Genomic DNA, 114,459 nt, shown 5'->3' with positions numbered 1-114,459 from the left:
CGAGAGTGCCCTTGGTCTCACAGCTTCTTTCATCAAAGTATTTACAGAGGGGAAGCTCTTGAGCTGCCTGGGCCCAGGAAGGACTTGTAGTCAGAGCAGTGAGCGGTGATGAGTGCCTTGCTGAGGCAGAGAGGAACTGCTGGTGCTTGTTGCTCACAGAGAATGAGCACAAGCAGGCAACAGTTTTTTAAAGGTGTAATCTGGGGCACTGTCCCCAGGCGGGGAGATGGCCCCTCCACAGGGAAATTGCACTAACTTGTCTCCACACCAGAAAAAGACCATGTACCACTATCAACACTGAATCAGAAGTCACTTTTTTAGGGAAAAAAAAACGAAGAGCCTGACGGATCAGTGTTCTGACTCATACAATGTAGCGGTAAGAGGGAACCCTGACTACCTATTATACCTTCAGTTGTGAGTACAAAGACATATGCTATGCACATGCTGGTCAACAGACACTGCTACGAAACACTTCTGACTCAGGCACATAACACGCATGGGCAACCATGTGCGAAATACCCACAGGACCATCACTCAAAGAAAAAGGGGCTATTCATCTTGGATTTTAGTATGTATCAGTGAATTTAGTCAGTTAGATTTCAGCTTAAAAATCTACCTGAGACTGTGGCAAATTCATATATTAATGCTTGTTCATGCTTTCAGTGGGAGCAGAGCCAGTGCATTCAGTTGAACCAAATGAGCTTTAAGAGGGGGCACGTGGACCTAGAAGAGAGGAGACACACATTGTGAGTCAGAGCCAGGAGCCTGCAAGAAGCAGCTGGAAATTCCCTGGGAGGGGAGGCAGTGAGAGCCTGCAAGATAAGAGGGAAAAAAATCCTCTGGGAGTAATGGCTCAAGGTGAGTTGAAGAACTGTTTTTGATTGTTTTGCTTAACTCTGAGACAATAAAACTGCCTAAAAGAGACTGCACGCATGGCAGCGGATCATTTCGGAGGGGAGTAACCCAGCTGGGGGCCCACCATGTTAGACACTCTGCACACAGAAGAATATGCTCCCTCCATTGTAAGGTTTATAATTTTATTTTATAGCAGTTAAATCAAGAATACAGCACAACTTTAGATTAAAATATCACTCCAAGATACCAAATTAACAAAAACCATTTTTGGGTAGTCAGTTTGGAAGCTCCAGTGGTGAAATCTGGATAAGAGTTATAGTGGTTTTGCTATTTAAGGGGAGTTACACATTTTTTTCCCAGTAATCCGAGATCTTTCTGGAAAAACCCATAGTGTATTTGTTGGAAAATAAAAGTTCCTCAAAGAAAAACAAAGGAAAATGCATCAGTCATTTAAACAGCTGGAAACATTTTTGGAAACACCATATAAAAGAGGGAGTCATTTTCATTTAGAATCATGTTTCCTCTTCTATAATGAGCAGCACAGTGGCTATACAATTCATTCTCAAGAGACTTGATCATGTCCACTGTTTTATTTCCCAAAGATTATTTCCCAAAATAAAAAACAATGGAGTTGACAAATTTTGTTGCAAAAATCCAAGGCAAGAATTGATTATTAATTTATTTGCCCATTAGCTCTCCTGACACAGACTCCCCCAGTCAGTCACAATCCTAAAAGCTAAGAATTTGAGTGTAAATGAACTCAGGGTACTCTGTTGTGAAAAAAACATCCTCTCTGTAGAATGAGAGAATCAGCCATAACTCAGGGCGGGGCCACGGGGGCACTTTCCCTCCACCCGGGAATGGAACTTGGACATTGTTTGCTGCACTCTGGGCATCATTGCTAGTTTGGGGGTGACTAACCTGCTGTCTTAGGGATGGTGAATGTGCTGCCTCTGTATCCCATTACTGCTGCAGCTACTGCCAACCGTGAAGCTACACAGCTCCTGTCTTGGGAGTCCTGCAGAGAAGGGCTAGTGGCAGAGTCCAACTTGCCTGGGAAAGTGGAGACTGTCAGCCTCATGCTGTAGTCAAACTTCTGTGCCTTTTGTTAGTGCAGCTTGTCCCAACTGACAGCAGTGGCATGAGTGCTCCTCACTCCTCCCTCACCCTTCCCAATAATGTCTCCACTTCCCACCCCTCCGAGGTAAAGTCCTCTTCAACCTCCATCTCTCGCTGTCTGATGTGGGTCAAAACCCCAACTGTGGCAGTATGTGAGCCTTCCATGGACTATGACCATCTATGGATTAAATGGGGAGCATGGTTTGTGTCATGTGTCGTGTATGCAAGAATGTTGTGACACCACATATGTGAGCAGTTCAGAGGAAACATTGGCCACAATGAAAATTAGGACCCCACTGTGCTGTACAAACCCTCCCTTTGTCACAACTAGCTATTTAAATGTGTTGATCCAGATAGTTATGGTTAGCTTGATCCTCTGGATGATACATGTAAAAAATTAATTTTAATTATTCCAATCTTGTAATTCAAATCAGCATTCAGAGGTCTTTGAGTCCCTTGTAATACTCCATGAACGGTTGGTATAATGTTGTGATAATTGGGCCTACAAAAATTGCGAGCTCAAATGTAAGAAGTTTACAAACATTCATTAAATGGTACAATAACCTATAACAACAATGTTGATGGAAAAAGGTATGAGACAGAATAACTGAATTAATCTAAATAAAAAGGCCAAGTTGATATAGTTCCAGGACTATGATGAAATTATGCTTGTTTAAAAAAAGTGAGATATGGAACAAGTTAATGAGCCGGAATGAATGTGTCAGATATTAGGTTTAATCAGTTGACCAAAAAAAAAAAAAAAAAAAAAGGTGATAAGCTATTCCACCAATAACTCCCTTTCAGGATCCTTAAAACAAAGATTATGTGGGGAAAGGTGCAATGAAACACAAATGAAAAGAAAACATACGGCGGCTACTACAGCAAGCTTCACTATTCACGGTTTCCACACACACCTAGTCTCTTGGTATCTGGGGTCTTTGTCGTCCTGATCTTAGAGGGGACCAGACCAGACAGAGGGATATCTAGATGACATTACCACCCTACCAGCATCAGCAGAATCCTAAACACTATGTGGACTGACAGTTACCACCATCTTTGATACCATCTAAAAGGATGTCCATCATAAACATTATTTTTTCTAAAATCATCTCCAGCTACAGGGAAAGAGAAAGAAAGAAGCTTGTTAAAACAACACTGTACATTTACATGTGTTTTAGCTGATTTTTCTTCTTTTCTATTTCATTCATAAAAGGTTAAAAACTGCTTAATAGCGTGTTTGCCATGGTACTAAGCTGCCTGAGGGCCTCTGCTTACTGAACCCTGGATCATGTTTAACACTGTTTAATGTCATACAGTAACTGAAAAAAGCCTTAAAAAATGAGTGGTCCTGTAACACCTTAGAGATTAAGAAAAAAATTGTTTATCATGAGCTTTTGTGGGCACAACCCACTTCCTTCAGATGAGTGGAGCAAGAGGCACAGAACATAATGCCTCCCATACTGGGTCAGACCAAAGGTCCATCTAGCCCAGTATTCTGTCTGCCAACAATGGCCAATATCAGATGGCTCAGAGGGAGAGAACAAATCAGGTAACCAACACGTGATCCCTCCCGTCACCCATTTTCAGACAAATGTGCACAGAGGAGCACATAAACCCCCAAATGTAAAACAGAAAAAGAGGGGATAGGAGGAGGAGAAAAAAAATTGTCAAAGTGTCCATGCTAAATGAGGTCCGTGCTAAATGAGTGGGCTGTAAGTGTCCGATTCTTCGCTTTTGATGTCATTTGGGTGTTGAATATAACGGCCCATCCAGATAATGAGTTATAACACGTATTCCATCTAATTTAGTAGAAAAATAGCAATGCGTATTATGGTATCCTATGAGAAGGCTAAGTATACATAACATGTGGGTGGTAGGTGTTGGCATCTAAATCCAGAGCAAATAGTTTAAATGTTCCTAATAATTTCTCATTTAGTTTATACAAAATGGTTAACTACAGTATGGTAAATTTAAAAGAGTTTCCCACATTTCCTCTTTAGGGATGAACTTCCTCTTTAGGGATGAACTAAGTACAGAATATAATACTGTAAATGTGAAACAGACTGTGCTCCCAGGAGTTAACTTGTTGACCACTGTTGAAAATGTACCCGTTATTTTGCTAGGTTAAGAAATTTCATATTTAATTAAAATATGGCTTAATGATTTAAATCACATAAATTAAAATAGTTAAATATCAGATAGGAATAGGATAATTGTACTAACAATTTAAGCACCGGTAAATACCCTGAACACGTACAGTAGAACCTCAGAGTTATGAACTGACCAGCCAACCACACACCTCATTCAAAATCAGAATTATGCAATCAGGGAGCAGCAGAGACCAAAACACCTGAAAAAAGCAAATACCATACAATACAATCTTAATCTACTTAAAAAATTAAAGAAAAGCAGCATTTTTCTTCTGCATACGGTAGGCATACCTTCAATCTTTGTTCTCTTTTCCTGACTTGCTCTCTATGCCACTCCTCCATTTTGAAATAGAGGAAAAATATCATCTGCTTCATATATGCTCTCTCACAAAAAATTTCTTCCCTCCATATCCTTTTTCCTCCATCCCTCTCATATGCTCCATGTCCCTCATTCCATTCCCCATAAAAGTTCCCCCTGTAACAATAATGTCTCTGGTTTCTCCACTTCTCCCCAGTTTCTCTTCTGTGGATAGCAATTCAGGCTGATTTTCACTCTCTCTCTGATGCAGAATATCTCATGGCCTTCTGTAAAGAACAGGGTCAAAAAGCTTGACAAGTACTGGTGTGAGAAGGTACTATACAAACAACCCCAAGCCATGACAGTTTTGCACTAATCCAGATATCCACAATTGTGTATTGAAAGAAGTCTCATTCCTGCCACCCATTTTTGTGAAGGGCTAGATTTATAGATAGCCACACATTCATAAGGTACATGTCAAAGAGCATTTTCCTAGCAGTCTGATGCTAGACCATTTGAAACTTTAGCCTGTCATCTTCTTAAATGAAACCACATACAAACCCTTAAAACAAACTATTTATTTTAAGATTGGATGGGTAAGAATCTTCATTTTGTTCTTTCACGACTGTTCATTGAGAAGCAGAAACAAATAGCTTCAGCAGTACTATGTCCATCGTTGTTAAGACTGGTGCTGTCCTCTATAAAACCAATCAGTTCAGCTCCATGTTATTCAGAGTCCATGAAGAATGTTTCAAAGTCCTGATCCAAGTCTGAAACAAGGGCATCCACGAAGTCTTCAACAGAAGGCGACTTCTGAAGCATACCTATGGAAAGGAGCAAAAGAACCTCTCAGTGAGAATCAAATCAACGCAAAGCCCTTGACAATGTTTACCTGAACTAGTCTGTCATACTCCAGTACCACTACTGTGATTTTTCACAAAGACACATGCAACCATTCTATGTGGAGATTAACCAGCCTACTTCCTAGCTATCTATCTGACCCTCATCACCATAGTATCGGAGAGCCTCATAATTATTAACAGATATTATCATCTCAACAGGGCTATGAGCCAGGAAGTATTATCTTCATTTTACAGATAGAGAAATGAGGCACAGGATAGAGTAAATGACTTTGGACACACAGGAAACCTGTGTCTAAGTGGGAAACTGACCACTGATGTACTGAGTCTCAATTCAGCACCCTATCTACTATAAGATCATACTTCCTACACTGGAAATGCCTGATGATCAATCTGTCACTATGCACTACATATAGAAACCAAACCATAAATACTTGAATACTGTGTACAGATGTGGTCTCCTCACCTCAAAAAAGATATTTTGGCCTTGGAAAGGGTTCAGAAAAGGGCAACTAAAATGATTAGGGATTTGGAACGGGTCCCATATGAGGAGAGGTTAAAGCGACTGGGACTTTTCAGTTTAGAAAAGAGGAGACTGAGGGGGGATATGATAGAGGTATATAAAATCATGAGTGGTGTGGAGAGGGCTGATAAAGAAAAGTTATTTATTAGTTCCCATAATATAAGGACTAGAGAACACCAAATGAAATTAATGGGTAGCAGGTTTAAAACTAATAAAAGAAAGTTCTTCACACAGCGTGTTGTCAACCTGTGGAACTCCTTGCCAGAGGAGGCTGTGAAGGCTAGGACTATAATAGAGTTTAAAGAGAAGCTGGATAAATTCATGGAGGTTAGGTCCATAAAAGGCCAGGGGATAAAATGGTGTCCTTAGCCTCTGTTTGTCAGAGGCTGGAGAGGGATGGCAGGAGACAAATCGCTTGATCATTGTCTTCGGTCCACCCTCTCTGGGGCACCTGGTGCTGGCCACTGTCGGTAGACAGGATACTGGGCTAGATGGACCTTTGGTCTGACCCAGTACGGCCGTTCTTATGTTCTTATGTACATTTACATTTTATCCCTTGGAAAGCTCCATTTCTCCCCCACATTCTTTGACATCCCTCATGGTATTTATACCTCCGCCCCCCCAAATCATTAACATACACACCTAAATCATGACACATAACCTTCCAGCTATAAATCCTGTCACACCTTCTCCTCTCCCCCATCTCATTTCTCTTGTGTTCACTTGTCTTGTTACATACAAATTTAAAGCTCAATCTTGTAAAACATGCATCAAGCTTTCTTGAACTAGGGCCATATTTTACTGGCATATTAAATGCATCACACCCTTTTGTTGCTGTCTAAATAATAAAATCATGTGGGTCTAAGCGTGTTTAACTTACATAATGCAAGAATTATGTTCCTATTTTATACAAATTTACAAATACTTAGTCTACATAAAAACTCTACAGTATTGTTCCTGAACATAAAATTTAACTAGCGAATTTTGCAGACTTTTTGTTTTGCAGGTGGGGGGGGGGGGGGGAAATCATATCACCTAACTTGCTCTAATCTAATTAACCAAGAAGATTCTATCTATTCAAATCAGATAGTTTCCCTGTGTACAATGGAATTTATATTTTTAAACAGTCAACTCAAAATGGATTTGCAACAGTGCCCTTTTAAAGGAAAAAAACATGTTTTTGATAAAGAATCAGAATATACTGTCTAAATTATTTTCAGCTGTTACTGTAATAAAAATGCATTACTCTGCATTGTGTACTTACTGTGCGTTTATTCATTATTAATATTTTAAACACTTTAAAAGGAAGTTACATTACTTGTACTGGAAAAACATCAAAAACAGCTAATCCAAAGCCGATTAGTGTGCTGCTTTAAAGTGATTCGTCCTCCCTGACAAAACTGCCAATGTAAATATAACCTTGCTCAACCCTTTACTATAAGTACACAGTGCACATTTTCTTACATTCTTTCATATCCTTAGACCATTTGGTTTCAGTGGGAATAATAATTGCAGCATTTATGAAAAACAAAATCTTTTAGTGCATCTTTTAAAATAAAATCTGACTGGAGCCAACTGGCTTCATTAGACATTTCTTGTACATTAAGTAATTGCTAAGTACAATAGTTCAAAAAGAAAGAAAGAAAGAAAGAAAGAAACCAAGTCTCCAGGCCATTTTGCATAGTTAGTAAAAGACTTTCCTTGCTAGGCTCTCTCAGCATCCTGCTTTTAATTAGGCTTCAGTGTATATTGCAAGTGTCAACATGAATTGCCATTTCACAGCTGAGTAATATCAAGAAATAAAGGAAAAACAAAAAGATTCACATTGCAGACAATTAAAATGCACGCCAATAACATTTCTACTCAGATATTTTCAATATCAAAGGGAACAGAAAATTGGATATTTTTAACAACTCAATACACACACACACACACACACACACACACACACACACACACACACACACACACACACACAACTTTTTTCTCTTTAGTACAATAGAACGTGGCTTATACCTTTAGTTCACAAAGACAAGTGAGAGACTTTTGCAGAAGATTATGTGGGTGCAGCTTACAGAAACACATACTTCTTTTTAGAAATCCACTACAGAGAATGGAAAAACAAACTCTGTATTGAATGAAGACCTGCAAGATGTCTGCCTCTATCCCAAAAACACCTGCTCACTGCACAGAAGGTATTCACTCTATGTCTAGGGTGACCATATTTCCCTATACCCAATATGGGACACCAAGGAGGGGGGCTGCAGGTACTTGAAGCTTTAGCCCAAAGAGGGGAGGGGGGCGGCTACAGGCACTCAGGGCTTTAGCCCCACAGTGCGGGGGGGGGGGGGGGTGAAGGCAGCTGCCAGGGCTCAGAGCTTCAGCCCTACAGCAGGGGGAGCTGCCAGCGCTCGGGGCTCCAGCCCCACACTGGAAGGAGCGGGGAGGAAATGAGATGAGGGTGGGAGCTGAGCCCCGTGGCAGGTGTCGCCCAGGAATGGGGCCTTCTGCTCCATGGCGGGTAGGGGGCCGCCCAGGAAAGGGGCTGCAGCCAGAAGTGGAGGTGCCAGAGAAAGGGGTTTCAGCTGGGGGGGGGGGGGAGGAGAGCAGTGGTCAGGACTTCAGCCCCACATTCCTGAAAGACTGGCAGGCTTCCCCCCTTCTTTAAGGTGCACAGGGAGGAGACAAACACACTATTACCTGGTTTCTCTCTCGGCACTCTGCTTGACTCCACACACTATGTGCTGGTGCCAGTTTTACCATCAGCCACAAACAGGAGGCTGCTGCGGCTGTGCTGATGGGGGAACTCAAGGACCAGCAGGGGGTGTTCAAATACATTTTGCCCCTTTAAAAAAAAAAGTTGGGATGCCTAGGAGAGAGCTTAAATATGGGGCAGTCCCAGTACAAATGGGATGGATGGTGACCCTATCTATGTCTGGATCTCCTCCTCCCAAGTGAGTTGGTTTGCTAGAGGACATGTATATTGCCACACTACAGGCACGTCAACACTGCAGGACAAAAGTCAAATTAAGATGACGTAGCTGAAGTTACATCAATTGCGTAGCTGAAGTTGAAATAGCTTAACTGGGCTTTTGGCACTGTGTACACATCTCTTCCTTCGACTTCCCTTACTCATCGTGGAATGAGGGCTACAGGAGTCAGAGTAAGAAGTCCTCTATCTTGGGCTTGCTGTGTAGGCATGACTATGTTATTTCGAAATGACGACAGTTATTCTGAAATAATACTGCTGTATAAACATAGCCCATCAGCTCTGGAGAAATCCCAGTGAACAATACAGGCAGTCCCCGGGTTACATACAAGATAGGGACTGTAGATTTGTACTTAAGTTGAATTTGTACTTAAGTCGGAACTGGTGTCCAGATTCAGCCGCTGCTAAAACTGACCAGAGGCTGACTACAGGAAGCCCGAGGCAGAGTTTCTCTGCCCCGGACTTCCTGGAATCAACCGCTGATCAGTTTCAACAGCAGCTGAATCTGGATGCCTGGGACAGGGCAGCTGGGGTGCTGCCGGGTAGGTCCCCGCAGCGCCGCACCTCGGCGCTGCGGGGACCAACCCGGCAGCACCCCAGCTGCTCTACCCCAGGCGTCCTCAAGTCACCTGCTGCTGAAACTGATCAGCGGCTGATTCCAGGAAGCTCGGGGCAGAGAAACTCTGCCTCGGGCTTCCTGTAGTCAGCCGCTGGTCAGTTTCAGCAGCAGCTGACTTGGGGATGCCTGGGGCAGAGCAGCTGGGGTGCTGCTGGGTTGGTCCAGTAGCGCCGCTCCTAGGCGTTACTGAACCAACCTGGCAGCACCCCAGCTGCTCTGCCCCAGGCGCCCTGATTCAGCTGCTGCTGAAACTGACCAGCAGCGGCTGAATCAGGACACCTGGGGCAGAGCAGCTGGGGTGCAGCCGGGTTGGTCCAGTAGCGCCGAGGAGCGGCGCTGCAGGACCAACCGGCAGCACCCCAGCTGCTCTACCCCAGGCGTCCGCGAAAAAAGCCTGGTCTGCTGGAGGGGGGGGGGGGGAGGTGTGCACTAGTTGCGCCCCCCCCCCCCCCAGCAGACCATGGAAACGCGGGCGGCGGGACTGAGACGCGCCACGGTGCCGCCGCCCGGGTCCTCCGCGGCTTTGCTCCGCATCTCCCTGGTCTGCTGGGGGACCCCAGCAGACCAGGGAGACGTGGAACAGCTTTTCTCGCCCCGGAGGACGCGGGCGGCGGGACTGCGGCACGTCTGGGCGGTCCCGCCACCCGCATCCTCTGGGGCGAGAAAAGCCTCATTCGTAAGTACAGATCTGACAGAAGTCGGATCCGCATAACTCGGGGACTGCCTGTACAGCCAAGTGGGTACTATTTTTCAGCAGCTCTTTGTGCAGTGGGTATACTGCACTTGGGGACGTCTCGAGGTCCCTTCCAGTCCTACTATTCTAAGATTCTATACTCCTCTAAGGAGGCCTCAAAGGGCAGCTGCCAGCTCCATTGCAACTTAGCTGTGTGAAGGGAACAGGGGTGGTCAAGCCACCAAAAATCTACCCATTGTCTGTGCCTGTAACTGAACCATTTCCACACTATCCTGCATCCTCTTCCTGTTGGATTTTCCATGGGAAAGGGTGATCAGGAACATGTTAACAGGGTACACTGATTTTTGTGATGCCATGTAAAAATAACTATGGACAAAGAGTATGTCAGAAAATACTTTAAGAACTCATTACAAACACAATTGGCCTATCCAGATGATATACATCTAGGGTGTCAAAAGTATTAGCTAACAAACTTATAGACCATTAACAAACTTCCTTGAAAAATTGACCATCAGGTATGCAAAGAAGAAAAACAAAACACAGGACTGCATGGTTTTCAAAAAAAGGAAAGAAAGGGGATTCAGTGAATTATCTTCCAGTAAATTTAAATTTCTTCCCTTAGCACAATAGCAACACAGTTAAAAAAATAAAACCTTACCCTATAGAAATTATAAAATGTGTGAATACATGGAACACTAAAATATAACTGGATGTTTATACAGATAAGCAGTCAAAAAATTCCGTATTTTAAAAATCATTGTAAGTTACAGGCAGTCCCCGGGTTACATGGATCCGACTTACATCGGATCCCTACTTACAAACGGAGGGAGGCAACCCCGCACTAGCTGCTTCCCCCCAGCAGACCAGGGAGACACGGAGCGGCTTTTCTCAGCAGACACCTCAACTTGAGAATAAAGGACTGAGGGAAGTGAGGTGTGGGAGAATAAAACTGAGCTCTGGAGAAATGTTTGGCTAGAGTTTCCCCTACAATATATACCAGTTCCGACTTACATACAAATTCAACTTAAGAACAAACCTACAGTCCCTATCTTGTACGTAACCCGGGGACTGCCTGAATTTCAAATTGGCTTGCATAAGAATATTTATGTAGATTTAAAACTGGTTAAAAGGACTGGTTAAAAACAAAGGAAAGAAAAGTACCAGATCTTGTTCCAAACAAACGATTTTATATACTCATCTTGAACATTCCACTATCAGACACGCAATGGTAATTTTATTTGACCCTCTACACAGAAGTTGCATCATTTGAGAACGCAAATGGATGTCTCATTTATCACTGCAATGACATACTGCATGGCTGTTATCTTTCAACAGCTGCATTTAAAGAATCAGAGGAGGTGGCATCAGGACTATCTGCTGAATAAATTCTATCAATGCAAAAAGAGCAAGCCCTGATTAAATAAAGTACTACAGATTCTAAAGTAAAGATCCCAAACACTTTAATTAAGAATAATGCCACTGCTGTGTTTTAATCTATTACTGGATGGAGGAAGACCAACTACCAAATCATAATGGTCCCTTTTGGCATTTAACACTATGAACCATAATACATACACGCACAACACTCCAGTCTATTTATTAGTGAGATATCCAAGACTGTGGGTTGCAGTTTTTAAAGCTGTGAGTGCGAATGCATTTTGTACATTCAGCTTGACTCCCACTCCAGATCAGACTCTCCCAAGCCTAGGGCAATCGTGTTGCTCTGCTTTGAAGTTTTCTTCTATGTTATAGCACTGTGGTTAACCACACCCTCTCTGAGGCTGGTTAACTATAACTTTCAACCACCTGCAATTGGGAAAACTATTAAAAAAAACCTGTGATCTCTGTCCCTCTGAAACAATTGATTTGGACTTATTTAGTTTGGGCCAATATCTAATGCTGTTCATAACTGACATTATAACAACACTAGCATTTATATAAGCTCCTTATACATAAAGGGCATGTCTATACTACGCGGAAGATTGACACTCCTGAAGTCAATCTTCTGGTGTTCAATTTAGTGGATCAGGTATGGACCTGTAGATTGAACACTGAGGGCAGCTCCAGCCAGCATCTGGTTCTCCTTTTTTGAGGAGTAAGGGAAGCCAATAGGAACATTTGCTCCCATCAGCCTCCTGTGGTGTGGATAGCATGAAAATGTGGATAGCATGAAAATGTGATTTAAGGTTTGTCGACTCCAACTATGTAATTATTTCGACCTTCTGCTGGTGTGTGGACCAGGCCTCAGAGAGATGGGCAAACATTATTTAAAAGCTTTACAGGGCCTCCAAGAGGTAAGTATAATTTTATATATGGAGAACCAGAGATAAGGGCCTGATCTGCAAAACTGCACAAGAGCAACTGCCTGCCTTATTTGTATATGTGATTACTTTGCACATGTATATTGAGTATTTGTGCACAAAAGTGGATAATTATGTTATCTACCCACAATACAGTCATTGTATGAATGATTTAGGAACACAACTGCACATCTATTTTACAAGGGCACTTTGAAAATCTCCCTTCAGAGGCTGATTTTTAAAAGACATAAATAAGTTATAACACTTAGGGTCTGCACTCCCCTTTGTGCTTGCTCTCAGGATTGGATGGTAAGTTAGAATGGTGTGATCAAGGCACTACACTGAACACCATTCTACCTATTTATTCTGAAGTGCTGCACACTGGGATTTTGTGATACAAAGCAAAACATGGATCTTTAACATCAACGTTGGCTCTTGGCACAGGGGGGTAAATGGATTTCATGTCGTAACTGTCTTTTCCTTTAAACACCAAATGATGGCTTCTTGAACAAAATGTAACTGAAGTACTTTTCTATTTGTGGTTCCTACAGTACATATTTGTGTATAGGAAATAATTGATCATGCCACAGAATTAGCATCATGAGAAATTTTTTAATGGACTTCGTGGTGCCCCCACATCTTTTAAAATAGTGATACAAATTGCTATTGACGATGGGAGTAAAATTCAAACAGATGTGTAAGTCTCAGTTCCTTAATTAAAGGAATCTCTACACTGATTCAAGTCCTACATCTTCCTTATCAGTGAATCTGAGGGATCATGTGAGAGAACAACTGAAGATAGGACTATATCTAAACATTAAAAAAAATAAAAATGAGATAACATCTGAGAAGTAACAAAGAAACTAAACAACATCTGAGAAGTGACAAAGAAAGTGTCGTCATATACAATGCATTGAGAAGGCGATTTTACCAAAGAGCCAATGGAAATTATTAAAAATGGCCAGCTAAGCACTGACACATACATTAAACTTTTACAAGGGAAAAGCTTTGTGTATGGTTAACCAGTAATTAGACTTCCACAAGCGTATCTCTACCTAAAATCAGAACCGAAATAATGAAATTTATAATTTTAAAAATCCTATGACTATGAAATTGACCAAAATGGACCATGGATTTGGTAGGGCCCTGAGTATAACGTTGCAACAAGAGCAATGGAGTCAGGAATCATGTGTTAACATTTCTGACGACATCACTGACTTGCTATGTGAAAATAGCCACACTGTTTTTTTTAATTTTTAAAATGGATGTACCAATACTTAGCTACCTAACTCTGGGTGTTTTGAAGCTTAATAATAAGAGCTTCAGTTGAAAGGCATTACATAACTGTTAAGTCTATTATCATCATCATCATCATCATCAAGTAACCAGCTTGCAAATTTTAATACTGATGCAATCTTGTTCAGCGTGCATATAGAATGTCACAAAAAGTTATTTACTCTGGACATATAAATACATAAAGATTTAAAGAGTCACAGTAAAGAATGTCAAACTTATTTCAAAAGCTTCAGAGGGGTAGCCGAGTTAGTCTGTAACAGGAAAAACTTAAAACACAACACATAGTCTGGCAGCACTTTAAAGACTAACAAAACATGTAGATGGGTTCAAACACATTTGCCTAAATTTTTCCAAAATCTATATCCATTCTTTTCCAACTGATGAGAGACTTGATTTAAGAGTACAGATCACATTATTATTTGCTCCAAAAGGAACAAATATGAGAAGATAGCTTCAGGTGGGATACTGATCAAACCAAATGATGTTACAATCTTTAATCTCCTTTTACAGCGAGAGTGCATTAGCAAAATGCTGACAACCTGAAATGCTTTGGTGCTATCCAAGTGAAACAGGACATCAACAATGATTTGGATGATAACCTTTCAGTTAACACACACGTAAAAAAAAGTAACACAAACTTTAAACAAAAATTGAAGATGGTTTCTCTCTCCTTTTCAGAGTACTGTATCTGACTGGTACCTTTGAATTCTATGAATCATTTTGTAAGAGATCCCTTTTCAACACATTATTCCCCCGCTGTTTGGATCTCAAAATATTTTATTCTTGGTATTACCATGAGTTCTAACAGTCTATGAAGCATAATGTGAGATCTACTCTATTACATTAGGTAAATCTACTTTACATATCCCCTTTAGTAAATCCTATTAAAACTTTGGTTTAGTATAAAGGACTGGAGAGGGAACTATTGTTAAATTAACTATTCTCTAATCTTGAGCACTGGTGTTTGCCAAAAAGTACATAACAGGAACAGGAAAAGACAGTCACAGAAACAAAACAATCTTCCTTTTCTTTTACCTTGAACCATGAGCATGGGCTCTTTTCCACCACCATGCGCCAGCATCTCTCTGCGATAACGCTCACCCATTGCCCTGAAAGAACAGACAGATAATATTACAGACACCTGCACACACAACCTGTTCAGCTTTCAGTCATACTTGTCTCTGGTTTCTTTACAGAACAAACACAGCTATAGATCTCATAAACCTGCCACGTTTAGACAATGACTGCTTTCATCATACATCAGAGAAAGGCACACTGTTTAAAATTATGCAAGAATGAACTAAGCTAGATAGATTTGATAGCTTCTGTACCTAATGACTGGAAGACAGCTAATGTGACACAGTCTTAAAAAGGGGCTGTAGAGGTGCTCATCACAATTACACACCAGTAAGTAACTTCAGTCCTGGGCAAATTGGTTGAAACTAGAGTAAAGAACAGAATTGTCAGACACTTAGATGAACATAATTTATTGGGGAAAGTCAACATGGATTCCGTAAAGGGAAATCACGCCTTACTAATCTACTACAGTTCTTTGGGGGGGGGGGGGGGGGAGAGTCAACAAGTATGTGGACAAGGGATCCAGTGGATATAGAGTACTTCGGTTTCCAAAAAGCCTTTGACAAGGTCCCTCATCAAAGGCTTTTAAGTAAAGTAAGTTATCATGGGACAAGAGGGAAGGTCCTCTCATGGACTGATAACTGGTTAAAAGGGTAGGAATAAATGGTCAGTTTTCAGAATGGAGTGTGGTAACTAGTGGTGTCCCTCAAGGGTCCATACTCGGACCAATCCTATTTAACCTATTTATAAACGATCTGGAGAAAGGGGATAAACAGTGAGGTGGCAAAACTTGCAGATGATATTAAACTGCTCTAGATAGTTAAGAACAAAGCAGACAGTGAAGAGCTTCAAATGGATCTCACAAAACTAGGGGATTGGGCAATAAAATGGCAAATGAATGCTAATGTTGATAAATGCAAAGTAATGCACTTTGAAAAAATAGTCCCAACTATAAACACAAAATGATGGGGACTAATTTAGCTATAACCACTCAGAGATCTTGGAGTCATTGAGGATAGTTCTCTGAAAAAAATCCACTAAACATGCAGCGGCAGTCAAAAAAACAAACAGAATGTTAGGAATAATTTAAAAAGGGATAGCGAATAAAACAGAATATCCTATTGCCTCTATATAAAACCACGGTATGCCCATATCTTGAATAGTGCGTGGTCACCTCATCTCCAAAAGAGATATAGTGACATTGGAAAAAGTTCAGAAAAGGGCAACAAAAATTATTAGGTGTTTGGAATGGGTTCCATATGAAGAGAAATTAAAAAGACTGGGTCATCTTAGGAAAAAAAGGAGACTAAGGGGAGGACTGGGTAGGGGTGGAGGTGGAGGGAGAGATATGATAGAGGTCTATAAAATCATGACCGATATGGAGAAAGTGAATAAGTAAAAGTTATTTACTTTTCCCCGAAACATAAGAATTAGGAGTCATCAAATGAAATGTATAGGTAGAAGGTTTAAATCAAACTAAAGGAAGTTTTTCTTCACATCGCACACAGTCAACCTATGCAACTCCTTGCCAGAGGATACTGTGAAAACCAGGGCTTTAACAGTCTTCAAAAAGGAAGTAGATACATTCATGGAGGTTAGGTCCATCAATATTTATTAGCCAGAACAGGTAGGAATGGTATTCCTCGCCTCTGTTTGTCAGAGGCTGGAAATGGGTGACAGGAGGAGAGGGATCACTTGATGATTACCTGTTCTGTTCACTCCTTCTGGGGCATCTGGCATTGGCCACTGTCGGAAAACAGGATACTGGGCTAAATGGACCTTTCGTATGACCCAGTATGGCTGTTCTTATGATATTTATAAAAATAAAGTTGTTTTATGCTATATTCTACTGAGTCTTCACTGTTGTATGGGGGTGAAATTAATTGGTCTGCTTAGGACACTTAGCTAAGATGTAAGAACTGTTTGGAATTTGTCATTTGTCAGTATAGACACACAATAATGTAACATAACATTTTAAAATGAAAATGTCAATTTGTCAAAATAATACAAATAAAGGTTAATGATTCCACTTTGGCTGTGGATTTCCTTCCTTATCCGTATGCAAAAACTCACTTCTGCAATGTCATGAGGCAACTTGTCCCTTTTAGGGCAATCAGAACCCACTTTGCCCACACCTACTTTCTGGAAACCCACCTGGGAGTAACTGATTGCTCCAAATGGTTACTTCAAGATTAATTGGTAAATGAGAACTACAACCTAATAAAAAGGTTATGTGAGCTTAATTAACCTAGGTACATTTAGGAAGAAAGTGCTTCTAGACAAAATGCTATCAAAGAGAAGGCCAGCTCCTAGGGACAGGAAGCTCCCAGGACAGCTCATGGGGTAAGGAGCCTAGAAGATATACTACTAGAGAGAAGAAATCTCAGTTATGAGACCTACAGCTGGCAGGGCACCAGGAAAGCTTGACCCTAGCAAACAAATCTCCCTAACGATGGCAGGAAGCACAGCCTGTCAAGAACTAGAAAGTTTCCTGGGGAAGAACTACAGTTAGTCAATCTCCAAGGAAACCTAGTTCCAGGAGGGATTCTCACAAGGTAGTGGTATGAGACTGGACTCCAGGAAAGGGACCTTCTTGTAAAGAGCATGGCCCTGAACAGACGTGAGCAGTAGATTCAGGTAGGACAAATAAATTAAGATTGAACTGAAAGTCTAACACAGGAATAAAGGTTTTGCTTATGCTTTGTGCTGGCCTTTTCTGTTATTACAAGACCCTTCAAAGGATGTGCCCTCTCAGATCCGAAGGTCTGATTGTGCTTGTTTACATCTTAGTGAAGGGAAATTAAGGCGGCAGTCATGCATGGTGTCATATCTGGCTACAATAGGGTGTGTCAGGATAATCTACAAAATAGCATTCATAAAACCTTCCATGTCTCAGCAAGCACCTCACTTGTCACAGGAACCACCTATCTGAGGAAATACTATAGATAGAATATAAGTGACTAGATACAGATCTATCAAAAGTGTCTGTCCCTGCACATTAGTTGAGAGTAAAATAGGGTGCTCCATGTACCCGGTGTTTGCAGCTGCTATCTGCCTGAACAGCAAAAGACTATTCAAGGATCAAAAATGGTGACTCACTCTGAAATAAGAAGAGCTCTATGTGTCTCAAAAATCTTGTGTCTCTTATCTATAGAAGTTGATCCAATAAAAGATATTATCTTACCTACTTTGTGTCTGTGATATTCTGGCACAACACAACTACAGCTGTGCTGCTGTATCTTTTAACTACAGGCAGTCCCCGGGTTATGTACAAGGGACTGTAGGTTTGTTCTTAAGTTGAATTTGTATGTAAGTCGGAACTGGTACATATTGTAGGGGAAACTCTAGCACTAGTTAGGCCTCAGCTGGAGTACTGTGTCCAGTTCTGGGCACCACATTTCAAGAAAGATGTGGAGAAATTGGAAAGGGTACAGAGAAGAGTGACTAGAATGATTAAAGGTCTAGAGAACATGACCTATGAAGCCAGGCTTCATGAACTGGGCTTGTTTAGTTTGGAAAAAAGAAGATTAAGGGGGGACATGATAGCGGTTTTCAAATATCTAAAAGGGTGTCACAAGGAGGAAGGAGAAAATTTGTTCCTCTTGGTTTCTGAGGACAGGACAAGGAGTAATGGGCTTAAAGTGTAGCAAGGGAGGTTTAGATTGGACATTAGGAAAAAATTCCTGTCAGGGTGGTCAAATATTGGAATAAATTGCCAAGGGAGGTGGTGGAATCTCCCTCTCTAGAGATATTTAAGAACAGGTTAGATAGACATCTGTCAGGGATGGTGTAGACGGAGTTTGGTCCTGCCTTGAGGGTGGGGGACTGGACTTGATGACCTCTCGAGGTCCCTTCCAGTCCTATGATTCTATGATTTCTCCAGAGCTCAGTTTTATTCTCCCACACCTCACTTCCCTCAGTCTTTTATTCTCAAGCTGAGGTGTCTGTTGAGAAAAGCCGCTCCGCGTCTCTCTGGCCTGCTGGGGGGAGGGGTGCGCTAGCTTCGCGTCTCCCTGGACTGCTGGGGGGGAAGCAGCTAGTGCGGGGTTGCCTCACCCCGTTTGTAAGTAGGGATCCGATGCAAGTCGGATCCATGTAACCCGGGGACTGCCTGTACATTTAAACCATTCTTTAAGTGCATCAGAAAATGCTATTGCACAGGAAAGAGCCTGTGAGCTGAGACTATGGAAATAAGCATCCTTTAAGATGAGAGTGGTGTACCAGTCTCCTGAATCCCGGGAAGGGACGATGGAGGCCAGGGAGACCATGTGAAATGTCAACTTTGTGAGAGACTTGTTGAGACGATGCAGGTCCATGATGGCTCTGAAATCCCCTTTTGCTTTTGAGATTAGGAAGTAGTGGGAACAGAACTCCTTTCCTTTTAAATCCCGAGGGACCTTCTCCACCATCCCAGGTGCAGGTTTACAACCTCTTGAACAAGGGTTTGTGAGAAGGGTCCCTGAAAAAGTATAGGAAAGGGGGTGAGCTGGAGGGAGGGGCAGCCAAAAAAATGCAGAGAATAGCCCCAAGACACTATGTCCAGGACCTAGATGTCCAAAGTGACCCACAAACAGGCCAAACACTAGGATAAAAGAGAGTTCAACATAGAAGAAGGTGGATATGGGAAACTGAGGTATGCCTCTCAAAAACACCTTCAAGATGAGCACTTCTGGCACACAGAAAACTTAATCAGGCTGGGCTGCATTGGTGAGTGAAAGAAGATCCTGTCTCTTGGCATATTGTTGGGAGTGGAGCTGGCATGAACCTTACTGTCTTTTTCTTTGGCTGCAGAGATAATAAGCGAGCCTGGAGGTGGATGGGTATAAAAGTACTCAAACCCTTTGGCCAGGACAAAGTACTTTTTTTCAATCCTTTTGGAGGTGAGAGGGATGGAGGGCTGAATTTGCCAGGGTACCGTGGCAATTTTGAGTATCCCTTCATGCATTGGTAGTGTAACAGGAAGGGTAGAGGCAGAGAGGATGCTGAACCAGATGTCTGTCTGCTTGGCCATCTCCTCTACCTCCAGGCCCAATTTTTTGGCCACCTACAGAACCATGGCCTGGTAGTCTTTAGAACTGTCTGTTGTGCTGGCCATTGAGAGTCCCACAACCGCCTCATCCAGGGATGTAAACAATGACTGTACCAGCAGGAAGGGTCCCGGGGCATCATCTGCCTTGGGGCCGAAAGAGGTTGGGAGGCAAGATAGAGTCTCCGATACGCTGATCTCTGACCATGCCTTGTGCAGCAAGACCACTGCTGACAACTGTTGCTCTGAAGTAGCAGCAGACGAGCAGTGTGAAGGGGGCATTATCATGACCAGCATGCCCCATATGCTCCAATAAGGCAAATGGCTGTGCCGCCAAGGCAGCACTGCACATGTCGACATGGCTGCTGTTGGCCAACTGCACTGGAGGAGTCTGGGTGTGGAGCTGAATTGCCCTTCCATTCCAGAGAAATCCCGTTCTAGTGGCCACTGATGCTTGTGTCTGCCTATTGATCATTGCAGCTGGAAACCAGCACATGGAGTGAGAGGATTAGTACTGATATCCAAGGGAAACAATATTGGCAGGACTGGAGCGTTCACAGGCAACTGACGGTGTCAGAAGTATGGAGACTGGTGCCTTCCCCCTACGTGATCCATGTCCAGATGGCAGGGACTGCCATCATGATGCTGGTAACCCATGGGGAACCCCAGAGGATCTGTGTTGCGATGCCAGAGGTCTAAGGCACAGAGGTAGAGAGCTCTTATCTTGGCTAAAGGGATCAGCGGTGCTCCCCTAGTCTTTGATGGGTGTTAAGAGGCTGGCATGTCTTTGTAGGGAGCCTTTGCCATTTTCTGCAATATGCACAGAGCCAGCAGCTTGGGCAGAGGCCTTTGCTTTCTTGACACAGGGGGAGATTGGGAAGGCATCAGTACCATCAGGAATTTGGGTCTCCTATGACTCCTGGGAGTCAGGGTGGATCCTTTAAGGGGCTCAGGGCCTTGACCATGGAGGCATATACATGTGGCTCTGGAGCGGTCAGGTGGCCTAAAAAGGGTCCTCTGCTCCATGCCCCTTCTTGCCTGCTGCTGGGGAGCTGTGCTTGATTTCTTTTTGGGCACCGGGATGGGAGAATGCTGTCTGATGGAGCCCATGCTATACACCACAGCCAAGGGAGAATCTTGGCAGGAGAGCTTGGATGAAGGACAGCCTCCATGAGGAGAGCCTGCAAACAAATATGCTGCTCTTTCTGGGTGTGTCTAGACTACAGGGTTTTGTCGACAAAAGTGGACTTTTGTCGACAAAACTATACCTGCGTCTACACTATCACCGAGTTCTGTCAATATAACGTCGACAGAACTCAGCAGTTTTGTCGACGGTGGTAAACCTCATTTTACGAGGAATAACTCCTTTTGTCTACAGAGTTCTGTTGACAGAAGGCGTTATTGCATGTACACTGTCTTTTTCGTCAACACTGTCATGTCGACAAAGCGGCTTGCTTTGTCAACAGAACTGGATGTAGTCTAGACGCTCTTTGTTGACAGAAGCTTTGTCGACAGTATCTGTCGACAAAAGCCTCTGTCGACAAAAGCCTGTAGTCTAGATGTACCCTCTGACTCATGGGACAGAATTTTTTTACAAATACGATCCTTGTGCTTCACATGCCATGCCTCCAAGCACTCGAGGCAGCTGCTGTGGAGGTCACTTACAGGCACAGACTCATTAAACTGCAGCGATTGCCACATGGCCTCCCTGGGGTGAAGCACCACAAGGGGTGTGTCTAGACTACAGGGTTTTTTTGAAAAAAAAGTGGCCTTTTTTCAAAAAAACTTCACCTATGTCTAGACTGCTGCCGCGTTTTCGAAATTAAATTGAAAGAACGTGGCAGTTTTTTCGACTGCGGTAAATTTCATTTTACGAGGAAGAACACCTTTTTTTTTTTTTTAAAGTGCTCTTTTGAAAAAAGGCATTCTTGAATGCAAACAGGGCTTTTTCAAAAGAGGCCATCGAGACTGCCTGGGTGCTGTCTTTCGAAAAAGCGGCTTGCAGTCTAGATGCTCTCTTTCAAAAGAGGCTTGTAGTCTTGACATAGCCTGGGACTCTAACTTCTAACCACACTTAACTATTTAATACTTACTACTATAAGCAAACTATTTATAAGGCCTTAAGTCAGAAGAGACCCAAACACTAGCTCTTGCGATGCAGGGAAAGGCACTCCAACCAACCACCTATGGGCAGTAAAAAGGAACAGAGAGGGTATAGGGCCAGCAATGCCTGACATCCTGACACATGAGTGTGGCACTCAAGAGGGCGCCACAGCTGGCACTATGGATACTGATAAGGCAAAAATCTCCAACGACTGCGCACATGGGCGTGTGCACACCTATAATGTAATCAACATGAGCAAGCACTGAGAAATAACTAGGCAGAGTTATATGGAACACTGAAGGTGATGACAAGAAGCTTGTTTAATACGGACAGCTTCTTCTAGCTAAAATGGAAGTTACAGGTATTTAACACTTTTGAAAATAAAGCTTTTATTAGATGACTGCCTACAGATTTTAGTACCTCCCACTTGGCACCTACATTCTAAAATGCTGGTGCTGTATTCTTTGTATCAATGAACATGTCCTACAATTTGCATGGTTATGTTATATTTTGCTATACTTTTAAATAAACACATTCTGAAAAAAAACAAACACCACCATAAAAAAATCAAAATGTTGCTACAGATATGACAAGCAAGTTTTCTGCTTCCCACAGCTAGCACATCATTAGAATCTATTTCATGCATTGTCTCTTTACCTGTCAAATGGGTTCTTCACAAAACACTGTTTCCATACCATGGAGGCGATAGCCCTGGACATGAGGTAGGAGTAATACTTGGCACCATATCCCACAAGATGGCTGAATCTCAGCTGCCACGCCTGTAGGGAAAAGAAAACAGATTGGTAATCACATCACTTACATCCTGCCTATTATTTTGACAAGATTTTTTTCAAAAACTTCAAGAGTTACATACTAAACTGGTTCATAAATATAGCAAAATGCTTCCAAAACATTAAAACTGCAGAAATCTGACAGTATTAATGAGAAACAATGAAAGAAAAACTAGTGTCTGGAATCTCATTCTAAGAAATATTTTCTGAATTAAAGACTACATTTTTGCTATGCTAACCATTATAATTAATATTATGAGTAAGCAGAATTAGAGGCACAGAAGACTGTAAATAGTAAAAAAAAAAAAATAGCCCTCAGACATTTAATAATATTCACATTGTTTCTATTTGGCATTAAAAGAAAACGACAATTCACTTGTTACAATTAACACCACACTTTCAACATGCATAATTATAGTGTGTCACTTGAAAACGTTAAATTCATGAGCTTTTGCCAAAAACAAAGTTATAGTAGAGACTTGTGTACGTACAGTACAGTTTCCACATGCCAAAGTACAAGCTCACAGATAGATGAATTACCTCCACATGACATACCATTGTTCACAGATTTCCTTGTATGTTTATAGCAGAATATGATCTGTAATTTTCCTATTATTTGTCTATAACTGTTACTTAGTTTTATGACTCATTCCACTGTTGCTAGACTCCTCTCTTTTAATTAAAATTGAGTACTTCCCTGTTTGGCTCTATTATTTTTCCTTGAAAAATTATAATTATCAGCTCTACTCTCTCTGAAAAAGTTTATGTTCTCAGATTTCCCCGGTCTGTAATGTGAAAAGGGGAACAGAACTAAATTGAAAAGACATATTGGCTTCCCTGCAGTCTTATATGTAAGACTTTATATAGAAGACTTTATATTATAGTACTATAAAATGGGTCTATCTAGCAATGTATCAATGAGAAACCTCTTCCTCTTCATTTCTTGAGAAGGAGACAAGAAGGGAGAAGTCAGTTCAAAATGTAATCTGCCCCATTCTAAAAGGATCAGAGCACTATGATAATTCTAGAAGCATATGAGTGGAAGGAATCTATATAGGACATCTAGTCCAGTCTCCTACACTCAAGGCAGGACTGCATAACTAGTTCACTTCTGACAGATAATTGTCTAATCTGTTCTTAAAGCCTTCCAATGACAGATTCTATAATCTCACTAGGTAATTTATTCCAGTACTTAACTACCATGATAGTAGGAAGCTTTTTCTAACATTTAAAAAGCCCTTGCTGCTATTTAAACCCATTGTTTCTTGGCCTATCTTTACCGGTTAAGAACAACAATTTTTACTCCCTTTCTTGTAAACTTATTTATGTACTTGAAAACTGTTGTCTCCTCATTCTTCTCTTCTCCCAACTAAACAAACCCAATATTTTCAATCTTTTGTCATAGGTGATGTTTTTTAGACCTTTAAATAACCTTCATTGGAGAAAATCCAAAGAAGATCAATTTGTCCACATTTTTCCTGAAATGTGGCACCTTGAACTGAACACATTATCAGCATAGAGTACAATGGACAAATTATTTATTGTGTCTTGCTTACAACCATTGCCAGACCAAGCCATAGTTTCACCCTGGGCAGCGTGGCACATGCGCGGCCCCACCCCCGGGTTCGCGTTGCCCCTTAACACTTCAATCAGGCACCCCCCCCATAGGATGGTGCCCCGGGCAACTACCCGGATAGCCTCCCCCCCTTAATCCGGCCCTGCTTACAACACACATAGTAATATATCCCAGAATTATGTTGAGTGTGTGTTTGCTTGGGAAGCCTGCCTTGGACTAATTTTGATGCTTCCGAGCAGTGTAGACGTGCTATTTAGAAATAAGATATTTCGGAATAACTATTCCAGAAAAGCTTATTTCTAAATAAGCACGCAGTGTAGACGTACCCCTAGGGTACGTCTTACCTTGAAGTAAGCTATGCAATTTGTGCTATGCAAATTGCATAGCTTATTTCAAGGAAATTCTGAAATAAAGTGCAATTCCGAAACGTCCCTTAACTCTCATAGAATGAGGTTTACAGGGATGTCAGATTACTGAGCTCATTATATTTTGAAATAATGGGCTTGCTCAAAAAGATGCAGAATAGCTATTTTGGGACACTTCCAATATTCTGAAAGTGCGCTGCAGCGTAGACATAGCCTAATAGTCCTGATATCTCCTCAGTTCAGATCCTTGAGTATTCTAGGATGCATTTCATCTGGTGATTTGAAAACATCTCACTTGTCTAGGTAGTTTTTTACTTATTTTTTTCCCCTATTATAGCCTCAAATCATAACTCATTTTCTCTGGTGTTCACAATGTTAGACAGGTGATTGCTACTAACCTTTCTGGTAAAAACCTAAACAAAAAAAAGACTTTTGGAACTTCCACCGTTTCCACATTTTCTGTTTCTGTCTTTCCCCTTGAGTACTTGGCCTACCCTGTCCTTGGTCTTTCTCTTGCTTCTAATATATTTGAAGAATGTTTTCTTGTATCCCTTTCTGTCTCAAATTATTTTAATCTCGTTTTATGCCTTGGTGTGTCTAATTTTGTCCCTACATGGCTGGCAGTAGAGAGACAGAGTGTCCACACAGCAAAGCTATTTCGAAATAATAGCCCTTATTTTGAAATAACTTTCCTAGCATCTACACAGCCAAACCGTTATTTCGAAATAAATTCGAAATAGCGGAGCGCTTATTTCAAATTTGGTAAACCTCATTTTACAAGGAGTAATGCCAAATTTGAAATTGCTATTTCAAAATAAGTGCTGTGTAGACACTTAATTCAAAATAGGGGGCCTCCAGCCTTCCCAGGGTGCCCTGGTGGCCACTCCAGCCTCAACCAAGAACACTCCTCTCCCACCCCCTTCCCCAGAGTCCTTAAAGGAGTAGACTCTGGCCACAGTGCCTGTGCCAGCTCCAAGCCTGCCAGCCCAGAGCCAACAGTCACTGCCCCTGACCCAGTGGCTCCAAAACATGAGCCAGCAAGCCACTAGCAGCCAGCCTTCCATAGCTCCCCACGAGCAGTGTGCCAGCTCCTAGGAGCCTGCCAAGGCCCAGAGATGGTGGGCGCCTTCCCGGTCCAGGGTGGAGATCATGGACCTTATTCAGGTTTGGAGGGGGGTGGGAGGGGGAAGATGCCCCCTACGTCCAAAATCTCCACACTAGACGGAGGAAGGCAGCCGTCTATGGCAGGATAGCTGCCAGCCTGGCCACCAAAGGCCACATGCGAACCCAGGAGCAGGTATGCATGACAATCAAGTTGGTCCGGTGAGACCCTCAACCCTGAGCCCTGAACTTCCCCTCCCCCTTCTTCCACTTGCTTCTCCCTTCTAGCTCCCTCCTCCCAGTGTTCCCTCTCCTCTCTCTCACCCTCACTCTTCCCTTCTCCTGCCTCCTTTCCCCAGTCTCAGAGTTTCATTCCTTCCCCCCAGTTTTGTTAAATAAAGAGAGTTTGTATTCATGAAAACGTGTATTTTATTTGACATCAGGAAGGGGGGGTAGGGAGGGGTAAGTGGAAGGACGTGAGGGAAGAATGAGGCACAAGTCCCCAGTAGGGCACACCAGGGAGGCTCTTAGTGCTCCTGAGGGTGGAAGCTCTCTCACAGGGCCTCCTGGATACTGACAGCCCCCTGATGGACTTCCTGGATGGCAGCCTGCAGAAAGTGCAGCCAGGCTTGCAGCAACGCATACAAGAGAAGCACCAGAATGCCCAAGGGCAGCTGTGGCTCCATGTTGCAGAGTGCTGTGGTGTCCCGAGTGAGGGCAACCAGAGCACGCAGAGACAAAATGCTTTGCTGTCCCTCATCGAGGTAGACAAGCAAGCAGGGAAACCTGAGAACTAGCTGTCGGGGGGGGGGGGTCCCTTTAAGCACAGGCCTCAGACAGACTCAAGCAGCAGCCCCACACAGTTAGTCCTGACCTGGTGCCCTGCTGGAACTGGTTCCAGCCGGCCTTAAATGCAATTCAGAGTCCACTCAGTGTGAACACGCTATTTTGAAATGCATTTTGTGTGTAGACACATTATTTTGAAATAAGCTATTTTGAAACACTGTAGTGTAGACATACCCTTAGAGTCATCCTTCAGAATTTGACCTTGGTTCCACATTTGTAGAATTCTTCATTGAACTCCTAGAGAAGTTTCTAACTTTCCTATGCAATAGCAGAGTTTACACTTGTGCCCTTAATAATGTGTGTCTGAAAAACTGCCAGCTCTCTCCAACTTCTTCCCATTGGACATGTTTCCCATGGGATCTTATCTACCAACTTCTGAGTGTGCTAAAGTCTTCCTTCTTGAAATCGATTCACTTTATGATGTTGCTTTTGCTCCTACTATTCCATAGGATCATGAACACTAGCATTTCATGATCACTTTCATCTAAGCTGCCTACCAGTTTCAAATTCTCTATATTCAACAAAAATCAAATCTGGAATAGCTTCTCCTCCGTTGCTTTTTCTACCTCCTGAAATAAAAAGGTCTCCGAAGCATTCCACGAACTTTTTGGATAGTTTCGGCCTTGCAGTATTATTTTCCCAACAGATGTCTAGGCTGCCAAGTCCATTGAACCGGGGGCTACGTTAAAAGTAACTTCGTCCTGCTCTTGCCAACTTTTTCCCATTAGACATGTTTCCCATGGGATCTTATCTACCAGCTTCTGAGTGTGCTAAAGTCCTTGTTTGTGAAAAACAAGAAAATATTATCTAAAATACAGGGCAGCAAATTTCTCTCTGAGTCTGGCCAAGGTTAAGGCTACAAGAAATGCTGTTTTTAATGCAAGTAGTTTTAGGGACACAAAATGAACCAGAGGCAGAAGAGATGCATGAAGAGGTTTCAAGACTAAGGGAAATATTTTTCTCACAGAAATTACTCCATTGATTTTAATGTAGTTAAATCTGGTGTAAAGAGGCTCCATATGCTGGTTCCTGACCATCATTTTAGAGAGGGCCTTGAAAGAGATGTAAAGCAAGGGATGACATCCCACTTGGAATTTTTCTATTTCATCTCCGGAATCACTGACTCTAAACTCATTGTGTCCAACACGCTAGCCACTATCCATGTGTGGCTATTTGGTCAATTGAGTGTGGCTAGAGGCAGCAAGGGGAGGGGGAGAAGTGACTGCACTTTTGCTTATCAGATAGCTGACTAGTAGATTAATCACTTAGGGTGTGTCTAGAATACAGGGTTTTGTCAACAAAAAGAGGACTTTTGTCGACAAAACTTGGCAGTTTTGTCGATGGTGGTAAACCTAATTCTACCAGGAATAAGGCCTTTTATTGACAAAGTTCTGACGTCAGAAGGCGTTATTGCATCTACACTGTCCTTTGCGTCTACACTGTCATGTCAACAAAGCCTCTTTCGACAAAAGCCTGTGGTCTAGACACATCCTTACATCCCCTCTAGCACAGAACAAAGACTAGAGAGATGGTCAAATGAAATGCTGACCCTGTGGTGGATAAAACTGTAGCTTGTTCTCAGTAGGGATGTGATAGTGTATACATGTAAATGATTAACCGATGAGCCTGGATGCTTTGATTAACCTTATGATGACACACAGCACCTCCTTCCCGGGCTGTCGTCTCTGTGCTTGTGGGGAGCACTGGCTCCTGGGGAGTCACTCCCCTAGTCTACTCCCCCCCACACACACCTGCCTCCAATACAGAGACAGCAGTGTGTGTGAGGGAAGCTGGTATGCACGGGGAGCAGGCTTAAAAGCCAGCTCCCTGCAAGCACTGGCTCCTGCAGAGCTGCCCCTTCTCCCTCTCCCCTGCATGTAAATGTGTAACCACTGAAAATTTCAACGGTTACACATTCACCAAAAGAAACATTCCTAGTTCTCCGCCCTATTGTCTCAAAACAAGGGAAATAATTGTGGCTAGTTCCATGATCCAGCTCTATGTGAGAGGATCAGAAGAAACAGGGGCTAGCAGCATGTTGTCTTACAGAATTAAACAGACAGAAATAAAACCCATAGGGGTACATTTTCAAAAGCAGTGAATTCCTAACACAGTTGGAGAAATGGATCAGCACAAGTCTAAATCTCTTTCCTTGCTTTGTCTTTGCCATTTCACAAGAGGTTTCTACTCAAATTGCTTTTAAAGGCATAAAGCCAGTCACTAAATGTCACAGAAATATCAATTTTTAATGGAGTGAAATATATATTTAAAAATTACAAGGAGTCTTGTGCAAGCTCTTTAAATCCATTTCCAATAAAGTTCAGCTTGAACTCAGATTTTTCAGCTTGCAATGAGAAGTACTATGGTTGCAACATTTTATACATAACATCTACAATTTTTCTAACTTGTCCCTTAATTTTAACCATGATCACTAAACTGAAAACACATTTTAAAACAGATCAGAAGGCCAGTATTTTTAGAAGACTGAAGCAGGAAAACATGTCAGTCTTTGTTTTATTCTATAATAAATCTTCAGATTGAGGATTTGAAGTTTCAACTTGAAAGGTTATAGCTCTCCCAAGAACGGAAAAAGCTTTACTGTTGAATTCCTTTTCACATGCCCGAAATCTTAATTTCCAAATATATCTGCTTATGAAAAAACTGAAAAAAATCATCTGCTTTTTCTTCTATAAAAGACAGACCTTTCTAGGAGTTTGGCATGAGAGGAAAATACTTAATCTTGTGTTATGCTCCTTAGGCAGGATTAATTTCAATAGCCATCATAACCATCAGTAAGTACAGAACACTGCAGCATGTTTCTTTAACACCACAGTGAACGAACGAACACACACACACACACACCCCAGTGCCTCCATTTCCTGCAGTGACTTTGCACCGTATATCGTATCAAATGTCTTCAATATCTCAAAGGCACTCAATGGTCAAAGCCCAGTGTAACTTAAAAAGTTCACCTATCACTCCAGGTGGAAAGACCACTGTCAACAGCTCCACTCCACAGACAAAAAGAAATGTGCAAGACACAGGAGCTCTCTCAGGACCTGGTCCAATACTATGAAACCAACTCCCAATTGAGAACCAACATAAACTGCACCACTTTTCATTCCCAGCACAAAATGCACTTGTTTGGCCTTGCCTTTGCTAATATATTTAGTGAAAAAAAATCCCACACAAATTCTTCTTTGGGAGAGAAAGAGATAAGGAAAGGACTACATAGAACAGATGTGAGCCAGTTACATCAAGTAATGAACGCTGGAAAGTGTTCAGATACTCTGATGAGGGATATACAGTACAACTTAAGAGAGACAATAATAAATAATGGAATATTAACAAAAGTTAAATATATTTTAAAAACTGCCAGGGGATAGGACACACATTTTTTGGGTTACTAAAGAATTAGGTATAAGCTTATTGTAACAAAAGATTTTTTTAAATAAAGCTATGGAGCACTAGGTTGGTAGTGAAAAATGAAGTTATATCCCCAGTGTAACAATGCTATGCTGATTTTAAGAAAAATCCTAGTACTTACCATTGGATAAATCTAATCTAAATCACCTAATGAAATAATATAGCCAATATTTTGTTCATTTTATGAATACTGTGTCAAGAAATCTGATTACAACACAGCTGCCCTGAAGCTAAGTTTAAGTGTAGGCTGGACATTAAACTGTGTTTAGTAAATCAGGCAAAAAGTATGAGGCCACTTTGTCTCACTGTAGAATACAAATAGCTCTAGTATGCATCATTCTCTTCCCCCAACCTCCTGTAGCAGCCCCACACAAAAGCAGTCTGATTACTGCCCTTGCAGCAATTCTCCTACTTCAGCTCTCGGTAGATCTCAGGTAGTGCTTCCTTAAGTAACTTGATAATTAATAATATTACAGGATATAAAAACAATACCATCTTAACTGGATTTAAATGATACATCCTACAACTTTAAATTATATTTTCAAAGTTTCTTATAAATACACATTTTCTTGATTTCCAATTTCCAGAGCTGAATGATCTTTCCATATCAATTTAAAAAAATCGGACGTGAATTTCCCCTTTGGAAATCCTGGCGGCTAAACATAGAGTTAGGACACACTTATTACAGGTTATGTTTCTGGTAAGCTACAAGAAAGCTAATGAAGAATCTGAGTACATCATCTACTCTGGGAATATATAGAATAATTATGAAAAAGTTCCATGAAGACATTCCAGGAGTTTATTAAATAACAGTGTATTCTATAGAATAGCCCAGGGGTTATGATAATATGCCATCTGCAGGTCATGTTACTGCCTGTTTTTTTGCACAGTATAGCAGACAGAAATAAAGGTGCGTGACTGATCCACTGAAATTATTAGTTAAAGATGCCTGCTTTCTATCAACATACCATCAATCCTCCCTGATTATCTTGTCTGAAGAATTTCCAAAATCCCATATGCAATGGCTTTTCATCCTAGCCCCCTCCCCCCCGCCCTTCCCCGCTCTACTTTGACTAAAGTAATCTGAAAGTCTTATTGGGAATTTAAATTAAGATACACATTAGCTAAATTCTTAGTAAATGGAACAGCACTTTTATAACAATTTCCTATAAACTGTTAAAAAATGATATCCTTTTACTAACTTAAATCTGAAGTGTCAGCAACACTAAGTTTATGTATGGTTAAAGATATTTCTAGCCTATTCCTATCCTAGTCAGAATTCTCATATTTAGCAACTTTCAGAAGTGCAACATCTATCAATTAATACAAAATTCAGACATAGTCCTTATGAGACTAAACCAAAATTTTAAAGAAGGGAAAATGAGCTGCAAATAGCACTGTGTAATTCACTATACTCCCATTGTTAACTAGTTTTCATTTGATCTACAGCTAGTCTATGAATCCATTTAACGGCATTAATGTTTAGACAGCAATTCCTTTTAGAAAAAAAAACCCCTCATAGCATTTAGCTAATACAGTAAAATACTGTTTGATTGGTTCTTGAGAAGTGCCTGAACCTTTCAAAATGCTCTTTGAATGTTCGTGCTTCTATTTTGTCTTCCACTATTTTAAAACAGATAAAATGTCTCCAGTTTTGAGTCTGAAGACAAATCACAGGGTATATTACAAGAGCCAATATTAACTATGCAAATATCTTTTTTCTTCATGTACTATGTTAAATTTAAAATTTCTACTTCATCAAATCTTAGTAGGACAGAAATAGTTTCCAATGGCAAAAATATTTGGTGCAGGAAATATTTGATGGGGCCCACCCCGACAATTACATTTTTATCCCTGGCAGTAGATGCAAGCAGATGACTAGCTAATTCCTCTTTCCTGCAGGGGCCTTTGGGTGGAGAAGCCAGAGATATGGCACCAGCTTGGTGCTGCTGCTCCTGTGGTCCTTGAAGCTGGGCGTCAGCATGAGATGGAAAAAACTGCTAAGAGTCATCAATTAACTCCTCACTAATTATAAAAGCAATTATATAAGCCATGCTCTTAGCAGCCCTTCTTCCTTTATCTAGGCCCAGTATATGCATGTTTGTAGATTCAAGAATCTGAGGAGCAACACGAGGAGCTGCCACTTAGGCACAACAAGCATTGTGTTGTCCTCTTCTGAGACCACTTTTTATTGTGGAGAATGTGGTGCACTGTTTAGTGCACCATTCCTGCAAACTGACTTTTCTGGGACATTCTGTATTCCGTCTCAACAGGCTTCCTGTTCCACTGTTCTACTTAGTCAGGCAACATTCTACAAATCTGAGAGAGACACAGTATGTGCACACCTATCAACATTTCTGTGTACTTCAGAGCTCTTATTATTGCCTCCATACCTTAACCAAGAGGTCAGTGAAGTATTGGTCTTACTCACTTTATAAGGAAGTTAACAGAGTTTGCACAGTACAGACCTGGTAAATAGTGTCCAGGCCTCTAGTACTACAAATCCAGATCTCATCCATTCTGCCTCCAAGAATTAATAAGCTAAATCTGTGGGCTTGACTACTCAGACTCTAACCAATATTTTGCATCCTTGCCAGAGCCAGGAAAAGAATCTCCAATATTTTAATGCTGTTTGACAATTAGTTCTAAACTCATTGGCAAAGCGTATGTTAAGTGCCTTATCAGTGGGTGGTCTAAAAAGCATAGCTCACATGGCAGAGGTCTGAACTGCGGCTCTGAAGTTCCATGGTTCAAGACGTTGCTAATAAGCCATGTGTGTTGGGGAGTCTTTAGGGTTGCAAATAAAGGAATTTGGTTTTTCCATCTTTTCTATTTCTGGTTTAATTCACAGAATGAGAAAATATCCCTAAACCAGGTTAAAAAACAAAACAAAAACACACTATAATGATCTGACAATTGTGGCTCAAAATGAAGGTGTTTCACAATTTGGTAATTTGTCACATTTTCATACTTCATCTCAGTTTTGAAAGCTGAGAGGTCTGCTTTGGTTTAGAAGAAAACCAAGGTATTCATGCACTATTTTATTTTAAACATAAAACCCTCTTTGGAAGGAATGACTATACCTCTGGGGAAGTGTGTAGCACTGGTCAGCCACACAGTCTCATTTAAAATACACAGAATTTCAATGGGTGGCTTTATAATTTGTATATTTGTTTGTTGGGGATGAGGTTGGTTTTTCTATATGCTGGGCTTGATTTGACATTGTGTTACTGCAATTTAATAACAGCGTAAACTCCACCAATCTCAACAGAATTACATCAGCGTAACACTGGAGTTACACTAATGTGAAAACAATCCTTAAAGAATTTTTAAAAAAAAACTTATTCCATAGTTTCAACTTCTGATTTTGGTTGGAATATTTTGAACTTAATTATAAGAAATAACTTATTTACCACTAGCTTGGCTAATGCCACAATAGTTCAAAATTTTACAGTTTAAGTGCCTGAGGTTAAAAGTGTGATAGTGTGTAAGATAAACCAGCTAAGACACCACTGACATTTTAGAAAGTGAGTCAAACAAGAGATTAAAGTTTCAATTTATAACACTTCTGTGTTTTTCTTATAAAGTCATAAATAAATCTAGCAAGACAGGGAATGTAAATATTTTTTCAGTTATTTATATTGGAGAAGAGGAAAGGAATTTAATGTGCAATTAACCACTTAAGTGTTTCTCGATAGGTACCATATGGTCTTTGAATTATTTAAATTAACAAAAAATAAATATTTTTAATTTATCCTACTGAATAACTTGATTATCACAACTCAAATGCAAAAAAGTTACGTACCACAATATCCAAGGCAAGTGAAGAAAAATGCAATTTGAGAGAAACAAAAGAAATGTACTTCAAAAGGTTAAGTTTATGGTTTAATACAGGTGTCGGCAACCTACGGCAGGCGTGCAGACCATATGGGACTGTTCCGATTTTAACTGCCATTGACCTTGTGCAGCCTCCATCTTCCCCTCCCACCCTGCCATCCTCCAAGAATCCCTAGGGAGCACTTCAGCAAACTTGTCCAAGGTCGTCCAAATGCTATACGCATAGTGACTCAGCAGGACCTGAAGGCCCCCAGATGCATAAGCCTTTCTGCCCAAGAGGTCCATTTTCTTAGTGTCCCTACTTTTAAGGGGTAGCACCTGGCTGGCCCTGCCTCTCCCTCTGGTTCATCACCTGGATGACCTGAGACCCCAGAGGCAGGTGGGAGAAGTGCTCATTCGCCTCCTGTGACACAAAGTACCTCTGCTCAACTTTCTTGTCCGCCGGCAGGATAGAGGCCAGGGTTTGCCAGAGGGTCTTCGTGATTGTAGTGCCCATCTTTAAAAGGCACATGTAGTGCTCATCTTCAAAAAAAGAGGACAATCCAGGGAACTACAGACTAGTCAGCCTTACCTCAGTCCCTGGAAAAATCATGGAGGGGATCCTCAAGGAATCCATTTTGAAGCACTTGGAAGAGGAGAAAGTGGTCAGGAATAGTCAACCATGGATTCACCAAGGGCAAGTCGTGCCTGACCAATCTGATTAGCTTCTATGATGAAGTAACTGGCTCTGTGGATATGGGAAAGTCAGTGGATGTGATATACCTTGACTTTAGCAAAGTTTTTGATTCAGTCTCCCACAACATTCTTGCCAGCAAGTTAAGGAAATATGGATTGGCTAAATGGACTGCAAGATGGATAGAAAGCTGGCAAGAGTGTCGGGCCCAACAGGTAGTGATTAATGGGTTGATGTCAGGTTGGCAGTCGGTTTCTAGTGGAATGCCCCAAAGATCGGTTCTAGGGTCGGTTTTGTTCAACATCTTCATTAATGACCCGGATTGCATCCTTAGCAAGTTTTCAGATAACACTAAGCTAGGGGGAGAGGTAGTTACATTGGAGGGCAGGGATAGGGTCCAGAGTGACCCAGACAGATTAGAGGATTGGACCAAAGGAAATCTGATGAGGTCCAACAAGGTCAGGTGTAGAGTCTTGCACTTGGGACGGAAGAATCCCAAGCACTGTTGCAGACTGAGGACTGAATGGCTAAGTAGCATTTCTGAAGAAAAGGACCTGGAGATTACAGTGAATGAGAAACTGGATATGAGTCAACAGTGTGCCCTTGTAGCCAAGAAGGCGAATGGAATATTAGATTGCATTAGGAGGAGCATTGCCAGCTGATCTAGAGAAGTGATTATTCCCCCTTATTCAGCACTGGTGAGGCCACATCTGGAGTACTGAGTCTAGTTCTCCCTCCCCCAACCCCACTCCACTATAGAAAGGATGTGGACACATTGGAGTGGGTCCAGTGGAGGACAACCAAAATGATTAGGTGGCTGGAGCACATGACCTATGAGGAGAGGCTGAAGGATTTGGGCTTATTTAGCTTCCAGAAGAGAAGAGTGAGGGGGGAGAGATCTGATAGCAGCCTTCAACTTCCTGAAGAGAGATTCCAAAGAGTATGGAGAGAGGCTGTTCTCAGTAGTGATGGATTGCAGAAGAAGGAGCAACGGTCTTAACTTACTGTGGGGGAGGTCTAGGTTGGATATTAGGAAAAACTATTTCACTAGGAGAGTAGTGAAGAACTGGAATGGGTTACCTAGGAAGGTGGTGGAGTCTCCATCCCTGGAGGTTTTTAAGTCTTGGCTTGACAAAGCCCTGGCTGGGTTGCTTTAGTTGGGATTAGTCCTGCTTTGGGCAGGGGGCTGACTTGATGACCTCCTGAGGTCTCTTCCAGCCCTATGATTTTCGCCGTTCTTGTTGACTGCTAAGGACACTGTGTTAGGGGTGTCGGGCTGTAGGATATAGACTGTGGGATCCTATTCCTCTGACACCCTCTCCACCTGGACCACCAGACTCTGGTCCAGGCAGTGAAAGAGCTCCTGGTGGGACCTCAAGTCCATGGAAAGTATGGGGGGGGGGGAGATTCAACGAGTATCTCATCCAGTGAGGATGACAAGAGCCCAACCATGCCTGCTATCTCAGGATCATGGGCTTGTGAGGGGGCATGTGAGGCTGCAAACAAGACCATGGTAGAGGAATGAGCAGCAGGGGCCCCTCCCTCCAAAAGGGGTCTTGGGGAGGCCTGGCCAGGGGAAGGGACTGTCCTGACATGGGTGGGGTCACTGAGGGAGGGGCCATAGGCTCAGAGAAGACTGACTCTGATCTAGAGAGGCCTGCACCCTGGCTCTGGTGGTAATTCCCGGGGCCACTGAGCCAGGGCCTGCATTTGTATGGGCCAGGACTGCTGTAGCACTGGTACCGGGGTTGGCTGGGGTTATTGTTGCTGCTGCCAGTGGTGCGTAGAGGCACTGCGGGGCTGTGACTGGTTGCGGGAATAGGACCAGTGCCGGGACCTGGATTTAGAGCCCCGGGATGACCATACTGACTCCACCTCTGAATAAGTATTCCAAGGTCAACCAGGGTGGTGCGGTGGCAGCCACAGCCAGCAATCTCCCTATTGGGAGGTGCCAGGACATAGACTTCAGCTTGCCCTGGTGCTGGGGAGGAGGTAGGGGCATGGCTTGTGCCAGCACTTGTGCACCTGGTGGGGAAGGACCGATAGCCATAGAACCCAGTGCCACTGTCGACACTGTCCGAGGACCCTGTACCAGTGACAATTCTGGCGCTAGTGCCGGTGTGTGGGCGGGCGTAGAAGCTGCAGCCAGTGCTGAAGCTGGGAGCAGTGCCACACCTGGTACCAGGATCTAAGTTGTTGGCACCGGGGCAGAGCTGTGGTGACCCCTCGCTTCCGGGCCCGAGGCACTAAGTGCCATCCTGGCTTACGCTCCTTGGCTGGGCCTGGTACCGAGGTTGGGGAAGAGTACAGCTTAATGAAGTCTCTTACAGCCTTGAAGGTCTCCGGAGTGGAGGGCTACGGGAAGTCCCCCGCTGGTTTGGGGTCTCAGCATGGTTAGGAGCTGTGTTGACCTGACCACTATGGTCCAGGCACAGCGCTCGATGGTGCCGAGTGCCCCACTTTAGGGCACACTGAGGACACATGCCTTGAGGGAGGCGTGGAAGTGGCTGGGTGCCTCCCATACTGAGGCCGGTGTGCTCTGGGTTGCCAGAGCCAGGATGGACACTGGTGCAGGATGTAAAGCCGCCTTCATATACTCTTCAAGCAAGATTCTCATTTCCATTTGGTGCGTGGCTTGAAGGCCTTGTAGATTTAACAGGCCTCAGACAAATGGGCCTCACCAAGACACTTAAGATAGGCTGACTGAGGGTCCCTGAGGGCACAGGCTTTTGGCACTTCCTCGCAGGGCTTGAAGCCTTGGGGCCCGGGTGTGCTTCACTGAACACGCCATGGATGCAAAGCGAGCCCCAGGCTTGAGCATTCAACATTAAATAAAACATTTAGCTACTTAAGAAGCTAGAAAAGAACAATGAACTGTGAAACTTTAAGAACTAGAACACTAGGTAAAACTTCTACGAGGCACTTGCAGAGCAAGACCAAAAGCACGTACCAAAGCCCATCATGAGCGGTAAAAAGGAATTGAGGGGTTGGAGGGCCAGCAGGGGTATATATTTGCTGATACAGTGGCGCCACTCCAAAGGGCTCCCCTGCTGGCTCAACAGATACTGCTAAGGGAAAAATTTCCGACAATCCGTGCATACCTACATGGAATGGACGTGAGCAATCACTCAAAGAAAAACAGGGAAGATAATGGAGCAGGTAATTAAGGAAATCATATGCAAACACTTGGAAGGTAATAAAGTGATAGGGAATAGCCAGCATGGGTTTGTGAAGAACAAGTCATGCCAAACTAATCTGATAGCTTTCTTTGATAGGATAACGAGCCTTGTGGATAAGGGAGAAGTGGTGGATGTCATATACCTAGACTTTAGTAAGGCATTTGATACGGTCTCGCATGATATTCTTATTGATAAACTAGGCAAATATAACTTAGATGGGGCCACGATAAGGTGGATGCATAATTGGTTGGATAACTGTAGTGAGAGAGTTGTTGTTAACGGTGCTAAATCCTGCTGGAAAGGGATAACAAGTGGAGTAGATATCAATGATGTAGATATTGGGATAGAGAGTAGGCTTATTAAGTTTGCAGATGATACCAAACTGGGTGGGGTTGCAACTTCTTTGGAGGATAGGGACATAATTCAAAATGACCTTAGCAAGTTAGAGAAATGGTCAGAGGTAAACAGGATGAGGTTTAAAAAAGAGAAATGCAAAGTGCTCCACTTAGGAAGGAACAATCAGTTCCATACATACAAGATGGGAAGCGACTGTCTAGGAAGGAGCATGGCGGAAAGGGATCTAGGGGTCATAGTGGACCACAAGTTGAATATGAGTCAACAGTGTGATGCTGTTGCAAAAAAAAGCAAATATGATTCTAGGTTGTATCAACAGGTGTGTTGTAAGCAAAACTCGTGAAGTCATTCTGCCGCTCTACTCTGCACTAGTTAGGCCTCAGCTGGAGTACTGTGTCCAGTTCTGGGCGCCACATTTCAAGAAAGATGTGGAGAAATTGGAAAGGGTACAGAGAAGAGCGACAAGAATGATTAAAGGTTTAGAGAACATGACCTATGAAGCCAGGCTTCATGAACTGGGCTTGTTTAGTTTGGAAAAAAGAAGATTAAGGGGGGACATGATAGCGGTTTTCAAATATCTAAAAGGGTGTCACAAGGAGGAAGGAGAAAATTTGTTCCTTTTGGTTTCTGAGGACAGGACAAGGAGTAATGGGCAGCAAGGGAGGTTTAGATTGGACATTAGGAAAAAATTCCTAACTGTCAGGGTGGTCAAATATTGGAATAAATTGCCAAGGGAGGTGGTGGAATTTCCCTCTCTGGAGATATTTAAGAACAGGTTAGATAGACATCTGTCAGGGATGGTGTAGACAGAGCTTGGTCCTGCCTTGAGGGCGGGGGGCTGGACTCGATGACCTCTTGAGGTCCCTTCCAGTCCTATTATTCTATGATTCTAACATGTCCTACAAGTTCTTAGCATGTTTCGGGAAAAACATTCCTCAATTTTCTGAAGAAACAACAAAGAGATCATCCATTTTGAATCTTGTATTGACCCACTGGGATAAATTAGTTGCAAATGCAAAGCTGGTTGGGAACATGGGAGGAAGTGATCAAGATTTGATAGAATTCAAGATCCTAAGGAAAGCAGGTAATGAGAACAACAAACCAAGACACTGTGCTTCAGAAAGGCAGATTTCAACCAACTCAGAAACAGTAGATGGAAAGGAAGAAAAAGGAGAAAAGTGGCTGGCAGTTCCCAAAAGATGTCATACAAGAAGCTCAGGTTGAAGGTATTTGAATGCAAGAGAAAAGATAAGTCATAGGAAGCCAATATGGCTGCACAAGGAGATTTTAGCTATCGAAACACCAAAAGGGACACACACAGGCAACTGAAGGAGGGGCATGTCATCAAGGAAGTAAATATCAGAATAGCACAAGAATGTATGGACAACAAAAATCAGGAAAGCAAAGGAAAATAATGAGTTACAACTGGCAAGAAATTAGAGATGACAAGGAAGCTGCTTCACTGGAAGTTTTCAAAAAGAGACTGACTAGAAATCTCTCTTGAATGCTTTAGACAAGTGATTTTCTGACCTCCAGTGTGCCAGGAACCAAATTAGTGATCATTACCCAAAAGAGTCACAGCCGTGTGAATGCATGGTTTCATTTACTACTTTTAATATTACTCTCATTAATATTCTCATACTATTATTACAAAATAATACATTTAATGAATGTTCATCTTTTCATTAAAAAGCTACATTTCCTCTGATGGGCAGAACCTCTACAGTAGCTTGGCTCTTTTCAGGAACCCAAATGAGTGAAGCCACGCCACTCTTCTCACAACCAAGTAGCCATCTCAGCCGCACTGATGACAGTTTCCAGTGACAACTTCACAATCATGTTTCCCTCCTAGATGATGTTTCAAACTGTCCTCTAAGCTTGCTTGGAATCTTATCTGAAAACTATGTGAATATGTTATAGTTCACAAGGTTGTACTTTAGCAATAAACACCTGAGAGTTTGCTAGTCTGAACTGCAGGCTGGTAGCTGAGAAGAGCTATCTGCCAACAATACAGTTCGTTAGCTTCCTTATCAAGTGGAAAAGATCATATCTGATGTTGCCTATTTCTCTCTGATGCAGCTTCGGCAACCAGTGGATTTGACGCAGAATGACTAAATAAAAATTCTGTCCCTTTAGCTGGGACAAAACACTTCTTCACTATTGTTTTTACGGTGGAGTGCCACACAACTTTTGCTGGTTCCATGCTCATGTTGTTGTTATTTTACTGAATCCAGTGCTCTGAAATACATCAGAGTTTGGCATGCCTCTTGAACTTCCACTAGATGTATCAGGTAGCAGGAGCTATACTACAAGTAGTATTTAACTGTTCTTGTAATGTAGTTTCTTGATGAATATAACTTATTTTTAACATAGATGTAAACTCCTACTCCAGATGCCCTCAAATTCTAGATACAAGAAACCAGATAGTATATTGACAATATAACTCTATTAGAGCTCTATTAGAGCTTTTGTACTGGAAGAGACTGTGAGCTCAAGTCACAACCAAAGCTTGTACTAAAACGGTGATACTATGCTGTTCTAGATGTTGCTTAATGTTACAAGCACCATCCTATGGATACATTTTGAAGGTGGAAGATTAGAGAATACAAGACAATTTTCAAAATAAGTAAGGAAGGAATTTATCTGGTGACTTGGCTACCATTCACCCTAAAGAGATTTGCAGAGGGAGAAGGATTCTAAAGTTCAAGATTATATGAACAAGCATTAAATATCTCCACATGCCTAATCATTCTATATAATTCTATTTAAACACATTCTGTTCTCTGGGGATATCCTGCCTCTGATTCTGTGGCTGAGGAAGGTACAATGGGAGTGGAATCTGCTGCCGCCTAAGGAACAGGAAGGGTTTATAGGAAAAGGATGCACACAATGGAGCCCATTCTTTGTGGGGAAGGGTTATTTGGTTCCTGCATAGCATTCAGCAATGAAAGAACATAAGTGTATTATGGGAGGGGTGACAAGTTACTCAGGATGGGTCCTGGGTTCGGGACTTGCTATGATAAAAGTACACATGTGCACAACCAAACAAGTGATTCTCTATTTTCGTTTCATTAAAATGTGATTTAAATTCCAAGGAAAAAGAGTTCTGCATTTTCAGAATACAATTTCCACACAATTAAACACACAATTTCATTCAGAAAAAGGAATAATAAAGTTGGATTCTCTGAATGTTAAGGACTTACACCTTGTTTTATACAATTTGCTTAATTTACTAAACTGGCACAAATGGATACGTATGCCCAAAACCTCAGTAAGCAGGCACTCTTTCGAATTATACTGATAGGAAATGTGGGGATTTTAATTCTGCTGGAAAGGGAAAAGTCACAAGGCCTAAGCATTTCCAACCCATCTTTTTCTTTTAAGCATGAATAAGAATTAAATGTTATACTCACAGTATTTGGTACATACGGTAATCCATAAAATTTCTCCTGGGTTTCCTTTAAAATTTCTGTGGTAGACCTCTTTAGAGGATGTTCCCCATGGTAAAGTTGGTCCAAAACAGCATAAAAGACCTAGACAGATAAAACATATATTCAGCTTTGGCTCACAGTCTTGGCATTTGACATGTGGTTAACCAACAAAGACAGAGGCAATAGAATAAACCATGAGAACTTAAAATATGTACACTTCCTGGCTCTTCTATTTTCGTTATAAAAGGATAAGGGACTGATCCTGGTAATGTGCTGAGTGCCCTTGACTCCAGCTGACACAAAGATTTAGAGGACTCAAAATCTTGCAAGCTTTGTTCAGTAACTTAAAATGATAGGCAACCTTCATGAGTTTATGTACTTGTCTACCTTAAACAAAATTGAAATCCATGCACCAAAGAAGTCCGCCTTTTGAAAAAACGCACCAAGTTTTAAAATATTCTTATTAATAAAAACAAATCTTTTAAAATATCATTCTTGGGTTCTAAGACACAGACATAGCCCAGCCCAACTTGACGTCACTAGGATGCACATGCTGTGTACGAGGCCACAAAGAGCAAAAGATCACAGCTACTGTGAAGATTAAGCAGTGGACACGAAGTATCTTCAGATGGATGGCAGAAGGTGGCACCTCTCAAGTTCCCTCTAGAATTTGGCTATCATCATGTTCTGGGAAAAATGTTTAATTTGTCAGCATTCAAGGCATCATATTAGGTAAGGGAATTGGGAAATAAGTGCTACTGAAAGAGACCAATATTTTATAGGTGCCTGGAAAAGAGGAAGGAAGCACGTGTGGGACTTTAATGGGACCCAAGAATGGCATGAGGTGCTGATGGGTTTTTGGCATGCTGCCGCCACCCTGCCAACAAAATTGGCCAATAGGAGCTCAGGAATTTTGCTTGGGACAGGGGCAGCATGGGAAGCCTCCATCCCCCTTTCCTCCCAGGCTTGGGAGTCAGGGGAGGCCCATGACTATAGGCGGACTCGGCCACCGCCTAGTGCACCGCCTTCAACAGGACGCCTGATGATATCAGGGGGCGCACGATGATGATGTCAGTCCATTAATGGCCCTGCAGGTAGGGGCGCCGATCGTGTGTTCCGCCTGGGGCACCAGATGCCACAGCCCACCTCAGACCACTCCTGTCTGGAGTGGAGCCATGTGGGGCAGCCAGCAGCCTTGGACAGCAGCAGACAGTCTACCTTAGGTTTTTGTAGGAGCTGCTGGCTGGAAGCTGCCTAGGTTAGCGCCTCTTAGCCAGAGCCTGCCTCTGGCACCCTACCCCGGCTCTTCCCTCTGACTACCTGCCCCAGGCCACTACTGTATCCCTTTTTCCCCCCTTCTCCCAGGTCACAACTCCCTCGCAGACCCTGCACCCCCTCCTAGATCTCTCTCCCAGGCCAGAATCTTCTCTCGCACCTGTATCCTTTCCCTGACCCTGCACCCTATTACCCTTCTCCAGGTCACCACCCAAACCCTGCGCCCCTTTCACCTAGGTCACAACTCCCTCCCCAGACCTTGCACCCCTCTCCTAGAGCCGCTCCCCCAGGCCAGAATCCTCTTCTCTACCCCTAAAAGCCCTAGACTGTGCACCCTAAGCACCTGCCACAGATCGCAGCCCCTTCCTTCACCCAAACTCCCTCTCAGACCCCTCACCCCCTCCTGCACCCTAACTCCCTAACCCAAGCTCCCTTCTGCACCCAACCACCATCCCAGACCGCACACCCCCTCCATGGAAGTGTGGCCCTTGACCACTTGCCAAAATCTTGGAGTGCTCCCCCATTACAAATTATTGCCCACCCCTGTCCAAAGCACTTGCAACCCCTCCTGGTGTGGTATGTACATAGGCTTTGTGATAGCATAGAAAGTACAATTATCTAGATCACTGCAGATATTGAACCAGACCCAGAATTGATCCCTGAGGGACACCACTTATTTTGCCCTTCCAGTTTGACTGAGACACATTGGTAAATACTCTCTGGGAATGGTATCTGCCTTATAGTAGCTCCATCTAAGTTATATTTCCCAAGATTGTTTATGAGAGGGCTATGTAAAACAGAATCAAAAGCATTCCTAAAGTCAAGACACAGCACATTTACCATTTACCCCTTATCCACAAGACCTGTTACACTGTCAAAGAAAGTTATTACATTGGTTTGACACAATTTGTTCTTGACAAATCCATACTGTTACTTATCACCCTATTATCTTCTAGTTTTCTACAAACTGACTGCATAATTATTTGCTCCATTATCTTTCTGGGTAATGAAATTTAGCCGGAATCCCTTAAAGGGTCCAGGATCACCCACTTCTGCACCAGGCTTGTCCTTCAAGTCATATTCTCTCACACACTGCTAGCTTCCTTCTTTCTTCCCCTACACAATGGCAGGCAAAGACCCTTTCTTTTATTACCTCTGGTCCCCTCTATTTCATTTTAATTTAAAAAAATCTGTATATGAAACAGGGAACTTGAGAGAGACTACCGTGAAAAAGCTGTGTGAGTTGCTTACATCAGTAGTTCTCAGTAATGGTCCTGCACCTCCTGCAGGGCTACAAGCAGGTTTCAGAAGATCTGCTAAGCATGGCTGGCATTGGACTCTATAGAACCCAGGGCAGAAAGCCCATGCCTGATCTTGAGCCCCACCATGCGGGGCTGAAGCCAAAGCCTGAGCAACTTAGCTTGCTACTCCCTAATGCTGAGCCAGGCTTTTATATGCAACCACCCACCCTATATTGTGGCACAGGTGAGTGTCTGAGTTTTTATAGAATGCTGGAGGAGGGATAGGGGTGCTTAAAAGAACTCGTCGAGATGATCTGACAAAAATGGAATTGTGGCTTATGTAGCATGCTCAACTATTTCTTTCAAAGTCTTATGACTGGGTTAAAAAAAAAAAAATCCAAACCCACTGGCAGCTTGCAACTTTAGCCAGAATTCATTCATTAGTATAGATTTGGTTTCGATTATGACCCAAGTTTTTCAACTAAATGTAAACACTTCCTAAGGATTACATTACTCTCTTCCAAACATATGGCAGCTTGATAAACCTTTTAGCTAGATTTTCATAATGATAAAACTCTGTTAAGACATTCAAAAACTGCTTTTCTATGGCATAAATGTATGCTCTTGTGGTCTGAACAGAGAAGTGGGAGTCAGGACTTCTGCAATCTGTTCCTGGACCCTCTGCTGAAGACTGGTGAGGTAGGTTGCTTAGGGCAGTTTCTCTCAATCAGAGTATGAGTACCCTTAGGGGTACTTGATATACCCCCCATATTTCTCTCAACACAACTGAAATTTGGAGAGAACTGAATTTTTGTTTTAAGTTTTAGAACGCTTTATTATTTCTGTACTTTTTACACCCAAAAATTTCATCGCCCGCTGGCTATGATTAAATTATTGAAACAAATGTGTTGCTATGGTAGAAAAAATATGTTGTGTCTCTGAAAACTGTAGGTACTGGGGGGTACTTATTTTTTAAAAAGGGGTACTTTATAAAAAAGGTTGAGAAACACTGTCTTAAGGAATAATGGAGAAAGAGAGCTACAGAATTACAAGCTCCCCCATTCCCTGGCACATACAGTGTGTGTCAGAAGGAAGTTCTGACACAGCCCACCAGGAACTCTCAGTAAAAATAAATCCATCCTTGAAAATAAACACTGATGATTTTACATACAGAAGTATCTTTAACTATGAGCCATAGTTATGTTTACTTGCCATAGCAATGGGAATGAAAGACATTTCACACTGCGAAGGGACCCTATTTTTAAGCCTTTAGATACTGATAAATTTCTACTATCAGTATATATCGCAACTAAACCTTAATAAAAGGAGGCAGTGATAATACAATAATTATTATAAATTATTACATTCATTAGCTTATTTGGTTCCAACTCTTTCTAGCTCTCTGTCTACTTGTTACAAGTAATTATGTAATGAGCTATACTTGTACCAACATTACTGAAGGCCTAAATTTCCAGAAATTTACTCCATATGACAAAAATATGCCTATTGAGAAGATGTGCATTTAAATGCAGAGTACAGAACTCAGGTTTCATTGTCTCTCTAAAGGATCTGCTGGAGACTACTGCAACTGAATTTACTATAGCAAAGTTGCTGTTTATGGATAAAAAGGCAATTTAATATCAATCTCTTATTTTTAGATGCCATACAAATTAGTAGAAGTTATCTGAAAATTGTTGTATTTATTTTTTGAATAGGCTAAAACACATCTGATATTTCACCACTCTTAGAAAATTCAAAACATTTTCAGTTTCAGAAAAGTCAAGTGACAAATGGCATGTATGGCACTTAGCCCTCAAAGAGCTGCTAATCTATTTTTCCTCAAAAAGAGTTGAAGTTTTCAGTTATAAGTAAGCTCTTTATCTATTTGTGTGCAATGAATGTGATCATTTAGACATTGACACACACACAGGAGAATGTATCCAGACACCTACATTAAAATAAAAGTTTTTCAATTATTATAACCTCAAATAATGACAGAAAACAATACACATGTCTACAAAGGAATGAATGAACTCTATATACACCATCATGCACCATCTCTAGGGACAATTTATGTGAAATAAATAACAAACGACCATCAAGTAATCCTTTTATCTGGGATTAGTTTTTAGAGTATAAGCACCTGCAGGCATTACTGTTAGCTAATCTGAAGATGCACTGAAAGACAGTCAAATACTTATGGCAACTCTGATCCAGGATAAATAGAAACTGACTCCTGAAAGGAAATCCTTGGGCTCTATTTCTAGTACATATATTATTGAACAAAGAATGCCTGGCTGTGTCTACACTGGCCGCCTATTACGGAATAGGCATGCAAATGTAGCACTTTGTTAGAGGCAAATCCGCGGGGGATTTAAATATCCCCTGCGGCATTTGCATTTTCATGGCCGCCGTTTTTTTCCGGCTTGGAGATAAGCCGGAGAAAAGCGCCCAGACTGGCGCGATCCTCCGGAATAAAGCCCTATTCCGGAGGATCTCTTATTCCTACTTGCAAGTAGGAACCTTTAAATCTTGCAAGTAGGAATAAGAGATCCTCCGGAATAGGGCTTTATTCTGGAGGATCGCACCAGTCTGGACGCTTTTCTCCGGCTTATCTCCAAGCCGGAAAAAAGCAGCGGCCATGAAAATGCAAATGCCGCGGGGGATATTTAAATCTCCCATGGATTTGCCTCTTCCAAAGTGCTACATTTGCATGCCTATTCCGTAATAGGGGCCAATGTAGACGTAGCCCCTGTGTTTGAAAGCACATGTCCTTCACTTCAGAATTTCTAGTCAATTATTGGTCTGTACTCTGGAAGATTAATCAAAATTAGCAACTCTCCTGAACAGGGTATTTGTTTTGAGTATTCATGCATCAGTATTAACTTTTGCTTTTTCGGAACTGCTGTACACTTCAGAGCAATTCTGCTTTAATTTTTGTATGGATTCCTTCTAAACTGCAAACAATCTCTCTCATGTATTTCTCTTAGATATAGTAGCACAGCATTTATCTGCATCTGAAAAAATTATAAGCAAAAATTATGCATTCCAAAATCAAAATTGCTAGAGGTATTCCACAACTTTCACATGACAAAGGTATAGTGGCACTCCTCCACACATCACTCGCCTCTCATGGCACCCATAATGATCAGTGACACCCAAAGTTGCAATGATTTAACTATAAGTGTGATTTAAAATCTGACTTAGTTAAATCAGTGCAAACCTGGATACTCAACTTTATATAAACTTATAATATAAGCTTAACTACCATAACCAGTTTTAAATCAATAAAAGTGTCCATGCAATGGTTTCCACTGGTTTAATCAACATATTTTAAAAATCAATTTTATTTAAGTTCATAAAATTGTTGTTTGTAGAGAAGGACATAGTCTTGGGGCAAAGGAGCCTCCGTGAGCCAAATTCAGCCCACCAAGCTGGTGGATCCAACCCACGGCTGCCCTCAGGCCAATCCAGACCTGGGGACAGGGAAGTATGCAAAGTCTCCTCCCCTGCCAGGGGGACGTGGAATCAGAGGGAAGCACCAGCAGGGGGCGAGAGACTCTGTGCACTATCCTGGCCTCAGACCATGGTAGGCCTGGGGACTAGGGAAGTGCACAAGGTATTCTCCTGCTGCGGCGTCAAGAGAGCACTGCCAGCTGCTTTAAAACGGCTGGCAATTGTCTCTAGGTACCAGGGTGGGGAGAGAGACTTCACATGCTCCCCCACCCCCAGGCCAATCAGAATCTGGTGATAGAGAAGCATGAGAAGTCTCTGGTTTAGCACTTTAACGAAAGTGCTAAAACTGCTGTTTTGAAAGAGAGTCAGACAGAACTGCATTATCTGAGCAACAACTATAACAATATAATAAGGTGAATCAATATGAGAGTTAACTAGGATGATTTTTAAAAACATGCTAAGCATCTCCAGTTCACACAGAGTTAGTGAGATTTAAAGGTGCCTCATATGTCTAATAATTAATTTGGGATTAATATTAAAATGGGTCTGGGAGCTTAAGTTTAGGCACTCTGGGTTTGAAAAAGATGGCCGAAGTAAATACATCAGAGATGATTACTTCTGCATACTATTTTCCCTCCCAATTTATATATGAGATTTAAAAAAAGAACAAAATATCAAATCCCATTTTAATTCATGGCTTGCTGTTAAAACTTAAGTGTGAAAGGCAACCATTTTCAAAGCTGTGTACCTAAAGATAAACATCTAAATCCGTATTAAAATACCAAACTTTATGCAGACAATTGACAATGTTGATCAAAACAAATTAAAATGAAGTTGAAAACAAATTCAATTTAAATATTTTGCATTTGTTTAGATGGCACAGATACATCACTGAGCTGTGTTAAATTACAAAACATTGTAAGATTTCAAAAAGTCAACTTACATTGATATGTTTTAGAATGTCATTTCAGATTTAAGTCCAGGAAAAACCTGAAACCAAAGAACATACCTGAAGTTGCATATCAGCTGCAGCACAAATCTTTTTAGATTCACAGAGTCGTGACACCATGCTTTTGGGTAGCGACTTAAAGAAAGAAAAAAGCCACAATACATTTAGAACTGAGTGCACTGAGAACATTTATAGTACTTAACTTCTGACTAAGAAAGACAACTAGAGAACATGAAAGTAAAATGTAATGGATTTTACTGTAATTTTTAAAACTATTATGACTTGTAGAAAACACCTTGGATTGAAAAACTGACAAAGCAGAAGACACTATGAAATTTCATCAAGTATCAATTTGTCAAACAAAAAGTTTGAACATGCAAATATAGAATGGTAGACATAATAAGCAATGCCAATGCAGGAACTACCAACCTGGGATTGTCTCATAGGTGCATATTTATAAAAGCTTTATTTTTTTATGGGTGCATATTTATAAAACAATACTTTTTTATCAACATGTACCTATTATTTCAGGCAATAAAAACAGCTATCACAGGCAGTGCTCCAGGGTCCATCCAGTTTAATCTCCAGTAGCAGATATTAGAAATAAAATTGTTTTGATGTCTAAGCATGTTTAGTACAAATCCATATGGGCCTGATCCAATCTCAAATGAAGTTAATAGGAGTCTACTCCTTAACTTTACTGATTCAGATCCTACCTTTTTACCAACATGAAGATGCTTTGTGAGACTGAACAGGATTCTTGATATTTTTAGTAAAACCCAATCTGTGTTTCACATTTACATGGCAAAAATTATTTTAATTACTCCACCACATCCCTTGCAAGACTGACAGATTTTTCCCAATATTCAATATAGTTTTCCCTTCTGGTTTTCCATTTAGATCTCTATAAATACATCCAGAGACTGTTTAATGCCTTACTTTTCAAAATAGTAGTAGATGAACGCCTGGCCCTAACTTCTTGTCAGTACATCTTCAAGCACTTCAATACATCAGTCTTCCGAATAAACATATTCTTTTGTAAGTAGTTTTAAATATGTTAACCAGGTTTAAAATAATGGTGCTGCACTATAACACAGATGTTTGCTATTACATAGAACTCAAATAGCATACCTGAATTTTTACAGTGTGTTGACGTGTTTAAGAACTAGTACATCAAAATTTACAGATTCTGGTCCCATAGCATATGTTTAGATTAAAAATTGTGACTTGATAGCAAACTATGTTCATTGAATAAAAATACATTAAAACTGCATACTAAGTTATAAAGAAGCGAGAAAAATGTTATCAATTAACTACATGGAATCTGGAAGCTAAAAACCAATAAGAACTCTCACGTTGCACAGGTGGGGTTTTTTTTTTTTTTTTGCAGTCACTTGTCAGGATCGCATAACTTTTATTTCCACAGATAAATGCAATGTTATCTTGCAAAGGGGATAATGTAATGCTCATTATTTTGCTAGTCTTATTTTGCTAGACGCAGCTGTTCAATTTCAACCTACAAAACTGGACCTATGGACATCGCTGTTCTGCAGTACTATTGCTATTCCAGTGCTAATTCTTGCCTGAACATAAACTCCTGCTTGTTTAGCTTAATGTGATGATTTTGAAATAGAAGATTTAGAAGCCAGTAGTATAGCTAAGCAAGAAAAGGATATTGAGTGTAAAGAGACAAAAAAGCAGCAACAGCTAACAAGTTAATAGATTAACTGAAGTAATCATATGTAGACTGATCTAATACAGGGTGTCCCCACTGTAAGTCACCCCAGTAAACATTGGTTCTGCACTAGCATTGTTGACCCTTGTGGGAACGGTTCCATTTAAAGTCCTTCCATTCCCTGAAAACACACACACACACACACACACACACACCAATTTGCACAAATGGAAAAAATTCCCTGCTTTATGTCCTTTTGCTACACATCCACTTTTTTTTAAAGTATCTTGAACGTATAACGGGGACACCCTGTAGCACCATGGGACAAAGGGATCTTCCACTTTATAAAATTGGGTGGTAAGAAATCAACCTTAATAAATTTGACCTTGTAGTGTAGACATGGCCATAAGCAGCAAGTAGATAAAAGTTATCAAGAAATCATAGTAACTTATGACAATGCCTGTTGATAGAAAAAGTAAGAAAAAAGACAAATCCTGAGTCTGCATAAACCAAGGGAGCTATGGATATGGCAGGGATGTGTGAGAAGATAATTCACAAGCAAGAAGAAAACAATGACTAATATTGATGTCAGAATTTAGGTTTAACTGGTGGATATGAAAAGAACATGGGACTCTAGAGACTTTGGGAAACAAAAACAGCATGACAGAATGAGGATACGTCTAAATTGCAAGCTTCTTTTGAAAGAAGATTTCCAGAAGAGATCTTCCGGAAAAACTTTTTTCGAAAGAGCATCCACACAGCAAAAGCACAAAGAAAAAGCAATCTGCTTTTTCGAAAGGTAGCTTCCATATTGATTGGACCCGATGTTGTATTTAAGTTGTGATTAGTATGGATAGAGTGGCCACCAGGGCACCTGTATTATTTTCTGTATTATTTTCTGGAGGCCTCTTCTTTTGAAAGAATTCCCTTTTGTGTGTCCACAAATACCTTTTCCAGAAAAAGCTTTTTTTTGGAAAAGGCTTCTTCCTCATACAAAGAGGTTTATCGCTGTTGGAAAAAGCCCTCCATTCTTTCGACTTTCTGTCAAAAGAATGCAATAGCGGTGTGAACAGTAGTATAATATTTCCAGAAAAATGCTGCAGTATAGACATACCCTGAGGCAATTTATTCAGCCTTGTCTAGTTTGAGAGTCTCCACATGTCTCTCTCTTTCCAGGCAGATGGCATTTTGGACTGGGGAAGCAAGCCAAGGTTTAGAAATGTCATGGCTGATCCATTGGCCTCAGGCACCAGTCCCTGACTGACCAACACACCACTTCTTGCACACATCAGCAGAAAGCTGTATTTCCCCATACTTTTCTATTTTGTTCTCTTTTCCATTCCATCTGTTTGCCAAATGCAGTAATCACCCTCAACAAAAAGCAACAGAGTTAAAGCTCCAGCTGTAGAACTATTATTTATCTTACTCTAAAAGAAGGGCTCTCTAATAAAACCAGGAATTTTAATACCCACTCACTGGGAAGAAAAAAAAAGGACTATGCTGAGCTTTGGCTAAGATTGTTTTGACTGAATAACCATGCAATTTTTTTTTACTTTAAATTCTTTTTTCCTGTCTTTTATGTTCAGGAAACTAAGAGCTTGGCATGAATTTTACAGTGCTTGCCATAACGGCTGAGAAAGCCCAGGTATTTGTGCTTCCAAACCATATTTAGCTGTTTAATATTGTACAGTAGGAAAATCATATCGATATTTCTGATTATCAGGGCCCATTTAATTAGATTAATAAAACACCGCCTCTGTAATTCCATCTGTTTATAATACTAGACATAATGGACAACTCACAAATGGTTGAAACAATGACCTTTTTAAGCCAGCCTTCAAAAAAACATGAAGTTTAAAAATGGTTTAATTTAGACATTCACCACCACCAACAGCATATTGCTACACATAAACAAAATAATGAGAACACGCAAGAGTAAATGTTCAGAAGGTGTTTTAATGATCATTCTTGGTGCTTTAACACTTGCATTTCAGTGATTTTTACTGTGCATTTGAACCTCAATATTAAACACAGGTATGTGTATTGTATTTAATTCCTTAAAAAAAAAGCTTTGTATGAATTTTCTTGAACAGAAAGATACTCATCTTCTGGGAAATGGGGGGTTCTCAAGATTCGTGGCCACATTTATAGACTCCTCTGAGTGTGCATGTGCTCAGAGTTGGAGAATTATTGCAAGTGGTGTTCGCAGGTGTGCGCATGTGCCCTACCTCTCCTCAGTCTTCAAACCAAGGACAAAGTGTGAAGAGGTCCAATCACCTCTCTAGTTCCTTCTCTACCATGAAATCATGAATGATTCAGAGCAGAGGAGGAAGAGAACAGGCAGTGGAATATAGCTTGAGGAAAAGTGGGTTATCTTTTGTAATTAATGTTCTTCGAGATGTATTGCTCATGTCCATTCCAAATTAGGTGTATGCGTGCCACATGCACAGTTGCCAGGATCATTTTTCCTAGCTGAATACCGCAGATCAGCAGGGGAGACCCCTAGAGTGGCGCCAGTATTACTAGGTATATAGTACCCTGCTGACCACCCCTCCTTCTTGCCGGAAGTAATGCAACAGAGGAGAGGTGGGAGGGTTTTGGAATGGACATGAACACCACATCTCAAAAAACACCAATTACAAAAGGTAAAACTGTCTTTTCTTCAAGTGATTGCTCATGAGCATTCCAAATTAGATGATTCCCAAGCAGCTGCCCAGCAGTGGGGTCAGAGATCGGTGGTCTGCAGTCTGCAATACAGGCAGTCCTCGACTTACGTGGATCTGACTTACGTCGGATCCCTAGATACGAACGGGGTGAGGCAACTCCCGCACATGCGCAGCAGCATTCCCGGGGCTCGCTCACCTGGGTCCTAGGATCCTCCTCCTCCTCGGGCCGGCTCCGACTGGGGTCCCGCAGAGCTGCCGGGCAGAGGAAAAGTGCCTCCCCACGCCCGCTGCCCCCCCCCACGGCCTCACCGCCTGCACGCCCCCCCCTCCTCCTGCCAGCAACAGGCTGCCCCCTCCCCTGAGCAACAGGCTGCCAAACAGACAAAAGCAGCCTCTCTGCCCCTCCTCCCCTCTATACATGCCGGGCTCCCGGAGCGCAGCAGCGTCCCCGGGGCTTGCTCACCTGGGTCCTAGAATCCACCACCTCCTCCTCTTCTTCGGCCGGCTCCAACTGGCCTCTGCCTGCAGCAGCTGGCCACAGGGACAGGGATCCCGCAGAGCTGCCGGGCAGAGGAAAAGTGCCTCCCCACGCCCGCTCCCCCCCCCCACGGCCTCGCATCCTGCACGCCTCCTCCCTCCCCCCCTGCCAGCAACAGGCTGCCCCCTCCCCTGAGCAACAGGCTGCCGAACAGCAGACAAAAGCAGCCTCTCCGCCCCTCCTCCCCCTATACATGCTGGGCTCCCTGGGCAAACAAAGACTCCACCAAAACAAACAAAGTGCTGGCCTCATTGTGTTAGCAAAAAAAGGACCCTCCTCCTAGAACCCTGGGTGGTGTGTGGAAATAAAGCTATTAGCTCAAAGCATGGTGCAGAGCTGTTTGGTATTTGATGAGTTACTCCTTTAGTCCTGAGTTTGTCACAGGGACAGAAATAGATGTGAAATCTTCTGAACAGGGGAACAGACAGCAAAACAAACATTAGAGGGGAGTTAACCTTTCCCTATGCTATCCAAAACTAAAAAAAATGTTTGGCTAGAGTTTCCCCTACAATATGTACCAGTTCCGACTTACATACAAATTCAACTTAAGAACAAACCTACAGTCCCTATCTTGTACGTAACCCGGGGACTGCCTGTACTGCTCTTCCAAACATGGCATCCTCCCTAGCATGACGTTGAATGGCATGGTGGGATGTAAACATATGCACCAGGGATCACATGGCCACTCGACAAATGTCTTGGACGGTGACATGTGCCAAAAAGGCCATTGACAAGGCCTGCGCATGAGTTGAATGGGCGGACAGTTGAGGGGCTGGCACAATTGCTAATTCGTAATAAGTTCAAATACATCCCGTGATCAAGGAAGATATCCTCTGGGCCGTAACGGGCAGCCCCTTCATCCTCTCTGCTATTGCAACAAACAATTGATTAGACTTCCTGAACAGCGTATACGTTCCAGGTAAAAAGCTAAAGCCTGCCTGACATCCAGGGAATGTAGGGACCTGTCCCAAGGGCTTAGGATGAAACACGGGCAGAAAAATGTCTTGCAACACATGAAATTGGGAAACCACCTTCGAGAGGAACGAAGGATGGAGTCTAAACCGAACCTTATCTTTAAGGACAACAGTATAAGGAGGTTCTGACATCAACACTTTTAGTTCAGAAACCCGTCTGGCTGAAGTTATGGCCACCAAAAACACAACTTTCATTGATAAATAAAATAAAGAACAAAAAGCTAATGACTCAGACAGAGTAGCCATTAACTTTGCTAAACCCAGGTTTAAATCCCATTGGGGTACTGGGACCTTCACATGAGGGTACAATCTACCCATGCCCTTAAGGAATCAGTTCACCAAGCGATCCACAAATATCAAATGGTCCCCCTGACCTGGGGTGGAACACCGATATTGTGGTCAGGTGCTCCTTAATGGACTAGGTGGCCAACCCTTGTTGTTACAACCCCACAAGGTACGCCAAAATAAATGGAACTTAAGTCTGCAACGGCTGGGTGCTCCTCTGTAAAGCCCACAGGGTAAACCTCTTCCACTTGGAACCCTACATAGTCTGAGAAGGCGGCTTCCTACTACCTAACATCACCTTCCTGCCCCCCTCCAAGCATTGCTGCTCCAAAGCGTTCAACCACAGAGCCTCCAGGGCATCAAGTGTAAAGACTGGAACATGGGGAGCAGGCTCGGGGGTGCTACTGAAAGCAGATAGAGCCTCGTGTATTTATGCTGCCTGGGCCAGGCCGGTGCTATCAAAACGAGGTCTGCACTGTCGTCGTGGACCTTGGTCAGTACCTTGGGTATCAAGAGGAAGAGAGGAAAACACACATTCATTCTCCAATGAATTTGGAAGGTGTCATCCAAAGAGCTCCTGCTGCTGCCCAGATGAGAACAGAAGGCCCAACACTTCAATAAGTCTTGATGCACCCTATTGTCCATAACACCCTATTGTCGACAACACCGCCCCAGCTACCTCCTCATCAGGTGACGAGGAGGAGGAGGGGTCTTGCAGCTCCCCTTCTTTCTGTTCCACCTGCGGTACTGGGCCTGGTACTGTGGGCACATAGCCTTGGTCACCGGCACCGCAGTGCTGTGAAGCAGGTGGCACCAGGCACAGAGACATCCCTGGAACCTGGTGCCATTGGTCCTCCCCAGACTGAGGGGGCTGGAGCGTGTCCCAACTGGGAGCTTGAATATGACTCCACCAGTGCCTCAAACAGCTGCAAAGCAGGTGTCCAAGACGACTGTACTTTTATGGTGAGGTCTCGACCCAGAGCTGCTAAAGGAGTGCCCCTCCTGACCGAAGCAACAGAGACTGATCTGGAACCCCCAGCTTACATCTGGCGGTAGGTCCAAGGAGTCCAGTATGGCCACTGTAGTGGGACCTGCCATGGAGGAGGCCATTATAGGGACAACTCCTGTCTCCTCTCCAGAGGAACCTCTTAGACTAGTGGCTGACATGGATGTAAAACACAGGGACCACGGAGCAACTGTACCGGGCTGCACCGGAAGCTTCTGCACAGGTATAAGGTCACTGGGAAGATACCGCCTTGTACAGGAGCTCTCAGCAGGACCATCCCTAACTAATCATCACAGCCAAGGCTTTGTCAAGCTGGGACTTAAAAACCTCTAGGGGTCAACCAGTGCTGCCTGTGAGGACTCCACCTTATACAGGAGCCCTCACTGAGGCGGCTGAGAGGTCACTGGTCTCAGTTCCATGACCAGTGCCAACTGGGAGGACTCCACTTGGTACAGGGTTCCTTGGTTTAAGGCATAAAAAGAGCTGTGGCACATGCACAGACCAATGAATGCTGCTTGCAAGAGCGCAGCATTCACAGAAGACACAGTACTTTTGGGCTGTTTAGCTTTTTGGACTCAGTTCACACAATTTGTTAATTTTGCCATTGAAAATTGCAAGTTCCTGTAAACCCATCAGTGCTCACTCATGAACAAATCTAAAACCTATAGATGACAAAGGGAGTCTTTTAATGACCAGTGGGTTCTGGATCAGACCCCTTCATCCAGCTGCACACACATGTATCAAGAGTATTTCTATAGAATTAATTTTCTGTTGATACACACTTAATTTTTAAGCATCCACGTGTTTTAAAAATCAAGCCAACTGCTTTCCCTACAAAAAAAAAAAAAACAGGAATCAATCCACAACAAAGACTGTGAGCCCAGAACCTTATCCTACTACAACTAACTTTATAAGGAGCAGTAGGATGCAGTCTGAATTCCTTTATCATAAGAGGAAAATTAAAGGGATGCCTTGTTTGCATAAAAAACAGAATTTGGTGCTAATGCCTTTGCCAAGTTTCACACTTCAGCTATTTGTGCCATATCCATTCCCCCCCCCCCCCCCCCCCCCGAGTGTGGTTAGAATAATTTTCATAATGGATAAAGAGGATTTTGTTTTCATGCTCACAAAATCAAACAGCTGAAGGGAATTTCGCTCAAACTTTCCACACACAAAAAAATCCCCTTCAGGCAGAGCCTAAGCATGGAAAATCGAAGCCCCAAAAGGTCAATTTTCTGTGAAGTTAGAAAGTGTGTGAAACCAAAGGTTATTACAGAATCTATTTAGCAAGATTAAATAAAGCAGTTGCTTCTGATGGCTAATATCGTAATAAATAGGCATTTTCCCTAATTTCTACGGTTTATTCATATGTAATCTGAGAGAGAAATCTTTTACATCAGTTTTCTAAATTACTGAAGACAAGAAAAGGCAGAAATAGCTAGACTCCAAACAGTGGTTTATAAATATAATCTAAATTTTAAAAATTAATAGTTAAAACAACAGTTCAAAACTTTGTATGTCATACAGTAGCTCCAGGCTCCATTCCTAATTTTACTGCCTAATACAGTCTTGTTTCCCCAAGAGATTGAATTTCTACATCAACGCTCATTCAATTTAGTTCCTCCCTGGCAAACAATAATTCTGTGCCATACAAGGGCAAGGATCTACAATCAATAAACAGAAGAAATTTAAAAGAAAGCGCTAGACAGTTATTATCTTGTGCACTGCAAGAAAACATGGTTTAGATCAGTGTTTCTCAAAGCTGGCTGCCGGCCCACTTTGGGGAAGCCGCTAGTGGTAAGTTGCTTCCTGTGGCTCCCCTCGGCTGGAAACAAATCCAATTCCAATGGAGCCAATGGGAGCCGCGAGGCTCCGTGGCTATGGAACCTTTAGGTAAACAAAGTATAGAGGGCCCACTAGTGGCTTTCCCAAAGTGGGCCTACGGCCCCCCTGGGAAACACTGGTTTAAATTTAAACTATTTTGAAGACACAAAGCAGTAAATGATGTTACACAAATCTCTTTCAGATGTTTTTCCCTGAAGACCAAAATGTACTCATGCTCTGAATCCATATACAATCAGATAACCTGATAATTTTTGAACACTATACTTAAGCATTCTAGAAAGTAATATTGTTGAAATAAATACAAAGATTGGAAAAAAATATGTTATATGGGTTAAAACCTGCCAAAGGATGAACACACTACTGCTGAGCACCCTTAACACCTTACAGGGTTGAGTGTCCCACATGAAAGCAGATGTTTACCGCTTTAGTAAAGGTGAATAACACTATTTAGTGCTGTGGAAACCTCCAGTAAGCAGCACTAAACAGTAAGTCCAACCTCACCAACAATTTCAATGTTAATAGACACTATACAATCTATTTTATTCAATCCTAAAAAGTTATTGTAGAAGCAGACAGCAAAATATTTCCAACTATTCTCATATTGCTGAAATAGAACACTGAATGTTTGTGACTTTATAGATGTCTGTTGAAAGTTTCTCATGCTATGTAATACTCTCCTGCTTTGTGAAATTAACTGCAGATCACCACGGTGGATGCAACACACTGCAATGCTTAAGTACACTGAAACTTGGCAGCAAAGCATCTGAAACAGATTTGCAATATATTGTTCACTGCTTAGTATCTCTGAAATGGCTTAAAATATAAATTGTGTTTGGTTGCCATGCACAAACAGCTAGCCAGCAACAGTCACTCCATCCTCTGTCACTGTTTTCTTCTAATTTCCTCTGCTTATGGTGAAGGGATCCTTGCTGTAGCCTAACACAGAATCGCTTTATGTACATAAAACCCCAAACAAAACAGATGATATTGTAATGTGAAAATGTTGTGGGTTAATAGAATGAAAACATGTATTTACCAATATCAGTGTGCCAAAACTTTTATACTGTTTGGATCATAGTTATCCTTATTCATAAATCTCTGAAGAAGAATGATATAGGAGTAAATTCAACAACTTTATTTTGATCTGAGTAATCCTAACTTTCCACTTAGTTAGCAAGGTTAAAGAAAATCTTTGCAGTTGGAAATATGGAAAAAGACTGGTAAAAAGGAGTTAAAACAATGTGGGCAATTTTTGGACCGCTGGACACTTCAGAAATTTTTGAAGTGGCCCTGGGCCACCAGAAAGGGCAGGGCCACAAGCAGAAAGGGCAGAGCCAGGACACTTCCATATATTCCCACCCACAGACCCTGATTGGTCTAGGGGTGGGGAGCACATGAAGTCTTTGCCCCTGCCCTGCCAGAGAGAGAACCAACAGCTGTTCTGAACAGCTGGCCGTTCTCTAAGCACCCATGCCCCTGGAGACTTTGTGAGCTCTGTCAATTAGGACCTGGGGGAGGGAGACTGTGTGAAGTCCCTTGCTCCCTGCCCACACCCTGCAAGGGAGCACTATGCTTAGAGTCTACTGCCAGCTGAGCAGTAGCTGGAAGTTGACTAAGTGCCTCACCCCTTGCAGGGTGGGAGGAAACTTTGCGTGCTCCCCCTACCCCCAGGTCAGTCAGGGTTTGGGGGTGAGGAGAACATACAAAGTCTCCTTGCAGGACAGGGGCAGGGTGGAAGGAGACTCTGCACGTTTCCCCCCACCCTGATTGGCCTGAAGGTCGGGGGGAAGCACGCAAAGTCTCTTGCTCCCTGCCCTCCAGCACGCAGTCCTTAGAGTCAACTGCCAGGGTTGACTAAGCACTGGGTGCTCCCCCTTCCCTAGGCCCTAATTGGCTTGAGGACAGGGGAGCAACAGGGCCTCCATGCGTCAGATCAAACTGTTTGGTGGGCCAGATCCAGCCCATGGAGGCCCTTTTGCTTACCTCTGAGTTAACATGTTTCACAGGGACCCTTCTTGAACTGAGCCAAAGTCTACTCTTTTCATTTACTTCCATGGGTTTTGGATCAGACTGTTTAGAAGGTACTTGTTTTGGCTTGTATTTTCTGGCAAAATCCCAAATGCCTCACGAGTTGACAGCTCTTCGACCATAGAAGTCTGTGGAACTGAAGAGCGTGCTTTTGTTGATACACAGAATATGTACTAAGCTAATATGTAATATTTCCAAATCAATTACTATATTCAGTGTAGGGCTGAAACTGGGGCTAGAGCCACACAGTGGCTGCCTAGCTGCTCCTGGGGTGGGGCCCTGTGACAGGAGACTGCCCCATGTGCTGCAACTGGGGCTGCAGTGCAGCTGCTTCCGGGGCCGGGAGCGCAGTGCTATTAGTACCACAGCCCTGGCTCCCACTCCAGCAGCCGCCACCTGGCCTTGGCCCCAGCTGTTCCCGAGGCGGGGCTGCATGGCTAGCAGCTGCTGGAGGTGGGGCCAGGGCTGGAACACTCTAGAGGGAATTTAGGACAGCAGCTGTCAGACTCCAGGTGCCCAGCACTGAAAAGCAGCAGCACAGAAGTAAGGGTGAAATGGGTATGGTATTGCCACACTTATTTTTGCACGGCTACTGACAGGGTGCTGCCTCCAGAACTGGCAACATTACATCCACTGCTCTCCAGTTGCCCAGTTTTAAAGGCAGAGCAGAATTAAGGGTGGCAATACTCTCTTAAGACTCTCTTAAAAGAACCTTGTGATCTCCTTGCAACTCCCTTTTGGGTCAGGACCCCCAATTTGGGAAACACTGGTCTCCCCCATGAAATAGGTATACTATAGGATAAAAATACACAGAAGGCCAGATTTCACAGGAGAACACCAGATTTCATGGTCCATGACGTGTTTTGCATATGGCTGTGAATATGGTAAGGCCCTAGATATAAACTAAAAAAAACAATTCTCTCATTTAATAAATTTGATTATATTTTAAGTAGTCTGAATGTTGATTTTTCCTACCTGGCCAGTCTGATAATGTCTTGCAAACTGATTAACCACTCGATAGTCACTTGCAAAATATTCCATCAGAATAGAGGGAACTTCAGCAAAGTCAGTGGGACATCTGGTCCCTAGGGGAGGAAAAAAATTAAGAATATGAGTACACTGCTATTTACATTAGAACATATTCTGTTTTTCCACGAGCTTGTTAGCATTTAGTTCAGACTGTGATCTGTAATAGTCCTTCATTCCTTAAGTCAGCATTTTATTTCTATACCATTACTGCACGTATTGGCAGAAAAACTTCATTCTTCTTCTTCTACAAATTTTACTATAAATCACAAAGTAAAAAATATTTGAACAGCTGGGTAAGACACTTTATAAAGCTGTGGACCACACCTTGCTAAACTAAACCAAGCTACAGCCAATCTGGCCCTACATAAAACACAAAATCTTCTTAATTGTCCTAAACCTAAATCCGGTCACAATGTAAATCAAACTCTGCATTAATTCCACTCACTAGCATAGTTCGTATCTCTCGTCTGTTTGCTGAGCTCATAGGTCTGTTTTATATTAGCCTGTCTTCAGGTGAAAGCATTTTTGCAGGTTCAAAACATGTTCTAAATAAATTTGAGGAAGTGAATATTTTGCAATCACCCAATGGCATTTTAAAAAGCAAAATTCTTCTTTCCTCTCCCTCTTCCCCAAACACCTTTACTTTTGTTCTGTTAGATGGGGCCAAACGGTGGAAAAGCCTCCTCTTTCGGAGGAGCCCTTATTCCTCGTAGAACAAGGTATACAGGGCTCCCTGAAAGAGTGCGTTTGCTCTTCTGCAAAAAAAGTGGAAGAACAAACACGTTCCCTGGATGCAGCGGAGTTTTTCCATGAAACCTCTGGTATCCTAAGCTCTCTCATTCCCTGAAGAAAAAACCTCTTTAAGCAAAAATCACTTCCAACCTCAAACTTCGCTGCATGTGTATTGGAGCACGTCTACACTGCACTAACACACTGCACAGCTGAGTCTCAAGGTCCAAGTCAGCTCATGAGGCTTGGTCTGCAGAGCTAAAAGTTTCAGTGCAGATATTCTGGCTCAGGCTGGAGCTTAGGCTCTGAAATGTGACTAGAGAAGGAGGTCTCAGAATCTGGGATTCAGATCAAATGGGAACATCTATACTCCAACCTTTAGCACCACAAGCTCAAGTCAGCTGACGTGGCCATGTAAAAGAACTTTCCAAAGTGTTTACAAATACTAAATGTAGCATATGATGTGCCAACCAGCTTGGACAAAAGCAGGACTCTGACCTGCTTGCCAAAGATGAGAGCAAGGCCATACAGCCTGGCAACTGCCATTCAATACACTGGTGCTGATTTCCACACTTTGAAAAGGACTGAGAATGAAAAAAGGAACTTTTTTCTTCCTGTGCACTACACCCTTTTATGTATGTCTGGTGATGTGTGACTTGGTAGGCAGTGTATTCATTCATATTCATTTACTTGTGAAAAAGAGGACTCACTAAATTCCATATTGATAAATCATCAGTTTGTTTTATTTACCAACTAACAAGACGTACAGACTAGCTTTGGAATTTCAATATTACAATTGCATTCTTTTTTAAAATGCCCTCTAAATGCTAATTTTTCCACAGTAAGTTTCTTAAATCATTTACAGCCCAGGATCATCATACTTTTATGTAGGTGCAAGCTAAGCTCTAGTTACTTTCAATCAAACCATTATTCTATTGCTGTTAAAGTAGGGCAGTTGATTAATTGCAGCTGACTCACAAGAATAACTACAAAATATTAATCATGATTAAAAATAATCACAATTAATCATAGTTTTCATCAGACTGTTAGACAGAATACCAAATGACATTAAATATTTGAATGTTTTTCCACATTTTCACATTCTTCCTCTCCCCTGCCCACACACATACAGAGATTTCAATTACAACGCAAAACGTACAGTGTTTACTTCTTATTGCAAATATTTGCACTGTAAAAATTATAAAAAAAGAAATTGTATTTTTCAATTCACCTCATGCAAGTACTGTAGTGCAATCTCTTCATCATGAAGTGCAATATACAAATCCAGATTTGTTTTGTTAGATAACTGCACTAAAAAACAAAACAATGTGAAACTTTAGCTCCTACAAAGTTCACTCAACCCTAATTCTTGTTCAGCCAATCACTTAGACAAACAAGTTTGTTTATATTAAAGGAAATCATGCTGCATGCTTCATATTCACAATGTTACCTGAAAGTGAGACCAGACATTAGCATGGCACTTTTGTTGCCAGCATTGCAAGGTATTGACGTGCAAGATGTGCTAAACATTCTCATGCCCTTTCATGCTTAAGCCACCATTCCAGAGGACATGCTTCCATGCTGATGACAATTGTTAAAAAAACAATGCATTAATTAAATTTGAGACAACTCCTCAGAGAACTGTATGTCTCCTGTTCTGTTTTACCCACATTCTGTCATATATTTCATGTTATAACAGTCTGGAATGATCACCCAGCACAAGAATACTTTCACTGTAGATTTGACAAAAACACAAAGAAAGTATCAAAGTCAGATTTCTAAAGATAGCTACAGCACTTGACCAAAGGCTTAAGAATCTGACATGCCATCCAAAAGCTGAGAGGGATGAGGTATCAAATATGTTTTCAGAAGTCTGAAAGAGCAACACTCTGATGAACCCAAACCACCAAAGAAGAAAAATCAACCTTCTGCTGGTGGGAGCTGACTCAGATGATGAAAATGAATACGTGTCGATCCATGCGGCTTTGGATCATTATCGAGCAGAACCCATCATCAGCATGATCAAATGATCACTGGAATGGTGGTTGAAGCATGAAAGGACATGAATCCTTAGTGCATTTGGCACATACATTTGTTGGAATAAAACATGAACACGTGTTCTCATTTAAATTGCAACCTGAAAGTAAGAATGGGCAGCATTATCTTCTACAAATGTAAACCAACTTGTTTTCGAACAACTGGCTGAAGAAGAAGTAGGACTGAATGGAACTGTAGGCTCTAAAACTTTATATGATTTTATTTTTAAAGCAATTTTTTTGTACATATTATACATTTGTAAGTTCAACTTTCACAATAAACAATTTGCACAACAGTACTTGTATTAGGTGAATTGAAAAAACTATTTGTTTTTTTTATAGTGCACATTATTTTAATTAAAATAGATATAAAGTACGCATTATATACTTGTATTCTGTAACTGAAATCAATATTTGAAAATGTACAAAACATCCCAAAATAATTAAACATATTGCATTTGATTATTGTTTAAAACATGATTAACTGCCTGACTAATCACAATTTAGACAGCCCTCCTATGAAGAGAACTGGTGGAGAGGGGAGCTTACAGGGCATCGGGCAACACCACTAGAAACGATTATGGGGACATCAAGAAAGAGTTTGATACCCTTTCCTGCTAGGGAATCCAGCAATTTCACTTTTTATATTTGGGAATCTGAAAATCAAGCTAATATTGGAAGGCTGGAGAGATTCTCACAGGATTGAAGAGAGTGGTAAACAGACTTACAAACTGGTATGAAAAAGGAAAAAGAAAATGTGAGGCCAAGGATTACTCTAAATGTCTGTCCTTCAGAGCAGCATTGAAGGTTTGAATTAAGTGATAGCCGAATCGGAAACACAGAAAGAGGAAAAGCTTCTTTCATCCCGTTCATAGTTAAGGGGAGAGTAAACAGATCCAACAGCTGTATTTCTTCATCACCGTTTTCAAAGGGTACACATTATGACAATCCCCCCTCTGGGCAAAAGCTGCATACATGTCTCTTTGAAGTCAATGCCACTCTATGCTTTAATCACTGGGGTCTCTAGAGCAATGATTTTCAAACTATGGATTATGACCTAGTACTGGGTTGTGAAATGTCAGGCACTGGGTCACCTTGCTGCAGGGTGACCAGCAGGAGTGCTAAGACAGGCTTCCGGCCTGTCCTGGCACTGCAGACCACACTGTGCCTCAGAAGCAGCCATCAGCAGGTCCAGCTCCTAGGCAGGGGGACCACAGGGCTCTGCACGCTGCTCGTCTTGAGCACCTGCTCTGCACTTCCATTGGCTGGTTCCTGAGCAATAGCAGCTGGGGGGGGAGGGGTGGCATGGCACACCTTGGAGATGGACCTGCTACTGGTTGCTTCTGGGGTATAGGGCAGTTCATGGTGCCAAGAGAAGCAGGAAGCCTGCCTTAGCACTTCTGCTGAACAGGAGCTGCTGGAGGTATGCCTGTGCCCCAATCCCTTCCCCAACCCTGAGAACCTCCCCAAGCTCAGAACCCCTTCAGCACTCCAAACTAAGGATGTTAAGGACTAGTCAACTATCCGATAAGTATTTGCTTATTGGATAGTCAGTTGACTAGTCGACCTCTGTCTCCCTCACCCCCCGCTTGCTGCCTCTATCTGATAGAGGCAGCAAAAGGAGGGAGAGAAGGGGTACTTCAAAGCAGCAGCACTGTACAACGCTGCTCCTTTATATGACACCTTGGCGTTTCAAAGGGGTACTGCTGCACAGTGGAGCCTGGGATCAGCTTTGCGGCAGCTGCCCCTTTGAAATGCCGCTGTGGAGCCCAGGGGCAGCTGGGGAGTCCCCAGCTGATGGTGGGCTCTGTGCAGCATTTCAGTGGAACCCAGGATCAGTTGAGGAGTCCTCCGCTGACCCCGGGCTCTTGTACATTTCAAAGCAGGAGTGCCTGCCCAACTGGCATTCCAACTGGAGAGCAAGCAAGCCCCTGACTCCACACCATGATGGGAATGTTCGGTGGGTGGAAAGAGCAAACACCCAACTCCACTACGCCCCTGCCTCAGCCAAGCTTCATAAATTATAATCATCATTGATTAGTAAAGTATTAAATTATTGGTTTAAAAATATTTAAAACATACACTGTATATGTATATAATGTCTTTTGTATAAAATATTCCCTGGAACCTAAAATCCCCCCTCCCCATTTACACTGATTCTTACAGGGAAATTAGATTTGCAACACTTTCACTTAAAGGCATTTTTCAGGAACACAACTAAAATGTTAAATGAGGAGTTACTGTGCTTTTCCTATGTGCTAACAGAGTCAAGACAGTAAACTGATGAAGAGAGATCATAAAGTGAATCAACATGTGGAGGGTTAATTACATAACTGAAGTTTCCATAGGTTTGACGCTGAAACCTGAACTATGATATGGAAATCCATAATACCCTAATAAAATTAAAAAGATTATACACTATATTAGACGATTAATACATAAACCTTGCAGATGGACATTGCCCACAGCTTCACCCAACTTTAAAATAGGGATGGGAATGGGTAAGTTGGCCATCTCACGCAAGAGGGGAGGAAAAGGATAGAAATGGCAGTGGGGGAGGGGAAGGCTGCTGGCTCCCAGCCCACATAGGCTCACATGCTGGGAGGTGGCAGCCTATTGGGGGGTAGAAAGCAGCCCCTGCCTGCAGCACAGGGCCCCCCCCCCCATTTAATCATTTAACTCATTAAACTTAACATTTAACTGGTTAACTAATTAAATGGGATTTTACATATCTACTTAAAAATTCAGTTTGAAGAACTAAATTCAACAAACTTAAACTAAACTAAACTACTGAGCTACCAGTTTATCAGGATCAAGACAACACTTGAAAAAAAAAATTCCCCCTACTTCAAGAAATTAACAAGTTTGAATTAGTAATTCAAACATTTAACAACAACAAATATCACTATTCTTTATGTTTTACCAGTGACGTGTTGATACCGAGTTCGGCCCAGCATAGAATGCATAGCATGTCCCATTTCATGGAATAGATTCTCCATCATGCCAGGTGTTAGTAATGTAGGTGCACTCCTAGATGAAGGGGGCAGACTCAGCATAAGAACAACAACAGGGAGCTGGTATTCTCCATTTTCCCTTAACCTGCCTCCACGAATTGTAAAGTGACAGTCCTTTGAAGATAAAATAACCAGTTAGAAAAAGCCATGCTATATAGATAGTGTCATCATATTTATGGTTTTAAATAAACATCTTAACATTAATAGTCTTATTTTGCTCAGTTACACCAATGCAATCCCATTAATTTAAATAGAGTTGCTTCAATGTAATATAGCAGAATTTGAGCCAAACTTCATTATACTTTCCCTTCTGCTTATTTTTGACTGGAGATTATAGTCATGTAAAAAGATTTTATTTCTTACAGATAAAAAAGTTATAACAGATTTAACAAAATTTTACTATGTAAAAGCTTCATGTTTAAATTTAAACCATCTAAAGTGTAAATATCCAAAAGACTGAAATTTTAATCTTCCCCAAAAAGATTTATTGGCACACAGCAGAACTTTACTGACCTATATATACTTCCTAGCATATATGGTCTCTCCCCATTTGGCAGAGTTTTAAAAGCAAGCTTTCCAAGACATCATTCTTTTATAAAATATATTACAAAATATTACTAGTATATTATGTTAGCAAAAAATCAAGACAACTACACTTGACAAAATAAATAATAATGCTGTTTCATGATGTGCATGTTTGCTTATTCACAAATTTAGTCATTTGCAAAATATTTCTCAGTCATTAATGCTAATTAATGAGGTTCTGTTGTATTTTGTTTTATAGTTTATATTCTTGCACCAGAGTGGAAGTTATTATACTAAAAAATTGTAGACAGCTTCACCTATTTAATGTGAGGTTTGGGAAGTGATCCAACTGATATTCTGGACTTTTGCCTTGGTACAGAGGGTATTTGATTTCAGATATTGCTTGTTGATGAGCAGCAAGTAGATAATAGGAAAGCACTAACTCTTAAAACATTGCTTATTTTAGGGTTTTCATTTTAGCTCTCAGTGTAGAGCATTCAACCTATTTCCTATTTATCAAAAGGCAGTTACTGACAAATACAACGTTTAAAGGAAGTTGAACAATCAGTGCAATTTTGCATTCTTTGTAATTAAGTATTCCCAGAATCTAAATAAATTATGGATTTTCAATAATTATATTAGGTCTTGCAAGTGATCTTGTTATGTGTGAATGTGATTGGTAAATTTAAGTCCAAATGTAGGATGCTATACTGACATTAAGAGTAAATGGCCCTAATACTGTAGTCCTTTATCAAGCAAAACAACCAGTCTAGTCAGCCCATAGTTGTTACCTGATGTGGTTTGCCTGCTCGTTGGAAGAAGTCACAGTATATATATCCCAGCAAACCTTCGTTTTCATGCACAACTGCCTGAAAAAGGAAAGTAATTTCAGTCCTGCTAATCTAGGTAAATAGTGAAAGTGCCACACTCAGACGTATTAAATAGATAAGGTTTATACAGGCAGTCCCCGACTTACGCGGATCCGACTTATGTCGGATCCGCACTTACGAACGGGGCTTTCTCGCCCCGGAAGTCGGGGCGAGAAAGCCCCGTTCGTAAGCTGCTCCGGTGCCCCTGGTCTGCTGGAGACCGTCTCCAGCAGACCAGGGGCACCGGGCGGGTTCCCGCGCTTCTGAGGCTTTGCCAGAGCAAAGCCTCAGAGGCGCGGGGAACCGCCGCTGCTGCCGCTTCAATCTGGGTGCCTGTGGTCTGCTGGGGACCGTCCCCAGCAGACCACAGGCTCCCGGACTGAAGCCGCAGCCGCGGGGGGGGGTCCCGCGCCTCTGAGGCTTTGCTCTGCCTCAGAGGCGCGGGAACCCCCCGCGGCTGCGGCTTCAGTCCGGGAGCCTGTGGTCTGCTGGGGACGGTCCCCAGCAGACCACAGGCACCCAGATTGAAGCGGCAGCAGCGGCGGTTCCCCGCGCCTCTGAGGCTTTGCTCTGGCAAAGCCTCAGAGGCGCGGGAACCCCCCGCGGCTGCGGCTTCAGTCCGGGAGCCTGTGGTCTGCTGGGGACGGTCCCCAGCAGACCACAGGCACCCAGATTGAAGCGGCAGCAGCGGCGGTTCCCCGCGCCTCTGAGGCTTTGCTCTGGCAAAGCCTCAGAGGCGCGGGACCCCCCCGCGGCTGCGGCTTCAGTCCGGGAGCCTGTGGTCTGCTGGGGACGGTCCCCAGCAGACCACAGGCACCCAGATTGAAGCGGCAGCAGCGGCGGTTCCCCGCGCCTCTGAGGCTTTGCTCTGGCAAAGCCTCAGAGGCGCGGGAACCCCCCGCGGCTGCGGCTTCAGTCCGGGAGCCTGTGGTCTGCTGGGGACGGTCCCCAGCAGACCACAGGCACCCAGATTGAAGCGGCAGCAGCGGCGGTTCCCCGCGCCTCTGAGGCTTTGCTCTGGCAAAGCCTCAGAGGCGCGGGACCCCCCCGCGGCTGCGGCTTCAGTCCGGGAGCCTGTGGTCTGCTGGGGACGGTCCCCAGCAGACCACAGGCACCCAGATTGAAGCGGCAGCAGCGGCGGTTCCCCGCGCCTCTGAGGCTTTGCTCTGGCAAAGCCTCAGAGGCGCGGGAACCCCCCGCGGCTGCGGCTTCAGTCCGGGAGCCTGTGGTCTGCTGGGGACGGTCCCCAGCAGACCACAGGCACCCAGATTGAAGCGGCAGCAGCGGCGGTTCCCCGCGCCTCTGAGGCTTTGCTCTGGCAAAGCCTCAGAGGCGCGGGACCCCCCCGCGGCTGCGGCTTCAGTCCGGGAGCCTGTGGTCTGCTGGGGACGGTCCCCAGCAGACCACAGGCACCCAGATTGAAGCCGCAGCCGCGGCGGGGTCCCTCCCTCTGAGGCTTTGCCAGAGCAAAGCCTCAGAGGCTCTGCTCCCCGTGTCCCTGGTCTGCTGGGGAGGGGGGGGGCGCAGCTAGTGTGCTCCCCCCCCCGCAGCAGACCAGGCTTTTCTTTTGGACTCTGGGGCAGAGCAGCTGGGGCACTGTCGATTGGTCCTGCAGCGCCCGCTCTGGGCACTACTGGACCAACCCAGCAGCACCCCAGCTGCTCTGCCCCAGGCGTCCCCAAGTCAGCTTCTGCTGAAACTGACCAGCGCTGACTACAGGAAGCCCCAGGCAGAGTTGCTCTGCCCCGGGCTTCCTGGAATCAGCTGCTGATCAGTTTCAGCAGCAGCTGACTTGGGGACGCTTGGGGTTCTTAAGTTGATTCTGTATGTAAGTCAGAACTGGCGGTCAGTTTCAGCAGTGTCTGAATCTGGACGCCAGTTCCGACTTACATACAGATTCAACTTAAGAACAAACCTACAGTCCCTATCTTGTACGTAACCCGGGGACTGCCTGTATTGCAAATATTGTGCAGCACATTATAATTTTACATAAGCAATAATATAGGGATAATTTATTCTGCTGCCACTGAAATGTTTATGCACAAATATTTCAAAGTTTGTCCTTCAAAAACTGTAGAAACTGGTGCAAACTGATTACTCTCACACACCAGAATAAAAATAACTACTACATCTTTTACTATCAGATGGCAAATTAACTACTCCAGGGCCGCAGAACAGAAGTTGATTTGCCAAGGAGAAAGACGAGAGGGTAGCCAGAACTGGCAGACTGACCACTGAGGCTTAGCAGCAGCAGCCCTCACTAGAGGCTGGGCTTGGGGAAGTAGAACAGAGGGAGAGGAGGAGGAAGCCCACTAGAGAACAGAGGGAGGAAGGACAAAAGAATAGAGAAAAATGACAGAGAGACAGGAGTCCTCATTTGCTACTTCCATCTTACAGAACAAGCCAGAAATAGGAATGAGTTAAATATGACATGCAGAATAGGAAAGAAGGGATAGTAGAATATTTGCACAGTAAGAATGCACTTTTGTAGTATTGCATGAATTAACAACCATGCATATTATTTCAGGTTTAATTCAGAAAATACATGTGAAAGGTAAAATAATTCTATGTATCTCTTTACAGAGAGACCCAGCCATTCTGACTCTAGCATCTGTCACCTGGGAAGAGATTTTTTCCAGACGTTTAGGTGCTGATAACTGCAGGTAGGAACTTCACAAGTGACTAGGCACCAAACTACCAATGTCTTCAGATGGAGTTAGCTACCCTATACAATTTTGAAAATCCCAATAGTTGCCCATTTATGTCCTTTGACACAAATACCTTTGAAAATCAGTTCTCTGTCTCTTACGACATGTCTACACAGAAGGGCTAAGGCTGAAATAGGCAATGCAACTTAAGGTACGTCAATTGCGTACCTTAAGTCGAAATAGTTTATTTCGGCTTTTGGCGCTATCTACACAGCAGGAAGAAGGAATAAGAAATCCTCCAGCTCGACATTATTTTGACATTATGTCAAAATAACTGCTTGTAGCATAGATGTGGACTATGTTATCTCAGAATAACATCAGTTATTCTGAAATAACGCTGCTATGTAGACATAGCCTGAATGTGCTATTGCTACACTGGTGTGTAGACGTACCCCTAGACATCATGTGAGCAGTTCTACTATATTCATGTGTTTTAAGATGGTTAGGAATTAGAATTCTCACCAGTTTGCGAACATCTTCACACCAGAGCTCTCCCCTCTCAGTTTGCTCTGCATAGAGGGAGATTCCAAGCAGCTGATTGAACAAGAAATTCAGACCTTCCATACATGCCCCAAGAGAGAAAAATGGACAATACAAACTGGGCTCAATGTTATACCTAAGAAAAACAAACAAAAAAAAAGGATCAAATTATTTGTTGATTTTAGTAATCTGAGGTGTAAAATATGGCTTTGATTTATTCATCATAGGCATCGTATGATGTTCATCTACTGTAGCCCAGCATTCCAGAATTACAAATGAATTAAACCTCGTAACACCCTTGTTATAAAGAACCTAATTTTTAAATTGAGAAAGTGAAGCAGAGGTTTAAATTGGGAAAGTGAAGCAGACACAATGTTTCAAACATGTCCACTACTTTAACTCTTTAATGTTGAGTACCCAACTTTACGCATGAAGGACATGCTTTTCACAGGTCCTGAGCACACATAGTTCCAACTATAAAGTGTAAGCAACAGCAGTGATCTTGTGGTTGGCATCTGCTACAGGCTACTGAATCAGGTGGATGAGGTAGATGAGGCTTTCTTCGGACAACTGAGAGAAGTTTCCAGATCGCAGGCCCTGGTTCTCATGGGGGACTTTAATCACCCGACATCTGTTGGGAAACCAATACGGCAGAACACAGACAATCCAGGACGTTTTTGGAGAATGTTGGGGATAAAAGAACGGTTACTTACCTGTAACTGTTGTTCTTCGAGATGTGTTGCTCATGTCCATTTGAAGTAGGTGTGCGCACCACATGCGCCGCGTCTTCCGGAGCGTTTTCCCTAGCGGTACCCGTAGCGCCGGCAGGGTGTCCCCTGGAGTGGCGCCGCCATGGCGGGGCATAAGTACCCCTGCCGGCGCTGCCCCACCTCAGTTCCTTCTTGCTGGACACTCCGATGAAGGGGAGGTAGGGTGGGAGTCGAATGGACATGAGCAACATATCTCGAAGAACAACAGTTACAGGTAAGTAACCGTTCTTTTCTTCGAGTGGTTGCTCATGTCCATTCGAAGTAGGTGACTACCAAGCTAACCCCACAGAGGAGGGGTTGGAGCAGTCATACCACCAGAGTCATGAAGAAAGGTGAACAATAAACGGATTTATTTGAACAATGCAACACTGACAAGGCACCAATTAAGAACAAAGATAACCGGATATATATTTACATCACAGATTCAAGGACTGCAGAGCCCACCCTTGCATCCTCCCTGGCCTGCTGAGGTAGCGCACAGTGTGTTGCAAACATGTGAAGGGAAGACCAGGTGGCTGCCCTGCAAATTTCTGTGATTGGTACCTGGGCACCAAAGGCTACCGAGGACGCCTGCGCCCTGGTAGAGTGTGCCTTTACCCTGGGTGGGGTTTTACCAGCCAGTTGATAACGTTCCGTGATGCACTGCACCACCCATCGTGATAGTCTTTGTGTGGAAATAGGCGACCCTTTCACCCTGTCCCCAAATGCAATAAACAATTGCTGTGATTTATGGAACGGCTTGGTCCTATCAATGTAGAACGCCAGCGCCCGCTTGGCGTCCAGGGAGTGCAGGACCTGCTCCTTAGAGGAGGCGTCAGGTTTGGGGGAAAAAAACGGGAGGTAAATCTCCTGGGACAGGTGAAAAGGTGAAAGCACCTTTGGGAGGAAGGCTGGATGAGGCCTTAACCTTACATTGTTATGGGAAAAAACAAGGTAGGGTGGGTCTACAGTTAGCGCCCTTAGTTCCGACACCCTTCGAGCCAATGTAATGGCCACGATGAAAGCAACCTTCAATGAAAGGTGCTGCAGGGAACACATGGCCAGCGGTAGCATAAGCCTGTAGAGGACCACGTTAAGGTCCCAGGCGGGAAGCGGGGCCCTCACCGAGGGGTACAGTTTTTCCAGGCCAGTAAGAAACCTTTTAACCACCGGGTTAGAAAAAAAGGGAAACTCCTGCCATACCAATGTGGAAGGCGGAGAGAGATGCCACATGGACTTTGATAGAAGAAAAAGATAGGCCACTGGACTGAAGCTGGAAAAGGTAGTCAAGAATAGTTGGAATAGGAGCCGAGGACGGGTGTACTCCTCTCTGGGACGCCCAAGACGAGAAGCGCCACCACTTGGCAGCATACGACCGTCTACTAGAGGGTTTCCTGCTACTGAGGAGAACCATCTGAACCTCTTGGGAACATTCCCTTTCAGGTTGGTCCAACCACGGATAAACCATGCCGTTAGGTGGAGAGATCGGAGATCCGGGTGAACCATGATCCCTTTGCCCCAGGGTTGAGTTAACAGATCCCGGACTAGCGGGAGTGCTATTGGGTCCTGGACAAGCATGTCTACTAGGATGGGGAACCAGAACTGTCTGGGCCACATGGGGGCTATGAGAATGATCGAGGACCGAAAGGTCCTCGCCCTGGTCAATACCCTGGAAATTAGGGGAAACGGGGGAAAGGTATAGAGGTTGCCCTCTGGCCACACGGTCGTCAGGGCATCCCCCAGGGAATATTTCCCCAGCCCCAGCAGGGAACAGTAGTTCCTGCACTTGGCATTGCTTGCCGAGGCGAACAGGTCTAGGTGGGGATAACCCCACCTGCGGAAAACCTGGCGGAGAGCCGAGTCCTTGAGGGTCCACTTGTGGGCTCCAAAGGACCTGCTCAGCGTGTTCGCTAACAGGTTTTTGCACCCCGGGAGGTACTCCGCTTGAGGTGTGATTCCGTGCTTGATGCACAGGTGCCAAAGCCGCAGGGCCTCTTTGCAGAGGGGAGGTGATTGCGCCCCACCCTGCTTGTTGAGGTAAAAAACCGCCGCTGTGTTTCCATACGAACCAGGATGGAGCGGTGGGTGAGCCTTGGCAGGAAGGCTTCGCAGGCTCTCCTCACCGCCCGCAATTCCCAGACGTTTATGTGCAGGGCTCGCTCGGAGAGGGACCAAAGGCCTTGAGTCCTGTGCTGCCCCAGGTGTGCTCCCCAGCCCAGGTCGGACGCATCGGTGACCAGCGTCAGGGAGGGGGGAGGAGCATTGAAAGGAACCTCGCTGCATACCACAGTTTCCTGGGTCCACCATAGGAGGGAGTCCAGAATTTCTGTGGGCACCATAATTATTGAGTCCCAAAGACCCCTGGACTGGCTGAAGGCCCTCGCCAACCACGCCTGCAGGGGTCTCATCCTCAATCTGGCATGGCGGACCGTGTACTTACACGCCGCCATATGGCCCAGGAGCCTGGAGCAGACCCGAGAGGTCGTGATAGGGTTAACCCCGAGATCAGCTCCACTATGGAGAGGAACCTGCTCTTGGGCAGGAACGCCCTTGCCACCCTCGAATCGAGGAGGGCTCCCACGAATTCTATCTGTTGGGAGGGAGTCAGGGATGACTTCTCGACATTTATCATGAGTCCCAACCTTAGGAAGAGGGCTCTTGTGAGTGCCACGTGAGCTTCTACCTGCCCGTACGAGCGACCTCGGATCAGCCAATCATCGAGATACGGGAACACGTGCACGCCTTGTTTGCGGAGATATGCGGCAACCACCGCCATGCATTTCGTGAACACCCTCGGTGCCGTACATAAACCAAAAGGGAGCACCGTAAACTGAAAATGGGATTGGGCCACCATAAACCTGAGGAACCTCCTGTGGCTGGGTTTGATCGCCACATGGAAGTACGCGTCCTTGAGGTCGAGAGTCGAGTACCAGTCTCCGAATTGTAGCACTGGGATGACCGATGCCAAGGTCACCATTCTGAACTTGTGTTTTTATGACCGCCTTGTTTAAATCTCGAAGGTCCAAGATGGGGCGGACCCCTCCCTTCGGCTTGGGGACAACAAAATAACGGGAGTAAAAAACCTCCTCTATTGCTCCTTTTTCGAGGAGTGCAGATACCTCCTGACACAGGATGTGTTCATGAGGGGTGTCCCTTACTAGGGACGGAGAAGGGGGTTTTGAGGGCGGCGGACCTAGGAATGGGATAAAATAGCCTCCATTCACAATGTTCAGAACCCAGGCATCTGATGTTATTATGGCCCATGCCTGGGCAAAAAGGGATAACCTGGCCCCAAACGGGGGGCCAGGGCGGGAGAGTGGTATGGGACTCTCGAACAGGGCATCAAAACTGGGGCTTGCCCTGATGGGAAGGACCGTGAGGACCTCCCCGCTGGGCATCGGTTCTGGAGCGACGACATCGACCCCTAGCGCCCCGAGGGTGTGCGGCCACCCCAGAACCTCCAGCAGAGGCCCGGGAGCGGCACCTCCAGTAATCCCCATGGGGGACCTGGGGCTGCGCCCTCCCCTGCTGCCTATAGGGCAGCTGTCGCCGCTGCGGAGCCAGCGTGTGAATGCCCAAGGACTTCGAGGTAGACCTTGTGTCCTTTAGGGTATGGAGCTTAGAGTCAGTATGCTCTGAGAACAGAGCTTTGCCCTGTTGGATTGGGCCACAAGAAATCTGATGAAGTTCATCAAGGACAAGTGTAGAGTCCTGCACTTGGGACAGAAGAATCTCAAGCATTGTTACAGGCTGGGGACCAACTAGCTAAGTAGCAGTTCTGTAGAAAAGGAACTGGGGATTACAGCAGATAAGAAGTTGGGCATGAGTCAACAGTGCACCCTTGTAGTCAAGAAGGCTAATGGCATATTAGGTTGCATTAAGAGAAGGATTGCCAGTCGATCCAGAGATGTGATTATTCCTCTTTACTCGGCTCTGGTGAGGCCACATCTGGAGTATTGCATCCAGTTCTGGGCTCCCAATTACAGGAAGGATGTGGATGAGTTGGAGAGGGTCCAGTGGAGGGCAACCAAAATGATTAGGGGGCTGGAGCATATGACCTACGAGGAGAGGCTGAGGGATTTGGGTCTATTTAGTCTGCAGAAGAGAAGAGTGATGGGGGATTTGATAGCAGCCTTCAACTTCCTGAAGGGAGGTTCCAAATAGGCTGGAGAAAGGCTGTTCACAGCAGTAACGGATAGCAGAACAAGGAGCAATGGTCTCAAGTTGCGGTGGGAGAGGTCCAGGTTGGATATTAGGAAAAACTATTTCACTAGGAGGGTGGTGAAGCACTGGAATGGGTTACCTAGGGAAGTAGTGGAGTCTCCATCCCTAGAGGTATTTAAGTCTCAGCTTGAAAAAGCCCTGGCTGGATTGATTTAATTGAGATTGGTCCTGCTTTGGGCAGGGGGCTGGACTTGATGGCCTTCTAAGGTCTCTTCCAGCTCTATGATTCTATGAACTGTTTTGAGCTAAACAGCTCATCTATTACCAATGAGAAAGATACAAGAGTGTCAGTTGAGTAGCATACCACCATACCAGATCTTACAGGCATAATACAAAAGACAACAAAATTCCAAAACAAAAATTTGTAAGAATGGATGAAAGTGGCTTAGAGACCTAAGCAACTTAAGTGCTCATGACCCCTGAAAATCAGTCCCTAAATACTGCAAACTGGGCATTAAAAATGGTAATATTTAAAATTAGTGAACACTTAAGTTGTAAATTTCTTAAGTAACCTCCCAAGCTCATAGTCTGTGGCAAAACTGGAAATAAAATCCCAATGCCAGACTCTTGCGTGGCGCTCAACCACAAAAACATCCCTGCTCCCTGGATCTGCATACAAACTGTTAATCAATTACACACTAGCAGGGGAAACAGCTGCCCTTACACCTGCCATTTCTTCCAGGGTTTTCGAGTATTGAATGAATACACTGTTAGCATGCTCTTTATTTTAGATCACTGATCCTTCCATCTTACGTGCTTTTCCTCTTTCATGTCATCTTTTTATTTTCCCCTGACCAATCAGTAGTCACGGAAGTCTAAACTTGCATCAAGCAGACTAGAATAGTTATATCACACCCCAACGTTAGAACCCTGCTACTTTAAAGCCTTTAATCAAAAGGCTTAACTATAGCTAAGCTGTGAGAGTCAGTTTCTCTTCATCCAAATTGCTCATCCCTCCTTCCTCCTCACCCCAACATACACAAAAGACAGAGCTTTTTAACTCAACAGAGTTTGGCACCATCTTTTGGATTCATGTTGCTTATAACTGCAGTTACAATTCAATACCCAACTTCAGTAGGCTGTGGTGCACACAGCAGGACAGGATTAGTTCTCTACTAAGCCACTGCACCCATTCTTTTAAGCATTCAAATAGGTATTTGGGGGTCCCCCCCCCCACTATCTTTTCTATTATCCTTATAATGCCCTCTAACAGTATTCCGGTACCACCATGGCAACCTTTGTTGAAGGTAGCGGAGATGTTTATTTGCAAGACTTCACATATTTGCACACTCAGCCCTGGTTTTATTTCTGGTTTCTTGCATGGATATCATTCTGCTTTTAACTATAACACACAGAAAACTGGGAACTCTGAATAGATTCTGTACTAGTCCTTACTCCCTCTCCTTTTTTCCCCCCTTTGAGGTGTGAGGGGAGAAATATATACATTTTCCTCCTTTATCACTGATAAGTCTCAATAAACAAAGAGCAAAATATATGCTTCCAGCCTAAAATATACCACTGAGCATACAAGAAAATAAAAAGAAATAACACAAAACTCCATGAGAGCAGTGTGTGCGTGCATTTGCGCCTTCTATATTAGCACACCGCAACTGCGAGAACAAAAGAGGCATACACTTCATAGTAGCGTGAAGTACAGTATATAGACTGTATCAATGCTAGTGTTTTTCAGCCTTGTAATTCCTAACAGGTGCAGCTCGAGCAGCAGTAGCATTGCTATAAAGTGGAGGAGAAAAAGCCCATGAAGACTCAAGAGTTTTCACCATGTTGTCTAATCCAACTCAAAAAGTTAGAAGGGCTGATACTGTGCAAACTTCTTCAAAAACCTCATCCAAAGTTCATTAGTCTTACTACAATGCCTTTCTGGAGCGGATGCTGGTACTGACCTAAGCACAAACTGCATCATTTGTTTAAAGGGTTTTTAAAGTGTGGAAAGACACATTAACTATTGTGGCAAAGCTCTCACTATTCCCTGTGGATCTCGTGCTACTGGTGGATAGTGTTATCCTCAGAGGCGCACTGTGGCCTCTTCTCTTTACTAGAGGCAGGAGCCACAGCTTACTGAACCATACTCATCGCAGGCTAGTTCATAAGTTTGGGGTAAAATCCTCTCTAGAGTCCTGATATCTCTTCTCAAGGCAGAGGTTGAGATGTTGTAGGGAGGCTGGGGGCAACCTGGGCCCACCCTGGAACCCTAAGGCAGTGGCAACAGGCAGAGTTACTATCACGCTCAATCTGGCAGCGTTTCCCTGGGTCCCTACCCAAACAATCCCTCCCACTACCTTTCCTTTGGTACCTGCTCATCAGTTCTCCACTCATACCCACACTGCTCCTGCACACAGCACTTCCTGTCCTTCATTTGTTTCCTTTCCTCTTCCTTGCCTGGGGGAGCTCTTTTAAAATGGCACCACAGGCCTTAATTGGCTGCAGGTGTCTAATAAGCCTGTAGCTTCCAGCAAGCTCTAATTGACCCCACCTGCCTGCCTGATTATGCTGCAGTTAGGTTTGGGGTTTCCTTTAGTCAGGGAAAAGAAAGCAGTTTATTCAAGTCCCAGCATGTCTTCCCTCCATCAGTGCAAAGCAGCCCCCTACTCTGGGTTTGTCACACTACTTTAAAAGCTTACTGTCTTTATACATGTTGTTTTGAAATCTTATTTTGCCAGTCAACATAGCTATTAGAAAATATCATTTTTAAGAGCTGAATTTCCCTTTTGTATTTTATTCATGCCTATAGCATAATTTAAGCACTGTAAAGAGAAAGTTGAAGATGACCATGTAAAGTAAGGATTTTTCTGAAAATATATTATTCTTGTTGTTATAGAGATTATAATAATTTATTTCAAAAGAAATTAAGAATGAAATAAGAGTCAACGCTGTTCTGTTTTTTTGGTCTGATAATTCAGTTCAACTGGAGCCCATTTTTAAAGAACAGTATGCAGAATTTTCAAATAAATAAGACAAATTTGGAAAGTGTCTGAATCTTACATCATAATGCTTTTTTTAATCTATTGCATTTGAACAATATGAAAGCATGTGGAATACTCACAATCCTTCAGTGATAGCTACACTAGAAATACCTTTGTGAAGCATACCTTCTAAATATAAAATATGAACTCAATACTTAGTGGTATTGGATTTCATATACATATGAAGAGATCATAACAGTACTTTCTAGAGCAGGGCTACTCAACTTCAGAAGCCTCGGGGGCCACAATGATACCCACAGCACATGTCGAGGGCTGCAACATAAGTGTACAAAAGCTTCAGAGGGGTAGCTGAGTTAGTCTGTAACAGGAAAAACTTAAAAAACAACAACAAACTAGTAGCCTCCCTGCTTTAACCCAATGCCCCTCTCTCCCCCAGAACCAGGCAACCTCAGCCCCCCTGCTCTAACTCAATGCCCTTTCCTTCCTGCAGAGCCAGGGACATAAATCTAGCCGGGCAGAGGGTAACGCTCTGGGACTCACTGGAATCACACACTTTTCCCTTCAGATGCTGGAATTTCCCAAGATTTTTTCAGTGTTAATTACCAAAAAAAAAAAAAAAAATTAAACAGGAGTGCCAAAAACAAACTTAACAGTTTTTTAGGTAAATATCAGGGTTAATAATGGGGGACAGAAAAAAAAGCAGACAGAAAAATAGAGTACTGAAAATAAAAGCATTTAATGCTGTGGTTTATTCCATGGATGGTTTCTTTGGTCCTGCCGAGTTTCTTTCCACTATATATTGCCTTTAGTTTAACAACCTTGCAATTACACTTAGATTAATAATTAATGTAAACATCTTTCTAATTCAATACATTGGATATCCTTAATGAAATCAGTATTTTCATGTATTTTAGGGGTGAAAAAACAGTAAAAATATGACCCCGTTTGCTAATCCTGAGATATCTTCAGTTTAAAAAAAAAAAACAGTAAAAACTGAAGACTAAGGGCCTCAAACATGAGATAAAACTGTATTTTACCATCTGTAAAGAGCCACATCAAACTGGAAATTTAGTCCATTTTTTTAAATTAAAAAGTATCTTCAAGTAGCAAATTTGGTTACCAGTGTCTCTGGTAATGTTTGTGTTGTTACAGTCATATTTTAAAATGTCTGTCTCACTTGTTGCTGTGTAAAAACCCGACAAACTGCAGGAAAAAAGATTTACCTAACTACGTGGGAGAAACAATGAATATGACTTGCACAAAGTGGTGTCAAATACATGAAGTAAATTGAGAATGCTTTTTCCTCTTCTTTATCACTTCAATTAGTTACTTTAGGTAAAAAAAAAAAAAAAAAAAAATCAGACACCAGCATGATTTTAAAATAATGATGCCCCTTAAATTATCCCAATGTGTCTGGAGGAATAGCAGATCGTATGTTACACACACCAGGGTAGTCTGAAATCCTGTAATACAGTGATTCCACAGAATAAAGAAAGAATGTAGTTTCCTTGCTTTCATTTTCCAACTTGTAGCAAATTCCCAAAACTTTGTCTCTTCTGATTCTTGGCTTTCCGAAGCCAAGGAATGTGCATGTTTTTCTAAGATTATGCCAAAAAACCTGAGCTATTTTAATAATGCACTTGGTGCAGAGATTTTCAACAAAAAGTCACAATACACTCTGAAAGAAAGCAGAAATGCCAAATACAAGAGTTTCTTTGATGTGAAATGCAGCCTTATATTTCAAAGATGGACTATGGGAGAAATCTCACAGTATGTGTCTCAGCACTATTTTAAAAAGAATTCATACATCTAACTGATTTAAGAAAATGAACTGACACATTAGGGTTGGATTATTCTTCAAAACAGCAAACTTTCCCATAAAGAACCGGGATACAGTATGTCATTGTAAACAATTATTTCTAAGATCATATGACTTGACAGTCTAAATAAAATGCAAGTTTCTAAACTTCTTTCATTTAACTTGTACATTTGGAAAGAAACAAAGACTATTTTGTGTACCATGACTTTTACTCCTCAAAATACTTTTGATAAAGTTAGGTATTAAAGAATTATTATATTCACTCAAATATCACTAAGGAATGAACATTCAGACCTGTACATAACAAATTAGCTGCTTGGCAAGACTTATTATTGGCAGGTATGAACTGTAACATCAGAAAGATCTGGACATGTTTTTGTTTTTCACAAAGCTCTTTTTCCCCACTGTAACCAATCAAATGCAGAAATATGTTATTACCTCTAATTAAACAAAAAGCTTAGGCTGATTTTCACCTCTGCAAACATTAAAAGAAATTTGGAAATCACCTTGACTGCAAGATAAAAGTCAGAGGAACTCATGGGATCAACGGGAAGAGATATTAAGACAAGAAAAATCCCCTTCTAATGTTCATTACCTGTCAATAAACTATGACATTTAAATCTTTACCTGAAGGGAGAGAATTCAAGAGTTGGTGATTTGGGGGCAGGGGAGGTGTTTATATATTTTTATATTATGTGCTTCCCCATGACTTGTCAACTATTACCTGTATTTTATGCTCCTTTTCTCTTTTTTGTTACTGTACCTTCAGGATATTTTTTTTTCAATTCATATCATTGAGCCCTAAAACCAAACTAATTCACTTATAATAGGTAATTGTTCAGAATACATGAAAGGCAACTTCAAAAATAGAACAGTGTAAAGTCATAATTCTGATGTTTATGATGACTCTCCTTTTTGATCCACTTAACCATGCAAGTTAACACTTGACTGAAAAAAAAAGTGTTTATTGTTTTTTATAAATCTGGTTACAGTATTTGTAATATATACTATGCTTTGCCCTTATTACTTTAATTCCTTCGGCACTTACAAATACAAGATATCAGATGAAAGAAGTACTCACAATAATTGAAACCAAGTTACATATAAAATATTTGTAAATCAGATATTACTAAATATTTAAAACATTTATATAACCATTACCACCTAAATAGCACATCATACAGTAAGCAACAGAACAAGAAATTATCTGATCCCTTCATTTAGCTAAAGAAAGTCACATGACCCTGTTTGGAGAAAACACACAATACTTTTCTCCATATATATTTAAAAAAATGTTTCCTGCAGGACGACACAGTGACACCATCACATCACTGTGTCCCGCCTGCCTCCTTCATCTCTCCCACTCTCCCCCCCAATTGAAGCCCAACCTTGCTGCTTCCTCTCCCCTCCCCTCTTTGAATTGCTATTTTAAACCAAGCCCCTACTCCCCTTCCCCCACCCCAACCCCACAGGGCTTTCAACTCCTAGAAACATGGCACAGTAGCCGGTAGAACCCACATCGCAGCCGTAACAGCCCAGGGGCAGGGGGCCTAGGGGTGCAGTATTCAGAACAGCAGTCCGGGAACAGGTGCTAGGAGTGGGGCTCCCAACCGGGCTTATGTACCAGCAGCAGGCTCTTGGGAGCTCCCCCACTGCCAGGCTCTTGGGGAGCCGGAGTGTGATGCCCCACTGGCCAGAGTCCAACCTGCCCCCATTGAGACTCACTCCCTCCCTCCCCGGCGTCTGCCCTTACCACATTTGCCAAAGCACCCCCAAGTCACTTGGGGGAGCCACCACACTGACCAGTCTGCTCCTGCCCTTCCGCTCCCAGCAGATGGCTGAGCAGCTCTGGGCTCTGTTGGTAGATCTGGGGCAGTGAGCAGCACAGGTGGGACCACATGGGGGAGAGGTCGGGACAGTGCTCCCTGTGCTGTTGCTTTCCCCACCTCAGCAGGCTGCAGTGTCCCAGAGCGCCACACGCACATGGCACTACCTGCCCATGTGGGGCAGGCAGGCACCCCTGCGCCTCTCCAGCTGCCAGGGTTAGAGCCAGGCCTGGTGCATGCTGCAGCCAGGGGTTAGTGTGGGGAGGGGCGAAAGAAAGGGCCCAGGTTGGTGGGGGAGGGGAAGGAAAAAGGGACCCAAGCTCACAGGGAAGGGGAAAGGGAAAGAGAGGGAGAAGGGGCCCAGGCTGGCACGGCTACGGGTGGGAATGCTGGGGTCAGGATTTTCTTCAACATGCCATATCCACTAATCCAGACATTGATGGGTTGGGTGCTTTACTTCAATGCACAGAATCAGCTAATGAGATTTCAGTCCTAGTTCTTGAGCACAATCTACTCAAGAAAGGAGCTGAGATCTGGCAGTGAAGTATGCAGTATAACTACCACATACCACATCAGCAGCTCACATAACTGCACATCCACTAATGTGATCTATGCCATCAAATATCAGCAATGCCCCTCTGCCACGTATATTGGTGAAACTGGACAGTCTCTACAGGAAAGAATTAATGTACACAAATCAGCTATCCAAAAAGGCAACACACAGAAAACTGTTGGAGAACCCTTTAACTTGCCTGGGCACTCATTAAGGGATCTCAAAGTCACCCTGTTGCTTCAGGCCAATTCCACAAACCAAATACACAGGGAAGCATTGGAACTTAACTTAATTTACAGGCTTGGGACCTATCACAAAGATATGAATAAAGACATCACCTGGCTAGCACACTACTTTCCACATCCTAATGACTTAACCAAACAAACAATGGGTACTTAAGAACAATTTGCACCTTCTCTATCAGCTTCATGTAACATGAATGCTCTAATTGGCTATTTTTTCGCTTCCTTCTCCCCCGCCCCCATCCTCTATTTATTTTGGAACTGGACTTTTAAAACTATTCATCTGAAGAAGTGGGTGGTACTCACGAAAGCTCATGATACCATCTACATGTTTTCTTAGTTTTTAAGGTGCTGCTAGACCATTTGTCGTGTTTTAAGTTTTACCCCATAGATAAGTTAAGGATTGTTCTGTCTTTGTGAGGTGGTAGCATAGCAAAACTGTGATTTCCTGATTCTTTTTTAAACCTTATATCACTCTTGAATTTTAGGTTTCTAGCTGGATAGGACAAGTGAGAGTTTTATCACATTTTCCTTCACTAGAGGGTTGATATTTTTATGGATATTTAAAAGCAATCCCTTTGAACAGCTCATTTTCTCTTCAGCGTGGGAGCACTCTGCCTATGCAACCCAACCCAGAAATGGTAATAAACAGAAAAAAGGAGAAATGGCTTGAAGTGCTCCTTGAACAGCTTTTGCTCACTTACTTCACTCAAGAGGCAGAAGCTTGCGCTACACCTAGGCTCAGACTGCCAGGAAGTAATTCCCAGAATCTGAGGGGGAGCCTGTGACTAGCTTGGTGTAAAAAGTCAAAGATTCATCCAATTATATTCAGGCACCTTGTTTTTTCTCTTCCACATGAAAAAATGAGAAGTCCCTTCTACTCCCAAGGAGGAAAAAACCTAACTACAGAGCCTGCAGAAAATTAGGAAAAGTGCCAAGTTATTTTAGTAATTTCTATAATAGCTAGTTTCCTAGAATACAAAATTTCTCCAGTTACTGGGTACGCTTCTCCTTTCTGCATCAGGGAATCAGGTTTCCTTCACATTTATTATGTTCATCCCTAATTGCACCTGATTTATCCTAGGGATACGAAAGTGTAACCATGTACATGGTTAACCTTCATTGTTACATGCAGGCTCCTGGCTGCACAGGGAGCTCGCTTAAAAGTCAGCTTCCCATGCACACCAGCTCCCGGGGAGCTGCCTGTTCTCCCCTCCCCCATCCTGATACATAGGCAAAAGTGCAGGGAGGGGGGCCAGGCGGGAGCTGGTGTGCATGGGGAGCCAGCTTAAAAGCTGGCTCCCTACACACCCCAGCTCCTTGGGAGCCAACTGCCCTCTCCCCAGCGTGTAATCACTGATATTTTCAATGATTACATGTTTATTTAAACACATTTTAACATCCCTAGTTTATCCCTATAGCCCCACATATAGTGGTCATCATAGAGGGAAAAGAAATATACCTTTGTCAATGACCACATGTAGGCAAAAGCTTAGTTTAGCACAATTTCAAAAATAGTGTTAAAGTCCCCACCCCACCCACACCCCAAAAATAGCCCAGACTGGTGAATAATTTTTGCTGGGAAAACAGGGTCTATGTCAATTTTCAGCCTCTTTCCCAAGCATGACCTTAGAAGACATTTCGAGGTAAATCAGAGCTAAGTAACAGCACAAAACACTAAGAGCCAGACTGGTAGCTGTAAACAAACGTTATGGGACCATGGGAAAGTTGGCCACGCCCATGATAAGTGGACATCCATCTAACTAAAATCATGCCAGACCATGGATGTTGCCAAACCACAGAGTGCCGACTAGAGAGGTTCCACCTGTACTATTATTAGCACTGGCAGAGATATACTGTCATCATTTCCTTAACATTATGGCTTAAACAAAACTCAGGCATAAAATTATATTTTCTAGCATTCACTGCTTTATCACTTTTATGTTGTCACAATATTTGAGGTTCTTCTAAGTACTCTATCTTCTTATAAAACATTGATAATACACATTTCAGACTTCTGTCTCTAATATCTGTTAAATATTCATTCATACTAACTCTACCAGCTTTGTCATTTAAGCTATGGGTTCAAAAACATTCAGATGACAAACATTTTTTAACCATAAAGAGGACATTTTAAAAAAATGTATTTTCTTAAAAAGTATAAACAGCAAACTATCCTGCTTCTGTCTAGGAGCAGACCTAAGCTTTTGAAGTGGGATCAAGTTTTCATGGAAAAATTTGATGAAAGCCGAGAAAAACAAAATGACTGTGGACAGATGAATTGGAAGTGAGAAGTTTGTTCTGCATGTCTGGAGCTCCTCCTGATGGTCAGTATACCAAACAGCACTGATGTTCACTTTATGGACAAGAGCAAAAAGAATGACTGAAAATGGGGACCAATTGATAAGATACAAATTGTTTTCCGTTTTATTATTAATTTACTGGCTCAAACTGATCAGGATGTATGATATTCTGTAGAGGAGAGAGATTAAGATGCCAAATTTTATTTATCAAAAATCTTAAAATTAATAATGGGGTTCCATTTGAATTTACCAGACAAATGTCCCCAATGCCTAGTACGAGCCTGTGCTGCAGCTCGAGGCTCAGGATTGCCATACAGCTGCAGGCTGGAGCACCAGCTCTTGTTTCTTGCTGGGCTGGGGGAGGGAGGGAGGTGTGGAGTGGGAGAGGCGCATGTGTGCAGCTCTGGGACTGCCTCCTGCTTTGGGAGGGGGTGGGGCTGGGCCTACTCCACAGAGCACCTAGAGCAGTGTTTCTTAAACTGTGTTCCGCGGCATACCGGTGTGCCACGAGGCAGTTGGAGGTGTGCACTTAGGATTTATGGTGCCAAACTTGGGATTATTAAACTGGTGCCCCTATGCCTAGGTTTGTTGGGGTTAGGGAGTGGCGGGGGGGGGGGGGGAGGAACCCACCAATACATTAAAATCACGTTCCTTCACCAAGATCCCACCCCTTTAGGGCCCCATCCTCTCTGTTCCCCTCCTCTCCTCACTTGCTATCCCCAGCCATTATACCCTCTCACTGGGTTGAGACAGGATGTGCGGGCTCTGGAGTGGGAATGAGGGATTTGGGTGTGGGAAGGGGTGAGAAGTGCAAGCTGTGGGAGGAAATTTGGATGCAGGAGAAGGGGACGCTGGCTCGGGGATGGGGCTCCAGGCTGGGGAGTGTTGGGCTCAGGTAGAAGGTTGGGGTGCTGACAGCAAGCCACAGGCTTGTGGATGTGAGGTGCAGGAGTATGGGCTGGAGTGTATGAGGGGCTCAGGGGCAGGGAGGCTGGGAGTATGATGGGCTCAGGACACACATTTGCCATGTGGGGATGGTGCAGGAATGTTGTGGCAGAAGGCTGAGGATGTGGGGATGCAGGAGTTTGGGGATGTAAGAGGCTCAGAATAGGAGGTTCCAGCGTACGATAGGCTCAGATTTGGGTTCAGGTGGTGCAGGCGTGTTATGATGCTGCAGTGAGATGGGGATTTGGCCCCAATTGGGGGTATATTGGCCAGGCTTCATTTTTAAATAAAATATTATGTCAAACTCAAAAGGTTTTAACATTGTCTTTATATACGAGAGGGGCAGGGAACCTGTTTTGAGTCAGGGGTCACTGACCCACAGAAAAGTCAGTTGGGGCCACACAAGTGAGATGCCCAAAAAAATACCAAAAAACCCCAAGCCTCACTAATGCGGTCCCGAGGACGCTGGCACAGCTGGCAGGGTGCTGGAGCCAGGGACAGAGTGGTGCTGGGTGCTGCGGTAGGTGGCAGGGTGCTGGGTCCAGGGACAGAGTGGAGCTGGGTGCCACGGTGGGTGGCAGGGTGCTGGGGATAGGGAAAGGGTGGTGCTGGGTGCTATGGTGGGTGGCAGGGTGCTGGGGACAGGGACAGGGTGGTGCTGGGTTCTAGTGATAGTGCTGGTGGGGGGCAGGGTACTTGTGTGGGGGGGGTCTGGGCAGGGGACCAGTTCCTGGCAATCCTGCAGCACCTCTGGGAAGTGTGCAAATGCCTTCCCGCTCCCCAGACAGCTGGCGTGCGAGCTGCCTAAGCAGCAGGGGCTGTTGCACCCCAGCAACTTACCTCCGCAATGCCATCCTGCAGGGTGGGGGGAGGGCACAGGGAGTCCCGGGAAAGCGAAGCTCTGTCCTCCTGGGAGGAGTCGTCAGCACAGCATTGTCACCCTTGTAAGCCACGTAATCTCTTCCAGCTCCCTCCGGAGTTCTGCACCCTTTACCTCCTGCCCTGACTCCTGCTCCCCCACCTCCCTACCCTGAGCCACCCTCATTAGACCCTGTGCCCTGAATCCACCCCTCCTGCCCTCATTCTATCACCCTCTGCCCTAAGCTGCCCCTACAAACCTTCCAGCCCCCTCCCCATGTTGTGCTTACAAGAAGCACTCCGGATCTTTTTCAGAGGGATAAGGCAACACGTCTCATTTATTGAACATACATAGATTAATCAATATTTATCATATGCATATGACACATCACGCTCATGCACTCTCTCTCTCTCTCTCACACACACACACACACACACACACACACACACACACACACACACACACACACACTCCATCTTGTTGTTACCAAAAGATGCTCCCCCTAACTGCACTGGCCAGATGAGTTAGATGGGGGAGGGGTGGAGCCGGGCTTCTGCGGACAAGAGCAAAACCCCGGGTCCCTCTGCAAGACATCTCCTATTTATCCCCCCCATGCAGCCAATTAGTCATCACCTCGCCTTTCTTAATGCTGCTTCAGAGAGAGTTCTTCCAAGGGCAGGCACTTGCTGCTTGACTCCCAAGGCCCCTGTATGTCCAGTCCTCTTAATGAGCTCTCTCTGCAGGTATTGTCTTGGGTCCAGGGGCGGATATAGGGCAGGGCGAACAGGGCGGCCGCCCCGGGCCCCGCACTTCAAAAAGCCCCGTGCATGCGCCGTGGCAAAGGGGAGGCCCCGCGGAATTACGCAGCCCGGGGCCCCACAAAACTGTCATCTGCCCCTGCGTGGGTCTGGCTCCCAGACCTTCTCCACCCTTGCAACTGCTGCTGGAGGGGCTCACCTTTCATTCTCCATTCACACCTCATTCATTTCAACAGGGCAATCAAGGAAAGGGGAGAGCTCAAAAGACATTTTTTTTCTTAAAAAGGAAAGTTTCTCTTAATACAAAGTTATAGGAGAATTGTTACAGAGATTCCATAAGAACACTTAGAGATACATCTAAAAGGACAAGATCTTAATAAAAAGTTATATGAGAGTGATAATATTACAGGGATTTATCTACACCCACACATCTTAACTCCTACCCCTTACCAAGAGTCCCCCATATCTCTGCCCTGACTCCAGCCCTGCAATCTTATTCTCCAACCCTAATGTCCCGCACCAAACCCTGTGCCCTCAGCCCCCTACCTCCTGCCTTCACTATAGCACCCTTCCACACCTGCCCTGAGTTCCCCAACTCTCCCAGCCCCTGACCTCATTCCTGTACCCCCACCCTTTTTTATTCTAGCAAAAGACAGAAAACTTACAAATATTGTCCACTAAAAAACTATAGCTGATGTTGTGGCAGCGCGTCGGGGTTCCCCCGCCTTCTGCACCCCCGTAGTGGCATGTACAGACTCCACCCGCCAGTAGAATAGAGGGAGTTTATTGCTTTTCCAGGATACAGCACAGCATAGATGTAATCTGGTTACAGGGCCACGCCTAGGATGCCTCAGCCCCCCTTGAGATGGGGAAGACTGGGCCCTTAAATCCCAGCCCCCCTTTGCTTAGGCTGCTTCCTCCTTGATTCCCAGAAACTCAAACTCTCCCCCAGCCCTGCCTCCTAGCCAGGTGCTGGTCTCTGCCTTCCTTCCTTTGTCTCCCTCCCTGGGAGGCTGAGCCTGGGAGTCTGGGTTAATACACATTTGGGAGAATCAGTGAGAATCTCCCATCACAGCGCAGGGGACCCCGGATCACAGAGCATTCAGCCCCTCCACTACCCCACAGCTGTTATAATCACTTTACTTCTGATATTAATACAAACTTCTTTTAGGCTCTTCCCCTTCATTTTTGAAAAATTCTATCATATAAATAAAACATGTACAGTTTTCTTTTATTTGGTAACCTCTCCCCCTCTCCACTCCCCTCTTCCACTCCCAAAATTACCATTTAAAGATCCAGATACACTCATAGGGACATATATATGTAATCACAACCTGCATAATAATATCTCCACCCAAAGAGAGTGAGGAGGAGGGAAAGCCTCCTCCTCACTCATGCGTCGCTGGGAGCCTGAGTGGGACAGGCAGTGTCCCGGTATCTGCAAGTGCTGGGGTCAGTCCCACTCCAGTCAGCCCCTCTGCACGCTGAGCTTCCTGCCCCCCCCCTTCCATCCGGTCAGCCCCACACCCCCCCGCCCCCTGGTGGCCCCAACCCCAGCTCTGCTTCCCACCAGCCCGTTCCTCTTTCTGATCTCCCCAGGCCAGCATTGCTGCACCCCCCCCCACCCCTGCTTCCCGCCCTCCTTCCATCAGGCCAGGCCAGCCCCGCAGCCCTCCGTCCCCCCCATCAAGTGTGTCCGTTTGGGGGGGGGGGCAGGGTGCTTTACCTGATAATCCTACTGGCGCAGCCTCCACATACGCAGCTCAGCTCCCACTTGGCACACAGCCAGTTTACCCCATCCCCCCTCCAGCACCTCACCCAACCCAACCCAGCCCTGCTGGAGGGGAGGGGGGAGAAAGGAGTGCTCCGCAGGGGAAGAGGAGTGCTCCATGGGGGGAGGGGAGAAGTAAGGTAAGGATACTGCCACAGAGCCGTCCAACCAGCCTGCCTCACCTTAAGAGAGTGCCACACAGGTGAGTTCTTTCCCCCAGCCCTCCCCCCTCCCCTTCCAACAGACCGCAGCAGCAAATCCCCTCCCTCAGACTGTGCTGCAGCCTGCAGAATAGTAATAGAGATGTAGCCGTGCAGGCAGCACATTGGACTCTCTCTAGGATCCTGCTGTTGCCTGCTCACTGCTTCCCGTCCATCCTGCAGAGTAGTGCCCCAGAGATTCTGGTGCCCTATGCAGCTGCATACTCTGCGTATGCCTGGGATGCAGCAGAGAACAACAAAATTCAAAATGGCCGTCCTTAAAAGGGCAGGAGACCTTTTTTTTTTTTTTGGCTCAACAAAAAAAATCCTTTGGTGTTTCTCATTAAAAAAAAATTGTCTGGTGTTCCTCAGTCTTAAAAAGTTTAAGAAACACTGACCTAGAGCAAACCAGCAGTTCCCTCTACGCCACGTGCTCCTGATGGAAGTAGGAGAGCTTGTGCACTCGCCTACCCCCAGACCAATGTCTCGCCCATACCTCCCGTCCTGCCAGGAGTACGCAGCTCCTAAAGGGAGCTGCCAGCTGTTTGAACAGCAGATGGTTCCTTTTGGTGCTGCATGTCCCTGGCAGGGGGAGGAGACTTTGTGCCTTCCCCTGTTCCCAGGTCTCGACTGGACTGGGGGTGGGGGAGCGGCCGGGCGCACTGCAGGTACTATCTTGCCCCCCCCCCCCCGATTTAGTCTGATGACTTCCTGTATAACAGGTCTTAGGACTTCCCTGAATTAATGCCTGTTTAAACTATAGCATATCCTTCAGTAACACATCCTATCTTGATTTAAAAACCTTCACTGATGAAGAATCCATCACAACTCTTGGTAAACTGTTCAAATGGTTAATTATGTTCACTATGAAAAAACTGATGGTTAAGATAGGAAACAAAGGGTAGGAATAAATGGTCAATTTTCAGAATGGAGAGAGGGATAAATAGTGGGGGTCCCCCAGAAATATGTACTGGAACGAGTATTGTTTAACGTATTCATGACTCATCTGGAAAAAAGGGATAAACTTTGATGTGGCAAAACTGGGAAAAGATGCAGAATTACTCAATACAGATAAGGCCAAAGCCAACTGTGAAGAGTTACAAAAAGATCTCACAAAACTGGGTAACTAAGCAACAAAATGGCAGATTAAATTCAACATTGATAAACAAAAGATAATACACATTGCAAAACATAATCCCAATTATGCATACAAAATAATCGGATCTAAATTAACGGTTACCTTTCAAGAAATATCTTGGAGTTACTGTGGATAGATCTCTGAAAACAACCACTCAATAAGTGGCAGCAGTCAAAAGAGCAAACAGAATGTTGGGAACCATTAGAAAATGGATAGATAAGTCAGAAAGTATCAGAATGCCACTATACAAAGCCATAGTACACCCAGACCTTGAATACTATGTGTAGTTCTGGTCACCCCATCTCAAAAGAGATATTAGAATTGGAAAAGGTACAGAGAAAGGCAAAAATTATTAGGGGCGTGGAACAACTTTAAAAAAAAGACTGGGACTTTTCAGCTTGGAAAAGAGATGACTGGGGGGAACATGACAGATTTTAAAATTATGACTGGTGTGGAGAAAGCAAATAAGGAAGCATTATTTACGCCTTCAGATTTCACAAGAACAAGGGCTCACCCAATGACATTAATAGGCAGCATGTTTAAAATTAATTTAAGGAAGTATTTCACATAACACACAGCAAACTTGTGGAACTCTTTGCCAGGGAATGCTGTGAAGGCCAAAACTATTACAGGGTTTAAAAAGGATTAGACAAGTTCAAGAAGAATAGGTCCATTGATGCAACCTCATACACTGAATTCACTAACTTCTGGTTGCCAAAAGTTCGGAGTGGACAAGAGGGAATGGATCACCTGATGATTGTCCTCATTCCCTCTGAAGCACCAGGCAGGGTGACTGTCTAAAGACAGGATACTAGGCTAGATGGACCACTGGGCTAACCATCATAGCTTATGTTTTGGTCTTACATTAATATAGATCATTAACCCTTATCTATTAAAAGCACTAATCTGTTTCCACAAGGACTATGTTTGGGACTGGCTTAAGTCCTGAAAGGGTGACTGTCGACACTTGGAAATATATGCACATACAGAGTTCTGATCTATGGTGCAATTATAATTTCAGCTTTCTGTTAAGATTTAGGGAAACAGAGCAATGTGAAATATTGCTTTCACACTGACAAGCAGTTAGTATAGAAGAATGAGAAGAGAGTTGGGAGTCAAAAGCTCTGAATAATAACTCCACTTCCTGAGGCTTTGAGCAAATCACTTCAACTATACCTGTTTTCCCATGCAAAGAAAAAGTGAATGCAGACTTTTGTTCAATGGCCAATATAATTGTTTATACTATTCTATTAGCCTAAGCACTAATGAATATTAGGTTGAGTAAGAAATCTACATCTCTTCTGAAACTGGTTGTTTCATTATCTCATATCTCCAGAGAGGTTTGATATGTGGCTTTACAAACAAAAAAGGAAAGGGAATAGACTGAAACACTGTGAAACATTGTAAAGAATAGCTATGAAAAATTGCCCCTATAGATACTCATTAAAGCACTGCCTTATAGAAATCCTGTGTGTATTTCAGGGATGTAAAATCCTGGTTAGTTAGACAGTTAAATGTTAGATTAACCTAAAGTTTACTGGTTAACTGACTAAGTCAGATTCAGGCTAGGGACCGCACCAGCCCGGCTAGGGACCGCACCAGCCCAGCTAGAGCAGCCCCCAGGGCTCCCGCCCCCAGCCCCACACTGGGTCTGAGGCTGCTGACGGCTACCAGCTCCCTATCTATGGGGCACATGGGTTTCTCCTGGAGAGAGGCTACTCCACATGAGCAGTTGCTGCCTGCAGGGCGCCCAGGCCCACCGTGAACAGGGGCTGCTTAGGAAGAAAGTAGCCCCTATCCAGGGCAGGCCCCCTACAGGACTGGAACAGGCCCCGGCAAGTGGCAGGCAGGGGAGCTGCTCCAGCCCTCACCCATAACCCGCAATCATTAAGCATTACCCGTTATGGGTAATGCTTACCAGTTAACCAGTTAATCTTTCCATCCCTTATCGATCCCATTACCCCTATTGCAAGGGCTTCAAATGAACACACTTTCATATTTACACTGCTAGCGCATACCTAAGGAACTTACCTCTCAGCACGCAGGACACCACTGTAGTAAGGATGATCCCAAGGCATCAATTTCTGAAACATAAGAACACCTTACAATATTGTGATAAAAACGAAGTAATCAAGACAATGATTTTCTTTTCTTTACGTAACTCAGAATGTTTATTGCCTTTATATTCACAGCACTTTAAAATGTAACAGAAAGCATCTAACTCCAAATTCGTTGTCAGAAATAGCATCATACTCCAAGTTTTAAGTCATTTTAAGAGGGCTTTTCTTATTTAATTATGTTTAAAATCTTAAACAAGGGATTATGAACCATATTTTCAAAAATGGACATATAAAAAAACCTATTCATGTAAAAAATTAGTGGTTGTGTGTAGCAGGGTTAAGGCACATCACCATGCAAACTGGGAATGCATTTCTGAAAAATAACAGGGCCATATTTTAAAAATTGAAAACATGTTTAACATGCTCAGAACAACACATCACATTTTCCACCTCAGTTTTTAGTTACCACATGCATCATTCTGTTCAAACCAATAGCTCAGAGTTGGTTTTAAAACTAAAAACAGAAATTTAAAATCAGAAAAATCTGAAGCCAAAAGAGCAAGAATCTAACAACATGCAACTGATATTACAATTATACAGACTTAAATTATTTTCCACATCTGATGTCAGACTAGTTCTTATTATATCAAATCAAAAGAAAATAAATGCACAGTATAACTTACGGAATTTTGGGGATTTAATTTAATCTTCATCCCTTCCATCATTTCAAAATCTTTCAGAGTTCTGCAAAATAGAATTTTACCTTTAAAGTTGTAATTAAAGGTTTTTTTGCCAGAATAGTACATTATAATGGCAAATCACATTTTATTGTCTGTAATGTACAGTATGAACACATGGTCCATTAATAGTAAATACCTATGGGAGTATCGGAGTCATGCTCTGAAGAACCACAGGCAATTCATCACAGTGGAGCTACTCTCCACCCTGCTCTGCCCACTACAGACACTCTCAGATCTTATTTTCCCATTCATTCTCTCTCAAACAACCCTGCTGCTCTACCCCAGCCTTCCATATTGGTGCTCACCCACCATCCCACTGTGTATGGTGATGGTGCTTTTTGCTCTGGAGGAACCATAATTGTACAAAAAGATGAGCAGTTCTGTGTGGGGACGATCAGGGAGTGATAATGGATGTGGAGCACAGGGAGAGGAAGTCTACTGCTTTAGTAGGCTCTTGTGAGGTTACCTGGGCTCCCTAACATTTGTATTTCACTTTTAAGGACTCTGTAATTTCCTTTTATAGGGAGAGTCACACCAAAACTGTACACTACACTATAAAAATGAAAATAAATATCTGGAGAATGATGTACTATTTCCTACTCTACTTGCCATCAGAGCAGGCAGTATGACAATATACATTTTTCTTAATCTATGCAACATGCTGTCTAATTAGATATAAGAAAGCTAATATTTTAATCGAGATATGATGGAAACTAATATTTCAATAATAATCTTAGAGGCATTTTAAAATACTGGTAACTGGAGTCTTGTTTTGAATAATTACAACATGTATGTTCTTGAAATTTAAATGGGATTTTTTTACATACGTAAATGAAAAATAGACTCACCGTTGAAACAATCTGTCAGAAAGTGTTTCAAGAAATTGCATTACCTTCTCTGGAAATATGAAATGAAGTGAAATTACTAAACAAAATGCTTCTTAGAACAAGCCTGGTTTTAACTTATTTTCTGACACAGAGTTCAGAAACTATACATATATATCAAGGCAACATGTACAAAAATCAGATGTGATTCTCATGGCTTTTAGTTACCTAACCAAATAGTGAAAGAAAGGGTTCTGCAAGAACCCAATCACTCCCCCCAATATTCAAGGGACCGCCATGGTTTTAGGGGCAGGACAGCATTTGGGGGGGGGGGTTTGTTCAGCCAGTTTCCCCTGGCATTTTTTGTTTTTTTTTAAGGGTTCCGTGGCCAAATAAAATTGGGAAACACTGGATTACAGTGGATTAGTCAAATCATCTTTTTGTTGAAAAGTATAAATATTTCAGATGAAAACATGTAACAATTGACAAGTTAAACTACCTGAATTTATCCTCATGCCTGACAAGTCAGATCTTTATCATTCCTAAACATATACACACTTTACCTGGGGTTTTGGCCATTGTTCCCTGAAGAGCTCTGTGGGCAAAGGTGTTATAACCAACTAACTGGGCCAGATTGTTTCTACTGGTAAGCAGTTCCTCTAAGCAGTCCAGCTGCTCAGCATTTGGGTAAAGAAAAATCTTGTAAGCAGCTTCTCGTACCTAACATAAGAAAATAAATGGTCTCATCATAGCATAATTCACAAAAGAAACGGTTCAATTCCTCCCAAACCAATGAAAGGACAGGTATCACAGCTACAATGCTTTCAGATTAAGGAACCCTTTATACAAAAGTCGATCTAAAAAAGAACAATGATATCATCCTGTTATCCATTAGAAAAAAGGATTAGGACAGCAGCCTGCTTTCCCTCTTATTTGCTGTGCTCTCCTTACAACCCTTGACAATATCATCCAATAATATGAGGTGAATATATCAACTGGTGGAACATTAAACCATATTTCATCATATGTAGATTTTATGCATAGAGGTCGACTCTATTTTAACAAGCCTTGTTTCCATATCCACCTCTACAATTCAAAATTAATATGAGATAAAGCAGAAAAACCTAAACTTTAATTTGGACAGCAACATTTCAAATAACTGAATGAAATCATCAGTATTAAAATATTTGGGTATGAACATTTCCTATTAAACTGACAAGTTACATACTGAATTCTATATCTGCACTGGACAAATACAACAATAACTTGAAGAATAGCAATCTATCCTTTTTTTGATAGAAATAACAGGTTTAAAAACCATATTCTACCTGATGAGCAATGCTTTATTACATAAACTGAAGATTCTTAAGTGTTGTGACAGTTTCCTGAAACTCGGGTTTGGGCACAAACCCTGAAAAATGGGAGTCATTCTAGGCAGGATTTACAGTGTTCAAATTGCCGTCCAGTTTTATGAGCAACCTGAAGGGCCATCTCATAAAGATGTAATAAGGGAAATTCAGTAAGGAATGAGTGCAAGATGGTGTGTGTTTAAAAATGTTCTTTAAAAATGTTCTTTGTAACATGGATGTATCTATTTTCCTTAGCTTACCCTGATGAATATTAAGAGCTGTACATGAACAGCCTGAGAAGGTAGTATTAATGCTTTTGCTGTGACTGAATTTGTTTCAAAAATTTATTCAAAGAGAGCGCTAAAATCTTAACCCTCCGTTCCTATGTTCTATTTTTAGCTGTTGGCACTATTTGTTTCGTGTAGTGTCAAAATCACTAATGCGCACCCTTGTACTATGGATGTGCTATAGAGAACTTAGACTATACATACCAGATCGTCAGAACAGTCGGCATGCAGACCCGTGATTTGTACGTAACTGCCTTCAACTGCAAAGTTGTAGCGAATGTGTTCCGGTAAAATGTTCTTGTCAATCTTGTTGGGCAAGTGAGCTCCAATAAGAAATTGATTACATAAATCCAATATTTTGACATTAAGGTTCACCGCTCTTTTACGCTGTAATTAGAAAAAATTAAATAGAGAATACATATTCACCTGAAATACAGCACAAGTAATTCTCAGTTTTCCATACTATTAAGATTTGATTTAGTTGTGCAAACATATTATGAGTCATGACCTATTCCCAGCAAATTCTACTTACTTAGCATCAGGCCTATGACATTATATCCTAATTTAGGGCTGATCCTGTGCAGCTGAAGTCAATGGGCGTCATACCACTGTCTTCAGTGAGAACGAGATCAGGCTGTATGCATATGTGCATTACACTTGCTCGTCTCTTAGAAGAAAACAAATTCTCTCACATTTCTGCCATGGTAAGAATGCATGAAAAATAAAAACAAATAGAAAACAGAACTCGAGAATGTTTACACTACTCGTGGTAAATACTTCTAAAAGGCTGGTATACTCAAATTATTCTGTAAATGACTGAAGGGACAGAGGGATTTTCAGTAATGGGGTAAATCAAGGAGACAGCTAGTGGCCTCTGTGAGGCTTACTAATCACCACACAATTCTGACTTTACTGTTATTATGTAGATTGTGTTACTGCCCAAAGGCAACAATGTGCTAGGTGCTGTACAAACATACAGGAAGACAGCCGTTTCCCTGAACAGCATACAATTTGAAACTTAAATCCTGTAAACACTTATATATGCACTTAGTTTCACTACTGAGAATAGTAAACTTAAACACATGCTTAACTTTACTAACGTGTCTGTACAAACTGGGCCTAAACAGACAACCATTTACTTCATTGTAGTTTTAAAAAAATTATTCTGGAAGGACTTTTCAATTTGCAAGCTTCTACCAAAACAATTTGTTTCAGTGTCTTTGCTGCAAGGCAGCCACCTGAATTTATAAATCAATAATTTACTATAATTTACAATATAAAAAATAATGTACTGGTGTTTCCACTCTTTTCTGGATCTAAACAGAATAGAAATACAAATAAGGTGTTTTGCACATTCTTGTATTTTTTCTGGTCTCTCTTATTTTGTTTGCTTGAAGACTAGTTAGAGTGTAACTCTTCTGCTGTGAAAAGTGGTATTAAACACGCAAATACCACTTTTCATGGCAGACTTACTGATTCCTGGCAAGGGACAAATTAAACCCTGGATGGGAGGTGGGAAAAAAGGCCATGGGGACATTGCTTCTGAAATGCTGTATTTGATTAGCCTATTATTCAGATAACCGGATGCAGTTTTGCCCTATGTAGGTACATTTCTGAAACAACTAGCCATTTCACAAAAATTTCACCACGCAGATACAAACCCATTTGGCAGATCTAAGAGTTCTATATTTTGCTATCTGCTTTTAAAAGTGAGGCAAACATCTTTCCACATATTATAGACAAAAAAAATTACCTTTTCTTCATCCAAATGAATACCACTGATCTCAAAATCAAACATAAACAGTTCTGCCACTTTCCTAAAAATGATGTAAAACGCTGGTAAAGACCTCATTTCACAGCAGACAGATTTAGTGTGCTACATTTTACTAACTATATTTTGAGTTGAGATATAAGTTATTATTTTCTGTATGCATACCCTTTCAATAGGTTTATTTATTGAAATTGGATGTTTCCTTGTAGTCATTTTGATGATTTGCACTGAAAAAATGTCTTTTAACAGACCTGTTAAATTTATATTTTGTAATGTACACAATTTAACTTATTTTATTTATTTTGAGTGATCAGGGAAAAGTCCTTGAATCTAGAATATTTGATTGTTTGGGGAGGGGAGATCAAGTAGGATCATTATCCTTATTGTGTGAGAGAAATAATATGTTAGGCAGAAATTAATAAGGAGAAGCAAAAATGTTGCATTATAGCAACAACAAAGTTAATGTTTAAAAATATGTCAATTTGATCCTACAGTCTGAAAGCTTGTTATGATGCACAATTGCCATTGATAAAAATGTTTGAGTTTATCTGAAACACCGGTAATAATAAAACAGACAACTAAGCACACATAAGTAAACTCTTCCAGTGTGTTCCAGATACGACTTGCATTTGAAAATGTATGTTATGTCAGAGACTTCTAGATGACTGGACATTGTACAAATCTAAATACATCCCATTCCCTATTTCCTCCTTAAATTTGTATCTTATTACTGTTTCCAATGATAAATATAGCAGAATTATGCAATTTGGTCAAGTTCGTTTTTGTTACGGGAAACATAACTTTTACATTTTCTAAAGACTTTCTAAAGATTAAAACTGTGCAACCTTAACATAGCTTTTAGGTACATAAACACAAACACATACTATTTATATTCCAAAACATCCTATTCATAATAACAACTGAACTGACTGCTGTACAATTACATTCTCAGTGACTAATAAAATTACATAAAATGGAGTCTCAGATTTTCTGAACCATTGTGTTCTGCAGTTCTTTTACAAAAGGGTGCTGAATTGTCTATTAATTTAACACAGAAATATTGCCACACAATTTAGGGAATAATGTATAGTGTTTTAACCGCTAAAATGTTAAAAATTAACAAGCACCTGGTTTCTGGATCTAGGGACTCCATAATCTCTTTATTAGCCAGCAACTGTTTCAAACTTTGGCACAGCTCGATATCTGTATTTAACCTAGAAAGATAAAGATGAAAGCAACCAAGATTTAGAAATAGTTACAGACATTTCAGTCTCTTAGCTTTACTATTTTAAAGGAGGAGTTTAATCTTTTCTAATGTACACTATTAGAAATCAAGGGCAAATTTTTCAAAATGTTTTCAAGTTATAATTGTGTTTCAGAACTACAAAACAAGGATACAAGTTACACAATTATGACAATGCAGATGGCTACTGTATTTTCAGCAGGCAAGTAGGCAAGTATTTTTGCATGATATATTGTGGCAAATAAGAGGAAGTCTAAGGATAGTGGCTTATTCAAAGCATTCAAAGAAAAATATTGTTTGTGACAGACAGTATAATCTAATGTTTATAATCCAGGACTGGGGGTAAGTAGGCCTATATCACTATGTGCAACTCATTTAACCAGTCTGTGCTTCAGTTTCTCCTTTTATAAAATGGACATAATATTTATCAGACCTTCCTCACAGAAATGCTGCAAAGTTTAATAATAATGCCAGTAAAGCCAAGTTGAGGTAGTGTGTTGACTCTGGCAGACCAGGGGCCAGCTCAAACCAAAATCTTAGGATTCAAATAACACTGATAAATGTATAGGTGGAAACCAGAATAGCTTATCTGTGTAATTAAAATAGTTATTAGCGATAATAATGTGTTTAGACTTTATGGAATGCTCTTAGGATGTTGCACGTATTAATACTGCTTCAATCTGTATTCAGTGTTACAAGGTAACATTTAAATGTGTATTGTTACTTTAAAAATGTTTAGTAAGATTGTAAACCCCCACAGTCAGTGGAGAAGTATTATCAAATTGGAAATACCAGTTTACCACAAGATATCGTCTCCCTAACAAACTATAAGCATCTTTCATGGATGAATTCCCCAACCTGGAACTTCGAGTATAGGTAATGGGGGCCAGCTAGTACAATAAAATCACTGTCAGATCCTGTCTCTGCAGTTCCCAGAGACAATAAAAAAAAGTTTTCCTGATTTCAGTTTCTGCTGAAATCCATTCAGTATTGACACTACCAAGTGTACAAAGTGTTTCCCCCTTTTTTTCACGAAAGAAATCACTTGGAATCGCCTCCATGAGGACAGAACCCCCAACCTCCTTTCCCCAAAGAGTCCAAAAACAAACAAAAAGAGCACTCTTGGAGAATAATGAACCTGTGCTCTCCCTCCCATAATGTGTATGTAGCCAGGCACTTAAGGACACAAAAGATCGATCAGTACTTGTTAACAACAACAAAAAATGGAAACACTTTTATTATTAAAACAAGACTATCAATGCAAGCATAGTAAAGGACTTGGTGTTAAAAACCCATGAATTGAAACAAAACTCAGGGATACTCCCTGGGATCAATTCTTGGTTACAAGAGAGAAAAACAAAATACAATTAACCAGCTCAGACATAATTTCCAAACCCAAAACAAGGAAAAACACCTAGCAGATTTCCTAAACTTTTCCCTACTCACACATTCAGATGAATCCAGGGATCTGTTTTGGGGGGAGTTCATTTCTTTCCTCCATGACAGGAGAAGATTCCCCTCTCTCTCAAACAAAGGAGACTGCTCTCCCCAATTTGAAATTCTTTAGCTGAATTTCATTGGGTCAATGCCTGGCCCCCTCCCTCACATGCAGAATAGCTTAAGGTTAGTTTAACCCTTTTCTCGCTCTCCAGGTAAATTAGGCTCTCCTTTGCAGCTCCCATTCATGACAGCATCAGATAAACCATTGTGGACAAAAGACTTTCTTGATAGCTTCCCCCACAATCCTGAAAAGGATACAGGCACAATCATATGTCCCATCACAGCTTGAATGCTAGGGGAAAGGAATAAAAATCCCTGCTAAGGAACAACTGGTATATTCACACTGTCAGGACTCAGAGGGGCAAAAATTCCTAAACACAGGGGTCCCCAAGATCTATGGCTCTGCTTAGCCCTGAAAGACATAAAAGCTTGCCTATTATAGAAGCATATAGAAAATGGCACCTTTCAAACTTGAGATTGTATTTCATTTGCGTGTGTGTATGTTTACCTGCTTTAACTTTGTAATTAACGCATTTATTTTTCCTGCTTAATAAACTTTTGGTTAGTTTGTTATACAATTGGTTACAAACACTGTCTTTTCTCTGAGATCTGAGTACAACTAACCTGAGGTGACAGAGACTGTTAGTAACCTGAATACTGTTAAACCAACGAGGAGTCCTCTGGCACCTTAAAATAGGGATGTTAGATAGTGTGTAATTGAACAGTCATGTAACCACACAAAATTTTAGCTGTTACACAACTATTCAACAGTCCCCAGAGATGGGGTCAGCAGCCAATGTGCTCCCAGCTCCATTCCCTGGGAGCCCTCTGACACCCCACACTGATGCCTCTAATACAGAGGCACCAGTGCGGAGTGGCAGCAGCCCCTATCTAAGGGGCACCCGAGCTCCCAGAGAGTGGACAGAGGCTGCTCGGTGGCAGCAGCTCCTGCCCATAGGGGCTCCAAACTCAGAGACAGCAAGGGGAGTGGGGGGAGCAGGAGCCAGATTAAACACAGATTCTCCTCAGCACCAGCTCCATGGTGCTGCCTCTCCTCCCCGCTTCACACCACTGCCTCTATTTGTGGTAGCAGCCCTTGTCTGCAGAGGGCCCTAGCTTCCTGTGGACAGAAGCTGCAACTCCATCTCCCAGAACAGCCTCTGTCTGCAGCAAGTCTGGGCCTGCTGCAGGCAGAGGCTGATCTGCAGTAGCAGCCCCTGTCCGTTGGGGGTCCAAGCTCCACATGGACAGGGGCTGCTGTCATCCCGGGCAACTGTAGTGCAGGGTGGCAGCATAGGCAGCAGTGCAGCGTGGCAGGCAGCCGGTCCATGAGGGGAGCTGGGTTTTAAACTGACTCCCCTCATGGACTGGCTCCTCCTGCCACTCCATGCTACTGCATCTGATACAGAGGAGGAAGCTCTCCAGGAGTGGGACCAGGAGTGCACTGGCTGCCAGCCCTGCCCCCGGGGACTACTAAATAATCATGTAACTGCTAAGATTTCACGCAATTACATGACTATTCAAATACCCAATATCTAATATCCCAGGGTGAATTATGGCTAATTTGGGAGGTCTTTGGTATATATATAAAAAAAATGTACACTATGGTATCAAATTTTATAGAGCCATCTGTCTTTATCATAACGCAAACAACTTTTCAAAACTGATTCCCAGTGTATTCTCAAAATCTGATTAAAATACATATATTATTAATTATTTATTAGTTATTTATTATTAATAATAATGATACTTTTTTTTAGAGTGAGATTTCAGACTGAACAAATTTTCTCAAGAGCAGTAAATTTGACAGCATAGCACTCCAATATAGATAACTAATTGGACACAGCCTCAAATTTTAACTCTATATTCTAAATCTCAATGGAAGATTTTCCTCCCTTTTTTCATATTCCGTCTTACACTATCAAAATCCAAGTGATCAGTATGCCAGAAAAATAGGTGTTCAGTGCCTTTAGATTTGCTATCTCTAAATTACACAGACTTCTGAGACAGAAAATAAACTGACAGAAACTTCAGAAAATTTAGTTCCAAGACTTTGATGAGTTCCAGTGGCACAGACCATCATAGTAAATTAGGCAATGAAAGTGTTCCACATGCAACTTGAAACTAAAAAAAGAATGACCTTACACCAGACACAGTAACAATGAATCTTTAAAAAATAATTTAAAAGTTGCTATATTCCAAACAAAAACATCCAGATACATAACAATAAGCAACACAAATTATGTGCTGAATAATGCATTTTTTTTCAGACTATTATAGCAACATAATGAACAAAACTTACTTTTCGACCATGGTACCAATGTTTCTGCAAGCTTCTTCAGCAGCCTCTCTGAATGCAAAGTCAGGATGGGCAATTTTCACAAAGTCAGCCTGACACAGTGGAAAAAGAAGAGTGGTGGTGATCGAAAAAGATTGTCCATAATTTAAAACATTACATTCAAGTTAATATTTAAAGAAGAGTTCGCATTTACATAGCATGGATTTGCAAATATGTTTAAACTTCCTAAACAAATAGGGGTGTGTTTTTTTTTTTAAATGGCAGTTCCACTCAGTTTAACACATATTTCCACTATTACATACAATCTTTTTTAATTGAGCAGTTTCACATATATTTGTCTTCTCAAAACCAGAATCTGTTAAGAATGTGTCAAAAGTCATTATTTGCTACAGTTTAAATTTCACTCCAAAGAAAATATATTCACTTGTCTTTTTTTTATTATTATTATTTTCAGCTAGGAATGTACCATAGAAAAATATTTTCCTTACAAGAAACACTCCAAAACAACGGTCCCCCTGAATCTTACTGCTTAAAAAACTCTCTATTATACTAAATTATAGAAAAATAATGTGCTTTTTTATACTGTTTTCAAAATGTGGCATAGACCATTTACTCCTAACAAACATGTTTTAAGAAATATCTTAAATATTGCTGCTATAAACATCACACACTTGATTGAAAAGTTTTTACTTAGTTTATAATTCTAAAGCTTTAATCTGTCATCAAAATTGGATGAAAACCCATAATGAGACATTTTGCAAAAGTTCTCTCCACCATTTGTACAGAAAAAGACTCATGTCAGCATACTACTGGAAGATGTGTCGCATAAGATTTAAAGGATCAACGGAGACTTTTAGTAAAATAGGGAATCCTGCCTTGAGCACTGCGACATATTTCGTTCCAGCCTCACCAGAACCTCAATCCTGCAAATACCCAAATGCTTAAGTTCACATGAAAAATTCCTCTGAAATCAATGGAATAGCTCATGTGTGTCTTTGTAAGAAGGGATGTAAGCGATAGTCGAGTAGCTGACTGCCTGACTACTTGCTTCCCTCTCACAGCTGCCTCAGTATTGGGGGGAGAAACAGCTCCTGTCCATGGGGGGATCCCAGCTAACCACTGCTGTACCCGGTACAAGCCACGACTGAATAAGCCCAGCTCAGTCCCAGCTTGCGCCAGGTCTAGGACCAGTGTTCCTCTGCATTTGAAATGTAGTCAAATCCGGATGACACAGTAGTCCCACACCTGGCATGAGCTGGGATTGCTGAGTCTCAGCTTGCGCCGGGTCTGGAACTTACCCCCATAAGTTGTTTAAATGTAGTAGGAGCTGGACTGCCTGCATGCCTGGCTCCTATTACATTTAAACTACAGAGCCACAGTGGGGGGAACAGAGTGCCTCCCCTTATCGACTACTATGCAGTCGATACAATTTGTATTGGCTACATGATTAGCCAATTACCCAGTTCTTAACCTTATTAGTAGGACTACGGCTCAAAGGCCCAATGCTACAAACTGTTATCCATATATCCAAATAATACTTCCTCAGTTAATGGGGCTATCATATGAATAAAAACTACACACTAGGTCCTGCTCTACACTACATGGGAAGGTCGAAGAAAGATGTCCAATTTCAGTTATGTAATTTACATTGCTGGAGTTGATGTATCTTAAATCCCTGTCTGTACAGCTCCCGTCAGCTTTCCTTATTTCTTGTGAGGAGCAGGAGAACTGGCGCTGACAAAGGCACTTTGAGTTCTATTAAGCGGGTCTATACTTCAGAGGGTCTACACTCACTGAATCGAACACCAGATGATCAACTGCAACAGCACTGATCTTCCATGTAATATAGATGTGCCCTAAGAGCTTGCAGGATTTGGCTCACACTTGTGAATTCTCTGTTGGACGATGCCCACCTCAGTGGTGACAAACCTAACAGTGCCAGCAATGATGCACATTTTACTTTTCTTATCATGTATGATCTTGTGGCCTGCTTTATCTATGAAATATTTTTAAAATGGAAAAAATAACTAAGAAATTTCAGTCTTTCAAATGTACTAACATTTTTCAGATACTGCAAGAAACACTTATCTTGGTTTTGAGCTAAGCCGTTTTCATGTTATTATGCTAAATATTTACCATATTTCATTACTTTTCATGGCATGTCATCACACTGATTTTTCAATATTTTTATATATACAAGAATAGACAAATTTTGCACAAGGCAATAAATTGCTGAATAATTCACTTTATTCTCATAAGGTTATATTTGGATTTAATTGAAATATGTGAAACTCCTTTCAAAAGAAAATCGGAAACTAAATATGATTTAATGTATAATAAAGCATATTTTTATAATCATTCCAAAAAAACCCTTCATCTTTACATTAAGTGTTTGAAGTCATTTTATAGATTGAATTTCCAAAAATGTACAATTCCATCTCCTAATTTGTTCACCTAAAATATGCCTCAATATTTTGTGCACTTATTTTACTTACGTACTAATTCCTTTATTTTGGTGATAATAGTATTTTGTGCATGTCAAGCATCTAAGCAACCAATTATTTAACTTCCACATGCAGCAGAGCTTTTGTGAGCACAGGAGTGTAGGCACTAGGCAGGGAAAAGTTATCATGCAAAAAAATTAAGGCACACCTGCGGACATACAGGTTTGGAGGCATCTTCTAAACATTTGGATCTATTTCCAGGCTGGCTTGGAAAAGTATCAGAAAACATGGATAAAGTAATACATGCTCTTTTTATTCAGGACAAGTACAGGCAGTCCCCGACTTACGAGCACAGGCACGAGTACAGGCAGTCCCCGACTTATGTCGGATCCGCACTTACGAACGGGGCTTTTCTCGCCCCGGAGCTCACGGGCGGCGGGACCGCCCAGAGCGCAACGGTCCCGCCACCGCATCCTCTGAGGCGAGAAAAGCTGCTCCGGGTCTCCCTGGTGTGCTGGGGGGGACTCCCCAGCACAGCAGGGAGACCCGAGCAAAGCCGCACAGGCGGCGGGACCCCGCTGCCCGCGCGGCTTTGCTCCTTTGCCCCGGAGCAAAGCCGCACAGGCGGCGAGGTCCCCCGCCTCTGCAGCTTTGCTCCTGTCTCCCTGCTGTGCGCCTCCGCCGCTTTGCTCGGGTCTTCCTGGTCTGCTGGGGGAGGAGGGCCCCCCCCCCCCCCCAGCAGACCAGGCTTTTGTTGCGGGACGCCTGGGGTAGAGCAGCTGGGGTGCTGCCGGGTTGGTCCTGCGGGGACCTACCCAGGAGCGCCCCAGCTGTTCTGTCCCAGGAGTCCAGATTCAGCCGCTGTTGAAACTGATCAGCGGCTGATTCCAGGAAACCAGGGGCAGAGCAACTCTGCCTAGGGCTTCCTGTAGTCAGCCGCTGATCAGTTTCAGCAGCGGCTGAATCTGGAGCCAGTTCCGACTTACGTACAAATTTCAACTTAAGAACAAACCTATAGTCCCTATTTTATACGTAACCCGGGGACTGCCTGTACCTCTAATCACTAATAATAATCAAGAGATACTAGTGAGGCCTCAACTGTTTCTAGATGTATAGATGGCAGCAAAGGCCAAGAGTGTGTTGTACTTGACAAGAAGTTTCCTCTCAAACTCAGACCTCATCCTAATTACACATGCCTTTTCCCCCTCTAAGTTGAATTGCTACATCCGTTCCTCTTGGAGCAATACTTCATGCCCACCTGAAAATTTCATTTAGTTCAGAGTATGGCTATCTACTTAGTAAATAGTACACCACACATACAATGTATTACACCTGTGCACACAAACTGCACTAAGTTCTAGTTTATTTCGAGGTGTATCAAGCCCTTTATGGCTTGTATTCCATTTATCTGAGACATCACCTTTCTACATGTTAACACCTGGGACAGTACAAGCATATTCTCTTGTTGTGTGGTTGATATAAATCTAGATTAACACAACTGGGTACAATATGTATTTTTAGATTTTGTTCATGCCCCTAAAATCATGCAATATAACCTGAAAAAAAAACTAATAATGTGCAACCATAAAATACTGAAATATTAATGAAGTAAACTTTTATTATATGTATTAAAATTACATCATAAAAGTTCCTTTGCAGTAAACTTTACAGTAAATACATTCAACTTATAAGACCACTTTAAAAAATTATTACCATAAGCAAAGTAAAATTAAACCTCATAATACCAATACATGCTTCAATTACAAGGAATTGTCATGGTCATAACTTCATTATGAACAACCCACTCTGGAGAGTATCATGATTTTTACACATCAGTACATATTGAGGCAGTCTGTGGAGCTAGGAGATAAGCTCCCCAGGTAAGTACCACCCCGTATCCCAGCTCCAAGATCCTACTCATACTCCTGCTGCCAAGGGGCTGCCTACACTGCCCCAGTGGTGGCAGTTAAGCCTAGCCTGGGGACAGGCTGAGTTGCTCAGGCGCCACCGTGCCATTTGCACCAGCCACCACAGAAGTCACTGAATCTGTAACTTCCATGACCTCGATGATAAACACAGAGCCTTACACATAATAAATGTGAGTTAAGGGGACAACACTATTAACATTCTCCTGTTGGATAAAATTGGGTGTAAGAATGGCCATGTTGGGTCAGAACAAACGTCCACCTAGCCCAGTGTCCTGTCTGCTGATAGTGGCCAATACCAGATGCCCCAGAGGGAGTGAACTCAACAGTTAATCATGATGTGATCCCTCTCCTGTCATTAATTTCCAGACAGAGGCTAGGGACACCGTTCCTACCCATCCCTAATAGCCATTGATGGACCTAGCCTTCAGGAATGTATCCTAATCTTTACCACATCCTCTGGCAAGGAGTTTCAGAGATTGACTGTACACTGCATGAAGAAAAACTTTATTTTGTTTGTTTTAAGCCTGCTGTATCAGAGGCAGCAGCGTAGGGCAGCAGGCAGGAGCCGGTCTGTTCAGGAAGACGGATTTTAAACCCGTTCCCCTCGCGTATCAGCTCCCGCCTGCCACCCTGCACTGCTGCCTGCTGATACAGAGGCAACAGTGCAGTATAGCAGGGGGTTCCCAGGAGTTGGGCTGGGAGTGCACTGGATGCTCACCCCACCCCAGGGACTATTGAATAGTCGTATAACTGTTACAATTTGATGAGGTTATATGATTACTCAATTACACACTAACAAATATCCCTAATGTAGTTAATATGACTTAAGCTCCAATGCAGACATCATTAGGTTGACAGAAGAATTCTTCCACTGAGCTAGTTACCACTGTTTGAAGAACCCCTTACATCGCCCTAGTAGTAAACTACAGTTGCACAGTAGTAGCATTTCTTGTTTAGATATACCCCAATGTGGCGCTCTCAAACTTTTGTATTGGTGACCCCTTTCAGGGTATGTCTACGCTACCCCGCTAGTTCAAACTAGCGGGGTAATGTAGTCATCCGCAGTTGCAAATGAAGCCCGGGATTTGAATTTCCCGGGCTTCATTTGCATGAAGCCGGCCGGCGCCATTTTTAAATGCCAGCTAGTTCGAACCCCGTGCCGCATGGCTACACACAGCACGGAGTAGCTAGTTTGGATTAGGCTTCCGTGGAACGAGGAGTACAGCTAGTTAGGATTAGGAAGCCTAATCCAAACTAGCTACTCCATGCCGCGTGTAGCCACGCGGCACGGGGTTCAAACTAGCCGGCATTTAAAAATGGCACCGGCCGGCTTCATGCAAATGAAGCCTGGGAAATTCAAATCCCAAGCTTCATTTGCAACTGCGGATGACTACATTACCCCCGCTAGTTCGAACTAGCGGGGTAGTGTAGACATACCCTCACAGAGCAAGCCTCTGAGTGGGTGCCCCCTTATAAATTAAAAACTTTTTTATTGAATACCATTATACATGCTGGAGGTGAAGTGGTATTTGGGGATGAAGGCACTCATGATCCCATGAGGCAGGGGTGGGCAATAGTTTTTGATGGGGGGCCACTCCCAAGAATTTGGAAAGTGGTCAAGGGCGGCACTCTTCCATATTAATGGAGGAGGTGCAGGGTCTGGGATGGAGGATGGATGAAGAAGGAAGCTTGGGGTAAGGGAAGGAGCTTGGGTGAAGGAGGCAGTTGTGACCTCAGGCACTGGACTGGGGTGGAGGGGGTTGGACTGTGACCTAGGGCAGGGAACTGGGGTACAGGAAGGGGTGCAGCAATTTGGGTTGTGAACTAGGGCAGGAAGGGACTGTGATCGGGGGCAGGAGACTGGGATGCCAGATCTGGGAAGGGATATGGGTACAGGAGGAGGGCAGAGGATTTGGGTATGTGGAGTGGGGGGCAGACAGTTGGGGAAGGGAGGGACTGGGCTGCCAGAGGTAGGCTCTTGCAGGAGACTTACCAACCAGCAGGGATTATGCTGGGGATGGGAGCAGCTCCTAAAGCTTCCCCCTCACCTCTGCACTCACAGTTTTTAAAGAAAAAATGCCCCATAGCCGTGTTTCTGAGCTGCGTGTGGGTGGGTTGAGGCAAGCGGGGAGCCTGCATGGGGCTCCCCACAGCATCCATAGGCCGGATCTGGTAGCTTGGTGGCCTGGGCTGTATTTTGCCTAGGCCTGCCATGAGGAGTCACGACCTATAGTTTGAAAATCTCTGCCCTATGAGATTCATCACTTTGTGGCTATAGACTGAGTGTTGTTGGTACAAATAAAGTTTATAAAACAAAAGTCTGAGCTAAGATAGAAATATCCAAATAAAAAATAAATTTACAAGAGAATATCAAACTTAATAATAAATCTTACCAAGTCTGCTACTCTGCACAATGCATCTGAAAGCAAATCAAAGATCATTACTATCTGTGGTCCAGGAGGTGTAGTACATGCTTTCTGGACCAGCAGTTCTGTTTCTTGTAATGCTTTTTCTTGTACTTCTTGAAATCCTTCTGGAGAACTCAATTCTGGAACACCAAATAGACCCTAAAATACCAATTAGAGGCTCAACATACAGTGCAAATAAACCAGAATAAATAAAATATAAATAAAATCTCATTTTTAATCTCTCAGTTTCAGATTTATGAAACTGACAGAAATCAGAATAAAACATTTTTTTTATATAGTATTATAATACCAACAACTATAAAACCCTTGCTAAAACTTGGACAATTCCATTAATCAGCATACAAACTATTTCTGCAATTACAAAACAACGTAACTTTTTTGACAATTGTGTTAAAAAATGGGCATTTGATATTAAAAATTTCAAATTATTTCTGTTTTTAAGCATTTGGGTGCCACAAATTTTTGAACAGCTACTTTTATGCTTTAAAGCAGGAGTGGGGAACCTTTTTTGGGTCAGGGGCCTCTGATTCAGGCTTTTAAGTCACTTTAAACCAGACTTTTTTGAAAATTTTACACATGGTGTCAGCACCTTCAGCTGCCTGACTTGGAACTTCAGGGAAGGAATCCTTTATTTAGCACATTGTGGCACCACTGGATACAAATAATGAATAAAAAAATAACGAAGAACACGGTTACTAGTATCTGGTCTACCAGTTTCTTAATTCCAGGTAATTCAGCATTAAAGCTCACTGCTGGAAATCTACCTTATGACTCTCTCTAACAAAAATGAATGACTTATAAAAAAAATCAGCTTGTACACAAAACAGTAAAACAGCAGGCAAAACTAAGTTGTTTCATCTCCAAAATGTCAGCCATTTCAATAATCTTCACAAACCTTCTGTTTGAAATGTTCCTATTTGAATTATATGATCATAGAAATTTTAATTCAGAAAAACTAATTGCAGTTAAATGCAACAAAAAGAAATATAAATTAGGAAAAATAATTCTTATTCCATAGATCCTAAAGACTGTTCCAGTACACAAGACCAAAACTGTCTTCCTAAAAATAAAGTTCCTAAATCAACATTTAAGCATGTTTGTAAGTAAAAGCAGCCTGATATATTTAGGACCCACACTTGAGACATTCAGACCTAGTCTACACTACATCAAAAAGTCAAAGTAAGATATGGAACTCCAGCCAACGTATCTTACATCACATTTCCACTCTGTCCACACAGCAGGAGGCTGATGGGAGCAAACCTTCCTATTGGTTTCCCCTTACTCCCCATGAGGATCAGAAGTACCAGTGTAGGCGGGGGCAGCCTCTGAGTTTGATTTAGTGGATCTATACTAATACAGATGCACTAAATCGAACTCCAGCATTGATCTTCGATGTAGTGTAGACTTACCCACATGGATGAAAATTTTGGCCAGAGTGGATCCTAGGTCTGAGTCCTAGGCAGAGGTGCACAAATAGAGCTGTGCACTGCTCTCACACGCAATCACCATTCTCCCCAGTGCCCACTGGCCAGGAAACAGCCAATAGTAGCATGGAACCAGTGCTCAGGGTGAAGGCAGTGCGCAGAGCCTAGGGGCTAGCCTCACTGCCAGACACTTCTGGGGTCCAGTACAGTCCGTGGTGCCAGAACAGGCAGGAAGCCTGCCTTAGCATCCCCCATTAGTCACCTGGTCACCCTACAGTAAAGCAACCCAGTGCCTGGCATTCCACGACCCAGAACTGGGTCACGACCTGTACTTCGAAAACCAATGGTTACACTACGGCCAATGTCACTTACATTGCCCGGGGTGTGAAAAGTCACTTTCAAGCAATGCAAGTTACATCAACCTAAGCACCGTCCACACTGGAGCTATCTCAGTGGGAGATGCTCTCCAGCCAACACAGCTTCCACCTCTGGTTGAGATGGAGTAATATGCTGATGAAAGAGTGTTCTCCCATCAGCACTGCTTGTCTTCACTAGAAGCAGTGCAGCTGCATAAATGTACTAACTCACAAACATAGACTGGGCATTTTCAGACTCTGGATCATGGCTTTTAAGGGTCAGCTGTTTAGCTGGCTGCGAGACACTTTGTTTACCTGCGCCTCCATTGGCAAGAACGATCACAGCTCCCATTGACCACAGATCACCATTTCCAGCCACAGGATTTGCAGGAAGCAGCAGCCGTGATCGCCCATACCTATGGAGACACAGGTAAAGCATCCCACACCTAATAGCTTGCCCTTACAAGCTGCGACCCAAAGATTGAAACCTTTGGCGTAGACTAGCCCTAAGGGACAGCAAAGCTCTCCCCCAGTGTTGTTGTCACAGGCTAACTTCACTGTAGTGCTATAGTGGTGCTGCTGGATCTGCACAGCATTAAAAACACAGACTTGCCCTAAAGAGAGAGAGTGTGAAGCAGAAACGAATTGGTAAACTCCAGGTCAACGGCGCGGTGCTTTGCCCTGCAAGCCTGCCAGGGTGCGAGCTGTACTGCTCTCTGGCTGCCTGGGGGAAGTCGCAGGAGCAATCCTGGGCCCTTGCTGGGCACGATTTTCCGGGCTGTACAGCGCGTAAAGGCAGAGGTGAGCATAATGGTGTCTCCTGGCCTTGCACGATCAACCAAACGCCGCCCCCAGCTCCCTGCACCGGGGCTGAGTGTGCCCCATGGGCAATCGCTGGGCGTGACCCCAGGGACACAGCGGAGCGCCCTGCCTGGGGGTCGCACACAGACAAGAGGCCTCGGCGCGCCTCATGGGCTCCGCATGGGGGCAGGACACCGGCCTGAACCCGCCGAGCCCGGCCCGCTCACCGTGCTCTGGCCCCTCGGCCGGGCGCGCTGCTGCTGTTTGGCATCGAAGGCGGCGCCCACCGGGGACCAGCCGGTGCTGACCCGCCTCCTGCTGCCCCCTGCCCAGCCCCGCACGGCGCGGCGCAGGGCAGCGGGCAGCGCCCGCCGGCACCCGGACAACATGGGGGGAGGCGGCCCGGGCTCGCGGGCAGCTGCAGTCCCGAGCGCGCGCAGTCAGTTCCGGCTGCCGCTGAGGGGAGGCCGCGACACGGGCGGGTCCCTCCCAGCGTGAGTGAGGCGGAGCCGGCGCGGCAGGGGCGGAGCCTGGGGCCAGGCTCGCTGCGGGAGGAGCCGGGCCCTGGCGGGTGTCTCCCGCCCGGTGTCCGTGGAGCTGGGTGAGGAATAACCCAGCCTCCGCCGCGGGCCACACGGACTCCCTGGCCTCAGAGCGGGCTGGTGCCTGAGGGAGAGCCGGGGGGCACCCCATTTGGCAAGTCGGATTTGGGGGGGGGGGGGGGCAAGAGGGGGCCGTGCACCTCCCGAGTGCTATCACGGGTCACCGGCTTTGCCTGCTCTACCGTGGGGATGTAAAAGGTTGGGTGAGGCTTACTCGTTCCAGTTAATCAGTAGAGGCTGGAGCAGCTCTCTGCTCGCCATAGGCACAGGGGCTGCTCCAGCCCTGAGGGGCCCACCTGAGGCAGGGGCTGCTCTGGCTGGAGACGCCCCAGTCCATGTCAGGCCTGTGCCCTCCCTCCAAGTTACATGCTGTGGCTCCCGGAGAATGAGCGGGGACATAACTAAGCTTCCCCTTCACTCTATGGCAGCAAACTTTGCTTTCGGTTCTGCAGTATTAAGCTAAGCAGTATTCTGTGTGGCTATGTCTAAGCTGGTGGGTTATTGCGGAAGAACAGCTGTTATTCCAGAAAGCGTGCGTCCACACTGCCCGCCCGCTCTTGCGCAAGAAGATTTACGGTACGGCGTGGTAAGAGAGGGCTTGTTGTGCAAGTACTAAGCTCTTTTCTAATAGGTGTAAGCTCTCTTGCGCAGGAGCTCTTGTGCAAGAGGGCAGTGTGGACGCTCAGCAGGGATTTCTTGCACAAGAAATCCCTATGGCTAAAATGGCCATCAGAGCTTTCTTGCGCAAGAGAGCATCCACGCTGTCATGCATGCTCTTGCGCAAAAGCACAACTTGCACATTGCAGTGTGGATGTTTTCTTGCGCAAGAGTTCTTGCACAAGAAGCCTTGCACAAGATGTTCTTGCACAAGAAGCTGCCAGTGTAGACATAGCCTAGCTGTGTGTAACTGCTGAGATTTTTAGTGGTTACATGGTTACCTTTTTGCATGACTTTTTAAATCCCTAGTCTACACCTGAAATTTAGATCCATCTTAATCAGCAGGTTGAGAAATTTCACTCCATTGGCATCATAAATCAAGTCAACTCCAGGGTAGCTGCAGAAGGATTCTTCTGACAACCTAGCTTTCTCCTTTCAAAGAAAGTGAAGTGTATCAAAAGAAAGCCTCCTTCTCTTGATGTAGGAAGTGTCTATGGCATAGTGGTAGGTGAAGGGCCATAGCTGCATGCCTGTAGTGTAGCTGTAATCCACACAAATTGTCCCATGTAGTGGCATTTAGACCACAGCAACACACA

General features: G+C 43.1%; 1 protein-coding gene across 1 annotated transcript; it reads right to left on the bottom strand.

The window, feature by feature from the left end:
• Window positions 1–4,982: 4,982 nt before the first annotated feature.
• On the bottom strand, window positions 4,983–113,077 carry MIPEP (mitochondrial intermediate peptidase). Its single transcript, XM_075919264.1, has 19 exons — window positions 112,832–113,077; window positions 109,988–110,161; window positions 103,226–103,314; window positions 99,308–99,394; window positions 98,163–98,226; window positions 96,614–96,796; window positions 95,337–95,493; window positions 94,798–94,846; window positions 93,893–93,953; window positions 93,181–93,233; window positions 70,800–70,953; window positions 67,552–67,629; window positions 66,145–66,349; window positions 60,403–60,512; window positions 48,471–48,545; window positions 41,472–41,591; window positions 22,568–22,689; window positions 14,739–14,812; window positions 4,983–5,246 (listed from the first exon to the last, which is right to left on the bottom strand). Exons 1-19 carry the CDS (start codon window positions 112,991–112,993, stop codon window positions 5,149–5,151), a joined length of 2,115 nt encoding a protein of 704 aa, XP_075775379.1. The 5' UTR covers window positions 112,994–113,077; the 3' UTR covers window positions 4,983–5,148.
• Between the last annotated feature and the right edge of the window lie 1,382 nt (window positions 113,078–114,459).

The sequence above is a fragment of the Pelodiscus sinensis genome, chromosome 1 (assembly GCF_049634645.1).
Source record: "Pelodiscus sinensis isolate JC-2024 chromosome 1, ASM4963464v1, whole genome shotgun sequence".
Classification (NCBI taxonomy): domain Eukaryota; kingdom Metazoa; phylum Chordata; order Testudines; family Trionychidae; genus Pelodiscus; species Pelodiscus sinensis.
Note: the sequence above shows the minus strand (reverse complement) of the source record. Positions and strands in the feature narration are given on the sequence as shown.

Coding starts and splice junctions, on each gene's coding strand:
- MIPEP (XM_075919264.1), bottom strand. CDS start 112,993: ATGTTGTCCGGGTGCCGGCGGGCGCTGCCCGCTGCCCTGCGCCGCGCC. Junction 93,954..94,797: donor TCTGACAGATTGTTTCAACG/GTGAGTCTATTT, acceptor TCTATTTTGCAG/AACTCTGAAAGATTTTGAAA. Junction 93,234..93,892: donor AATTAAATCCCCAAAATTCC/GTAAGTTATACT, acceptor CTTATGTTTCAG/AAATTGATGCCTTGGGATCA.